This window comes from Lepisma saccharinum, chromosome 1 (assembly GCF_977018435.1).
Source record: "Lepisma saccharinum chromosome 1, izLepSacc3.1, whole genome shotgun sequence".
Classification (NCBI taxonomy): Eukaryota; Metazoa; Arthropoda; class Insecta; order Zygentoma; family Lepismatidae; genus Lepisma; species Lepisma saccharinum.
This window is the reverse complement of record NC_139229.1, coordinates 70200343-70322238: the sequence shown is the minus strand read 5'-3', so window position 1 is coordinate 70322238 and position 121896 is coordinate 70200343. Positions and strand designations below refer to the sequence as shown.

Genomic DNA, 121896 nt, shown 5'->3' with positions numbered 1-121896 from the left:
GTAGGGAGGGGACAAATTACCAATTATTTCTCGTGGAAGGGGGGTTGAGTTTCAGATACGAAGACCACTTTTCGAATTCTCCATAACAACAATAAATAACACACATTTTAAATGGAAAAACATTCATACTTTAACTACACACACGTACAACTAATAACCCGTGGCTCGACGAGTCTTGAAGGGCCTTGGCCTATCTCCCGACTACCAGTCTCCCTCCCACAATCGTACCTAGAGGTGTAGAGAGAGATCTTCAACCAGTAATGGGGTGACGTGGGGTCAGCACGTCGAACCCTCAGCTCAGCTGTTATAGAGATTTCCGAGACCGGGTTACGCTACTCACTTGTAGCGCCCCAAATTCCTCACGATGGTGGGTTGCCCCGGTCCAATACACAGGCCGAAAACCCAGAGACTGAGCCCAGGCGGACTCGAACCCATACTGTCCCTCAGTCGGAGTCGGTAATGCAAAAATGCACCAGGTTTTCGATTATCAATGTGGCCAATATTAACTTTTGGGATCGGAGTATTCGAGTAATTATTTATATTTCACAAGTGTATAAAGGTTTCAGAGTGAAATGAACAAAATGTTGTTCTAGAAGTAAATACTATTAAATCAATGGTTCGCTATGTCATAATAATTTTCTTCAATATACTACAAACTCATTGCAAATGATTAATTGGAATTTCGTAATCTTATAAGCGGGTATCGAGATGAGACAAGACTTTGCATAGTCTCGATGTCGCCACTAGTTGTAAGCACCAGTCTCGATCTCGAGGGGCAAATCTGGGGTCTCATCTCAAGTCTGGAATTGTGTAGTATATGGAACGTACACATCATGTCGATGCACAAACTTTCACAGCGTATAGAGGACGACACAAACACATTTTCTTAACATAATTTTTGTTTGACACCACATTTCGACACTACAAACTCTGGTAAGGGAGAATTTCTTCCTGAATTTATGAAACTGCGCCGCGCAAGGCCATGGCTGCCACCGACGGATTAACTTTGCAATTGCTATAAATAAAATATATGCATGACCTATAGGGGAAGGTGGGGGAATGGCGCTCAGCGGGCAATGGCGCTCACCCCTCTGTAGTCGTTACGGAGGGTGTTATTGAAGAGTAACCCGTGCTAACATCTAGAACCCAGTACTACGAGGCACCAAACAAAAGGCGGCACATGTGGAGTTGACTTTTAAGAAACAGAGTGCGAAAAACGAATTTGTCATATTTTGTTATAAAATTGGGAAGGAAAAAAGTGCAAGGTAAGTAGACGGAACGTTTAAGTTAGAGTCTTGAAAATTTTACAGATATAATAATAGTATGTCCTGTTTATTTCTTAATTATTATAAAGTAAACATTTGAGGTTCTTCATGAAACGAGAAACAAAGAACATAATATTGCACCTATCGGGTAATGACGCTCACGCTGTTTGTGATGGGTACGTGAAGGGTGCAAAGACTTTTCTCATAATAAGCGTCCCATGTGTGCATTTTTGTGCAAAATTGTGCTCCATTTAATTTGTATCTGCATATTAATAAATATAAGTACTTAAAGATATAGTTTCTGTATAGTACAAAAATGGTATTGATTTACTGTTAGGATGAGTACTGAGTGTCATTACCCTACTAATAGGGCAATTGCGCTCACACGCACATTGTTACTTTTTGACGTTTACAGTTATAACTATTAACCACAGGGAGCAAAGTAATACGCAGAGATGTACTACAAACATTGCTTTTTCAGGCCCACATTTTCTTTTTGTTTCACAGCGTACAGTTTTTGAGATTTTTAAAATCTCCCTTAGGTGGTCGCAATTCCCCCACTTTCCCCTAGTGCTGCTCACGAAAGGAGACACGAAATGAAATTCCAGACGAAAGTGAATGCCTCTCTCGTCTCATTGTTGAGATGAAGCACAAGACAATACAAGACGGTTCGTGAAAAGTCCTGTCCCGTCTTGGAAGTCTCAAAGAATTACAAAATATCGTTTGTCGCTTGTGGCTTACGTGTCGCTCGGTCTGTTGGAATACGCGAAAATGCTTTCTTACTGATTGAAGGGGCCGTACTGTTTGTAGCTTCGGTATTAAATTTTCATGCCTCTCGTCGATTCCCAGGCGACAAGCAATACGTGTTGGTTTGGATCCAGGGCTGAAGACAGCAGAGAAACTCCCGGAGCCACAGTGCAGTGTTGATTTGGATCCAGGGCTGAAGACAGCAGAGAAACTCCCGGAGCCACAGTGCAGTGTTAGTTTGGATCCAGGGCTGAAGACAGCAGAGAAACTCCCGGAGCCACAGTGCAGTGTTGGTTTGGATCCAGGGCTGAAGACAGCAGAGAAACTCCCGGAGCCACAGTGCAGTGTTGGTTTGGATCCAGGGCTGAAGACAGCAGAGAAACTCCCGGAGCCACAGTGCAGTGTTGATTTGGATCCAGGGCTGAAGACAGCAGAGAAACTCCCGAAGACCCAGTGCAGTGTTAGTTTGGATCCAGGGCTGACGACAGCAGAGAAACTCCCGGAGCCACAGTGCAGTGTTGGTTTGGATCCAGGGCTGAAGACAGCAGAGAAACTCCCGGAGCCACAGTGCAGTGTTGGTTTGGATCCAGGGCTGAAGACAGCAGAGAAACTCCCGAAGACCCAGTGCAGTGTTAGTTTGGATCCAGGGCTGAAGACAGCAGAGAAACTCCCGATGACACAGTGCAGTGTTAGTTTGGATCCAGGGCTGAAGACAGCAGAGAAACTCCCGAAGACCCAGTGCAGTGTTAGTTTGGATCCAGGGCTGAAGACAGCAGAGAAACTCCCGGAGCCACAGTGCAGTGTTAGTTTGGATCCAGGGCTGAAGACAGCAGAGAAACTCCCGGAGCCACAGTGCAGTGTTGGTTTGGATCCAGGGCTGAAGACAGCAGAGAAACTCCCGGAGCTACAGTGCAGTGTTGGTTTGGATCCAGGGCTGAAGACAGCAGAGAAACTCCCGGAGCCACAGTGCAGTGTTGGTTTGGATCCAGGGCTGAAGACAGCAGAGAAACTCCCAGAGCCACAGTGCAGTGTTGGTTTGGATCCAGGGCTGAAGACAGCAGAGAAACTCCCGAAGACACAGTGCAGTGTTGGTTTGGATCCAGGGCTGAAGACAGCAGAGAAACTCCCGAAGACCCAGTGCAGTGTTAGTTTGGATCCAGGGCTGAAGACAGCAGAGAAACTCCCGAAGACCCAGTGCAGTGTTAGTTTGGATCCAGGGCTGAAGACAGCAGAGAAACTCCCAGAGCCACAGTGCAGTGTTAGTTTGGATCCAGGGCTGAAGACAGCAGAGAAACTCCCGGAGCCACAGTGCAGTGTTGGTTTGGATCCAGGGCTGAAGACAGCAGAGAAACTCCCGGAGCCACAGTGCAGTGTTAGTTTGGATCCAGGGCTGAAGACAGCAGAGAAACTCCCGGAGCCACAGTGCAGTGTTGGTTTGGATCCAGGGCTGAAGTCAGCAGAGAACTCCCGGAGCCACAGTGCAGTGTTGGTTTGGATCCAGGGCTGAAGACAGCAGAGAAACTCCCGGAGCCACAGTGCAGTGTTGGTTTGGATCCAGGGCTGAAGACAGCAGAGAAACTCCCAGAGCCACAGTGCAGTGTTGGTTTGGATCCAGGGCTGAAGACAGCAGAGAAACTCCCGGAGCCACAGTGCAGTGTTAGTTTGGATCCAGAGCCAAAGAGATTGAAGATCTGTGAAGCGAATGTTCTAGCAGTACCGGATATAGGAGCGGTTGCACAAGGTTTATTAAAAAAAGAAATAAGCTGCACAGATGAACTGAAAACCAAAGTGTTGAGTGATGATTTATTTGTGCCCGGACAAACGTTCGTGTATCCAGTTCGTGTGATTCACGGGATGAAAAGAACTTTTCAAGTTAATTGGTTGAGGAGGTGGAACTGGCTTGCATATTCAAGAGTCGATGATGGAGCTTACTGTAAGTTTTGTGTTGTGTTTGCTGCTGAACTAACCGGCAAAGGCAATCACCAGAAACTGGGACAGTTGGTAACCTTTCCTTTTATTAAATGGAAAGATGCCATGGAGAAATTCGACACACACTCAAAGACTAACTACCACAAAGAGGCAGCCATTAAGGCCGAAAATTTTATGAATATCGAGAAGAAACAGCAAGAAGATATAGCTGGTTTAATCGACAAGCATAGAATAAAGGAGAAAGAAGAAAACCGAGCGGAACTCCGACCGGTTGTCGAGACAATCATCTTCTGTGGTCAACACGAGCTGCCGCTTCGAGGTGACAATGACAGTGGTCCACTAAGTCTGGAAGATCCGAATAACAAGGATGGGAAATTTAGGGCCTTGTTAAGGTTTCGTGCGAAGGCAGGGGACAACGTTCTAAAGAATCAAATCCAAACTTGCAGGAAGAACGCATCTTACTTCAGTCCACTCATCCAAAACGAAGTGTTAAAAACTTGTAGTGAGCTGATTAAAAAAAAAAATGGTGTCCGAGATAAATCAGTCTCAGTATTTTACCATATTGGGGGAGAAAACTTTAGATGTATCGGGAACGGAACAATTTTCACTGTGCATTAGATTTGTTTCACCATCTAAATGCGTTCGAGAAGACTTCCTTTGTTTCGTGCCAATATATATGATATGACTGGTGAAGCCGTGACAGAGACAATTTTGAACACTTGTGAGTGCTTGGGACTCAATATGAACAATTTGGTGGGTCTTGGCTTTGATGGAGCTGCAAATATGGGAGGACACATCAGTGGTGTTCAGGCTAGAATCAGACAGAAGTATCCGAGAGCTGTCTACGTCCACTGTGCCTCTCACCGCTTGAATCTTGCGTTATCGAGTGGATTGTCCATTCCGTGCGTGCGTAACAGCTTCAGAGTAATGAGAGACACTTGTTCATTGTTTCAAAATAACTCCCTAGCTGTAAAAATGCTCAGGAACACCATAGATGCCTTGATGCCTGAAGAGAAGAAACGGGGCTAATTATCCCCATGAGTCGGCCGAGGTATATTTTAGGCGCTCTGTCTGGATCCCCTGTTTGGATGGTGTGATATCACCTTTGGATGAAAAATTTTCCAACAACAAGGAATTTCTGTCTAACATTTCTGTCATCCTTCCCAAAAATGCAAGTCTGCAGAAGATGGACCAGTTAAAGAACATAGTGCAGTACGTGGGCGAAGGAACGACTTTTTCTGAACTGAAAGGGGAATATGCTTCCAAACTGTTCCAAACTTCTCTATCACCCACCCGGTGAGACTGTTCTCCACCCTTCACCGATAACAACTGAGACGAAAAGCGCCTTTTTTATAGGTTAACAATTGCTCGCATATTACATCGGAGGAAGCCAAGATGCCATTGTAAGGAGCAAAATTTCGAATGACCAAAAATTACAACTGATAGTACGCTTATATGGAATTAATAGAGTTTCAGTCCATGGGGGTGGGGGGGAGTTGAGCCCCAACCGCAATAAAAATTAGTTTTACTCCACCCTGATCTCCTTCTCCTCTAGCTACGCTGTTTCCACAATGATGGCGCCAGAAGAATGAGCGAGGAAGCAGAGGTGGCTGGTATATTATCTATCATAGGTCTAAACACTACACCAAAAAATGAAAGGGGACAAATTCGTTGACCGAGGGTTTCCCCAGCTCATGTTTTGCATGAGTCTTGTAAAATGCTTCAATGTTTGCTTTATTTTAGTCGGTGTTAATTATTTATCAGTACCTGGAAAATAAGACTCCTGTGGTCTTCCTGTCAACCACCAGCGCTCACTCGGGGTCCTCAGGAGAAGGTACGGTTGCCTCCTCCGCCCAACTAATCGACTCTTTAATGCTGCAAAGTTCGTTGCATTTCATTTCAGTTGTTCAAATTATCAAAATAGGAGAGAAGAAGAATAGTCTCTCGGTGAAAGTCGTCCACGACGCCCTTTCAAGGGCTCGAGAGAAAGGGGGGGGGGACGATCGCTCTCTTCGACATTCTCAGTTTGCAGTTTGGAGAGCCGGAGCCTGGGATGTGGGGAGAAAAGAATGTTGAAGCAATATGTGTCCTTCATCACTTGACCTGGACAACGCTCCCGTCACCCAACCCACTCAACATCTGTGCTTCTTTCAACATATCGGAGGGACAGGACAGATCCACTCGTTTGGTGCGTCGGAGGAAGCAACCAAGGGAAACAAGAAAGTTTGTGTGGATTTACATGTTTGTTTGCTTATTTTGCTAGAACCTCAGGATTCTATAACATTTTCCTCCTTGCCTCGAAAATTACTTCTCTTGTCAAATTATGGTCACAATATATTATTTCACACACACGAGCACACACACCCTGACCCCCCCCCCCCTTGCATACGTGCCTGCTGACAGGCAATTTAGATAAATATTTCCTATAATCTGGAATGTGGTTGGACTCCTTATCTTAAACTCTTTTTCCTTATCCTTTCTTTCTTCATTCTTCACCCTTCTTTTCTCCTCCTTCGCTTTTGTCCTTTTCCCTCTTTCTAACACCTTCTTCCATTCTTTGTTTATCTTCAGGCCCCCATTCCAGTTCATTGTCTTCTTCCCCTTTCTTCTCTATTTCCTTGGCCTCCTTCCATTTTCTTACTAGTACTCTCTTCTTCCTTCCCATCTGCTTAACCTCATCCCACTCTGTGTCATGTCCTGTTTCTCTCGTGTGCTTAAATATCGCATTTCTCTCTCTCCCTCTTAAGTCGTACATCATCCCTATGTTCTTTCAACCTATCTTTAAGTCTCTTTCTTGTTTCTCCTATGTACACACTGACATTCTTTACACTTCACTTCGTTGAAAATCCCTTCCTCTTCTCTGTCTTCCTTTTTCTTGTTCGCTTTCTTCGCTATTCTTAAGATGCTTCGCCCTCCCTTCCTGTAAGTTTAAATGCCCGCTTTCCTAAGCACTTTGCATATCTTTTCTGTGGTCTTCCCCATACTCCTTATGCCAAAGCACCTTTGTTTTCCTTTCTCTTCATCTTTTCTTTCTCTTCCTCTTCTCCCCTGCCACTTTTCTCACTTCTTCTTCTGTTTGTGTCCAGATAATGTTCCAGATAAACAACTTTCTAATATTCTTGTGTCTGGAGGGGAGTAATTTTTGTGTGTATATACAGGGTGACTGGTAATTAGATGTATTCCCTGAAAGGGGTTAAAGTAGAGACAATTTGCAATAAATTTGACCATATGATACCCCGTCCGAAAATTAGTAGTTTTCGAGATAATCGAATTTCTATTGTTTCTTTAAAAAATGACAATTTTCCAAAAAAAAGATGAATTGAGGAAAAACTGCTAATTGTATGGAACTTATTTCAGCGTTTTCTGATAGCTAAGAAATAAGTGGTTCGTTGAAAAAAAAAAGTTTTTCCCAAATAACAATCACATGTAAGTACCGGGTGGGTCTAAACTTACAAGTGATGATAAAAAAATGCACTCTTAGTTTGCTTGGCAACGTATTAATAACAAAAATGGTATGATACGAAGCGTACAAATTACTTAAATTACTTCCTTGTGACATCTGCTATTCAACAAGGTACAAATGTTGCTAACATTCACATTTGTGTACAAGAAAAAATACTTCATTCATCTTCATGTGAATGGAATCAATGGACAATACAATTAAAGAACATTACACATCTTGCTCAAAGTGGGCACCTCCGTTACGAATGCAGGCATGCAGGTTTTTACGGACATTTGGTCTCGTAACTCGTGATGTGATGGTGTCCTTGATGTGTTGACCAGCTGTTAAGATCCTCTCCCTGAGCTCTTCTTGCGAGTTTACCGGTGTCTTGTCATGTGGCTCTAAATGTAAAAGTCGATAGGCGTCAAATTGATCGGGGGATCGAGGTGGGCAGTCATCATGCTGATATATCATGTCACGTCTTGTAGCTAGAGGCACATCCTCCAACAACATTGCCATCCCGTTCCTCAAAAAATGTTCATAAGTGATGCCATTTAAGATTTGGGGCAGGAAAAATGGCTCAATCAAATGATTGTTGATGGCGCCCATCCATACTTCTGCCTGGGCGTGCGACAGTGGCTGGATGAAAATTACCCAAAGAAATGGATTGGCCGAGGCTGCCCGATTCCCTGGCCGGCTCGATCCCCCGATTTGTCACCTTGCGGCTTTTACATTTGGAGCCACATGACAAGACACCGGTAAACTCGCAAGAAGAGCTCACGGACTGCCTTGACAACTGTGGAACTGTTTCTTTGTAAAGTACTTCGCAGGCTAACAAGTTTTCCGCATCTCTACCTCGATCATTTGAGCTGAGGTACAGTTGATTTTCCTTTGCCGAGAAATTATGCAAATGACAACATGCAAGGGTAACTACTGTAGCTTTCGGCTGATGTAGGTTGATAGGTTTCTGGAACACATGAAACCGTGAACTCAATATCACAAATTCGTTCTCTACAACTACTCGAGCTCGTGACAACCTCTCACTGAATATTTGTCGAGGTGCATTCAGTAATATTTGAGAGTAGGGTTTCAATAAATTGTTATGTAGTGCAAATGCCTCGTCTGCAACAAATACATATGGGAAAAGATCAGTTGTATTCGGCAACGGTCCAGGTGCGGGTAAATGCAATTTTCCTTCCTGGAACAATTCTCCGAATTTGGAGTAGAACATCAACCCTCCATCCGAAATTCGACCGTTAATTCCAACATCAACCATTATAAATTCCTTCTTCGCATTAACTAGAGCCAAAAGGACGTTACTAAAAAAAAAACTTGTAATTATAATACAAGGATCCTGAGTTATCTGGTTTCGTTACAGCTACATGTTTCCCATCCAATGAGCCCACAGTATTCCGAAACTGATATCGGATTCCGAATTCGTGAGCTATGTCACCCCACTCTGCAGCAGTCGTGGGAAACTGAAACAAACAAAACAACAATAATTACCAGTGGCGCAGGAACGGGGGGGTACAGGGGTACATTGTACCCCCTTAAAATTTTTGAAGGGGTACTGTACCCCCCTAAATCCGTAAATCGAGTTGTACCCCCTGTACCCCCTTTGCTAATTTGACAGCAGACGGAAGGTGAAAGTACCTATTTTAAGTTCACCCAATAAAAAAGTGTATATTGTTTATAACTTATAGCCCTAAACGTTATCTTCCTTACCACAGAAATTCAAACCATTCTAAACTTATTCTACTACATTGTGGTTGCTACTAAATGGTTCATTGACCTAAGTTCTTGGAAACCTCTTTAAGGAGATGAAAATTGTTTAAAATGTGTGTGGAACGATGGAATCAGATTTGCTCTCAGACAATCACGCTGCAGACGAATGCTCCTTTGCGTAAGGGGGGGGGGTACACTTTTCTAAAGAAGTGGTCGCGTCAAATATTCGTAAGAAGTCTAACTTTCAAAACGAAATAGTTACACGAACGAGACGAGACACTACAGACCAACTTACTGATGTACAATGTACTGATGTACCTCACCCATATTTTTCATAACTTTGTAAGAGGGTGTTCGGAAAACTATACTTAAACCTACTATATATTAAGATATTTTGAAAATAGAGTTCCGATTAGCCTATCTGAGCATGAAGTGAATCTAGAATAAGTTTTAAATACTTCTGAGTGTAAACCGAAACAAAAATAAACACAGACAAGAACGAGAAGGACCTCGCCACACAGGAGACGAGATGAGGCTGTGACAATTCTCGACTCATCGCATCGCGATATCATTCCTAGGTGAAATTAAATTTTTCTTAGACATTTAAACAGGGTTCAATTTGCGATATTATCAGAGGAGCGGGGAGGGAATTATTTTTACCTATGTATTAGGTATACTTATAATTGGACATTAATTGCTTAAAATCTAATTTTGGTATCGAATGCAACACAAACACAACGCCATTTTAAGTTAAACCCTAAAGTCAATCTGTCAGAAAAGTACATTAGTCAGATGAATGCACGAGATAAATGAAACTCACTGGAGGTTCTATTGGTAGATTTTGGATTGGATTCGCAAGGTCTTTGAGTGAGATGGGAATGCTTGATTCATTGATTTGGTTTATTTTACTTCGCATTTCTGCCACTTTTGGCTAATCGCAAAGATGACGATGGGTGATTATATGATGAAATTGATGAACGCTCACATGCCCAACCTGGGACCTCTGGCGTCAAAGCGCGCTATGCTAACCCCTCCGCTACGGAGGCCGGCGAGGTGGGAATGTGTTTTGGATTTTCTTTGTAGATGCGAAAATCTTTAACTGTGACGCGCACATGCTTTTGCTTACATTAAAGTTTACCTTTTCACATAAACGAGAAATTGACATGTCACCCTAAAACACACGCATCCTATCTTCATTTAATACTACTCTATACGAAAAGAAACCTTGGGCGGTTCTTCATATTGTCCACCAAAGATTGAAACGGAAAAAAAAAAAACTTTTGAGCGTATGGCTTTCCTTGCTTCCTCTGACATATGAAGGATTTCGGTTTTGTATATGTAATGATAGTACTTTCAGTGCTTGAAGAGTGTCATTAGGTACAGCTAATTATATAACAAATAAATGCTTTGCCAATGTTTCACAAATATTTCAAAGTTAGACTTCTTACGATTTGATCGGGAACCATCTCAAATCAGTTTTTTTCTCTTTTTAATACAACACCCTACAGCCCTACAGATGTCTGAGTAAATACCAAATACATGGCTTCTAAAAGACATTGGATGTGGTACACATCTGCCATAAATTGTTTAAAGGTATTTTTATGCGTAGCTATGGGAATTTAAACTTAGAATGAACTGAAGTGGAACTCTATAAGTATGATATATTCAATAATGTGGTTTCTATATCCAGTGGGTGCGAGATGATTATTCCTGGTTGGGGTGGCTCAACATCATCCTCACCCCCCTTTAATCTCAATCTGCATTAAAATGATTACATGTATCTTTGTTCGCAATTTTTACATTTCGAATTCCTGATTTTCCGTTCCGTTAAATCCAAATAAGCCCAGAACGAAGTCCAGAGCTTTATATGTTTCAGAATTGTTAACTGGTTTTAAAATCTGTTTAAAAAGAAAAGGTAAAGTGCTCCCCTGTGCTTAGCACCACGCCATGAAGGCGTATAGGGAGGGTGGTGGTAACGTCCCACACTTTCTTGATCCGGTCATGAGTGGGGGTGATGTGATCAGCATCACGCGTCTGACCGCCTTTATCCCCCAGGGTTTCCCCCAGGTACCCATGTTATTCGACGCTGGGTGGGCGCCGGGGCCGCTTCCATCGTTAGAAAAGTTCCCGGATTTGAACCGGCCGGGGATCGAACCCGGGATGAGCATGGTAGTCCGACGCGTTACCGACTGAGCCACCGCGGCCACTTAAAATCTGTTTAAAAAAACATAAATTCTAAGAAAACAAAGAAAAGAATAGTTATGCAAATTTTGCATTAAATAAGAGGACATTCGTGTGTGTTGTTCTAAAATAGAATATTTCCCATGCCTTCACATTATACCTAAGTATCAAGGGCGTATTTAGGGGGGTCCGGACACTTCCCCGAAAGACGTACCAAGAAGTAAAAGTAAATAATCAAAATATAATTGTTTAGCATTTGCTATGTAATCGATGGTTATTTCCGCTGAACTTATTGGAAGGCAAGGAATTTGGCTCATACGGCTTTGAAAGGTTCCAAAGGTTTATGCACACAACTAATGATAATATCCATAAAATATTAATCAGAAGCTTTACTTTTCGTTAATTGGATCTAACTTTTGTTTGATATTCACTAAATATTCAATTATTTTTCTATTTGACATTAAATTCCTTGCCAGGGCAGTTGTTTTTTATACAAATCTTGGTGATCTTAACCACGTGCAAGATAGATGCTGTTATATCTCTATTCTTTTACTATCTTTTACCTATTCACGTAATAACAATGGCTCAGTCGGTAACGCGTCTGACTACCATGCTAAAGGTCCCGGGTTCGATCCCCGGCCGGTTCAAATCCTGGAACTTTTCTAACGATGGAAGCGGCTCCGGCGCCCACCCAGCGTCGAATAACATGGGTACCTGGGGGAAACCCTGGGGGGTAAAGGCGGTCAGGGGCGTGATGCTGATCACATCACCCCCACTCACGACCGGATCAAGAAAGTGTGGGGCGTTACCCCCACACCCCCTATACGCCTTCATGGCGTGGTGCTATGCACAGGGGAGAACTTTACTTTTTTTACAATATTAATTAACTTACATATTTAATTAATATTTTAATTTAATTAAATATAATAATAATTATTATTATTATTATTGCAACATTGAAGATGTTGATGCTGTGGAATGAACAGAAGTCTGTTGAGCGTGTCGACTTCTTTCTTGACTCTGCGTACCATCCTCTTCCTGCTCCAATTCCTGGAAACAACAGGGTTATTAGAATGTTTTAAAATCACGCACACCTTATCAAAGCAATGTTTTATTTATGTACGTATGTAATTATCAGTGGTCCAGGAACGTTTTTCATTTGGGGGGGTACAAAATTCAGCTTCCCATATATATATAAACACGCATACTACTGCACCTAGAAATACATTTGTGTGAAATACAAGTGTTGGTTGGACATCCCGAAATGTATTTCTAGGTGCAGTAGTATGCGTGTTTATATATATGGGAAGCTGAATTTTGTACCCCCCAAATGAAAAACGTTCCTGGGCCACTGATAATTACATACGTACATAAATAAAACATTGCTTTGATAAGGTGTGCGTGATTTTAAAACATTCTAATAACCCTGTTGTTTCCAGGAATTGGAGCAGGAAGAGGATGGTACGCAGAGTCAAGAAAGAAGTCGACACGCTCAACAGACTTCTGTTCATTCCACAGCATCAACATTTTCAATGTTTCTCCCAGTATCATCTCTTCAAACTCCTCGAAACAAAAAATCAAGAATGCAAGGTCGGATATCGAAGCAAAACGAGCTTTTACAAAAAAAGCATGTACACTTTTGGAAACCTCATCGAACCCTGGCAGTAACATTCCGACTATTGCTAAAGCTTGTTGGGGGGGGGGGGTGGATTGCTGACTTTAGAGTCCAGACAAAGAGCTTTCGCAGAGAAAGCAATAAATGACATCCTTTTTGAGGCAAGCTTGGGGACTCTTCATCGCGACTCCGTTAAAATCAATGTGGAGCATGAACCTCCAAGAGGTTCAGAATTCGCAGCATGATAGTTCCTCATCATTCTCGACATTCAACTTGCAACAGTTCTTTAATTCAAATACATTTTACAATTATATTTTGTTATTTAGTTTTGAGCATAATCTGAAAAGAATGAAGAAAATTCTGTTGTGCTACTCTGTTCAATTTTGATGTTATTTTGTTTGTTACTCGTTACTATAGTGACTGTAGAAATTGTTTAATATACTAATGTGATAAGTAACATTTGAAAAGTTAATTTTATTTAAAATATTGCAACAAATTGCTCCACACTGGGGACAGTTGCAATAAATTGGCGACCTAGAGCCAGGATTCGAAAATTGTGAGTTGATAAGAACTGAACTGATAATGCAATAATGAAGAAAAGAGAAGTGCCTTACGTCCTTCGAAGTAGCGTGTGTCTTCAACCGGATCTTAGTGATGATGTTGAAGTAAGCAACGAAGAGGACATTTCTGGTAAGCAAATGGAGGATTTAATCTGTTGTAAGGACAGATTTTCTGACACTCGCATGATTGAATGCACGTCATGCAAGAAATGGGAACATGTAAATTGTAGAGGTCTTACAGTTATTCACTGGGTAATATTCAGCTCTATGAAAGAAGACTATTACTGTAAGACATGCAATCCAAAATTCAATCCATTCACTTTAAAATCATACTTGGATACAGTAAATCCCAATATTGACCAAATTTTATCTGCTTTTCACTTGAGTTTGGCCCAACATGAGAATAGGTTGCAAGACAAGTTGCTTCAGAATACCGAAACGCTGGAGAATAGGTTACTTCAGAATACTGAAGCTCTGGAGAATAGGTTGCAAGAGAAGTTGCTCCAGAATACCGAAACTCTGGAGAATAGGTTGCAAGATAAGTTACTTCAGAACACTGAAGCTTTGGAGAATAGGTTACAAGATAGACTTGATCAGAACACTGAAACGCTGCGCGAAAGTTTACAAACAAACTGTGAAGTTTGGGGCACAAAATTGGTTAGGTTGCAGCAAAGTACTGAAAAACTGAATGAAGGGCTCCAACATGTAGAAAATAAGTTGCAGCAGGTTTCTGATGCTTGTCAATCAGCTAATAGGTTACTAAATGAACGTATAAATGATGAAGTAACTTTATTAAATTCGAAAGTCAGTGATCTGGAATCAAAACTAGACCATCATGATGATGAGTTAAAACAACACTTATCAAACCAGTTGTGCCAACATGAAACTTCTATAAGTACACTACAAACAAATATGAATACTACGCAGGTAAAGTTGCAAGAATTTGATTCTATGCTTAAGGATTTAAATGAGAAATGCATTAGCTTAGAGCAAAGCGATGTTATTTGTAATAGTATGGTTAGAGACGTTCTACAACCAGATAAAGAATTAAGTAATGTTGATGCACTTATTAATGAACATAGGCACATAGCATGCCAAACTGATACAAGATTAAATTCTAAATTAAAGCATGTTGTTTTTAGTGAACACAATAAATGCGAAACATTTCATACAGGTTCTTCTGGCTATGATACATCTGATGCTGAACTGAATTCTGCAAAGGAAAATGTAACCAAATTGTGCAAGGGCAAATCTGCTCACAATAAAAGTAGAAATAAATTTGGTAAAGCTTCCACTTCACAAGGCAAAAATACATATGCATTGCGGCATTGTGTTCTAGATAATACTGAATTTACTAATAGCAACCCTACTGTTGACAAAATCCATTGTACATGTTCACTAAATAACCATTCATGTCTTTCTTCGTTGAACAACTCTTTGCTGTATGATAATGAGCACGTACATACTTGTGATATTGAAAATAATGCACCTAGTTCTTTATGTGCTACAGACACATCAAAGCAAATTTGTTCTACAGCTAACAGAAATTCCATACCTTCTAGAACTTATGTTGCTTGTGATAATAAAGAAAATTTCACAGGTCTTGGAACTTCAGTATGTGGTTGCCAACGTCAAAGTACATGTCATTCCTTAATCCATGATCAGTTTCCTGATGACTTAAATGTAAATCATTGTCCTTGTACTAGAACAAACTGTACTTATAACCCGATGTGGCTTAATAATGATTCTACATGGAATTCTTATAATCAGTCTGATAAATGCTCTAATAGATTTTCACGAGTTAGTGAACTCAGTCAATTGCCACGTTTTGGAGGAGATGTTTCAAAACAGTCTGCTAGAGAATTTATCGAACAACTAACTACAATGTTAAACATAATTGGTGTTCCTTCCAAGTATAAATTATGTATAATTCGTAAGTGTTTTTATAATGTAGGCGCTTACTGGTTCAACAGTGAAAAGAAGAGTTTCATTTCTTATGAGGACTTTGTACATAAATTTCTTGATCAGTTTGCATCTAATGAGTTATTAGAAAGTCAGTTGACATTGTTACGATCTAGAAAATACAACCCAGCTTCAGGTTTGTCATTGGAAGGATACGCTTTAAAAACGTACTCTGCTTATTGTAACCTTGTGGAAACTCCAAACAAAGTTGAAGTAATACGAATGATTTTGAAACAGCTACCTGAGTCAATTTCAAAGAATGTGGGCTGCCATAACATTACAGATCTTAAGCAACTGACACAGAAATTAAGGACTATTGATTTGTATTCGAGTGATAAGAATAAAAGTTTATCTTTGCCCGGTGATAATACAGATTCTGATGACAGGGCTAATAAGAAGAGGAGTTTCGATAGAACAAAATATTTCGTCAGGCAAGTAAATGTTGAGCGGAATTCTTATGATTCTACAACACAGACTGAAAATGCAGGAATCAATGTAAATCATCGCCCATCACCCAGAAGATTTGAACGCAATCCCTCAAGAAGGCAGTTTGTAAGGTCTGAAAGAACTAATAATAACGTAAATAATTCGAATTTCAGACTTGGCAATACCCCAACATCTGATAACAGAAGATATAGTAGAACTGGAAATTACAACGAACAACCAATAGAGTATGGTAATACATCTCATAGTTCACAGGGAAATAGTGTTACTGTAGGCAGCACCAACTTGCAGCGTAATTCTGCAAATATGGAACACCTAACTCCGACTACTACTACCACCACAAGTGCACATTCTTCTAACTACTTAAACAACTAAGGCAGGGTGATATGCTCCGATTTACCTTGCCACAAATAAATGCAAAGGAGCTGGATGGTAGTGTTAATAACCCTTATTTAGTACATGTTAAGGAATGTCTGAAGGATTATAATAAAATTAAATCTTTAGGCGTTACCAGAGATAAAGTTTTATCTGTAGCATTTTTATTAGAATGGTACGATTCTGAACCAGAGTGGATTATGTCAGAAAACGGTACTCCAATACCAAAAATTGAGAATCCAGAAATACAAGGCAAAATTGCGGATCTGTCTTTAAATTGTTTAATTGATACTGGAAGTCAGTGTAATCTATTAGATTATAAAATCTGGACAATTCTAAGTTCAATTATACCAGGAGCAAAATTGGAACAATTAGAAGGAATACAATTGGCTTGCTTTGCAGGAGATCAACGTATAAAGGTAATGGGTTTCAAATATGTAACAGTTCAAATAGCAAATGAATTTTTCCACATGGGACTGTATATTGTCAAACAGTGACACGCTCATTTAATTTTGGGTTCGCCGTTTTTGTGGCAATATAAGGCGATTATAAATTACAGCAACGCAACCGTCATGCTATCGAATTCATTAGGTCAGGAAATAATAACTCCGTTTTTAGTGCAATCTGAAGAAAGTCTTCCGTCAATGAAGGGAATAGTACGTTCTTGCAAATTACCAATTTCAACCACTTCACAAATTGAAGGAACATCTGACATCGCTTCGGAGGAAGATATTCGGCGTGCAGCGTACATGAACAATACTCTTCCATCTGATTGTTTGGATCAGTTATTTCATCTTCTTCTCGAATACCATGTTTTATTTTCTGACAGACCTAAAAAAGCAAATGTGGAAGCTTACGATATACAATTGGATACTGATGTGCCAATAATAGCACCCACTTACCCTGTTCCTTATGCTAGACGGGATGATATGGAAAGAGAGTTACAAAAATGGCAACAGTGGGGCGTCATACAAGAAAGCACATCTCCCTATAGGAATCCACTCCACATAGTCCCAAAGGCGAGAGGTTTATGGAGACCAGTGGTCGACTTCCGTAAATTAAACCAACACGTAATTTCTCCGATGACACAGGTAGAGCCTATCTCGGAATTACTACAAAGATTGAAGGGAGCAAAATACTTCACATCTATTGACCTTAGTTGCGGTTATTTTCAGATTCCTTTGACACCAAGGTCGTTTAAGTTTACGGCATTTTCTTATAGAGGTATTTTGATGGAGTTCCATTTTTTGCCTTTTGGAATCAAAAGTGCCGTGAGTGTGTTCGTTGATAGAATGCATAAAATATTTGGCAATCATACAAATTCTTTCCTGATTGTTTATATTGATGATATTTTAATTTTCTCTCCATCAATTAAAAACCACTTAGAACATTTACGTTATGTTTTATCAACTCTGAAGACAGCTAATATGTCTATTAAATTGTCGAAATGCAAGTTCTTCCAAACTGAAATACATTTCCTAGGCCATGTGATTTCTGGAGAAACCATTCATATTGATCCTGAAAGGAACCAAGCAATCATGTATTTTCCAGTTCCTCAAAACAAGAAGGCTCTAAGGAAATTTTTAGGAATAGTAAATTGGAGGAGAAAATTTGTTCACAAATTTGCAATGATAGCTGCTCCTTTGTATGATTTACTAAAATCAAATAACAAGTGGGACTGGAAGGAGAACCATCACCAAGCTTTTAATGATTTGAAACAACTAGTTACATCTCCTGATGTATTAGCTCAACCGGATTTTAGTAAAATTTTCCATCTTAACACTGATGGAAGCAAAGTTGGAATTGGAGGAGTTTTATGGCAGTTATCAGATGAAGATGAAACGTTAGTAATACAATATGTTAGTAGAGTATTGCGTGGTACAGAATTAACTTATTCAACTCATGAGATTGAATGTCTTGCTATCCTCTTTTCAGTAGAACAGTTTAGTGTTTATCTTAGTGGAAGAACATTTGTTATTCATTGTGACCATCAGTCACTTTCATGGCTGCAGTCGGCTAGAAGTTTAAACCCAAGACTAAACCGCTGGGCATTAAAACTTCAAAGTTTTGATTTTACTGTTGAACATATTCAAGGTTCTACCAATATTGTGGCTGATGCCTTAAGCAGATATCCTGCAAGGGCACAGGGAGATTTATTCACATCGAAACTCTACGTTAATAATACAAATATCGATCTTCTATCCCAAAATACTCCACAATATTGGGTACAATCTCAACAGAACGATGAACAGTGTCAAAAGTTAAGAATTGCGATAAACAAAGGAGATTCTAAGTTCGAAATCAGAGGACATTTTAGAATGCATGAAGATATCTTATTCTATAAATCTATTGCGTCTGAACACTGGAGAATATTTGTACCTAAAAAAGCTGTGGAAAAGGTACTGTATGATCATCATGATTTATGTGGACATTTTGGTTATTCAAAAACGTTCAGAAAGTGTTCAAAATTTTTCTTTTGGCCAAACATGAAAGCCAGCATTAAATTATATCTGAGAAATTGTCTTGAATGTGCCAAGTCAAAGCAGAGAGTGCAACGTATCACACGAGAAGATCTTCACATATTAACTCCTAAAATACATCAATTCCTTTCATTAGATTTGATTGGTCCGTTACCAGCTTCTCAAGGTTATCAATATATACTAAGTATAGTGGATCTTGCAAGTAAATTTATTATGGTTTATCCTTTGCGTAAAGCTTCATCTATGGAAATTATCAATAAACTAAACCAATCGTATTTTCATCATTATCCTGCATGTCTAATTATATTAAGTGATAATGGTTCACAATTTAAATCTAAGGAGTGGCGAAGTTTTATTACCTCCAAGAACATCAAGCATATTTTTACTTCGCCATATTCACCACACGCTAATCCAATTGAACGCTACAATAAAGAGATTGTGCGTTTACTGAGGTTATTTTGCAAGGATAATCATAAATCTTGGGCTAAATATTTGACAAACGTTGTCAAATTGTTGAACAATTGATATTCTGAATCTATTGGTTTTACACCTGCGGAACTATTTTTACACGATCAAGTTAAAGATAATATAACTAATATTGTCGATTGGCCTGAGAATATTGAAGAATTATCCTGGAAGGCAAAATACTTGGAGCTAAAAGAAAAACTTAAACAACGAAGAAATTCTAAAAGTGTTCAAACAAGCTCTGGTACCAAAAATATTGTCAAAGGAGATTTAATCATGATTAAAAATCATGCTAAGAGCTCTGCTTTAAACAAAACTATCTACAAATTGTATGATTTGTTTATTGGCCCATTCTTGGTAATAGAAGTAAGAAATAATTGTGCGACTGTAGTTTCTCTAGATGGAAAGGGAACAAAAGGTAGACAAAACCTAGAAAACATTAAACCTTTTAATTGTTCGGAGGAGAAAAGAAAGGAGTTGTTAAGAAATACTGATTTATGTTTTAATTGTACATAAGGGTTGAATTTGTTGTAATTTTGTGCAAAACGAGTTCAGTTGTTTGCATTATGTATTTTATTATCATGTGTAAACCAGCATGAATTTATTATCTCTGTTTTGTTGATCATCATATTATCTTTTATGTAAGAACTTATGTTTGGCTTCTATTCTCATCAGTATGGTGTATGTCAATGTATCAAGGAAAAGTGTTGACACGAATAAAAAAAAGGGAGAATTATACAAAGTGTGTCTGGAAGAATGATAAGAAGGAATATATATAATGTAAGTTGAATGTAATGTGGTTCGCATTTTTATTGAAGGGCTTCATTTGCACATATAGTTTCAAACGGAAGAAGTGCACTCGTGAAGAATAAAACCTTTTGAAATGGATGGTTATGAAATAGTAAGGGTAATGAGATTGCAGTAAAGAAGAAATCTACTGAAGATGGCTGTAAAGAAGATGTGAAAGGAATGAGATTGCTGCCAAAGAAGTAGTAGAAGAAGAAGTGAAGATGATACATTGAAGATATACGTTTGAAAAATATATGTATTTCTACATCAAAGTATGATGTCAAGGTTTTCAACCGGAGGAGGAGGCTATTGCAACAGTTCTTTAATTCAAAGACATTTTACAATTATATTTTGTTATTTAGTTTTGAGCATAATCTGAAAAGAATGAAGAAAATTCTGTTGTGCTACTCTGTTCAATTTTGATGTTATTTTGTTTGTTACTCGTTACTATAGTGACTGTAGAAATTGTTTAATATACTAATGTGATAAGTAACATTTGAAAAGTTAATTTTATTTAAAATATTGCAACAAATTGCTCCACACTGGGGACAGTTGCAAACTACAGTACTTCTCCCCCACCTGTGACGACCCCACCAGACCAAATGAACTTCCAAACGGTGGACTTCTCACTAACCTCACTTTTTGATAACTTTAAAGGATGAGTGTTGGCGGTTTTGTTCGTTAACTTCAGTTTCTTAATGTTTGATACTTACCTACTTGTATTTCAATGTTTGAGGTAAATGTTGACTGTGTACTGTCTGTTATAGTCAATATACGTACTTCTAGTTCTAGTAGTTAATGCATCTCCCTATTTCTTTCATTTTACTATCTACGTACCCAGTATGTACCACCTGCTTACTTTCAATTAACAAGTGAAGGAAGCCAATGTATTGGCTCGTTGCTATAATTATGTAAGGAGGAATATCAACCTGCCAATCTATTGGTATCCTTCGATTTTGTAGTGAACGTAAGCAGTTACGTACATAGGGAGATAAGAATCCAAAATACCTGTATATAAAATATAAAATGGATAATATGAACAAATACATAAAAAACTAGGCAAACTTACCTTCATGTAGTCTTGTAGAACATATATACCTAAGCGTTTCACACGTTTCTACTACAGTTTCGCTGATAGTTGTTGGCGACATGATGACAGAGAACTTCAAGTCCTCAAAATTTCTTTCGGTGGCCAAGTACCTCAGGGTTAAGGCTAATCTTTCCTTAACAGTTATACTTTCTCTCATATTTGTGTCCTCCCTTTTCACAAACGGTTCAACCATCTGTAACAGTTTGTTCAAGGTACTTTCCTCCATTCGAAAGTAGTTCTTGAAATCTTCAATATCGCTGAGGCTGATTTCTATTCAACAGTAGTAGATGAGAATATTCTTCTCTCTTCTTTAACCATTCCTTCATCCAGCGTTTGCGTTGCACTCGACGAGTAGTTCCAAGCTCTAAAATAATAGCTATGCAACCTTTTGTACGATTATCCATGTTTTGGAAGGACAAAACCCAGAAATAACCGAATAAAACCACACAACCACACAGATTCACCCTGCTCGTTAGGCAGAAAGAAAGGTACTGTGCAAATTTATTGACAAAAAGTATTGTCAAGAATATTGATCGTGTAAGGTCCGTATAACGTTTAGTTTATGTTTTAAAATAAAATATATTCTGCCTTGGTCAGCATATTGGATTTTTTGTTCAAATGGTAGTATTAGTTCTGTGACATGGAATTTTTCCTGTGGTGTTGGAAAATGTGACATCATTGAGAATATACAAAAGAAATTTCTTTCCTATTTATATTTTAGATTTAAACTGTTTAAATTATTTTATAGTTATGACAACCTATTGAACAAGTTAAAAGTTGAATACCTTTCAGCTAGAAGAAACAGAAATGATTTAAAATTCGTTGAGAAAATTTTAGAAGATTACTACTCTGTCCCTACGCTTTTATCGAGAATATCTATACGACCTACGCCGTATCGAGTACGCACTAAAGGGTCGTTATTGACAACATCCACAGATTATAAATATAATGAGTTTTTAAACTCCATAGTCAGTAGTTATAATGGTTTCCAACGAGCCTAAAGATCAATTGTATATTAATCATTCAACAGGCCTATTTTAATGACTTTTCATGTATACTTTAATGTATATATCATTAATATTTTATTGTACCTCTTATTGTATTTAGTATTTCTTTTGTACAGTCACAACTTTATCACTCAATCTTGTATTATAAATTTATGACTTTTTTGTATTTACATGTATATGTACTGCTGTACTAAGGCCAGCCAGTTGTTTTTCAGCAGGATAATACTATCATAAATAAATAAATAAATAAATTATCATATATTTCTGTTCACTATTGGTGAATATGTGGCCTTACAGAATCGATCAATAATTTCTGAACACCGTGTAGCATGTAAGAATCTAAATTATTAAATTGCATTTAAAATTAATTATTATCTACTTTGACAAAAAATAGACGAAATATATTATGCTGATTATTGTTTATTTTCAAATTGAGAAATTGCTCTGGCAACATGCATTGGTGTGATTTTTCAAGTTTATTGTTTTCTTCTTGAATCATCTTGTAATGTTAATGGTAGTTTCATTTTGCGCAATTCTGTTGTAATCAGTACAAGGCTTGAATACAGTCATCAGAGAGCTTTCTGTTGTAACAGCCTCCTCCTCAATGTTACAGAGATCAACTTGCCGCGATCTGAAAGGGAATAAATAAATATTAAATAATATTAAATGATTTTCGAGAAGCAAATGTGTGCGTTAATCGAACATACTAATACTAACAATGAATTCATCATTTGCGTATAATTTTAAATATTTTTCATCATTTCTGCTTCGCTCACAAAAATTGGCAATTCACTTACAACTTATAAGCTAGGGAAATTTAAATTAAGCACATACATTTTACAGAGCATTCCCTGACATTCGCTACGAGACTCGGCGGCAAGCTGCCCGGCATCAGCGCTTGTCTTTCCCGGTTAACGGGTCAGCGACAGTCGCTAGAGTCGGCTATTAAAATTACAGTTTTCATATTGTGTACTAACCTTGACTACAAAAGGTGTTGAAAATGATGTCCCTCTGCTGCAGCACATTCCTGGAATCTCCGAAGGAAATTGGCATTTACACGTGCATGTTCGTCACTGTAAGTCTCCCGATTTTTCGTACAATACTCTCTTTTAACTCACGGATGGTGTGCGGATTGTCTTTGTATACTTTATTTCCCCATTTTTCTTTCCACTTTTATTCAGAACTGACCCTGTTACTCTCAACGTTTTTACGAGGTTTAATATAAGCGACTGTCGCGTACCCGTTCACCGGGAAAGACAAGCCCTGATGCCGGGCCGCTTGCCGCCGAGTCTCGTAGCGAATGTCAGGGAATGTTCTGTATAAACATACACACACACGCACACGTGTGTTACCTATTAACAGACTATTTGATGCATAAAGTGATTTGTAACATTTATAAATCCTAATTACGTACATGAAAATTAAGAACAATGTATCTGAAATTAGAATAGTTGCATGCATTTTCCAAGAGAGAAACATGTCCTTCCACTACACTCTACCTCTCCAAACTCTTGAAGTTAACTTAAAAGTATATAAAGCTTGAAGTCAACTAGCAATATGTATCTTCAATGAGCGTAAGACTGCAAATAGCAAAACATAAATTAACATATCTAGAGACAAAAGAAACAGTGGCAGAAAATTTGTGTAATTAGATTTATTATTCAAATCATTGTGCAAACTTACTCGTAATACGAGGCGATTCCCAAGTTGACCACAGCAATTCTGAAGGCAAGGAGTTTCTCCGATTTGGGACAGAAGAAACACAGCTTTTCAGCAAGTGCAGGGTCGACAGTCCATTTCAACTCAGCCTTTGTCACGTGACCAACGTTTATGTGATGAATCGCTAGGAAATTTAGGGTCTTTCCGAGCTCAAGAACTTCATCAGAACTGGAAGAAGGAAAAACTCAGAACTGCTATTTGAAATATGAGGAATGCGTCCATGATGAAACGAAAAAGAAAGAGAGAGGAAGAGTAAAAAAATAGATAGAGACAAAAACGAGACACAAAGGGAGATGAGAGGCAGAAAGTTTAAGAAATTAGAAAGGGGAAGAGGAAAATAAAGAAGTAGAAAGTGAAAGAAACGAGATCAGGCGGACATGCTGCACCACAGATTCGCGGTTGCCACTGACAGATATAGGCAGTGTCCGAAAGGTGCAAGAGCGTATTTGAAGCGAACATTCTCGGATAATTTCCTCGCAGTTTAGTCTTGAAACCTTGCACTGAGTCTTTCGAATTGCATTTCGACTGCAGAGCCAAATGCAATCAGTAGATAAAACTAAGAACATATTGTTTTCCCGCGTTATAAACACTTGTTTCTCACCATAGAAATCACATTGCATTTGAAAATGTTCTTATACTTACATTCTTACACATTAGAAGAACTTCAACCAACACCTGGCTGACTTTCGATTTCCGTGATTTCAAACAAATGAACAACGAGTGCACGAGTCAAGTATTCAAGCCTGCAACGAAGCGTGCTGCATTCTACCGTCTCGATTGCTCTTCTAATTGGTGCTTTCGAACTGCACTGGGTGAAGTCACTTCCTACAAGAATGTAGTTCATTCAAGCCTGCTTTTTGGACCTTTCGAACAGAGCCTCAGTTTATTTCGGAAACATATTAAAATCGATAGCATTACGTCATGGAAACATTCCCATGCCAGCAGAGATGCCAGCAATGTGAAGTCTCACTGTGTAATTTCTCTCCTTTACATAACGCATGTGTCACAACCTATGCATATATTTCACGTGCTATATTGTTCTTATGATAAAGGCTTCTTAAGTCTTGTACACAACACACAATTGTAAAAAGTATTCGCACTTTAAGGGGTGGCCATTGGTTTGATTGGTTACGAAGCATGTCCGTAACATTGTAAAAATATTTATAGTTATCCGACATAAAATATAACTATCGCTGATTATTGAATTTGTACAACTCAAATTTTACTTAGTTTGTTCTTCATCTCACCAATTCCTCAAAATTCGCGGTAATTAAATAAAATATGCTGGACAAGTTGATGGAATCGTTTCTTATACATTCTCTTCATTTTTACTGGTATCAGATCCCCCGAACCACCGCGCCACGGGTGTGCGGGACCGTTAGTTACGCTATAGCTTGATATCCTCTAGGCACTGTGAAACTTTGTCGGTCTTTGACGATATCCTGTGTATATATGGGTAGGTCTAAATACTGCAACAACCTCCGTGGGGTTCGTGTTGTGTGATGTTCATTTGTGTTCGTGAATGTCCCTTCATCCAGTTCATCATATCACCATTCATCCTCATCTTCGCGGTTAGCCAAAAGTGGAAGAAAAGTGAAGTAAATTAAACTAAATCATTCAATCAATCAAAGCTATATAATACAGCCGATCGTTCCAGAACACTATGAGCCACCCATTTAGGTCATGACAACAGTAACTTACGATTTTGAAAGTTCCACATCTGTAGCAACTCCTCCTTCCCCATATAGAGAAATACTAAGATCTTGAGGAATTTCTCCCTTGAATCTTTGTTCATCAACGAGCTGAATACGAATGTCATATTGGCATACTGAAAGTGTACGATGAATACATATAAACATTTGCAATAATATTTTTAAAATATTTTATTTGATATATGTGGCAAAAAGATTTTCGGGAGGAATGATATCGATACTTTAAATTAAAGATTTATATTAACACAGATCAATAAATTAATATTTTTATTTTCCACGTGCATTCAATGTCCATGCTGTCGCCGTTAATCAAATTATGTACATAAACAGAAAATAAATTGGAATCTACTTGGGCCAAGAGGGTTCTCGGTTAATCTCAGATTAAACTGTAGATCCAGTCCCGATTAGCCTTATCTGGGACTTAAAGTTTACCAAACTTTGAATTACATATTACTTAGACAACACTCTGTTTTTAATTTAATAGCTCTAATACAATATATTTTATTTTTCTCAGAACCTTAACTAAGTAACTAACTCTCTAGCCTTCTTAAACCCGAAGGTTCATGGCTGCAGCAACACAGGCCTTCCATCTGTCCCTATCCTGAGCAAGATCTAAATACTCTTTTCCATCCCTACCGATTTCATTTAGGTCCATCTCAACGTTATCCCTCCATCTTCGTCTTGGCCTTCCTACAGGTCTCTTACAATCAGGTTTCCAAACAACAATCCTGTAAACTCTTCATTCCTCTCCCATTCGTGCCACATGGCCTGTCCACCTAAATCTTCTTGATTTAATCATTCTAATAATATCTGGATATGAATATAAATTATGTAGTTCTAAATTGTGTAACCTTCTCCACTCACCTATCTCCTCATCCCTTTTACGTCCAAATATTTTCCTAAAGATCTTATTTTAAATCAGTACCTTAGAAAAATAATTTTTATACAAAGTGGATTAGTGAGTATATATAATGTTCAAATCATATTTATATGACTTGTTCAAAATCAGATGATCACATTATAGTTATAATAATTATATCTAATTATAATCATAAACATATATCATGGCAAGAGCACTTCATTAACTGATTCATACTTCGCATTATCAAGCAGAGTTGTATGAAATATTACAGAAACGTTCGTTCTAATCACAGGAACTGTATTTTCCGTAGAAATTGTGTAATTAAAACAAGGAATTACAGTCTTAATATTGCTGCACATACAGTTGATAATCGTTTGCAAAGTAAATCCTAGTTTAGATATTTTTACTAAAATCAAGTTAAATAGGGGAAAGTTGCCTATATTGTACCTCCTCCTAAGTCGTACCACCGCTGGATTTCTGTGATCCATGCCAATGAGTACCATCTAGCGGCATGTATTGAAAGGTCTTCAGTAGCGAGGGAGGCAGTGATGAAAGTTGGTGTTTGTGCTCGTGTCTGCTAGTTGCTAGAAACATTTGAAGGTTTTAGCAGTGTGTGAAGTAATAACTGTGTCGAAGGCGTAAAGAGATACACGTCAAACGGTGAGTTTGAAGTAACTGATCTTTAAGTGCATGCTAGAGGTAAGTTTCGGGAGCATGTTGACTTCGAAGTTTGTGCACGAGTTTTCTTTGTTAGGAGACGAATGGCGGGAATAAGGAGAGAGTGCCGGTTGCCTAATTTGTACCACACGTTAGTTTCCTATATTGTACCGGTACAATATAGGAAACTGCGATGAAAGTGATTGTATCCCAATTTTATTTTCCAGATGTATACGAAACGGACGTACGGATCATGGACCACAGACGAGTTGGAGATGGGCATGGCTGCATTCAGGAACGGGGATTGCGGCATATATGAATGTTGTCGACGGTACGGCATCCCAAAACCCACTCTAAAGAGACATCTAGAGGCCAAAAATGCATATGCGAATGAATCTGTGAAGCAAATGGGTCGTGGTACAGTTTTCCCGCCAGAACTGGAAAAGGAAATTGAGAAATACCTTCTTCAGATGGAGGAAAGTTTCTTTTGAATTTTCAATATCAGATGTTAGGAGGTTAGCTTTCGACATGGCGGAAGCAAATAATTTGTCCCATAATTTTAACAAAACAGAAACGAATGGCAGGTAAAAAGTGGTTCTATAATTTCATGAGACGACACCCCACGCTGTCTGTGAGACAGCCAGAGCCAACATCATACGCTCGAGTCAGGGGATTTAACAGAGAATCTGTAAACGCTTTCTTTGACATATTGGAAAAGTGTGTAGATTCAAATGTACTGGATGGCACAAGTATTTATAACATGGATGAGTCAGGAGTGACCACTGTGCAGAAACATATGAGGAAAATAATGGAAATGAAAGGGAAGAAGCAGGTCGGAGGAATCACGTCAGCAGAGAGAGGTGTCACTACAACTGTTGTGTAAACGCCTCAGGACATTACGTACCACCCATGATCATATTGAAGAGGCAGAGAATGAGTGATGCCCTGAAGGTGGACGCGCCACTTGGAAGTGTGGTGGAAGTCTCCGAGAGTGGGTACATGAATTCGGATTTATTTGTGAAGTTCCTCCGACATTTCATCCAGAACGTGAACTGTTCCCCGGAAAGGAAATTTCTTTTGCTACTAGATGGCCATACTACCCACTCTAAAAATCTTGAAGCTCTGACTGTGGCCAGAGACACGGGATAATAATGTTGCAGCTTCCTGGGCATACAACCCATCGACTTCAGCCTTTGGACATCGGTTTCTTCGCGCCACTGAAAAGGTACTATGATGAAGCCTTAGAAACTTGGATTAGAAGCAATGTCGGATCTGCAGTAACCCAATATCATGTGTCCCAGCTATTTGCACAAGCCCACGGTCGTGCATGCACTTCAGCTGTTGCAGAGAGCTGCTTCAAAACGTGTGGTATGTGGCCTGTAAACCGTCACGTTTTCATAGACTCTGATTTTGCTGCAGTTTCTAAAATTTCTCAGGAACCTACAGAGGTTGTCGATCAGGTTCGGGGCGCCGATGTAGCTCCTATTGACTTGCCACGACCAGTGACCTGCGCAGACCCCAGCAGAAATATCCCCTATCAGGGTGAAACACTCCACTCGGAAGAGATCCCAGCCAGCTGTAGAACTAACTGCATCTCCATACAAAAGCCAGTTGAGTAAAAAAAAAAGTTGATAACGTCTCATCCCGACACCACTACATCTGCAGTTCTGTTCGAAGCTCCTTCTACGTCTGGTAACAGACAAGGTACGTACAAAGAAAACGAAGAAAACGTGTCGACCGAAAACTCAACCAGCATCAAATAGAGAGGCAATATTCCCCGATAACAGCACATCCTCATCCACTCTTCCACATGAACATGCAGAAGATTGGCACTGCAATATCTGCGATGCATGTAGCGTGGAAGCATGACTCAGTGTGTCCAGTGCAAACTGTGGACCCACGATTCATGTTCAGGAGTAAAGAAAAATGCTGTGATCTATATATGTAGTAGTTGTGAAAGTGATGTGTGATTTACTGCTCCCAGGCTATAATATGAAAGCGTAGGCCTATTTCAGCAAATTTCATGTTACGAGGGTCACTATTTATATTTTGAGCCTTGGCAACACAGATTGAAGTTAGGCGCGATTTGACGTTTGCACGGAATCGTTTGGCATTATTGACCATAACGTACTTCAAATGTTTTGTCAATAGCTTCATTTGTGTTGTTTATGTTGCCTTGGAGATTGCGCGACAACAATAAAATGGAATTAACTCGTGAACATTTTCGTGCGATGATTTTTTACGATTTTCGACGTGGATTATCAAGACAAGAGTGCATCGATCAACTTACTTCCACATTTGGCGATGAAGCCCCATCCTTTGCCACTGTGAAACGCTGGTATAACGAATTTAATCGTGGCCGCCATTCGCTCACCGACGAAATTCGCGAAGGTTGTCCAAAATCAGTTGTTGTTCAAGAAAACATTGATGCTGTGCAAAACTTAATACTGCAAGATCGTCATGTGACATACTGTGAGATTGAGGCAACCATAGGCATTAGTTCCAACAGCATATATAAAATATTACATGATCATTTAGCTGTGAGAAAGGTATGTATTCGTTGGATCCCACACAATTTGACAAAAACTCAAAGAGACGCTCGCGTCAATTGGTGCAAACAAATGCTCAATAAATACAATCGTGGTGCTTCAAAAGACGTATATAAGATTGTAACAGGTGACGAATCATGGATATATGCATATGAGCCGGAACGTAAACAACAGTCGACTGTATGGGTGTTTCAAGATGAACCCAATCGAACAAAAGTTGTTCGCACTCGATGCACATCGAAACAAATGGTCGCCTGTTTTTTTCGGGAAAACTGGTCATGTGGCAACTGTGCCTTTAGAGGAACGTAGAACGGTCAACTCTGAATGGTACACAACAATTTGTTTGCCAGAGGTCTTCGGTCAAATACGGAAAACAAACAAACGCCGTCGGATCATTCTTCATCAAGACAATGCCAGCTGTCACACATCTCGTCTAACAACCGACTTTATGACAGTCAAAAAATCGAATTGATGGGTCATCCGCCGTACAGTCCTGATTTGGCACCCAGTGACTTCTTCTTGTTCCCGAATGTCAAGAATAAATTGCGTGGACAACGATTTTCGTCGACGGAAGACGCCGTTGATGCGTTCAAAAACCATATTATGAAGGTGTCTCAAGAAGATTGGAAAAACTGCTTTGACAAATGGTTCGAACGAATGTAAAAGTGTATTGACCATAAAGGAGAATACTTCAAAAAACAATAAAGCAGAGTTCAATGCCAAATTCCTGTTTTTTCATTGTTAGGCTCAAAATATAAATAGTGACCCTCGTAGTAACTGAACTTTCAATTATTATCTTTTCATTTGCACATTAACTTGCTATTTTGAATGTAGAAGTTCTCATTTTAACTATTAGCTTCAGTAAATATATTCTGAAAGATTATATAAAAGCCTACATGTATTACTTCTTTACTTTGACACTCTTTCTGTGATACTTTTTATCCGGTACGAAATAGGAACCCACTGGTACAAATTAGGAGCCCAGTTGCCAATATTGTACCGTTTGTAAACTTCTTTTCAAATAGCTATTTAACATATTTTGAATTCACTAAGTCAATTGTAACTTTGTGGAGTGTTCCATAAAAGAGTAAATTTTATTTTAGTAATGCAATGGTGAATATATATTTAATATTTTGTCGACAATCGTCCAAAAATTGCGAAGTGGTACAATATAGGCAACTCTCCCCTACTAAGTCGTCGATACAGAAATTTTATTGCATGTTTTTATCTTGCAACATCACCCATTACGAAATTCAATAAGGGTGAAATTCGTATCATTATGAACCTCAACAGTAATTTATAACTCACCGCAGAGTGGCGCCTCGGAATCAGTTCTCAAATAAAATGGAACGACTTGTCGTTTCCATACCGTGGCATCTGCTCGCAATCCCATAACAGCACAATTATCGTTTTTAGGCCCACAAGTTGCACAATCACCCTGTAATTTCAATCCACAACCATTGTTTATTAAAGCATTAAAATACACTAACCCACTGCCATAAAATTAGGCGGGTGGCAGAAGTTCGCGCTGTTGCCACGTCGGAGCACAACCCAGTGCGTTTGGAGGTTTTAGGGAGAATTCACACCGAAGAAACACGCAACATGCAACAAGCGACATGCAACACGCGGCACGAGTGTTTCACACCGAAGAGACAAGATGCACGCGGCAAGCGACACTTGGTTTCTTTGCTCAGTTTTCATGATGGTACCGATATAATTGCATTAATCAGTTTATTAGTCACCCGAAAATAACGTAACAAGAGACATTGTTACATGTAAACTGCGTTGTAAAATTTGTGCAAGTTATTGAAACTTGGGAGAGGCATGTTGTGCACGAGAAAACTGAGAGAATAATATGCAATGACCTCAAACTGTATTCGCTAGACTTTTCAGCCTGAATAAAGCGAATACCTAAACACTAAAGAAATGGTTCTCAACCTTTGTGAAACCGTGTCACGCTATTTTTTTTAAGTCAATGCCCTTAGCCCAAGAATTTTCCTCGTAAATCTTTACAGTATTGAAGACTTTATGCATGAATTAATATGTACCTATGAAATTAAATATTGATAAATAAATTCTAGCATTATCATAAGAGTAATAATAGTTTGATTACGTGTGTAGGATTGTTGACAAATATAAAAACATGGAAGACAAAGTGGTAACGTCGTCTCTTTGTAATTAAGTGATCCCGTGTTCGATAACCGGGAAGGCACCGGGCAGATCCAGTTCTGATTAGTCTATTTGTGCATAAAATATACTTAAAAAACGAAAACTCACAACTCAAATATGATATTGGGATTATGATAGTTGTCAACCAGTTTCAGCAGAACATTTCGGTGCTCAGTATAGTTGATACGAGGGCACGGTATCGGGTCGCGGCCCGGCGGTTGAAAAACAATGCACTAGAGTACTTTATCATGTTGACTAATATATTTTGGAGTAAAGTGCCTCCATAAGCTGACTTTTTCAAATAAAAGCAGTCCGGTAAATGGCCAAAACACGGCCTCTTTTCACGATGTTGAAGGCAAATTACAGCCGAAAGATAACTGCATCAAAAAACTTGATAAAGCGAAATGAACGTTGTGTTTAAATCTTAAAACATTGTACATATCGATACTTTATTATATCAACAAATTAGAGGTTAAAACATAATGCCGGTTGGGCTCTCTTCTAGAGTCTAAATCAGGCGCGGCTCGTGCATTATTTACCCGGGGGTTCACTGAAGTGATGTGACATATATTCACTTTCCGCAAAATATACTTCCTTCGGCCAACAAAAGGATGGGGGAGGGTTTAAAAGCTTTGTCAAGAATTCTTTTTATCTGGGAGTATAAGGTTTTGTTGTAGGGGTGTGCGAATAAATTTAGGGCTGAAACTACAATAAATTGTGCCTTTATGAAAAAAGTTGAGTTTTGTTGGAATATCATGGACGTCCTCAAGTAGGGGCAAGCAAAAAACACTCCTTCAGTCTGAAGTTACTGCAACGCTTTTATAATAATTACCAAAAATTACTGTGACTGAAATTAAATTATATGCGTGTAATATATATTTTTTGGTTTACATTCAATTTCCATGGGGGGGCGGCCCCCTTTTCCCCTTCCGGACGTCCATGCTGACTAATCAGAACTGGTTCTACATTTGTTAAAGGGAAATGGCAACTAATGGCATGCGCATACTAGAAATCGAACCTGAGACCCTTTCATTTATACGCGACAGGTTTGTTCAAATTTGGGGCTGGTCGACCAGCACACGCTTTTTTTCAGTGGACAAGGAAGTTTGTTTACGTTAATTATGTGCATTTCTATCGGTCATTTCTTACCTGCGCGGACAGCAACGCCTACACTGCATCAAATGACATAACCTAGGTAAAGTCCATCCCTCGTTTCACTCGCAGCATCACTTAATACTTTCCAACAAGTATCCAAGCACTTCAAAAACTAAAAAACTTGAGACTTTGACACCGAGCGACAGCGAGTCACGTCTTCGCGCCATTCTTTCTCTTTCGCGAACCCGAAGTGTTTCCACCTTTAAGGAAAAACCTCTGAATGCATGCACAAGGTATTTTGGTAATGTATCTCCTTTATTTTAATTCATCGCATCTAATTCCAGCTTCTATTTGTTTCCACTCATCCATCTCTGACACAATCTTGCATTTATTCCAAGAAGTTCGGTGCAAAAATGATACAAGAGAAGATTGAATATGTAATGTGTGCGCTTCAAACTTGAACCGCACGCAGCAACACTGGAAGGGAGGAAGCAGCGAGAAAGGAGCCTTGTCCCGCGGCTTCTGCGAGAGAACGAACTGCGCATGACCGTTGGGTAGAGACATAGGTTCTGGAATCTCATCTCCCATGTATTTTGTCCTATACCCTCCTCGCGCTTCTGCTCCCGCACGAAGCTTTCACAATGGCACGAGCTGTCCTGTGGGGGTTCAACTGAGGGTCTGTATCAGGGCGGCCGATTCGCGGTTTCTTCTTCTCAGCAAGAGAGTTCGCCGTGTTACGGGCACAAATACATGACTTATTGTGTAGAATTTTTAGCGAAATAATGTGAAAATTTAAAGACATTGTTCATTGTTCATTCTCGAGGTGATTATCGTATATTACTGGGGGTTCACTGATCCTGTGCGCTATAGGGCCAACCGCGCCTGGTCTAAATACACAGCTCGTTGGAATGAAGCATTCGCTGCGCATGCGCGAACAACAAACTGAAGCAACACGATGCACGGTATTGAGAAAACGGCACAGTCCGAGAGGCACGTAAGCGACACGCGACACGTGCATCTTGCCGTGTCTCTTCGGTTCGAAAGGTTGCATTGGTTACTGAGTGTTGGCTTCCAAGCGACACGTGTTTCGTGTTTCTTCGGTGTGAATTCTCCCTAAGAGAATGAAAGATCTCGTTGTAGAGTTGGTCTTTGAAATTCATGTGATACAAACTGACAGTATTTGTTCGAAAGGTCAGGAATGACACAAAAGTGTCCCGGAGAGAGGTCGGTCTGTCGCTCGAACTATACCCTATCCCAGCTACCCTATCCCAGCTAACTACAGAACAGAGCCGCGCATATCGGCATTCGGCAGAGGAGGAGGAAGAAAATCGAGTGGTGAAAGCGCAGCGTTGCCAACAGTACGGTCCTGACCGTACATGTACAGACGTAGAGTCCAGAACTTAGTCCGTACGCTAAATGCACGGCTTGTCAAAATTTGCTCTTGCAGATTTATCCCTAATATTTCCCTAAGAAATTCTTAAACCAATCATACGGACCTGGAGACAAAAATACGGTCCGTTTGCCATGTGCGTTCGGTATTATCCTTTTCAAAAGTTTGCAACGCTTACAGTAAGAAGGAAGAAATCGGGTAACTCCCGTCGCACAATACACAATCCCGTTTCTCTCACTGTCAATTGGTGGAGCCGTCTCGCGTCACTACTTGCGCAGAGACTTGTTCTCGTTCGCCTGGTCTACAGTTAGCTGGTTCGGAGTTTAGGCAACGCAGACCGGTTGGCGTTGCCACACAATGCGCGGAAACCAGCGACTTTTGTCCCGCTCTTGCTTTTCCCATATGTGGCACCAGCGCAATTCTGCCCAGCCGCCTATTTTCATGGCCATGCGTTTAGGAGTAGAATGTTTAACCTACACACAGATATATACACATACGTGTGTGTGAAATAGAGAGAGTGTGGTAGTGTGGAGGTTGAACCTGATCATTCTTGTGGCTATACATTCCATTTTACAACAGTCTCTCCGATAGCGTAATGGTAACGTCGTACTTGCAATCAAGGAGTCCAGGCTTCCACATCGTTGGAGGTATATAGTTGTTCGGACCCCACTTTAAATATAGGCCCAGTCCCGATTAGCTTTTCTGTGCATAAAGTGAACTCTATTTTAAAACAAGCCACACAGTTTTCAATGTGTAAAGCAAAGTATGTGTGATCTGATCTTGTACTGCCAATGAAAAAAGTAATATTTACAAAATTATTTTGAGTTATTTTTTATTGTTTATGAATTGGATGGGTATTTCCCAGTTAGTTTTTAAAGCACAAGAAAGTCCCCCTGTACCCCTCGCCCCTGCGTCACTGTGTCACTGATCGTGAGTAAAGGCTGAATCACACGAGGGCTAGATTTCCTGCTTGGAATAGACAGACTATTCTTATCTGCTAGTTTTCACCCCACACGATACTCGTTACTGTACTTGTTGGTAGACTTGTTCCCACAAGCCATTGCGCAGAGCAGACAAGCTAAAATGATGGACGAGCGACTTGAGAAATTATATAGAAGAATAACTTTTGCTACTATTATCCTTACAGTTGCCAAAATTAGATGTTAAAAAAAAAAAGGAAAGTACGAGCTACAAATTGACCCGAAAAAAGAAATATGGTAATTAAGGTGTTCTCAAAATGCTCTTTAATGAACTCGAGTATGTATTCATACATGAGATTGGCAGGATTCATTTATTTAAAAATCAAGATTTTGTTCAACTGAAACATTTAATACACTGCAAATAATGAAGATTTTTCATTATCGGGTCTGTGGTGTAAAAATCTCATTGCTACGGATAAACTCCTAAATATTAATAAACCGGAATGCACTTTATTTCTGCTATTTTTTGTATCGAGCAACAAACAAAAAAAATCGCACAACCAAAACTCAAAAACCAGAGACAAAACAGTTTTCTTTGCCAAACTCAGATTGTCTTCACATGACCAAACGTTCGCTCTGGTTATTACCACAGCACCCAGCAGAGAAGCAAGTGTCAATTAGAACACTTTTCAAGTTGCCATTCTGGTAGCCAGTCGAGTACCAACAATGGCATTCCAGTAGTAAATTTAGCTGTGTTTGATTCGGAAATGAGGTTGATTTGTAGAAAAAGCTTAAGCCAAAGATATCTGTTACCTGTAGAAAAGATTGATAACTGGTGCACTGGTATCCTACGAAGGCGCATTTAGAATAAATGGATTCTGTGAAAAGTTCCACTGCTCTAGAATGGCTGCAGGAAACTAACCCTTTCCTCGTTTCACCCATTCCCTTCTTCGCCACAAGACCAGGCACGTCTCCTAGCTTACATCCTGGTTGTTGCAGGCCTCCGTTGGGATAGAAATCCACGTGTCCTGCAAGTTGCTCCATTCCATAGCCTGTTGAGAAAATGTCAACTTCACTTCATGTGTGAGTGGTGATTAGACGAAGCAAGTGAAAGAACAACCTCTGTCCTGGTATTAAAATCGAAAGTGAGATCTCACTCAACGCGCTCGGCAGGGTGTGTTCAGTCTTGAGTCGTCCACTTAAATAAATACAAGACTCTCTGGTTCCCAAACATATACTTCCACGTGTTTTCTGAACATCAATGTTCGAATTGAAGGTGGGAAAGTCCAGAGAACTTGTAAACCATGGCTGTACCGGTTAATCGAACATCCACAGTGCTCCTTACTTATTTATTTCGAACACAACAGGTACATGCCAATTACAGCGTTCACAAAATGATTGTACAAACAAGAAATTAATACATAAACAATATAAAATAAAGTGAAAAATCTCAAACTACATAGTACTCATAAATGTGACTGATTTCATCCCTTCTTCAATTAACACAATTTAAAGCTATATTTGAATCTAAATGTTGCAGAGGTAAACATCTAAACATCTGAATAGTCAGTAGCAGGCCCGTACCCAAGGGGGGGCCAAGAGGGCCAATACCCCCCCCCTCGAGCCATGAAATGGGACCTATAAAAACTAGCAAAAAACATTGACAACTTTTCAAATTTTATGAGAATTTCGATTTTGTCCTTGCATAAATGAATGGGTTGTATGTGGAGAGAGGCCATCTCCAGAAGCCTGGAGTCTGCAATATTTGATAATTTTAGATTTATAACCATTGATGCAAGGCTACCAGATTTAGCAGGGACAATCCCCTCTTTTTAATCCCTGTCCCGAAGTCTTTCGAATTGCAGTCTCGATGCAAAAATATCCTAGTTATTTATTTATTTTTTGGTTAACTCACATTCAAACATGTTCTTCATTCTAAGAATTATTGCTAATAACATATAATTTAATTTATAAATATATTATTATATTCTAAACATAGAATTGCCATGGCCATTCAGAGGTACTGGTAAAATAACATTTGAAAATATCGTTCATTTGCGGAATACAGTACTATTTTAATATTTCTTATACCGTGCGTCCATTTCGATCTTCAGCCGAGAGATCGGGAGAAGCGTGGCGGGCGGCGCTGACGGAGATGCCGACATTTGCGCTCTGTAATGCCCGCTTATTTTTATGGCCATATGCAGACATTTATATAAATATTGCAAAACGAGCACTAACCTGTGTTATAAGATTACAGTTTTAATTTTAGTAGCTTAGTTAGCTTAGTAGCTGTATGTGCTGATGATTTTGACACGCCCATCTCCTGTGAAACACGACGTAGAGGTTTGTTTGGAGAACGTTCTAACGCTGTACCAATATCATCGAGTTTTGCTTCAGTTAGAATCCGTCGTTTTTGCTTAGGTGTTTTAAAATTTAACGATCCAGTTTCTCGTAATTTAAGGACAAGATGTCTAACCGTATCTCTATGTGGAGTTGAAACGCCTGGGAATTTCTGTACAAATTGCCTACACACTTCTCGACACGAGTCTGTTTTCACGTGTCATTCATAAAAATTCTTTGTTCTGACGTGAACCTTGCGGCTGGCATTCCAATCGTCTAACTGACACAACACACATACACACTGCAATAACACAAACAAGTAACTGCAAGTAACCAAGAATAACACTCTTGCGCACAGTACGAAATTAACACGCTCTTGGCTTACATTGCTCGCCACTGTATGCACAGCTCTGTCTTCATCTAGTCGCGAAGGAACAAAAAAACTCGAGCTCGGAGATTTCGGATTGCAAGGAAGCTCACGAAAACCATTGACTTTTAACGGTTTCGTCTGCAGCGTAATCTTGATACAGTGTTGAACATTCGAAACCTCCAAACGATTCCCATCGCCACAAAACTCTTTCAAGGATATAAACTTAAGCAGGACGTTACTGGTCAAAATTATGATTAAAATGTTTTATTATCTGTGGCTCTTAACATCGTTTCTAAAGCGTATTTATTTGTGTATATAAGGGCAGAACTTGGATGAATTACAGATGATAAATTATAACACAGGTTAGTGCTTGTTTTGCAATATTTATATAAATTTCTGCATATGTCCATAAAAATAAGCGGGTATTACAGGCCGCAAATGTCGGCATCTCCGTCAGCGCCGCCCGCCACGCTTCTCCCGATCTCTCGGCTGAAGATCGAAATGGACGCACTGTATATGTACATAGTATTGAATGTAAACAATAACACCAAGGTGTACGCTGTGCGACAGCCTTTGTCCTTAAGCGAATGTACTGCTGATTGTCGGTGAGTTGAATTTTTTTGTCACGTTGATCAATAATATTGCTAGTCTATGATTGTACTTCGAACTTACTACCATAACTTTTGCGGTCACCTCCCCAATGGCATAGTGGCAACGTCGTCACCTTGTAATCAAGGAGTTCATAGTTCGGTACCTGGTGGAGGCACATAGTGATTCGGATACCACTTTAAACTGTAGGTCCAGTCCCAATTAGCCTACCTGTGCATAAAGTGGACTTAGACATTCAATTCCAACAGCATTTAAGATCATCTCTGTTTTACGCCGTCATCCATAGCAGAGTGATTAGCAGTGCGCGATACTACGCTGTGTTCCTTTTGTTATAAGAACAAAGATAAACAATTAGTTTTGAATTCAAATATAGGACCATTTTTTTTTCAAATAATTTTTTTTTCACTAACGAAAAAAATAAAAACACATACAAAGAACGAAGCATATAATCTCTGTCTCTGTGGGGGTTTCTGAGTATTGCATGCTTTCTCTCCCCTGGCTCTCTCGAGAGACCATGGACACATCTATAGCAATAACAATATATGCACAATAAAAGTAAAACAAGAATGCCAGGCAAATACAGGGTGTCTATAAAGTCACTTAGCATTTCAATGATCTAATGACAAATCTTTTCTTTTTTCCAGGTGATCTGATAAAATGTACTCTATAGAAGAGAGAATTATCATTGTATGTGGTCGGTTGAGTGGAAGGACGTATGAACAGGTGCAAGAAGATTTCACCCGGAAGTTCAGAAAACCGCCACCAACAAGAGAAGCAATCAAGAACACTGTCAACAAATTCAAGAGAATTCATCGTGCATGATGAAGAGCGATTTTGGAGGCCATCTGTTTCACAGGAAAACATCGATAGCATTCAAGAAGCTGTTATGGCTGGTTTACATTGATCGAGTGAGCGGGAGAGTTACTGGAACGAGTTACTGGCCTATCTGCTCGACTCGACCCTTCTATGGCAAGTAGCTGTTTACACACTTTCCACTCGACTCCAGCAAAGTGGGATAGTGGCTGCAGCTGTTTGGTGCTCTTTTGACAGAATGAACCATCGACGTCGTTGGCGATTTACACACTTTTTTTTCACGAGAAATGAATACAATAATGCACGAGGACATGTCTGGAAAGAAAACCAATTTCATTGATTTTTCTATTTTCGATCGTTCTTGGTTGTGTAGAACGTAAATTACTTTTAATTGTACTTCTACGCCAAATACATCAAGTCTCATCTCCTACACATAGCTTCATACGCCCGTAGTTTATTTTGTTTGTTTCTATAATCTTTTTTGTGTGGGGCTTCATTAAGTTTCGCGTGCATCAGATCAAAATAACCAGTTTGGAACAGTAAAAACAACGCACCTACGCGGCTGCATCAGAGATAATGCCAGCAATGTTTGAACGAGTGTTTTGAGCTACACATCAGCGCTGGGACACATGTGTAGAGTTACAAGGTCATCATGTTGAAATTTACTGATTTTGTTTGAATTTTTCTGTAGTTGTTAGTGTTAGTGTTAGTTTTACAAGGATACTATGTTCAAACGTACTTATTCATGTCCCTACCAAATGTACCCTACAATTCACAATGCTTCACCTTATTGAAATATAGCTTGTGTAAATGGTAAATGTTAAGTAACTTTATACAAACCTCGTGTAAGTATGAAATATAATTTACATATTAATGAAAAGCAAAAATTAAACAAAAACTTAAACATAATAAAACCATTTCAACCATTTTGCAATTTGACATTTTAACCAGTTGGTAAAGGAATTAGTTAGCTACTTCATAAATATTGGAAACATAAAGGTAACAAATGAATTCCTTTACATAGCTTTATTTATATATTTAATAATTGACTTCTATATGTGTATATATACGTATGTATGTATGTATGTGTGTGAGAGTGTGTGTGGGGGGTGTAAATTAAGATATTCCTCCCCCCCACCCGAGTCTTCAATGATTTCGCTCCCTGCATAAAAACTAAGTAAAATAAAGCAAATAAAAAACCTTTGTTCCGTATATAGGATTTGCCCCCCCCCCCTTTTCAAGAAATCCTGGGTGCGGGCCTGGTAAGTAGTATATCGGTAGTGGAATAAAAATATTGAGATTGCTTTGCACATAAAAAAAGACACAGAGAAGTTGAAACTATATTTTGTAACAAATAAGGTAATAATATACTTATCACCTAGCATAGCAATCTTCATTGTGTCTTGATTGTATAAAATGTTCAGAGAATACAGTTGTCACGGTATCTAGTGACATGTGAAACGCAGTTCGGTATAAATTATTTTTTGTTTATTGATTCATTTTATGCACAAACAAGAAAGAGTGAGGTTTGATTTTATTTTTGTGAATAAACTTGTATCCGAGCCAGACGTCGGGAGTTGAGAGATGGGGTTTTTCTTGAGTGACAGCCGCCGCCTAGAACGTGACATATTTGCACCAACGCGGAGATAAGGGAAGATTATTTTCGCCGCTACCGGGCTCGAGTCACAGCAGGCGTTCGAACCCATGTTCACGGATGACCAGGAAAACCAGCTGGAGCACAACTCGGCAAGGATCCAGGACGCGTCGCTGACCGCGCCTTTCAAGACAATGGACAGAGGTCATTTCCATCCCCTGAGAAAGCGAAGCCAAGCCACTAGAGCGTCCTGTTCAACGGAAGAATTCGAATCTCTTATATATAGGCAGTACTATGATTCCAGACACAGTTTTCACCCGGATTTCATAGAGAGAGCAGCTCCGCGCTACACTCTCGCGTGATTATTGTTTTGTGTCCGTGAACTTCGTTTCCTTACGTACTGTGAGCGACTTGCGGATAGGGAGTTACCAGTGTGCGCCTTATTTTGGTGAAGATTACGCGGTGATTTGTTTTTGCCAAGCGTGGACTACATAAGGATGGAGGGCTAAAGAAGATAGAGAAGGAGGGCGTCGCTTCCCTGACGCCTGCAACGACGCCGAAGCCAGTCAGCCAACGCCAAAGACGACACCAAAGCCAACACTGCCCAAAGCCCGAAGGACGTTTTCAGAACGACGCCGATCGAAGCCCGTCACCGGAGAGAGAGAGATTGAAGGACGACTCCAGAACGACGCTTCCAGAACGACGCCGAATCGAAGCCCGCCACCAGAGAGATTCCTGACCGGCGCGTGACCACGTACACCCGACGCTAGTGACGAGATGAACGCCCGAAGTTCTGAGGAGGTGCAAGTGCAACAGATCGTCGCAATTATTCTTCGTCGCGATCGACCTTGGAGGACAATTTCGCCACAAAGGAACCGTGTGCAAGTCCCGCGTCCAGGAGAGATGAATGACCACGCCATGTAGCAGAGTCTGGTACAGTATACTTCAGAGGGTCTCATGTACATGTAAACGTGCGTCGTCAGTATCAACACCGTACAGTTAACGCCGAAGTCTCACTTATTTGCAAAGTTACTCAGGAAAACCCAAACCTAACTTCCGCGTCTAAAAATTGTTTTGGTATTGTTATAAAAAAGGGTAATTTCATGTTCAGATGTTCTAATTTAATTGTCTGCATTCAGCGTTAGAAGCTCCATTTCATTTCTTTAATATTTAGTATAAATGGTCAAAGTGTGCTCCATTTTTTTTGTGTAACCGACCGCCCCCGTCGCGCCATTTAATTTGTCAATAGTTGACTGATGAGTCCTTTTTAATTGTGGAAAGCGTAGTTGTTTTTATTGCAAGGTCGTGTGCGTGAAATAGTATTATTTGTTGCATAGTGGTTTTTAAGGTAATTTTTGCTCGCGCCGACGATTGATTAGTGTATTCCGGCAGCTGGAGCCAATTAAGTTTTTGCATCCCTATGTAATTGTGTAGTTGTTCTCATTGGACGAGAGAGGCTTATGTGTAATACCCCCGTCCGAGAAACTTGTATAATGTCGTTCTTACGAGTCAACGCATACGTTCATTCGAACGAAAGATTTAACCACGCCGACCCAATTGTCTTAGTTAACCGCTTTCCGAGGGCTGGCACTTAAGTTAATTTAAAAGAGCACAGGAGCCGGCAGACAAATGCCCTAAATTCACATTAAGGTTTAAAATTAAAAGGAATGATATGTTAATGAGATCCATGATTTGTATCCATACTTCACATGTAAAAATACCTCATGTGTGTGAAAGAGAGATAGAGTGAATGTTGTGAGAGTGAGGAGGCTTTGTAAACAGTTGTTGATTGCAATATTTTTTTGTTGTTACAATATATATTCACTTTTTTACCGTTCGTCAGTGTTGTTATTTGACGTTTTTCAGGTACCAGATATTATGCTATTAGTGTTTTTATGACTGTTCGAATCTACATATCAAAGGTAAACAAAACAGTGTAACTTTTCAAGGTATTAATCTCCGCCTCGCAATAGTATGACAATAAACGACCGTCTCAGTACCGAACTTGATAACTGGACCGTGAGTCACGACCGGTTTCCCGTACACATAACGACGTTTGGCCCCGTGCCGGGGTATGATTGACACGTCATTTCGGGGACCGTGAGTGCACTCGTTACACAGTGACTTTCAAATCTTAATAGATAAATACTAGGATAACTACTAAAGACTGAGTTGAAGAACTTGCACATCCTCCTCAGGGGTACCATTGCTGCCATGTGAGATTTTATAAAAAGGTAACCCGTTTGGGTTTCGAACGTAATAGTTCAAATGTGAGAGAACAGATGGAGAATCTATTTTTCGTTTACAAGTTTAGAAAGGGAAGTTAATTGATGTATTTGCCTTCTTTATTCTAGTGTACAATAATTGAAAACATATTCTTTGGAATAGAATAACGAGGAAACCACAATTCCGTGGATAGGGCGTTCTAGTTTTTATTAAGATGCACCAGGACATAAGCGCATACCCCCGAAAGTATGAGGGTGGAGGGGGATATCTTCGATGAGAATGAGTGATGATACCGATGAGCGAACACTTACAAAGAACACCCATGTCCAGGCCGGGATTCGAATCCGAGAACCTTGGCGTCGTAGCGGGCCGGGTTAACCACCCCTCCATGGAGGTCGGCTTATACAATAAATGATCGAGAATTCCCCACAGCCATTTAATATAGGCACTTTTAAATATTGCATATTTGGCGTTCGGTAGGATAGGGGAAGTTTACCGGCATTGCCTATATCTAACTCTATCCTTCCTTCCTCGTTCAACAACCTTTTATATGTCGTCTCCAAACCTTACAATATGTTCCCCTTGTATTTCAACTCATGTTGGAGCCTCGACTTCTTCCCATCTTGCCTAGCGCACTACAATATCAAAGAAAATAAGTTCCCGTTCTCTAATTTTCGTTTTGAATTGCATACTTCATTCACATTTTAACAAATATGCTTCAACCATTTTTATGTGCCTGAAGACTTGTGCAAACCGTGCCCTGTAGGGGAGAGCGAGAACTCACCTAATTTGAGCATGGATTCAGCGTTGGTGTGGATGACGTCTACGAATTTAGCATCCGTTGGATCCAGACGAACAACAGTTGGCATCCACTGAAATAACGGTTCCGCAGGATCCAAACCTGACAGAAAAAAACAACTTAATGTTAGTAATTCTTAAGTCTATAAATTCTTTCTATTAAAGTTAATTGAAAATACCAACAATATCTCGCACACATTCTACCAAAAATAAACACGGGCTTTCAAGAGAAGTCATACAAAAATGTGGATCCACAACCAGAATAACTCTATGTTGGGTGTGTGTTTTGTGTGTTTTGTGTCTTGACCATGTGTGAGAAAAAAATCGACGTAAACTAAATCAAATATAAAACAAAATGCCTGTATTGGACTACAGTTTAGGTGATGTGAACAGTACCACACTCCAGCCTTCTCGCCCACATATTTACCAAGATTTGAAAGATTAAATAAATAACCGAAATATACTTAGGTTCAGGTTTAATTATCTCATCAGAGAAGTTACCTGTGATTCTGCCCAGTCCTTTTATTCTAGCACCAACATATCCTGATAAATGAGCTCCCAAACTGTGGCCAATCAAGTGAATATGTTCAGGTTTAACGTTGTGTTTGACCTATGGAAGAAATTAGTGTCTTCATACAAGTAAAATATTTTCAATGTATTCATCTTCAAGAATCACAATACGCCTGACGGCAAAGAATACAATCACCTGTAGTAAAGGTAAATGTTAACATCAAAATCCGTGTACCCGTAGTGGCATGCGCAGAAACTCGAAATTAGTTGTTTTTAGAAACTACAAAGGCTAGCCTTGCGCAATACGCATAGTTAGAATTATCTGTTAATGCTTAAGAGATATGTTACAATGATCTGCGCAGAAAGTCGAAATTTGTCGTTCTGAGCATCTACAAATGGTAGCCATGTGTGGTTAGACTATATAATGTAACATAAATCATACATGAACATAATCATGAAATGAAATAAAATAAAATAAAAAAATAATTATGATGAAAGTACTTTTATTCACATTGCTTCTCTGATATGTTGTTTTCACACAGAATTTAGAGGATATAAATTTATAGAGTAGTTGTAAAGTTAACGGTAAGATGATTGCAACGTACGTCAAGAAAAAAATGCTTGGTTGATGGTGGCGTTGCAAGCAAAACTGCAAATATGAAAAAAATTAAGGTCAAATGTGTGACTGAACACACCAGTCCCATCAACAAGTTCTTTGAAAGTAAGATATTCTCTATTCTGGGAGTTGCGTCCCAATTATGTATTCCATAAAGATCTCCATGAGTGGCAGAAGGTTACAAAATATAGGGGTCTACATCTGAAAGAAAATAAGCGAGAAGAAATACGCGTCGCCAGTGGTAAAACAATCCAAAACTTACAAGATAAGTAAATAAATACCTACCAGTAGATGAGTAGTAGTCGACCTCCGTGACGGAGTGGTTAGCAGAGCGCGCTACAACGCCAGGTGTTCCGGGTTCGAGTCCCGGGTAAGGCATGGGTATTTGTGTTCGTCCAGATGATAAGAAACTTATAAACTGTAAGAATTGGAAAATACCCCCTACCTTCGTGTAGGGGTTATTTCCTTTTAGTGGAAAAAAGTGGTTAATGTTACGGCTTCACGTTCTGAAGGATACGTGTTCGAGCGCGGTTACATATTTCTTTTTTCCTTTTTTAGTTGTCAATGAGGCACCAACATGTGTGTGTTCGAATCCGCATTTAGACAGATATTTTATTTTTAAATCTGTAACCACAGATTCTCGAATACATGGGACGCGGAAAGTTCATACCACATGCATTTTTAATCCATGATTTCACCTGCTAATTTCGAAAAGCACCGTATATTTTTCCTTATTAACAAATTTACACTTGCGGACAAAGCATACAGCTGTCATATCATACCTACTTTCACTGTGACTATAAATTACATAGCTCTATACAGTGGCGGCTATTGGGTTCCAAAACCGTGGGGGGAAAGCAAGGTGCCAAAACTGAGGGGGGACAAAGGCAGTTTATTTCCCTTTGTAGATAAGGTTTAGCATAGTACGGGGACAGTCCTCCTCCGTGCCCGTGCGGTCAAAGGCACCTTGCTTTCGACGGCGGTTGCGGGACGGCATGGGTTCGATTCCGGGTTCAGTCTCCGGGAATTTTCGGCCTGTGTATAGGGCCGGTGGCAACCCACCATCGTGAGGAAATTGGGGAGCTCCGAGTGAGTGAGCGTAATCCGGTCGCGAAGTCCTACAACGGCTGGGGGTTGGTCGGGCCGACCACCCGTCACCCTAGTCTGGCTACAGATCTCCACGCCCCCCTGGTGGCCCGCGTGGGAGGGAGGCCAGCAGTCGGTAGGTAAGTCAGGGCCCAATATTGGACTGTAGCACTATAGGGTTATAGTACGGGGACAAAAGTGGCGAAAAGTAGAGAGCAACTGCCCCTCGCCCCCATAATCGTCGCCACTGGATCTATATTTTAAACTAAAGATGATTTCAAGTTTGTTGACACAAGTTTGCATTGCCACCTACAAATACGTATTTGTAAATTAATCAGTATCTAAAGGTACATTTTTGTGGAATCCTACAATACGGATGAGTCAGACGTTTATACACGACAAATGAATACAAATTTAAATCGAGACGATATTGATGGGCCAAAAAACGATGTGCTAATGGTAGTCTTCAGAACATTATTTTCGCTATTCCTTTATAATAATAATAACCCATGGCACGACAGCCCTCGAAGGGCCTTGGCCTATCTCCCGACTGCCAGTCTCCCTCCCACAATCCTACATAGAGGTGTGGAGATCTTCAACCGGTAATGGGATGACATGGGGTCAGCACGTCGAACCCTCAGCCGTTATAGGAGATTTCCGAGACCGGATTACGCTACTCACTCGAAGGTCCCAATTTCCTCCCGATGCAGTGTGGTATTTTCGTAATCTAGCTGGACAAAATTATTTAGCCTTCAAATATGTAAGTTATATATGCTGTAAAGTGTTGTAGGTGAAATACAAAAACACTGCCAAGGGTTGAGACATATATTTCAAGAAAATATCTCACACTAATAATAAAATATATGACGAAAATTGGCGTTAATTACATCCACTGTTTCCTTGGCAAACACAAACTTGATGGGACGACAATATCTAATAGAAGATGGGGAAGGGTCTTGCCATATGACGTGTTTGAGGTTTTGGCTATTCACTGAATACAATTGAATAGTCACCATTGATAGGCTAAACAAACTTTCGTCAGTGGAATTTTTATCAGAAAATTTTTGGTTATATCTATTTTGTTCGGCCCCATCGCAACCCCACTTCACAATTAGTTCTAAAGTCTTCGAGTCTGTAATACAATTCAAGACATCTTGTTGTACTTCGCACAATCGCGTAATAGTGTAATCCAGAAGAGATTGCAGTTTTATTTCTGCGAACGTTTCTGTTACAGTAATGTCACTAGGATAGCACAACTGTTTTGCCGCTTGGACTTTCTTATAACTAGGATAAATATTTTACTTTAATTGGTTAGTTGTATGGCGTATTGCGTTACATTGATGTGTCGAGAGATTCGCATCAACCAGGGCTTGGTCTTCCGACAGTCCACTTTGTTTTGGGCTTACCAAACACTTCCGCACTATCTTTATCTTTGTCCCTCTTCTAGGCGAAAATTGACAAAGCTCTTTTACAATTGCTGCTGAATTACTTTTGCCTTCCTTCCGAAGCTGTAATTCGGCTGCTAATGATATATGTCTCTTCCTGATTCGATGATTCGAGGATGTGGTGAATTCGCCTTTCTTCTGTTTTATCACTAGCACTCTCTAAGACTTTTTGCGGTCTTCCGACCCTTCTACTTGGTCCAGGTAGTGAAACACTTTCGACACTTTCAGTAATAATATCAGGAAGTGATATACAGGGTGTCGCAAAACTCTTTCAACAACGCTTGGGTGCTGGTAGATATCATAAAAACAAGTAACTTTTCCCTATAAAGTTTACCTCGAAAGCGCTTAGTTTCTGCGCTATAAGCGCTTAAAATCTATCCTGTACGTATGCAACCCAACACAGCAAACGCTTGCTCTGACATAACTACCAGGTGCGCGTGGCAGGGTTGCCACTAGCGTTCCTCGTTAAGAGAGACGACTTGAAAACAACAACCTGGGAGTCTTGCCTGAGCAAAATCCAAAACTAATGATACTTGCGATGTTGTAAGAAGCATTGACAGTATTTATAAACTGACCAAGACAAATAATGGGCAGACTGAATTTCAAGATTACGTACTCATTCTAAAATATCTCCATAATTGATCGATTGATTTAGTTTATTTTAATTTGCTTTTCTGCCATCTTTGGCTAATCGCGAAGATGAGGATGGTAGCTATGATGAAATAACAAATGACACCATTGTCTAGGCCAGGATTTAAACTCGAGACACCTGGCGCCTTGGCGATCTTTGCTAACAACATCACTACGGAGTGTTTCGTGTATCATGCAATATCAACAATTGCAAGGGACACGTAAGATACGAGAAATCTACTAACGAACAAGTGTAAATAATGCGCAAATGTGCAATACGCGTGCCCTTTACAGTTCAGCGCTTGACATAAGTATACATTTCTTGGCTTTGGTTCTTAATAAGAACTCGTTTTAATGTGTGAATTTTGTTCATGTCTAAACGAAGTTTTTCATTAAATTGAAAGTCGGCGTCGGTGGTGGAGTGGTTAGAACATCGCGCTACGATGCCAGGAGTCTTGGATTCGAATCCCGGCTTGGGTATGAATGTTTGTGAGTGTCCATTCATCAATTTCATCATATCATCACTCATCCCCATCTTCGCAAATTAACCAAAAGTGGCACAAAAAGTGAAGTAAAATAAAGCAAATCAATCAATCAATGAATCATTAAATTAAAAGAGCCTTGCAATTATTTCCTTATGATTGATTGATTGGGTGTTTTACGTCCATTTTATGCACAGTAAGGCTAATTGGAACTGGAGCTACAGTTTAAAGTGGGATCCGAACCACTATGTGCCTCCAAAGGGTATCGAACCGGGGACTCCTTGATTACAAGTCGACGACGCTACCACTGCGCCATCGGGGATGCCTAATGAGATGAACACGATTAGCAATAACGGTGGCACAGATAGGAATAATATTCAAATAAATTGTAATAACATTACAGTCTGCGAGTTCGAAACGAGGCAGCAAACACATCATGTTTACATTTGTTCGTTCGTGGATTTCCCCTATCTTACGTGTCCCTTGCAATTGTTGATATTGCATGATACACGAAACACTCCGTGGTGATGATGTTAGCAGAGATCGCTAAGGCGCCAGGTGTCTCGGGTTTAAATCCTGGCCTAGACAATGGTGTCATTTGTTATTTCATCATAGCTACCATCCACATCTTCGCGATTAACCAAAGGTGGCAGAAAAGCAAATTAAAATAAACCAAATCAATCGATCAATTATGGAAATATTTTAGAATGAGTACGTAATCTTGAAATTCAGTCTGCCCATTATTTGTCTTGGTCAGTTTATAAATACTGTCAATGCTTCTTACAACATCGCAAGTATCATTAGTTTTGGATTTTGCTCAGGCAAGACTCCCAGGTTGTTGTTTTCAAGTCGTCTCTCTTAACGAGGAACGCTAGTGGCAACCCTGCCACGCGCCCCTGGTAATTATGTCAGACCAAGCGTTTGCTGTGTTGGGTTGCATACGTACAGGATAGATTTTAAGCGCTTATAGCGCAGAAACTAAGCGCTTTCGAGGTAAACTTTATAGGGAAAAGTTACTTGTTTTTATGATATCTACCAGCACCCAAGCGTTGTTGAAAGAGTTTTGCGACACCCTGTATATATTGTTCTAACCACAAAGAATTAGTTTTTAAAAAGCGTTCTCCATGTCTTCCGGACTTCAACCACTTTTGTTCTATTTTTTGGCTAACACTTCTGATTGTTACTTTTAAACGTTTTATAATGTCTTCTGAAATGGACGAGGCACCACATTCTTCCATTATATAAACTAACAAACCATCCGTTCTTGATTCTTTGGCGTTGGTATACCACACGTCGAAAACATTCCGCCGTGAAATTTGCGTAGTCATTCTGTAATTTTAAAAAAAGTGTACGAGTGTGCAAACATTCGCAAAAAAATTAACATCATTTGTGTAGGTAACAAGTAACTCTTTCAGAAAACTAGAATAACAGATCTGTATAATGCGATATAATGTACTAAAACTCCAGTCCAAACTGACTTATACGTTTTCTCATACAGAAATAAACGTGACTTTTTGTGATGGTGCTCATGCTTAAACTAAAACATATAATAATACACCAACAAATGTAACCTTGCGTTGAAACACGAAAGAAAGTAAAAAACACCACACAATCACCACTAGCACACAGAAGCAGACCGTATTCATCGAGCAAATTGAGACGAATGACGCGATCGCTTGCAGCACTTGGTAGGCGGAAGTCAGGTGGTCGGCTAGTGAGGCCCTTTTTTCTATTGTTCAGTGTGATTTCTTGGAATACAGGGCCTAGTTTCATGTAATATGGTTCAACTCCTTTGCAAATTAACAAGTATTTAACCCATGTAGCCAAATGCTAAAATTGACTTTTGTCCAGCTAGATTACGAAAATACCACACTGTGCGATGGTGGGTTACCACCGGTTCTATACACAGGCCGAGAACCCAGAGACTGAATCAAGGCGGACTTAATATGTTCTTAGCTACTATATTTTTCGTTTTAGAAATTGAAATCTATACAGTGTAGATTCTATTCATAACTCAACCAATATATGTTTTTCAATAACAGATCGAATTTTTGACGCGGTTGCTAAGAATTTCCACATTAACGTTCCACCATTTATTGATCTTGCATGATAAGTAAAGCAAGAACTGTATGTCTCGTTTACATGCCTTTCCACATTTTGTAAGGAGTTTAATATCAAGCAGTTACTCTCAAAACTATTACATTTTTATTAGAAATAACAGTCGTGTCGGTATGTGTAATTAATTCCATCCTAGGTATACACTAGTTGGCACTGCACTGTAAAAAAAGTTCTGTTTTTGATGAAAGGCGAACCAAGGGCCATCCGTATGTTTGGAAGTTATCATATCAACTTGACCACAATGTCACGTTCACGAAGGGTTTTATTTGCCCACTTAAGCTTCTGTAAAAAAATATTGTACGACTTTATATGTTATTGGACAATAAATGTAAGTTTACCCCGCGACAGGATAAGTTTGCAGCAACTTTTCGCATATAATAGACCCAAACGTGCACACAGAATGCAGTCCTGCTGCAATACTACCGATTTTCTCACTGTCTGTGATATGAACAGCTCGGCAGTTGAGGCAAGACTTGCATGGGAGATGCTGAGCACCATTCTCCCGTGGTTTAATACATACAATCTGCTGCAAACTTAACCTGTCGCGGGGCTTAGGTATTAAAGGAAAATGTAGGGAAGTGTGGTCTCTGCCTCAACATGTAGCCTCCACGATATGACTATATGACGTCACAACTTGGTTCAATCACGTGGTTCCACAAGCGAAACCTCCGTGCAGTGGAGAGACGAGTAATTTTGTAAGCAAGGGTTGTGGTTGTCGGAGAGAGGGGGAGGTGGTGACGTTCTTTACATTTTTAAGAAATGTTTGTATGTAGATAAGAAATGATGAGTGCCGTGATACAAAGTCGATATCTTCTTCGCTCACTGCATGTATACAACGCCTAAAACTACATAAGTTTTCAAGGTATAAAACAACATAAATAATTTATTATTTTAATAGAAACTGAAGAAATATAAATAGAATACTGCAAGAGTCATCACTTTATGAAATGACAGCTTGCCAAGAGGCTACTAACAATTCCAACATTAATCTTTGCGTCTGTTTATGGATTTTGAGGCAAGATGTAATATTAATAGCATAGCTACATTAGTAAACCTGTGATGCACAAGCCAATAATAAAATTACATCAATTCTATGCAAACACTACAATTAAATAACACGCTATTTACATTTTTTTTATTATTACATTTATTTTATTCATGTCTCATTTTATGGTTTCAACTTTATTAAAGCCCGACCCTGTGGCCGAGTGGTTAGCACATCGCGCTGCGACGCCAAGGGTCCCGGGTTCGAATCCTGGTCGGGCTTGGTTGTTTGTGAATGTCCATTCATCAATTTCATCATTTCATCACTCATCCCCATCTTCGCAAATTAGCCAAGAGGCACAAAACGCGAAGTAAAATAAACTAAATCAATCAATCAATCAACTTTATTAAAGTAGATTTGTATTGAGCAATTTCAAAACTATTTGCAATTTCTATTAAAAAAAATTAATAGATTTGTCATCAACTACGCAATAAAAAATGTTTACAGGCTTGCATTAGTTGGCATTCTATCCTGTAAAAAACAGTGCTATAGCGGAGGATCGAACCGGGACCCTGCGTATGGTGAGCAGGTATCATAGCGACCGGACCACCTTCCTTCTTGATTTATCGCTTATATTCTCCTACACATGTGTTAAAACCATATTCCACTATTATATCTGCTATTCATAGAGAGTATTTTTATTATTTTTTTATATTACAATTAAATTAGTGTTTCTCGAAACTACGAAACATTATGTTTTCTTGTTTAACTCTACATATTGTAAATGAGAAAATTTAGAATTTGGTCACAGATAGGATGGCCCATGTCGTGTTTGATTCAACAGTCTACCTAAGAAGACTGCGAGCTGAGCATACGCAGTTCTACGATTGGCAAGCCTCGTGATCTCTGTCTGATCACACAATTCACACAGTGAACGCGAAGAAGGTTTCTCAGCAGTATGACGTCATCCAGCGGGGTGCCCAGGAATTTGTAAAGGAGGCATATGCAGTGGCGTAGCAAGAAGTGGGCAGTGATGTTTCCTTGAAGATTTTATATCGATTCACAGGGCCTCGCGATAAGTTGCTACGCCACTGGGTATATTGGTTTTCATGGCTTCTTCTATTTTTCTTAAAAAAAACAATCAACTCATATTTTACTTCACAGGGTGGTCCACCAATATCTCTCTGACCACTCTATTGCCTTCTGTAAGAAGTAATTTAGTATTGGAGAAACTACATGAAAACATCGACGAGGAATTAGATTTATCCTATTTTGCTTCTTATAAACGTCGACAATACATTAATTCTACTTAATAAAAAAAAATCGGCTCTAAAAGAGAATCGAACCTGCGATCTTCAGACAACTGCGCCAGGTCATTATCACTTTCCTACTGTATCATTCCAACAAACTAACTTGAAATTTTGTCTTGAGGGTCGTCAGCAATCTTGTAAACTTTGTTAACATACCTGCTGTTTCTCACTACTTTATTTTTACAAGCTGAAATAGACTTGAGGTCTGCAACTCATAACTAGACTTCTGTGGCAACTTATTCTCTCCCGTCTACATTAATGTAACAAATCTCACGTGTTGTAAATGTTGCAAATAATTTCTCATAGCATCGTTAGTTCCAGATTTGGCCACAGCCACCGAGCATTTACTATCTGGACAGGTATAGTACATACCATAAACAACCTGATGAGGTATGCAACTTCCAGGGCAACTACTCTCGTGTTAACAGCGGCTTCCAGGTACGGTAACCCCGATCCTCCAGACCAATCAACCAATATGACATTCCAGTCGTCATAGTTCAGTAATGCTCGCGCCATTTTCTATAAATATGGAAATAACGCGATTTAAGAAATCAAATGCTATAAAACATAGTGAAATTTTATATTCAAGTTTAAAAATTTCAACATATAGAGGTTTTTCTAACTTTATCCTTAGATGGTACTAGTTTTGGATTACTGGGGCGTGATCTACTTACATCCTACACATTTACATCTCTAAAAGTGAAGTTATTATTGTTATTTATTATGTAACATTGATAGATTTTAGTTTTGAATTTTCACATAGAAAATTATGTACATATTGCAAATACATATTAAAAAGTTTACGTCTTCATGTACATAGTTCAAATTGGCTTAGAGTTTAAATTAGGCTGCAAGAAATGTGTGTATGTTTAATTCATTTCCAACATAAAGTAATTGTAGTTGATTGAGTCAAAATTCTCGATTTTTAACCCCCTGAAGCGCAAACCGTTAATAGAAGCAGAAACGAGTAGCAATTGTATAAGATTTCATTATTTTTTCATGGGTGTAGATCGCCTTTCAAGTACTATGGGTGGAGCTCAGCAGCGCTTGAAGTGGAAGATATTAACTGCGCGGATGTTTGGTCGAGCCTTGGGGTTCAACGAGACGGCTGGGGGAATCCTTTGCAAAACTTTGCTAGCATCCCGCATCTCACCTCACTTTCGAGCACTGCTGTCGAGAAGAATGCAAAATGCTTCTCGCAGTCCTTTCGGAAAAACCTGGCAGTAAATATTTGCATACGCGTCTACATAACATAGTTGTATCATGTTGGTCCCCCTCTCTACTCCTCTGACTATAATAACAATTAATTATGTGACGTGATAAAAAGCAGTTTCGCCAATTAGTTTAAACGAAGTAGCTAGGTCACCCAAACAAACAAAAAAGAACAAAATAATTAAAGAATACTTACTAATAAAGATGGCGAATGGCCGTTGGCCAAAAATCCATGTGTTATAAACTTTATGTGCTGACGTGGATTGAAACTCGAATTGTCGATTGAACGTACAGTTGCTCGTATAATCTCGCCCTGGCAGATCAATTAGAAAAGACAAACTTGCCATTATTATCGTAATGCACGTACCACAACATAGCTACTCGTATATTTACAGAAGAGCAGATCTATAAGTTTACGGAAATTTATACTTTTGTTGTTTTGCTTGTGTAACGCCGAATTTCTACCCCTTTAGGTGCATCGCGAAGATGAAGATGAATAGATGATATAAAAACAGAGGGGAATGTCCATACGTAAACCGCGACTCGAACCTTCGGAATTATGAGAATCAACATGCCTGCCCCAGTACAGTCAGCGAAACGTGGTATGTGAAGTCAGAGGTCTCAGGTTCAAATCAAAGGTAAGTCCTTGAAGTATCATTGTATTTGTGGCATCCCCCACTTCATCAGTTCATTATTCATCTTCATTGTCGCAATTAACCAAAGAGATGGAAAATAATACATTAAATAACCGAAAGAAAATTAGGAAATCTGTAGTATTCCATTTTTTATAGAGATTTTGACAATATTGTTAAGAGGTACAAGGGATGCAATTGGTTTACTGAGGACCATTGGGGAAAGATATTTAGAGAAAGGAAAGGAGGTGTTTGTAGTATTTGTAGACCTGGAGAAAGCCTTTGATAGAGTGAATTGGGTTAAACTTTTAGAAATTCTGAAGAAAATTGGTGTAGATTGGAAAGAGAGAAGACTTCTAAGCAACTTATACATGAATCAACGAGTTAAAGTGAGAACAGGAGACGAAATGACAGAAGGCTGTGAAATTGGAAGAGGAGTACGACAAGGATGCTGCCTATCGCCTACTTTGTTTAATATTTATTTAGAAGATATAGTGAAAACTTGTTTCCAGGGCACAGGAGGTGTCAAATTAGGAGGAAGAAGAATAAACTGCATAAGATTTGCTGATGACATGGCATTATTCGCTGAGGATGAAATAACCATAAATAGTATGTTAGAAGAGTTAAACAGCAGCTGTGAGCAGTATGGGATGAAGATTAATGTAAAGAAGACAAAGGCAATGGTTATAGGACGGAAACCAAGGAATATTAATGTGAGAGCAAACAGTGAAAGAATCCAGCAAGTGGATAGCTTCAAGTACCTCGGATGCACTATAAGCAGTGACATGAGCTGCAACCAAGAAGTGAAAATGAGAATCGCAATAGCAAAAGAAGCTTTCAATAGAAGAAAAAATGTTTTTTGTGGACCCATGGACATAGGTCTAAGGAAGAGATTAGTGAAATGTTTTGTGTGGAGTGTAGCACTATATGGTGCAGAAACCTGGACGTTGAGAAGAAATGAAGAGAAACGACTCGAAGCTTTTGAAATGTGGACATGGCGAAAAATGGAGCGTGTAAAATGGACGGACAAGGTAAGAAACGAAGCCGTACTGAAAAGAGTTGGTGAAAAAAGATCTATACTGGAGACCATCAAGAAGAGGAAAAGAAACTGGTTAGGACACTGTCTAAGAAGAAACTGCCTGCTAAGAGATGCCTTGGAGGGAATGGTTGAAGGAAGAAAAGTCCGTGGAAGAAAGAGATATCAGCTTATGGATGATATTAAATTAACTGGGTCGTATGCTATTACGAAGCGTAAGGCAGAGAACAGGGAAAGCTGGAGATTGCAGTGAAAAACCTGCCAATTAGGCAGAAAACAATGAATGAATGAATGAATATATATATATATATATATATATATATATATATATATTGCTTGTAATCTAGTATAAGCCATCTCAGTGACCGACTGCGTTGAGTGAACGACTCATGATATCCAGGTTCGAATCCTACTTCTCATCAATTTTTCATCCTCATAACCTCGCTTAGCCAAAGGATATACGTAATAAAACAGCAAAAGTATACAAATAATAATCAGCGATGTCTAACTAATAATAAAGTATTACTTAGTGGCATGCAGCAAAAGGAATAACTGCAACACAGAAATTGAAACAAGGTAGAAAAAGTATGGAAAAACCGTGAAGAAAAAAACGACAGTGAAAAGTAACTAAATCAATATATTTATGTGTTAGTTACTCAGGCTCGAAGAAAAAGGGACAGCATTAGAAAACTGTCCTATCTTTGATCACTGGCGTTTGCAGGGGGGAGCTGATGGGGCGAACCCCCCGGAATTTTGAGAAAATCAAAAACTTTTCAAACGAAAGCAGTAAACAACTCGGGAAAAACCAAAGTGGTATGTGCGCCCCCTCCCGTCCAAAATGACTATCAATTAGTGTTTGTCTTCGAGTGCAATTTTAATATTATGACAAATTCCAAATGTAGTCACCGGCAATAAAAATGTGACACCTAGATCATGAAATACTCGCTTCCTACCACTGCGCCATCGCCGTAGAGTTAGGTAATACCAATACACATAACGTCTTGCAGGGAAGTATATATTTCAGGGAATAGGTGTCCCATTTTTATCGCTGGTAACTATACTAAATATTTTTTTCGTGTCATTTTCCCCTTGGGAATGCAGGTATGTACTAACCACTTTTATAATTCCAGCCCCTCCCGGAAACAAACTACAATGCTGCAACTATTTGTGCTACAATGCACAAATATGTTTTGATTGATTGATTGGTTTAGTTTATTTTACTTCGCGTTTTGTGCCTCTTGGCTAATTTGGGGATGAGTGATGAAATGATGAAATGATGAAATTGATGAATGGACATTCACAAACAACCAAGACTGAGCGGGATTCGATCCCGGGACCCTTGGCGCCGCAGCGCGATGTGCTAACCACTAGGCCACAGGGTCCGGCAAATACGTTTTGCAATACGAATATACGTGCTGGGGATAATTTACTAAAAACATATTGTATTTTAAAATGTGGTGAAGTTGATAAATAAATACTTACTTTAGGATGTCTGTGCGTGTACAAAGTGAATGTTGTGTTGATAGCACGTCTAAATGCTGGTTCCGGATTGGACGGACGGTAATTGTTGTACCATTTCATTGTAGTTTTTAAGCATCCTAGTTTTCCGTAGCATTTGATTTCAACTGCTAGAAAGGAAAAGTATATTCTTGTACAGTAGGATTCACATGTATTACCGAGCAAATTGTCAACGGCTGTGTTTATTCTCCTTATTTTACGCAATGAGACCTTCGGGAATTGAAACAAAACGTCAAACAAACTGCTTGAGACCTCTGCGCCATCCTTAAAAACGTCTAGGATGCAAGAGAAAAATTCATGAATTCATTGACAATTTGTTTAGCAGTACTTGTACAGCCCACCGTACCCGCAGAAACAGTCATGACAGGCACAAACCGATCAATTCCGCAGAAAAACATAAGGAACTTAACTTGCTAAAGATGGGTTCATACTATGAAACATTAAGTCATACATATTGAACCTTGAATAAAATCATGCACTAGTGATTTGTTTTGCAACTATTTGGCCATGCTGGAATCGATGATGAAATAGATTAGAAAGCAAAGATAGAAATAAATATCAATGCATGGCTAAAGCGCAAGGCTCAAAGCAGTGGGGCGTCTCACATGTTCCCTTCAATAATAATAATAAACTAGCTGATTGTCCGGCGTTTCTCGGGTATTTATTTACCCCACTCTTCTATTAGACAGGAGTTGAACGGCATTGGAAGTGTCATTATTCATCTTAGCGACCCCGAAAACGATGGATTTCACACTAATATTGGTTGTTTTCGATTATTTTTACATGTCACACCTTCCCACCCTCACCCGTAGGGCTGCCAGGGGAGTCTTCGGGTTTAACGGCATTGGGAGTGTCATTTTTCATCCTAGCGACCCCGAAAACTATGGATTCCACACTAATATCGGTCGTTTTCGATCATTTTTACATTTCACCCTTCCCACCTCCACCCCGAGGGTTGCCAGGGGTGTGTTGGAGTTGGAAGGCATTGGGAGTGTCACTATTCATCTTAGCGACCCCGAAAACTATGGATTCCACACTAATATTGGTCGTTTTTTATTATTTTTACATGTCACCCCCTTACAACCCCTACCCCCAGGAGTACCAGGGGTGTCTTACCCCCACAGTATTTCTTTCCAGGTTGCAAGTGATACGCGTACCAAGTTTGGTTGAAATCGCTCCAGGCGTTCGAGAGTTATGCCGGAACAAACATACATACACACATACAGCTAACCGCTCAGGAGAAGATCCCTGACGGAAGTGAAGTGATGTAGCGGCAGGCGACTCTACTATTAGGGTCGGGGGTGTGCACCCTTAGTGAAAAAACACATGTGGGCTCGCTGAAACTGGTGCAGCGACGCAAGTCGTTTAGGGTTACCAGAAGTTCTCTTTTACCCGGATAAATCCTGTTCTTCGGGTACTAAAAATGCTCCGGGCGGGTTTTTAGGAAAATTTGGAAATATCCGATTTTTTTAGGTATAGACAACTGCTTAACTTCAAGATTAGTAACAAAATATTATTTGTTAATATTGTTTCTGTTTTCAATTTCAAAGTAAAAAAAATACAACCATCTCAGTTGCAAGCGCAAAGAAAATAAACTTTTTTTTGCAACAAAGAAAAATTGTTGGAACTTTGCGTCTCTTCTGTTGTCACTGCCGCGCCACGTGAGGTTTTGATTTGAAAGCATTTGTGACATCTACCGCGGCTCTTGGTGAGCAGCAATTTTCTGACAATAGGTAAGAATATGCAATTCGCCGCGGCTTACTTTGATTTGAGTTTCATGACAGAATTCAGAAATGAACAGTATTTTTTAACTGCCGTACTTTTAGTTGTTACATGGCAGTGGAGAAGTGAAGTTCTGTCGATCAGCGATCTGAACCATGCCAAAATGCAAATGTGTTTTTAGTGACGACTTACAAAAACTTTTTCCTGACTTTAGGCCTGGAAGAAAAAACTCCAAGCCAGAATGTCAATTTATGTCATTCTTTTAAAGTAAGAGACCAAGCTTCACATCCGCATAATATTAGGAGCATAGTGAATAAATATTAGAATATTCAGACATTTGCCTGCAACGAGGCCTATTATTAGTTATACGGAAATGGTGTAAAATTATTTGACGCAAATCAACTCCCACGCAATTCGAAAAGTCGCAGCGGAAAGCTTTCTGCTACCCCTAAATTCCGCAAATTATTGGTCCTTTCCTTCACACCCACATACATACATCCATTTTTATATATTAGATTGTATACATGCATGTAATTTGATGTATCATACACTGCGTCCTCCCAAAGAATTCATGTAAGGTTGTAGGCCCCCCCCCCCCCCACATACCTGCATGTGTGAATGTTTTTATCTTTTGTGTGTACAAGAAAATCATCTTTTATTTTGCTTATTTTCTGACATAGCTGCCTAGTCGCGACGATGAGTATGAGAGATTGTGAGCCGACCACCCAACTCACTCGGCCTCCAAGGTGGTTGGTTGATTTGGTGTTTAAAGTCCACTTTACGCACAGTAAGGCTAATCGGGACTGGACCTACAGTTTAAAGTGGGATCCGAACCACTATGTGCCTCCACCGGGTATCGATCCCGGAAACAGAGCAGCCTGTAGAACGAGGTGCTCGTAGTACTTCCTCTCGCCACGTCGAAACTCTCGGCGCTACCACTGTTCTCTGGTTGATATGCTCCCCACTTCCCTTGCCACCATGTAGGCCACCCACCGTAAGACTAAACAAAAGCTATAACAGTTATTTGAAACTTACCACAAACGTAACATCCTGTGCAGATCATCAAAATTGTCCAAACAGCAAAAGAACGCTCAGCTACCATCGTCTAAGTGAAAGACACTATATTTAAGTAATCTATGAAATATTCAAAGCAACTTAAGCCATGCAGTAGAGCTAACTTTAGCCGTGTAATCGAAACACAATTTATGTATTTATTTATTATACCTTCAACAGAGAAAAAGTTATCCAAACAATGTTATCGCATTTAATATATTTCATATTTACAGATAAATATAATAAATAATTAGTTTCTTCCAGAGCGAATGAAAGAAAGATAGCGGAATTTATGTAAAGATTCCCATGAATACATGAACACCTTACGCGCCAAGGGTCCTGCGTTCGAATTCGAATCCCGGCCTGGGCAGGGTGTTCTTTCATCCATTTCATCATATAATCATTCATCCTCATCTTCGCGATTAGCCAAAAGTGGCAGAAATGCAAAGTAAAATGAACCAAAACAATCAACATGAGCACTTGTTAGAACAGTATCCTAAATGTAACTATTCAATATTGCAACTACCTCTAATTTTTCCTATGTCTAGTGTCGAAATAATTATTTCTTTTTAAAACAGAACATTTTACGATTTTAGGCATTTAAGTAACGTAAGAAATATATGTACATTAAGTATTTAATCGCAAGTACAGTGCTTCCATTGAATTTAAACTACTATAACACGTACCTAAGTCTAAATACTGTTACCCATATTTCCTTGATGATTCTGTCAGACGCCGAAAAGTTAGTGACTTATGCGGGCATTTAAAGCAGCGTTGCCAGGACGTTTCCCTAATTCCTCATTTCGAAAGTAGAGCCAATAATTCAAAGTGAATCAGTCGTTAAGTTTACGATGGGTCGTTTATTTTATCCTACGTGAAATCTGGTTGGTTAATTGTTGTGCAGTGACGTTTAGGAGTTCATATATCAAATCTGTATTGTTCATTTCGTTTTGTACGTTTCGTTCCGTTATGCCTTGGAATGTTACAAAATCAGAAATGCAACATACAAAACATGTCTTAGATCAAAGGTGCCGATTTGGGGACAGACTAGGTAATTTTTGTTCACATGAAATTAATTCTTATTTGTAAAGCAAATTTTATTGTTGCACTTATATTTACACTTAGCCTATATGAATATTTTAAATCCACAGTAATATTTTAATGAAATTACTTTTATCTGTCCAGAGGCGATCCTAAGGAGGGGCTGCTCGGACACTCGCCCTAGGCCCCCGCTTCAGGTAAAGGTTATTGATTGTGTGCAATTTATTACGAACTATAGGACTCTGGTGCTAATTTCAATTTCTTTGACGGCATAGGCACCGACTTTGCGGGGGGGGGGGGCACGCGAGACGAGCAGCATCAAGGCAGCATTAGATAATTCCAACCAGAAAACGCCGCTGGCGCCTGAATAAAGGCCGAATCACACGGAACTGGATTTACCTTCTCTTCTGCAGAATCTCCAAGATGGTCTTGCTACAGCACTGACTAATGTAATTATTTTAACAAGCCTAACCTAACCACGAAAGAAGACGAATTATGGCGCTTGACCAAGAGGACTTTTGAGTTGTGCGGTGACTTATTATCCGATCAAGCCATGTCAAGCCCAGTCCTGCATCTTGTGACGTCAGGACTTCCGTATGAAGGGAAAATTCCCTTTTGCAGGGAAATTCGATGGAAAAAAAAACATTTCAGAAGAATTCTAAGACCTGGACTCAGTATCATGGTCGTCAGAAAGGCAAGCGTGTTATTTATATTACCAGAACTAAAATTCGTTTATTATTCTAAGAGAATAACCAAAATAAAACTGCATTCGGTCGAAACTGTGGTGTAAAATGCAGAAACCTGGTTACATTTTCATATTGTACCACTTAATATATACAGGGTGACTGGTAATTAGATGTACTCCCTGAAAGGGGTTAAAGTAGAGACAATTTGCAATAAATTTGACCATATGACACCCCGTCCGAAAATTAGTAGTTTTCCAGATAATCGAATTTCAATTGTTTTTGAAAAAATGACAATTTTCCACATAAAAAGATGAATTGAGAAAAAACTGCTCATTGTATGGAACTTATTTCAGCGTTTGCTGATAGCTAACAAATAAGTGGTTAGTTGAAAAAAAAGTTTTTCCCAAATAACAATCACATGTAAGTAACGGATGGGTCTAAACTTACAAGTGATGATAAAAAATTGCACTCTTAGTTTACTTGGCAACGTATTAATAAAAGAAATGGTATGACACGAAGCGTACAAATTACGTAAATTACTTCCTTGATTCATCAGCTATCCAACAAGGTACAAATGTTGCTGACATTCACATTTGTGTACAAGAAATAACACTTGATTCATCTTCATGTGAATGGAATCAATGAACAATACAATTAAAGAACATTACACGTCTTGCTCAAAGTGGGCACCTCCGTTACGAATGCAGGCACGCAGGTTTTTACGGGTCAATTGGTCTCGTAACTCGTGATGTGATGGTGGCCTTGACGTGTTGACCAGCTGTTAAGATCCTCTCCCTGAGCTCTTCTTGCAAGTTTACCGGTGCCTTGTCATGTGGCTCCAAATGTAAAAGTCGCAAGGCGTCAAATCGGGGGATCGATCCGGCCAGGGAATCGGTCCGACTCGGTCAATCCATTTCTTTGGGCAATTTTCATCCAGCTACTGTCGCACGCCCAGGCAGAAGTATGGATGGGCGTAATCAACAATCATTTCATCGAGCTATTTTTCCTGCCCCAAATCTTAAATGGCATCACTTATGAACATTTTTTGCGGAACGGGATGGCAATGTTGTTGGAGGATGTGTCTCTAGCTACAAGACGTGACATGATTTACCAGCATGATGACTGCCCAGATCGATCCCCCGATCAATTTGACGCCTTGCGACTTTTACATTTGGAGCCACATGACAAGAACATTACACGTCTTGCTCAAAGTGGGCACCTCGGTAAACTCGCAAGAAGAGCTCAGGGAGAGGATCTTAACAGCTGGTCAACACGTCAAGGCCACCATCACATCACGAGTTACGAGACCAAATGACCCGTAAAAACCTGCGTGCCTGCATTCGTAACGGAGGTGCCCACTTTGAGCAAGACGTGTAATGTTCTTTAATTGTATTGTTCATTGATTCCATTCACATGAAGATGAATCAAGTGTTATTTCTTGTACACAAATGTGAATGTCAGCAACATTTGTACCTTGTTGGATAGCTGATGAATCAAGGAAGTAATTTAAGTAATTTGTACGCTTCGTGTCATACCATTTTTGTTATTAATACGTTGCCAAGTAAACTAAGAGTGCATTTTTTATCATCACTTGTAAGTTTAGACCCACCCGTTACTTACATGTGATTGTTATTTGGGAAAAACTTTTTTTTAAAACGAACCACTTATTTGTTAGCTATCAGAAGACGCTGAAATATGTGCCATACAATGAGCAGTCTTTTCTCAATTCATCTTTTTATGTGGAAAATTGTCATTTTTTTCAAAAACAATTGAAATTCGATTATCTCGAAAACTACTAATTTTCGGACGGGGTATCATATGGTCAAATTTATTGCAAATTGTCTCTACTTTAACCCCTTTCAGGGAATACATCTAATTACCAGTCACCCTGTATATATATACAAAATTCAAAAAACTATAGGGATAGTCCGAGAGGTTTGAGTTTCGTTTTATGTCCACTTTTATGCACAGATTGGCTAATCGGGACTGGACTTACAGTTTAAAGTGCGATCCGAACCACTATGTGCCTCCATCGGGTATCGAACCCGGGACCCCTTGATTACAAAGTTACGGCGTTACCACTACTTTTTTCTTTTTAAGAAGACCCACATGCGGCAGTCTTCCACACACATCAAACTCACTTATAAATTTATCTCAAATCTCTTTTTCATTCAGTACAGATGAACGCAAAATGTCCGAACCCGGGACTTCCGGCGTCATAGCGCGCTGCGCTGACCACTCCGCCACTGAGACCGACCCACCGGAGAGGCACACGACAGGTTCCACAACTTAGCTAAACTTTATGAGTAAAATTTTCACGTTTATGGCCTTTTCTTGAATGATGTGTGTTAAAGTTAATAACAAAATACAACTATGATATTTAGTACACTAACTGTATGAAATGCACTAAAATCATGGAAAATAGTTGTGCAGGATATTCACTCATCTGGTGGATTGAGTAGCAAAGTCTTCTCGTTTATATAATAACAATAATAATAATAATAATAATAACAAAAAAATTGAAATGAAATTGGCTTATTTTTATTAGTTCATAATAGATTTGAATGTAATACAACAAGTATAACCATAGTAATAAGCTGTTATTGTTGTAAACATTTCTACTAAGCAAGTTTTACCTATATGACCTGACCTGGCCACCCCTATAAAAATTTCTGGCGACGACCATGCTCAGTATTAGTGCATATTGTATTAGGTTCCAATTTTGTGTCCGTCTTTCTGTTCCTTCTTATTTCAACTCCTCCATTGAATATAAAACTATATTTCTATTTTGTTTATTTTTCTACATATTCTGTTAATAGCAACGATAAGGATGAACTTATTTATTTAACAAAGGATTTCAAATACAGCAGTAGCCATTTTACGTTGAAATGTAAAAACAATAGAAAATAACAATATAAACTAAAATCACATGTGATAAACTGACTTACATATTTTTACCAGGGCTCGAAATGTAGATTTTCACGAAACAAAACGTTATTTTCGCTAATATGATGTATTTCTTTCTTCTTACTTTTGTCTCTGATTACTACAGCGACGAGATTAACGACAAGTGAAAGGACGCGTTGTGTTACAATTAGTAATAATTAATATTAAATGTTTACATAAACATAGTCAGGAGCCTTCTGCAATTTTCTTCCCTTTTTAAAATCTCTACAGGTTGAAATCGTGAATAGTAGTCAACTGGAGCGAAAAAAAATTGAATTAAATATATACGTATCTTCAACACTTTGTCTGAATAATGCTTATTAAGAAAATAAATTTCAAGTGAAACATATTTCCATATTGTACTATATCACAGACTAATGAAGTACGGTATGTACCCTCTGACTGTATGATCCAGAAATTGATTTATTGTTTGACTGACATGTAATTTCAAACAACGGATTTCCACATAGAGGGAAAGTTTATACAGGGTGACTGGTAATTAGATGTATTCCCTGAAAGGGGTTAAAGTAGAGACAATTTGCAATAAATTTGACCATATGATACCCCGTCCGAAAATTAGTAGTTTTCGAGATAATCGAGTTTCAATTGTTTTTTAAAAAATGACAATTTTCCACATAAAAAGATGAATTGAGAAAAAACTGTTCATTGTATGGAACTTATTTCAGCGTTTTCTGATAGCTAACAAATAAGTGATTCGTCGAAAAAAAAGTTTTCCCCAAATAACAATCACATGTAAGTAACGGGTGGGTCTAAACTTACAAGTGATGATAAAAAAATGCACTCTTAGTTTACTTGGCAACGTATTAATAACAAAAATGGTATAACACGAAGCGTACAAATTACGTAAATTACTTCCTTGTGACATCTGCTATCCAACAAGGTACAAATGTGACACGCAAGAAGAGCTCAGGGAGAGGATCTTAACAGTTGGTCAACACATCAAGGACACCATCACATCACGAGTTAAGAGAACAAATGTCCATAAAAACCTGCGTGCCTGCATTCGTAACAGAGGTGCCCACTTTGAGCAAGACATGTAATGTTCTTTAATTGTATTGTTCATCATGGCCGTAGGCAGGAAAAAGTTTCGGGGGGGGTTCATTCATAATTGTTCCCAGGCCGTCGCCAGAAATTTGAATAATAGAAATAATAATAATAATAATTGTATAATAATAATTAAAATTTCATAATAATAAAACAATTTTATTCCATAATAATAATAATACTAATAATAATTATTATTATATTATTGTTATATTTTTGAGGGGGCTTACTCAATCCAGCATAAGTTCCTTTTTGTTTTTTTTACGTTTCATACAGTGTGTACTGAAATGCACAATTATTTTACTTCGTCATTAAACTTTAGATACCTTCAAGAAAAAACTTTAAAAGTTAGATGGAAATTTTAGTCATAAAGTTTTTGTTGTTTGACTTCAAAATTAAATTTTTGGAATTTTGAAAAGTATAGAACCAGTTATTCTCTTTAAAAGCTTAGCCTGGTGCATGGATTGCAACCTCAATCGCGAACGTAATGCGCTACGAAACTGGAGGTACTAGGTTTGAACTCCTATCAAGGGGGATTTATTTTCGACTTTATCGGACGGGGAATTTAAAAGCTGGAAAGGGAATTTTGGGACAATCATAAGGGAATCTTCAGTCTATATTCCTTGTGACGGAGGAACAACACTGGAAAGATGACAGCAGAAGTGATAATGGAGGGGTCGCGGGTGGGCTACGATTTTGAGAATAAATCCTGTTTCACTCAAGTTTCAGAATTCCAAATGTATGAAAATTCTAGCTCGATCGTTTCAAAATTGTCTCCTTGTATTCTTGTGATGCTTCGAAAAAAAATTGAAAATTTGTTACAGATTTTGGTTTCTGAACATCCATTAATCCAACATGTCAGAAGTTTCGGGGGGGGTTGACCCTAGAAACCCCCCCTCTAAATACGGCCATGTTGTTCATTGATTCCATTCACATGAAGATGAATGAAGTATTATTTCTTGTACACAAATGTGTATGTTAGCAACATTTGTACCTTGTTGGATAGCAGATGTCACAAGGAAGTAATTTACGTAATTTGTACGCTTCGTGTTATACCATTTTTGTTATTAATACGTTGCCAAGTAAACTAAGAGTGTATTTTTTATCATCACTTGTAAGTTTAGACCCACCCGTTACTTACATGTGATTGTTATTTGGGAAAAACTTTTTTTTCGACGAATCACTTATTTGTTAGCTATCAGAAAACGCTGAAATAAGTTCCATACAATGAACAGTTTATTCTCAATTCATCTTTTTATGTGGAAAATTGTCATTTTTAAAAAAAAACAATTGAAACTCGATTATCTCGAAAACTACTAATTTTCGGACGGGGTATCATATGGTCAAATTTATTGCAAATTGTCTCTACTTTAACCCCTTTCAGGGAATACATCTAATTACCAGTCACCCTGTATAAATGCTACAATATGCACTATTAAAGAGTATCAGTTCGCACTGAAAACGAAAATGTAGTGAAATATATATATATAAAAAGTTATTCGAACCAGTAGTGGCTTCTGCCTATTCGCACATTCTCACGTGCACACCCAAATAAATATGTAATGCAAATCATTATTATTATACTTATTTATTGAACTCTATCTCCTTCGAAACATCAAGTGTTCCCACGCCACTCCACCAAGAGAGATGGTGGAGAAGTCTGCGATCCGTGATATCAACCCGCGTAGACCAAGCCGCGATCGGGGCAGGAACACAATGGTAGTTTCGCTCGCTATGACGCTGTTGCAGCAGTCGCGTAGACGACGCTGATTGAGTGCTTTGGCTTGAGCGCCGTGTGAGGGGCTGTGAACGCAGCGATCTGTGTGCGAGGAAATGTAGCGTTGCAAACCCATTCCATTGGAGATCGTGTGACGGAGTCGATGCAACCCATACATCATTGCAAATTCAGGGATTTTATATATATATATATATATATATATATATATATATATATATATATATATATGAAAGGGAAATTTCGATGGTATATTGTTCCGAGCATAACAGGGGAACAAAAGGAGGAGAGGGGGAAGGGCAACTGAAACCAAAACGGGTGTTTTAAGCATGCCTTTGCTTCGTGCATCTTGGTCAAAATAAACGGCCTGTGTGGCGCAGTAACCGAATTATCAACTCCCGGGGGGAGGGAGCGTGCATCAAATAGTCAGCTGTTTTGCATTGTGTGGCTGTTACTGCGTTACAAAATTATTTAATGCTGTCAAAAGGTCGTTCTTATTTCAGTGCAAAGTGTTTGATTTCATGATGGATAGGGAAACTGTACATAGCGAAAGCAGACTTAACGTTATTGAATTTTTGGAGGGAAGTTAGCTACAAAGCCTGTAGCAACTGCAGTAATATATGGATACGGCGGAAGAGAAGGACAATTCTGAAGTACGATTACGAAGCAGGGCAGTGTGAACTTAGTGAGTACTGTTATTTCCTTTAACATTTATTATTATCTTGATTTCGCTTGATTTGCTTGGTTTGATCAGGCTGTCATTAGAAATAAACAACAGCTAGATAGATTACAACTGATTTCCTCCATGTGGTAGTTGGATCGGCTTCTTTGGTGTACGCCAATGTTATTATTCTCCTTGTTCATTAATATCAGCATGTTACGACCTTACTTATTTTGTAACTTTGCCATTCCGTGTTAAAAGAAAAATTGATATAGTGTTACCTCAAGTCCTTGTTAATGTCCGTGATACTACATGTTGTGACGCAAATATGAACGCTCCAATCAAGGCGTTGTTGAACTAATGTATTCACCTTTCTGTAACTATCTAAGGAAGTCAGCTCGCTTAAGACAACGGGCATTTATTATGATGTAAATAGCCTATAGATTTGCCAATCAAAGATTATCCATGTTTGATGAACTAACCTAATTGTAATTAAATAATGGCGGAACATTTAAATTTGTATATTTCCAAAATGTAAGATTTTATCAACGTTAAAGAAATAATTGTTAACTCAAATGAATATGTAAACTTTCTTTGTAAATTATTAATTGCTAAACTATGTATTTTTCAAATATTCTTCCGTTGTAATTTGGAGTATTGTAATAAGAAATTACCTAAAGACAGGTGTTCGAGTCTGGAACTTTGGGTATAAATACGAAGCAGTTGTGGTCCATAGTAGGGATGGCCAAACGGATCCGGATCCGAAAAATCCGGATCCATGGATCCGGATCCGGGTCTGAAAGTTTCGGATCCGGATCCGAAAATTCCGGATTTTTTGGATCCGGATCCGAGAGTTTCGTATCACAATCCCATTATAATATTACCACACCTTAAACGGTATTATGATCTTCGATTACACAGAAATATTTCATTAGTTAGTACTATGCAACTTAGCTGTAAAAAAGGCCCATTTACTCATATTCAACACGCTCAACCTCAACTGCATTAAGCAGGATCTACCATACAGAGAGACAGTGAAAGCAAGCTGTTATCAGAGTCCATTATTCTAGGAAATTAGTTACGAAGTCAAAACCAGAAACTTAGATCTTTTCCTTTTTATTTTAACAGTGCAAAGTACTTTTATAGAATTGTAACAATCAAAAGGTAAATAAATTTCCTTTCTTTATATATAATCACACAACTGTATGATATGCAACTTAAATTTATATTCTACAACTTAAATTGACAAATAATTAGGGGTCAATGCGTGTATAGTGAATGCGGCCATACGACCGAGAATTCTAAGAATAGGTTCCTCAATACCCAAACTAATATTAATTTAATTAGAAGTTAGAATAACAAACCTAATATAGGGTAAAGAAATGAACAAATAAACTATAGAATTTTAAAGGAACCACACTACGTAAATTCCCCATCATATCGCCACACTTACCATACACGTTTACAGTCAGAGCTACTTTGCTCATTCCCCCGTGACCGTTGCCCCATGTCTATGGTTGCCCCAAGACAAACGTTCTCGTTTTTCTCCTGGCGGCTCTGAGCATAACAGCCAATCAGATCCAGGCATGACGTCAGTTGCAATGTTACCAGCACATTTAGTACATTTGTGGGCAGAGGGTTATAACTACAAGAATTTTTTTCAAGTGTTGTTCCTAAAACACTTTGCTACGCATCGGCTGACACACACGTGCACAAAAATAATCTTACTTGCTTAACATAAAATGTCAGAGGTGATTTTGTAAATGAAATTGAAACGAATATGTATTCATTCGAATGTATTGGAAATGGAAACACACATAAATGTGAGACATTCCATTCCAGAATGAAACCTTTAACACATATAACAAGATAGAAATGTTATACAAAAATTATGCAATTGTTCTACACTTACAGTTTTACAAATTAAAATAAAACATTATAATGTATGCAGTGTTATATAATTACAAAGTGTAAGACTAACAAGGGAGGTTATCTAAGTGTCCCCCTCCGATTTCCATGAAACTTGGCAGGCGTATAGTGGGGCCCAAAGGAAGAAATACGTGTTTTTTTTTAACTAAAAACGGTTTTAGGGGGCAAACCCCCTCAAATGTCAAGATTAGGACAAATTGAAATGAGGATCTGACCCCCGTGTCCCTCCGATTTCCATGAAACTTGGCAGGTCTATAGTGGGGCCCAATGGAAGAAATACATTTTTTTTGTTTCAGCTAAAAAACTGTTTTAGGGGGCAAAACCCCCTCAAATGTCAAGATGAGGACAAATTGAAGTGAGGATCTGACCCCTGTGTCCCACTCCGATTTCCATGATACTTGGCAGGTGTGTGTATAAACGGGCCCAAATGAAGAAATACGTGTTTTTTTTGTTTCGGCTAAAAAACTGTTTTAGGGGGCAACCCCCCCCCCCTCAAATGTCAATATGAGGACAAATTTAAGTGTGCATTTGACCTATGTGTCCCCCTCCGATTTCCATGAAACTTGGCAGGTGTATAGTGGGGCCCATGGAAGAAATACGTGTTTTTTTTTGTTTCAGCTAAAAAACGGTTTTACAGGGCAAAACTCGGTCAATTGTCAAGATGAGGACGAATTGAAGTGCGGATCTGACCCCTGTGTCCCCCTCCGATTTCCATGAAACTTGGCAGGTGTGTGTATAAACGGACCCAAATGAAGAAATACGTGTTTTTTTTTGTTTGGGCTAAAAATCTGTTCTAGGGGGCAACCTCCCCTGAAATGTCAAGATGAGGATAAATTGAAATGGGGATCTGACCCCTGTGTTCCCTTCCGATTTCCATGAAACGTGTTAGGTGTATAGAGGGGCCCAAAGGAAGAAATACGTGTTTTTTTTTCGGCTAAAAAAACTGTTTTAGGGGGCAAAACCAGCCTCAAATATCAAGATGAGTAGAAATTGACGTGTGGATCATCTGACCCCTGTGTCCCCCTCCGATTTCCATGGAATTTGACAGGTGTATAGAGAGGCCCCATGCCCCCTGTTTCTTCCTATGCCATATTTACGTGGTTTCGGGGTCAGATCCCCACTTCAGTTTCTCCTCATCTTGACATTTGAAAGGGGGGGGGGGCTCTATACACCTGCCAAGTCATGGAAATCGGAGGGGGAGACTTAGACCTCCCTTGTAAGTGTATTAATTAATTACAAATCGCGCACGCGCGTACACACACTATATATATATGTTTATGTATGTATATTATATATATATATATATATATATATATATATATATATATATGTATGTATATTAGCAGGTAACAATATGTTATAAGCACATTCTTACTTTCCAAAGAAGCGCATGTGGGATGGCAAAACGGATCCGGATCCGAAAATTCCGGAACCGGATACAAAAGTACCGGATCCGGATCCGAAAGTTTTGGATCCGGATCCGAAAATTCTGGATCCGGATCCGAAAGTTCTGGATCCGGATCCGAAAGTACCGGATCCGGATCTGAAAATTCCGGATCAGCGGATCCGGATCCTTAGGATCTGGAACCAACCGGATCCGGATTTCGGATCCGCCAGGATCCGGATTTCGGATCCGCCAGGATCCGGATCTGGCCATCCCTAGTCCATAGGAAGGTCTGTTCTGGTGTCAGTCTAGGAAGAAGTGATTAGGTGCAAGCCGCTCTTCTGTAAAACCTAGACTGGCCAAATAGGAACGGTCTAATCTAGGAAGAAGTGAATAGGTGTATGCCGCTCTTCTGTAAAACCTGGATTAGCCGAATGGGATATAAGTTCCAATTTAGGAAGAAGTGAATAGGTGCAAGCCGCTCTTCTGTAAAAGCCTAAATTGGCCATCTCAGGTGATAACTCCAAGTCTAGGAAGAAGTGAATAGGTGTATGCCGCTCTTCTATAAAACCTAGGTTTGGGCCACCCTAGTTGACCTTTCTAGTAAGTTCGAAATTATCTATTAACAATTGATCTCCAAGTTCCAGTTACGAGTTACCTAACCACTGGCTGTAATTACTCAAGCAGTAAATAAACTTTTCATTAAAACTTCACGACTTTGGTTGGATTTGTTCTGCACCTACCCTGAAGATAGGTTTCAGTGTAGACCCTTAAAGCCTCAATGCTCCCGGCTATAGGAGTAAAGGGTGAGGAAAGTTACTAGGAACGTGACAAGCAGAGCGGGGGAGAAAGTTTTTATGAAATATTTTGCAAATCGACAATAGTATTGATATTGTAGATCGGTATTTCTATCTTTTGAGTGCTTTTGTCAAGTTATCGAATGCTGAATTACATACTGCACAATAACATTGCTCTTCTCGTGATTGGCTGGATAATTTCAGAAATATTTGAAATTTGTAAAAAAATTCGTGTGAAAAAAATCATGAAATACGTATAACTACTCTGTCATAGCCCCATTTTCAGTGAAAGGTGATCAAAACTTGGGTTGCCTATATTAAGCTTCATTATGCACGCAAAAACGGGTGTGACGATAGACTGTAGTGCATACCCATAGAGCCAGACCACTGATTCGAACCGAAACGACCCGTTTCCATTTCTGACGAAACGAAGCACGAGTGTTCCAGATTTTCATGAACCGGAACGACGTTGCGGTCCGCTCGGTCCATTTCGAGCCCTGATTTTTACACAACAATCTTTTAAGATGTGCCTGGTTTTAAAAAATGTCTATTTGGTTTGCTAGATTGTTGTATTAAATGGACAATGGATTGAAGACAATGCCTGACCATCCCGGATGACTAACCTTTTAACATTTTTCATGCATGAAACATGGGTCAACGAAAATCCCTATTATTACTTATATCATCTTCAGTGGCGCAGGGCCCGACCCTGTGGCCGAGTGGTTAGCACATCGCGCTGCGACGCCAAGGGTCCCGGGTTCGAATCCCGGTCGGGCTTGGTTGTTTGTGAATGTCCATTCATCAATTTCATCATTTCATCACTCATCCCCATCTTCGCAAATTAGCCAAGAGGCACAAAACGCGAAGTAAAATAAACTAAATCAAATCAAATCAAATTCAGTGGCGCAGGAACGGGAAGGTACAGGGGTACATTGAACGCCCCCTAAATTTTTGAAGGGGGGTACTGTACCCCCCTAAATTCGTAAATCGAGTTGTACCCCCTGTACCCCTCCTTCTTGATAATTTGACAGCAGACGCAAGGTGCTACTGTTGAAAGAACCTATTTTCAGTTCGCCCAATAAAAAAGTGTATATTGTTTGTAACTTATAAACATTATCTTCCTTACAACAGAAATTTAAACCATTCTAAACTTATTCTACTATTGAGCGACCACAAGGAAAAGACCTTGGACGAAAAGTTCCCGCGCAGCTTTCCCTTCTTCCGTTCATCCGTTCGGGCCATAAGGAAGCATGGTCCACTCTCCCCTCGCGGGAGTACGGTGCACAGGAGTCGCGGGTGTGCGCAGGTTGTTTTGCTTGTGGTTCCACTATACATTGTGGTTGCTACTAGTTAGTTCATTGACCTAAGTTCTTGGAAACCTCTTTAAGGAGATGAAAATTGTTTAAAATGTGTGTGAAACGGTGGAATCAGATATGCTCTCAGAAAATCACGCTGCAGACGAATGCTCCTTTGCGTAAGGGGAGGGGGGGTACACTTTTCTAAAGAAATGATCGCGTCGATTCGAAGATAAGATACAAATCTTCATCAAAAGGGTAGATGACTGATCCCATTTTCTTTTGAATATTTAAAATGGAATTTTCCAAAACGAAATACTTACACGAACGAGACGAGACACTACAGACCAACTTGGGAGGGTACAATGTACTGCTGTATCTCACCCATATTTTTCATAACTTTGTAAGGGGCTGTTCGGAAAACTATACTTAAACCTATATATTAAGAGATTTTGAAAATAGAGTCCCGATTAGCCTATCTGAGCATGAAGTGAATGTAGAATAAGTTTTAATGACTTCCGATTGGAAACCGAAACAAAAATTAACACAAAGAAGAACGAGAAGGACCTCGCCACACAGGAGACGAGATGAGGCTGTGACAATTTTCGACTCATCGCATCGCGATATCATTCCTAGGTGAAATGAATTTTTTCCTAGACATTTAAACAAAGTGCAATTTGCGATATTATCAGAGGGGGGGGGATTATTTTTACATATGTATTAGATATACTTATAATTGGATATTAATTGCTTAAAATATAATTTTGGTACCGAATGAAACACAAACACAACGCCATTTTAAGTTAAGCCCTAAAGTCAATCTGTAAGAAAATTACGTTAGTCAGATGAATGCACGAGATAAATGAAACTCACTGCAGGTTCTATTGGCAGATTTTGGATTGGATTCGCAAGGTCTTTGAGTGAGATGAGAATGATTGATTGATTTATTTGGTTTATTTTACTTCGCATTACTGCCACTGTTGGCTAACCGCAAAGATGAGAATGATATCATGAAATTGATGAACTCTCACATGCCCAACCTGGGACCTCTGGCGTCATAGCGCGCTAAGCTAACCCCTCCGCCACGGAGGCCGGCGAGGTGGGAATGTGTTTTGGATTTTCTTTGTAGATGCGAAAATCTCTAACTGTGACGCGCACATGCTTTTGCTTACATTAAAGTTTACCTTTTCACATAAACGAGAAATTGACATGTCACCCTAAAACACACGCATGTATCTGCATTTAATACTACTACATACGAAAGGAAATCTTGGGCGGTTCTTCATATTGTCCACAAAAAAAAAAGAGCGTATGCCTTTCCTTTCTTTCTCTGACATCTGAAGGATTTCGGTTTTGTATATGTAATGATAGAGTGCTTGAAGAGTGTCATTAGGTACAGCTAATCATATAACAAATAAATGCTTTGTCAAATGCTTCACAAATATTTCAAAGTTAGACTTCTTACGAGTTGATCGGGAACCATCTCAACTCAGTTTTTTTCTTGTTTTAATACAACGCCCTACAGATGTCTGAGTAAATACTAAATACATGGCTTCTAAAAGACATTGGATGTGGTACACATCTGCCATAAATTGTTTAAAGATATTTTTATGCGTAGCTATGGGACTTTCAAATTAGAATGAACTGAACTGAAGTGGAACACTATAAGTATGATATATTCATAATGTGGTTTCTATATCCAGTGGGTGGGAGATGATTTTTCCTGGTTGGGGTGGCTGAAGATCCTCCTCACCCCCTTGAATCTCAACCTGCATTAAAATGAATAGATGTATCTTCGTTCGCAATTTTCACATTTCGAACTCCTGATTTTCCGTTCCGTCAAATTCAAATAAGGCCAGAACGAGGTCAAGAGCTTTATGTGTTTCAGAATTGTTATCTGGTTTTAAAATCTGTTTTAAAAAACATAAATTCTAAGAAAACCAAAGAAAAAAATAGTTATGCAAATTTTGCATTAAATAACAGGACATTCGTGTGTGCTGTTCTAAAATAGGATATTTCCCATGCCTTCACATTATACCTAGGTATCAAGGACGTATTTAGGAGGGGGTCCGGACACTTCCCCGAAAGACTTACCAAGAAGTAAAAGTAAATAATCAAAATATAATTGTTTAGCATTTGTTATATAATCGATGGTTATTTCCGCTGAACTTATTGGAAGGCAAGGAATTTGGCTCATAGGGCTTTGAAGTGTTCCAAAAGATTTATGCACACAACTAATGATAATATCCATAAAATATTAATCAGAAACTTTACTTTTCGTTAATTGGATCTAACTTCTTGTTTGTTATTCAATTATTTTTCTATTTGCCATTAAATTCCTTGCCCCAGGGCAGTTGTTTTTATGCAAATCTTGGTGATCGTAACTACACGTAAGTTAGATAATGAATATATGGTTTTATATCTCTATTCTTTTACTATCTTTTACCTATTCATGTAACCACAACAATACAATATTAATTAACTTACATAGTTAATTAATATTTTAATTTAATTAAATATAATTATTTATTATTATTATTGTTATTATTATTGCAACACTTGGTTGGACCCCAGAAATGTATTTATAAGTGCAGTAGTATGTGATTTTATATATATGGGAGGCTGAATTTTGTACCCTCCCAAATGAAAAACGTTCCTGCGCCACTGATCATCTTATATGATTGACCGAGTCTGATGCCACGTGCGTGCCAGCCAACGTACACAGCAAGAATAAGCGTCAAATTTGCTCCTGCCACGTAATTCGTCACTTTTGGGTAACAGCAGAAAAAGAACGTGGCAGCAGACACTACCTATATGATTTCATAAAGGGAAAAATTGGGCGAAAAGGGAAATTATGCTCTCATTGTCAGATTGTGGCAACACTAAACGAACGTCAGGTTGGTATCACGGAGTGTGATAAGGGAGGAGTCAAAAGCAAAACGAGTCTCTTTTATTGCACTACGGTAGACCACCTTCGTGTTCTTACGTCATGAGGAGAATGTATGTTGTTAGGTTAGGTCTGTTAGGTTTGGTTCCCTTAGCATAAATATACAGCAAATACATTATTTATGCTAAGGGAACTAAACTTAACAAGAATAACTTAACAACTTAGGTATTTAGCGTAACAATGAATGCTTAATACCGTGACGTCAGAACTCAACGTTGCTCTAGCGTTGTGCGATAAGGGAAACCCAAGCAAAACACTGCAAGCCAGCCAACATGGCGGAGTCTGGAATGGAGGTTGAAAGCGAAAGTAGCACAACCGGTGACAAAGTAAAATCCATCGCGGCTGGATCCTTCGAAAAGTTCAAAGAAAATGATGGAGTGTACGTTGGCTATATAGAAGGAAGTGCACTGTACGAAAAATTTGTAAATGATCTGTCCATAGCAGGTTACTCATTTGTAATAAGATCTTCATATACACCATCAACAGAAGCTAGCAAAGGTAAGTTTTTAACATTTTTAATTAATTAGTTTGTTTTAAATCCGCTTTATGCACAGGCAGCCTAATCGGGACTGGGCTTACAATTTATAGTGGGATCTGAATCACTGCGCATTGTGCCTCCACTGGGGCACAAAACCCAGGACCCCTTGATTACATTACAAGACAAAACGTTGCCATGGTGACCGATTGTACACCCTCGATTTTCTTTTAACCGTTTTAATGTAAATGATGGTAAAGCTTGGATTGAACTTCACCTGGATTAACACAGATCAAAGACTTATGTTGCTGCGGCAATAAACCTTTAGGTTTAGGAATGTCAAATATTTGGTGTTAGTTTTATCAGTCGGGTTCGAAATACCTAAAAAGCTTGCTAATGCACGACAAAGAAAAAATAGATCCAATTGAGGTATGGCTTATTGCTTTTCTATTCATACAACAAAACCTATTACTTATATCGGTACCAGTTTCATAGATCGGAGACACATTAAAATCGGATATTTTGTGTTTCGCATGGTTCGTACTTACCAATTGTGTATTGCGGAACATAGTTCAAGGTGCCATTATGCTTTTTACACGAAAACAAACACAATTTCTCACATACAGGGTGATTTTTTGATTCCTTTCTTCGCTTCCTTAACACACAATATGGCGGCCACATCTTGACTCATGTTGTGTGCATGCAGTGTTTCCAACCCTCTTCAACAAAAAATACCTACTACCGTGTTCATCACTGGTGGGCATTGTACATTATGCACGGGTAGCTGACGGATAGCCCCACAAACCATTTCCGATAAGGTTAGGTTATGTTTGGTTCGGTTGGGCAAGCATAGTGGGAAAAAAAGGGGGTTGGAAACACTGGACAGGGGCTTACATCATCAAACGTACACAGCATGCAGTTCACGTAGCAAAAGCAATGGCAATTGTGTGTCTGTGAGTTATTTCTCTTGAAAAATCATGATTACCCGGTCAAATATATTCCACGATGTAAGAAAATAAATCGACGAACGTTGGAAAGCTTACAGAAACTCATTTCCATAAGTAGTTTCTTCAGTAAAAATGAAGAAATGTGTCTCCGATGTAAGAAACTGTTACCCTTATATCTTCTCGGCCGAACACCTCTCACTCCTTTATTTCGTCACTTTTTACATTTGTACTTACCTATTGTGCATTGCGAATCATTCTTTAAGGTGTGATTTTACTTTTCTGACTAAAATAATGTCAATAACAGTAATTATTGTTTGTCCTTTTTTCACTTCCATAAGACACAATATGGCAGGCACAGCTTCAGTAGCATCGTGGATCAGTGGTTATACAGTGTTTCCAACCTTCCTAACCAAAAAATGCCCCACAAACCATTCACGCATAGCCCCAAAAACCATTCACTCATAGCCCCACAAACCATTCACAGTTAGGTTAGGTTCGGTAATCATTGTTAAAATTCGGGGTCGTAGTATTAGGAATGTATATTTCATTTTTTTCATCTTCTTGCACAACAACTGCGTCGTTGGAAACACTGACAGGAGGTTACGTCATCAAACGTGTGCAACATCTGGTTCACCAACGGCAGTTGTGCGTCGGAGGGATATTTTTTGTGAAAAACACATGAATTCCCGGTCAAACAGATTCAACGATGAAAGAAAATACCTCCACGAACTTTCAAAATGCTAGAGAAACTCATTTCAGTAAGTACTTTCTTCTGTAAAAATGAAGAAATCCGTTATTCCGAGATGATATTGTTACCCAAAACCTATATTGTAAAAGTTCCGAATGTTCAATGATTTTTCACAAGTTTTCGAGGACTATTAGGAAGTGCTTAAGAGTACTGAAAAGGACTGTGGAAGGACTTTGAAGCTTGGAGAAACCAATTAGAACAGTTAAAAGCTTCACTAAGTATTATTTGCTGGATAGGATTATGATTTGAAAACTAAAGGTGAGCATTCACATTCTGCAGAGAGCAGTCATTCTTGGTTTATGGTCCTCTCAGAAACACACAGTTCCTACATATTTTCATTCGAGCTCAAGGGGTATTTTGTACTTGAGACCATCCGTGATCAGAAGTTGGAAGCATTTATGGATATTGGGAAAACATAGCCTTATATCTAGAGAATGGAAAAGGTGAATAACATAGTTACATATTTTTGCATATTTTTCAAGCTTTGGCTACATAAAAATCCAGCCCTTGGAATGAGTGTTGATCGACAAGAAGATGAGGTAGATTTATTTTACAAAAGTCTGACAATGTCGGTGAAAAAAATGCCACGGCATGTACAGTCATAGGCAAAACTTGGATCCCTGCAAATAGTGACGGAACTGGGAAATCAAGCCACTAAAGAAATGCTGAGTGTGGAAAATATTGTGTTTATATCAGGATCCACAAATTTGATTTAAATATTCAAGAAATATTGATAAATGCCATCAATAAAACATTTGTCTCTGTTTGATGATTGTGTTTATCCAATTTTTAGAACTCGCTACGATAGTACTAAATATTGATTGTAAACAAGAATTTTTCTTACTGTTTTTGAAGGTAATTTCTGAATATATTCCTTAATAGTACACAAAACAAAATGAAATTGATTTATTCTTAAACGAAAAAGTGTGTGGAACTTCGTTTCATTGTGACATATTTTGTAATTAAGTTGTAATGATATCCTTCATTTATCCTTTTGTACATCTCATCTGTTCTCTTCTTTTACTGGTTTTGGTCAACATTCTAATAACACACTTCTTCATTTATTTTTGTTTTAAAATGTACAAACACGTCTGTCTCTGGACATGATCCATTGTAGATAGCTCCAGCTGTCACCGTTGTATGCACAAAACTGCATAAACGAAACTGTGTGTCGGTCACAAGCAATCACTGCATGCAATGAATCGCATGCGACCATCACAGAAACGAAACTGTACCTTAAGACTGAAGAATGTGTTAACAGACATAAATAAAAATTGTACAATGATTACTTTGGGAAAAAATGTGGGCGTACCATGATTACTTTGGAATTAAACAATCGGAACTTGATCCAAATAGACTATTCTTGTTGAACATCAAAGAATTTAAATTAAATATAGCAGTAATTTCACCTGTGATATTATATGGATGTAAAAACAAGTCCATATGGAGGCTCATAGTTATTTGGATCCTGTAGGTCCAGTCCCGATTAACCTTTCTGTGTATAAAGTGTACTTAAAACACACTCAAAAAACAATTCCATACACTAAGAGAGGAACATAAAATTTAGAATTGTCAAAAATAAAATCAGAAAAATATATGGATTTAAAAGAGATTAAAAAAAACATGAGTGAAGAAGATAATTTAATTCTGAACTGTATAATATGTATTCATCACTTAATATTATTAGAATAACAAAACCAAAAAGACTTTAGTGGGCAGGTCATGTAGTTTTGTAATATAATTATTGGACTAAACAAATGTTTATTCTATTCTGTTTCAGATACATTCTACTTTCAACTTGAAAGAAAAAATGGACACAGTACCCCAAGAATCCCATTTTGTGGATCACCCTTTCAGATAGAAAAAGTGATAACATTAAGTTGCGCTAATGGTCAAAAGTATCACAAAAGGAAAGAATCTGCAAAACCTGTCATATCAGTAAGTGGTAGTAATAAAAAATCCAACCGTGTACAGTATATACACTAGTGTCCAAAATTAAAGCAACAAACAGAGATCCTTTCCTCGTGTGATTTCTTTTTTTTTGATAAATTTGCCAAGTTTAACCTTTTGCTATCGTGATTTTTTTGTTGATAAATCCTGGCACATTAAGGTTAGTTTATTTTCTATCTTAATCCAGTTGTCTATGACATCATAAATATTACTATCACCTGATCGTATTATGTGGTCAAATGGACACACGGGAAAGAATTTCCGTTTGTTGCTTTAATTTTGGACATTAATATATTTAGTACGGTCAATAAATAACCGGATTAATGCCGTGAAAAAGTTAAATAAAGTGACAGAGCGATGAAACGTACGGGATATGTAGGCCAAGCTGGGGTTTGCCACATGTCTGCGAGACATGTTCCAGACTGCGTCGCTAGGTGGCAGCACTGGCAGTGAAGGGAGGTTGTGTATGTGCAATTTGCCTCCGAGGTGCCAGTCAGTCATTCAGTGAGGTGAGTCATGGCGTTCACAGTGTGTGAACAGATCTGTGTGATCTGTGATACAATTTTTGACGGCAGAAGGCAAATACCATAGTGAAGGTGTTCATGAACAATAGTGTATGCTGTATCATGATTAATGCCGAGTTCAGTTGCAATCTGGTTCAGACTAATCCCCCGACACTCCCGTATGAAGTCATCAATGGCAGTAATGGACTCATTCGTAATGGCATACTCCACTGCATTGTTGAGGCACCTGACACTGTGAACGCCATGACTCACCTCACTGAATGACTGGCTGGTGCCTTGGAGACAAATTGCACATACACAACCTTCCTTCTCTGCCAGTGCTGCCACCTAGCGACGTGGTCTGGAACTCGTCTTGCAGGCATGTGGCATACGTCAGCCTGGCCTACATATCCCGTAAGTTTCATCCCTCAATCACTTTATTTTGCTTTTTCTCGGTATTAATCCGGTTATTTATTGACCGTACCAAATATATTGCCAGTTATAATGCCCAGGTTTTACATATTTCAATGAGGCAAGCAACTGAAGATTATGTGTGAAAAGACTGCAGAATTGGATGTTACTTGTCTCATATCAAGATGTCAAGGCCAGAAATACAAATGTTTGTGACTCTGCTTCACACACACTAATGTGTGATTTCACCAAATTTTCCAGGAAAGAAGACCAACTCAATTATATACATACATACTTTTTATAACAGCATGATAATGTATTAATGACTGGCCTGCTTGAATTGTATCTTCCATGAGCAGGAGTAGAGAAATACAGGAAACTGCATGAAAATTTTTACTTGATGACCGAATTTTTAAGTGCAGTTCAAAGATATTTTAATAATTTGAGTTTGCTTACGAAAATTTCTATTATTTTTTAATAACGTGTACATTACATGTTTTTTTCATGTTTGTGTGTTTTTTATATCATGTGTATCATTACATCAGAATAAGAAACATGCCATTATAATTTTGTTTTGCACTGTTGCTAGCCAAATTTTAAAATCTACAGCAATATATGGTAGAGTTGACCATATATTAATGCTGCTACCAATTGAACCAGAGGTATCACGGTACAGCTTCAGTCTCTGGTTGACCACAATGTTTATATCTTGTGCTTTGTTCACAACTCTTCTATCAGCTTTTTCAATTTAATCCAAATGTTATTCATTGTTATTTCAGGAGGATGATCCCAATCGAAAGAAAAAATACAAAAGGGCACAAATCCCCAAAAAGATAGGATGCCCGGGCAAAATGACTGTCAAGTGTATCCGATTGTATCCAGAATTTATTGTTGATTCTAAATCCCATTGGAGACAAAAAAAGAAGGTATTTCAATATTTACTATATATATGAATGATATATTTTTTGTTTTTATATTTAACTTTTTGCCACATTCATCTCAGATGGTCAACATTGACCCCAGGAATTTGAAGAGTTGATGTAGTTATGTAACCCATGCATGCAAAACTTTTGTTTGTCCCCCACAAACTCTCATTATTTCCAAGGATGCCTGCAGGGGGGTCAGAAGGTCCCCCCCCCGAGATTTATGGAAATAGTGTGTGTAATTCGAGTGGTGAAATTGAAGGATATTTTCTAACAAATATATTGTTTTCTGTGACAGACTGCAAGTTACAGCAACTATTGTTTTTAATAATATTCATTGTCGGCGATTAGGAGACGCATGGGGGGGGGGTAGGTGCGCAGTGAAATAATTGGGGGAGGAGCTTCAGATTCCGGACTCAAATTCTAAAGGGGCTAACTGATACCGGCTAAAATGTATTTACATGTTATTTTACTAAGGAGTAATTTTACCAGTGACATATTTTACATTCAGATGCAAAGGTAAATCACTATGTAAGAGATTACAAAATACACCTAAAAAATTACACTCGCTCTCAACTCTGGATATGCATATTAATACTGCATGTATTTCTAAGTAAAGACTGTGAATGCTCTTTTGCTGAAATTGAGAAAATGAATCACAGTAAGAACGTCTGCTCATAAAGAGCAGCTGCAAAATTATATGCAGCATTTGCAAGCTTTTCCCCAATGGGCAGAATAGATAGATAATTAATTTTTGGTGTCAGTTTTAACTGGGACTCTCCAAACTGTCCAAATCACAACAGCATTGAGCAGCAACAGATTATAGTTTTTCGTAGTTTAGAAAATCAGCACTTTCTGAATTTAAACAGCTAATTCCAATTAGCACAGCACTGTTTCAAGTAAGTGTTTCCTTTAGTCCAGAAATTAGTCGATTAAGGACTGGAAAATAGATCCAAACTTGAATATGTTCTTCACACGTTGCTCTTTTGCTTTCACGTCATGTAATGCTGAAATCATTTGGAAGCTTTCAGTTTCGTTAATTTACTACGGTGCTTGAAATATTATTTTCATCTGCAGATGTCTTCACTTCTTTAATATGTCCCTGTAAGTAATATTAGTATTCGAAATTCATGTGCTTTTTCCATGAGAGAATGAACTAGGATAAAAGCAGTTTTCTGCAGATAATCAGATAACTACTTTCAGGTCTCACATAAGGCCATACAAGAGGGCTAGAAATGGGGAGGATGAGAGAAGTACCGTTCACTTGCAGTAATATTTCTGAAGAATGGACGTGCCACACTCAAAAAACAAAGATATTTTCACTACAAATTCACCTCCCCTAGACTAATACATTGACATAAAAACAAAGAATACAGTTGAAATTCTCACACCGGGCATTTTGACATGATTAGTGAAAATAACTGCTCAAGATTATAATTTTATTTAAGAATATATTATGCTTAAAGGCTGATCATTATTGGATAAATAGGTTTATATGTACTTCAAAGAAAGATTCCTGCACGGAATAGAAATTGGCCACTATGAGAGCACTGCAGAAATTGTTTTCTAATCTCACAAATGATAATTAACATGTAGTTCTAGCCTTACGTGCAATAAAATTGTCTAAGCATGCTGCTTTTTTTGTACCGCATTGCAGTGTTTATTTGCTCAGATTTGTATTAAAGTCCACTATATGCACAGATGCTAATCGGGACTAAACCTAGAGATTATGATAGAATCCGAGTCACTTAACAAATATGCTTCTCTTGGGATCGAACCTGGGACTCCATGGTTCAAACCAGTAGTCGTACGCTTACCACTGGACCACATGGCCAGGAGGCTAAATTTTGATCTTTCTAATTCTTAACATTTAAGAATTAGGTAGATTGTGTACTCTTTGATTCCTTAACGTCGTATTTCTCTCTCGCTCTTGGGATATTGGCAGATATAAGGACAGACATAACGATGAAATGTATGAGACATCATCATCAACACTCGGGACTGGAATAAGGAAGCTACGAACAAAAAAAAATAAACTTGTCTGCTCTTTAGACGACGTCCTCCCACTTATAAAAATTGATATTTCACACCTGTTAGACCTATTCCTAAAAATAGTGATACAATTAGAGAGGCTAATAATTGTACACGTTTAGCTGCATATGTACCTATTATTCAACACCACTTGAAGCTCCAACAACCAAAGAAACAATCTCACAGCTACTGAATACGGAGGTGGTTTGCTTTATATTCGACCATTTTTGACGGGTACTCACCTTAAGAGATACCGCGTTGCCACCACGGATCATGTTCTATTGGACCCCCATCATTGTGGACTATTGCCCAGCATTGCAGTTTCCATTGCAGCAAGCTCCAGCGCAGGACAGGCATGGGTATTATGTCCCACTCCTCCCTGCAAGCTTTCCATAGACCATCCAGGGTGCATGGGCGGCAATGTTGAAGACGTCGTTTCAACAGTCCAAATGCACAAAAATCCATTGGACTGGCATCTTGGCTTTTCACAGGATTGTCTTCAAATGGAATGACATGAATTCCTAATTCCTCTGCCATTTCCTGATAGAAACGTAGTGATGTTCTGGCGGTATGACTCGAAGCCTTGTCCATATGGATCATCACCTGGTTCGCGTCCATTCCATACAGTTGTGGGATGTCTCTCCGATAGATAGGTGTCAGAATGGAGTCTTGGAAGTATCTGGCATTCACGTTTTTGTCCACCTTGCGTATCATCAGCTTACCCTCATATCCGAATCCCATCACAACCATAAAGCCACGAGGGAAACTTTCCCTGCACTGAAGGACAAAGTTGCTGTGCCCCTTAGCACTACGGGTGACACTTTGCTTGCAGCCCTTCTCCTGGTAGTTTTCGTGGGTGAATGTTTCACAAGGAGAGCCTGTTGTGTGTAACGGGCCACAATAGCTTTCGCAGTAGACACCCCGAATGTTAACCCATTCTCCCGACACTGTTTCACAATGCGTACGTATGAAAACTTAGCATGGAAAAGGGCCATTACGAAACCCTCCCAATACCGGTTGATTTTCGGCGCCATTTGATAACATTCACTACCAACACTCACGCACCTACAAGGTCAGACACAACACTGCTCCCGCCAGCAGACCCATAGTTCCAGCATGATACGCCAGGTGGCAGCACCGAATTGAAAATGGTCGGATATAAATTGAACAACCTTACTGTACATCCATCTACCATTCAGACAGTAGAGTATCATGCCTTCTTTTGTAGCAACTGTACCAACATATGATTGGCCAATTAAAGTGACCAGTGGTCCTTGTTGATCCAGACAAATCTGCAGCTCCCCTACTAACAATTTTAGAACACATCGTAATAAACTAACCTTGTGATTTTAGTAAAGTAAGAGATGCGCTTGAACATTATAATGATCTTGCTCCAATGGAAATATTATAATGGAAAATGTTATATAAATACGGAGAAACTAGTACTCACTTTTATCCGAGAAGCTGTTTTTTTTTTCTTTTTCGATTAATTTCAGTGGCCACTGCCACCATCCTCGTTGGAACTTGCTGTACAGCAAGTGAGTACTAGTTTCTCCATATTTATATACTACCGCGTCTCTCTTTTCCCAATTATGAAAATATTATGTTAGGAAACTTCTAGTTTTTCTTATTTTCAGTCGAAGTGTGTGTACCGTACTATAAAAATCTGGAGGGGCTACAAGGAGGGTTGGGTTCAGTTTTGGGGGACTTCAGCCCCCCTGTAGTGCCATCCCTGCAGTTGCCACCCGCACTATGCTAAACTTTATGTACCAATGGCAAGTAAAATGTCCCCCCCCCCCCTAGTTTTGGAACCCAATCGTCACCATTGTTATTATTTGAAATAGGTTTACATTTAAGCTTCCAGTCTAGTTTCTAACTATAGAAAACAGCTTTTTGTCCGACATGAATTTATATGTTAAGTATACAGTTATGCAAATTGTATATAGATAGATATACAGAATATGGAAATCACAAATGAGTGTAATTTAAAAAAAAAAACATAAGAAGTAGTAGTAGTAATAATGAACGCCCTTGATTACTTCCTATGTTTACTCTACCTGTTTTATTATATACTTATGCAAGCATGTAGTAAAAGTTCACACTTGCAATACTAAATTTTATTTTTCATTGAATGAAGCAAAAACTCTAATTTACTTAAAAGAGGTGAGAAATACTGTACTTAAAACTTATTTCATGTTTGGTGAATGAAAGGCATGGTTATATAATAAATACACTTAAACGAGTGAGTAACTTTTTCCATGTCACTTACACAGAAAAAAGTTAGTAACTTGTTTATGTGTATTCACTAAAATATGTTGTTACAGCTCAAAGAATCAAATTGACATACTTGACCTACTCCAAAACTTTACATTTTATCCTTGTTTTTTAATTGTATTTTTAAAATGCCCATTTAATTGTTATTTGAATGTTGTTTAGTTTAATATTAAAATTAGTTATAACTAGAACTTGCACTTTAATTTTTTACATATTTTATTCCAGTCTATTTAGTTGCAGAAAAACATAAAATGTCAATGAACTATACTAATAGTAATGTCATGCTACTTTTTTATTTCACACATGTCAATAAATTATACATGTTTGCATTGATTTTACATAGAATTAATATTTTGGGATATTTTCTTGTAGTTACTTATTTTTACTATACCGATATTCAGAAGACCCATGAGAAGCTCTTATGCAATATGTGATATGGAGACTGTCTGCTGGATTCAAACAAGGGAACAGACAGAACATAGTGTCCATGCCTTACCCAGGATTCGAACCTTTGATCGCTATCAGTTAGACAACTGCTTCCTCAATGATAGCTGTCTAAAATTCTCGTATTCTGGTTTGAATAAAAAATTTAACAATGAGGTGTCATTTTGTTGTTAAAAATGTATGAATGTTTGTAGAATATGTAAGGTTTTAATTACCACTTCCTCAAGTTCATTCTGTGTTTATCCAGTTGGTTTGCTTTCATCAGAATTTTAGAATGTGAATGGGAATGTGCAACCAATGTGGATTGATTTAAATCAGGTGATTCTTTTTTTTAAATCGCTGATTCACTTTAAAGAAATAATTTATAGAATAATGTACTGTACATGAGGTTTTTGTCGGAGTGTTTAGCACATCGCTCTACGATACCAGGGGTCCAGGGTTCGAATCCTGGCCTGGGCATGGATGTTTGTGAGTGCCCATTCATCAATTTCAGCCTAGCCTGAACCTCGCTCAGTAGATAATAAAAATACTATTCTGTTCTATCATCACTCATCCCCACTTTGCAAATTAGCCAAAAGTGGCCAAAAGGCAAAGTAAAATAAAGCAAGTCAAATAAAAAAAATAAGGATTTTGTAGATATCAGAATAACTTTATGTGAAAGTACATTAATCATTTAATGGTGTTTCTTAGGCTCTAAGAAAGGAAAGGAAACAACATATATGTACTGATGGGGTGAAGCTCATTCGAAAGGATATGTAATATGTAAACCAAGAATACACTTAAATTTCTCTTGATATAAAATTCGATAATATTTATGCAAAAGGCAAACATTTTGTGTAGAAAATACTAATCATATTAAACCATAAATAGTGTCATTATTGTTAAACTGTAAATAAATGTGGCAGTTGATATTTGGCAAACTATGATTTTAAAAAAAAATGCTAAAATTCACCTACAAAGACTATAAAAAATATTTTCAGATACAATTATATAGTAGCTACATCCAGAATGTTTTCTTTTCACTTAAAGAAAAGTTACTGAAATTATTGTTGTTTCATTAACACAGACTACAAACATTTCCATAGTAGGCTCATATATACAGTATCAGAAACAAAAAATGTATATTTACACATATTTTTTTATTTTCTTTAATCAAACTGTTCAAATATTTTACAGGGCTGTTTACCAGAAAACCCTTTTTATATAAAAAAGAAAAACATCTATATGTATGGTGCTAAAAATTATATATGCAATTTTAAGCGTGTTTTAAATAAAAATCATGATTTTTTATCCACTCCACCCTGTGTGCAACTAATATTAGGTTATTTACATTAATGTGAAACCAGAAATTAGTCACGTTTCATTTCTAGAATTAATATGATTCTTTTTATTCTTCTCACAGGTTCTCCAAGATGTGAAAGATAAGAAAAAAGAGAACAATGCAAAAAGCATTCTCAGATATTATATTAGTGTATCTGGCAGATCGAAACATACACATAATGAAGTTTTCACAATGTTAGGTGGAAGACTTCACCCAAAACTTGGAAATGAAATCAGAAAATTAGTACAGAAGAATATAACCTCAAAGAAGTACATTAAGTATCACCTGAAGCATTTCGTTGATGAAATGTTTCAGGGTAAAGATGGAAAACCGAGTGTTACAAACAGTGCATATTACCCGTCGGATAAAATAATCGCTAACCATGTAGATCATGCCCTCCTCAAAATCAAACAAACAAAAATGGACCAGGGTGATCTTGGCACGGCAATTGACAAGTGGAAAAGTGAAGCACCTGAGGACCACTTCTTTTTCCGGCCTCATGCAGAATCAGCAGACACTACTTCTTCCCTCGTCTTCTGCCATCAAACAAAGTGGCAACAACGATTGCTATCTCGCTACGGGGATTACATGTGCCTCTTAGATGCCACTTACAAAACTATTAAATACAGACTTCCCTTCTTTTTTGTGGTTGTTAAAACAAACGTTGGTTATTGTGTTGTTGCAACATTTGTGATTGAAAATGCAACTCAGGAAGCTGTCCAGGAAGCACTGGAAATAATCAGATCCTGGAACCCAGAATGGCAACCCCAAAATTTTTTGACCGATTTCTCTGAGTGTGAGATTAAAGCTCTAGAAGCTGTTTTTCATCAGTGTAAAGTGTACATTTCCTCATTTCATCGTGAACAGTGCTGGGTCCGATGGCTCGGTAAGCTGAAAAACGAAACTGATGCTGCTAGTCTGAAAGAACTTTGGCAAGAAATTGCTCATTCTTTTACAGAAGAGGAATATAATGGTAAACTGGAAGATATGAAGAACAGTTATTCCTGGAAGAACTGTGAAAGCGCACGTAAGTATTTCACATCCCAGTGGATTCCAAATTATTATAGATGGGTTGATGCTTTCTATTCAAAGGAAATGTATTTCACCATGCGTACAAATAATGGGATTGAAGCCCAGACTCGTCTATTCAAAAATTCATGCCTACAAAGTCATTCCGATAAGACATTAACAGGTGTCCTGACCGTTATCATTGAAGAGTTTCTGCCAAATCAGTACAAGAATTACTGCAAAGATAACACAAAACTAAGTGCAGATTACCAAGAAGAAGTTCCTTCTTACTTGCATGAGCGTCCACATCAGTTTGTGAAACATGTGATGGAGAGATTGGCAAAGGCTGAATCGAACTACAGTGTGGCTAAAATAAGTAACCTGTCGTATGGTGTATTCCTAGTTCAGAGTGAAGACACTGACGATATGTGGTATTCTGTCACCTTTGATCCAGTGTGTTGTGGTTGTATGGATTTCACCCAATGGATGTTCCCGTGCAAACATTTATGTGCTATTTTCTTGTATGTCCCATCTTGGTCTTTTCAACAGCTGGCGCCTGAATATTCACAGAGTGTTTTTCTAACAATAGATGAACATCGTGACTATGAAACTTCTGTCTCAACTCAACGGTCAACTCAAGATAATGCAGATGATAACGGGGACGATAGCAATGATTGGGAAGAGTACCAGTATCTAACTTACTTTTCGGATCAGTCAGAAGCGATAAGAATTATGGAAGAAGATATAAGCTTAAAGAAGTTACAAGAAAAGTTGGGAGAAGAGCTGAAGAAGCAACTGCAATTAATCTACCTGTGCCAGGACAAAACAATTCTTCAAAGTGTACTTACTGATGCACAAGCAGCTACAAAGAAATTACAAGAAGGAGTACCCAAATATGAGGGTTTAGCCCTTCAAGTACCAAAAAAAAGAAACCGTTCGAAGGTCAAAGACCCAGTTTGAAGTAAGTACAATTTCTGGAAGAAGTATGGATGGAATCTTCTAATAGCTGGCGGTTTCATTCTATATGCCCAGAAAATTTTCTCTACCAAGATATAAGCACACAACCTCAGATGGCTGGTTACTGTACACCAATATAGTACAGTTATTATTATTAACAGTAACTAGGTGCATGAGGTTGTGAGCATTTGTTTTGGTAATGAAAAATTTCTGGGCAAATAAAATGAAACGTGACCAAAATATTAAAAGCCGCTTTCAAATAAGTTTTATTGTATTATTTTGTAATATGGAGCAGTAGTTATGTGAACCTTTAACAATACTAGTTGGCAAGTTTGACAAGATTTGACAAGTGCTGTAACTCATAATGTAATATCAATTAACAGAGTGAGCCTTTAACTTTGTAACAGGCTAATAGTTTGTAATATTTTAGACAATAACTTGCCATTTGAACACAGTGGTCCATAGTAAGAATTATTTATTCAATATTTGCTGGAAATTTAGGGAACTACACACAAGATGGCACTTGCAAAATTTAAGACCTAAAGAACCACCCATTAATTTTCAACATAATACCATCTGAATCATCCTCTGCCTTTTTATGTTAACATAATGGAAAAATATTGCATTTTGTTCAGTTTTGGAAATAACAGCCTGCTAAGAGGTTGGATTCATTGAACCCATAAACTTTTTTTGTCCATTCGGAAACTGTCGAACAAACCCAATTTTTTTTTCTTTCTTTTTTTCTGCGTAGGTTGTTTGAAATGAAAAGATCTTTTGAAGGAGGTGTTAATCAATCCCCTTCACCATTTGAAATTTTAGAGGTACCACAAATGTTCAAATTACCACCACTAAACCCCACCCCCCATATGTTTTGTTGAAGTGGAATGGTTAGCTTTTGTTATTTATTACCTGTTTAGAAATTATTAGCCTGTCACAAAATTCAGACTTAGCCTACACATTCTGGTTATTTCTATTTACACTTTTCACATACAATGAAATACAGTGCTTTTCATATATTTTTTGCCATTTTGTAAATATGAAGAATTAGTAGTAACACAACTATCTTGTAGCAATATCATAATCTTATGGGTCTGCATTGTACAGCACTTTACATTACAAATTGGTTTCATTTTTATCATGTTCAATTCATCAGGTAATTTACTGTTGGATGTACAAAAGAATCAGAGATAAAGGAATTTCCTGGTGTCCAGCGAAATGCTTACTTTAAATTTATTTTTGATCTCTTGCGTGGTTGCTGGTCACATGAACATTGATTTATGTTATTTGGTGTAATATAATTTCAGTTGCTAGCATATGAACATTGGCTAGTGATGTAAAGTAACTATTGAAAGTATGCAATATCTAGTATGTTCATTAATACTTTGTAATCAATGATTGTCTGTTTATTTTATGTACATTTTGTCTTGCTTTTGTCATTATATCAGCCTTTGCTAACAATTTCCCATGTTATGTTAACCTTGTTTTATGAATTTTGCAATTGAGTTCTCTTGCACAGTTATCCAAACTTTTATTTCAATGTTAGAGTTACTGTTGTTAAGTTTAAGTGATTTATTTGGAAATGTCATGTCAAAATAATATTTAAATGTATTAACTAATTCCTGCAATGAACATGCCATATTTTCACCCCTTTTTTGTACATATATTTGAGGGAAAATCTTTATCACTGTATATTATAATTATTTTACAGTGTTTCAAATATAAAGTAATATTCACGATGGATGCAGTAAACGAAACTAATAGGATTTAACCATTAAATTGTGCAACGTGGAAGGGCGAAATTTCTAAATTTCACGTAAGTAATAAAGTAATATGTAGGTCTACTTTCAACAAATTACTTACCTAATCCAACTAGTAATGAATTCATTTTAACCTTCATCAAAACCCAGACATTCATCTCCAGAGCTGGTTGAAATCACTTGAAACCACTTCTAAATCAGAATCTGAGTCCTCAAACAGCAAATTGTCCTCCGTACCATCCAGTGCATTACTAATGCCACATTTCTTAAATGATTTAACCACTAGCTTAGTTTGTACAGCATCCCATGAAGCTTTGACCCATTCACAAACTTCTGAAATGCTAGGCCTCTTCCTTTTTGGACCTATTTTTAAAGAAAAAAGTGTATCTTATACACTGGCGAATATGGTAATTTCCAGAGAAAATGCACTTCATTTGCTTGAGTGGAATTATAAGCTGTATGGAGTATTGTTTTTGTAAATTTCACTCAAACTGTTCCCAACGTGTGAAATTTATTGAAAAAAATGTATCCTATATTTGGCATTACTATTGCCGGAATGGTCAATTTAAAGAAAGTTACATGTTACAATTGTGCAGATACCATTTTAACTCAACTTGGGATTATTGCACATTGTAGTATTTCTACTCAGGTCTTGACTATTTCTTCCAAAAAGTAGTGTTCTGAATATTTTTTTTCCCAAACATCTGTAAAAACTCGCATGGGGAAGCCGGTCTGTACTTACTCTTGCTTACTTTCCTTGATTTATTAAAGAAAATACTGTTACCGCATATAGCTTTTTCTGTATAACCCTTATTGTTTTGTTAATGTCAGTTTCTTTTTTTCATTTTTGTAGTTACAATAAGACCATTTTCAGGAGATAGTGTTAGTGGTTCTTATTCCTAGTGTATGGGGAAAAGCTTACTAATTACAATCTGATCAGTACATGATTGAGTTGCTTTGGTTAGGTGTGTTGGCATACTTATCATGTAAGTGTGATTGTAGCTCTGCATAAGTGTTAGGAAGTTTCTTTTTTATTTGTTTTCTTGACATGTCTGTGGTAAAACCACCTGTTGTAATTATTTGTAAATTTCTGATTATTAATATTGTAAGTAATAAATCTACTTTTTGAAAGAAGATTGATAAATCATTATCTGGTGTTCCGTAAAAGCAAATCAAGAGTATTTTGTGCTACACTATCTGTAGTTGTACCTCTGCATGCTGAAAATGAAAATTTTCATTAAACTCTACTTTGTTCTGCATTGGAAAAGACTGTCATACTTTTAAAAATATTTCTGCCCCACCGTGTTTTATGTTCAGGTGGACAATATGTATCTGCTAATTTATAACATGGGAGTACATAGTGCCTCTCACACAACTTTCTCCCCTCATCCACTCCCGCTGCATCAATTCCCGGAATGCTTTCTGCTGGTTATGTTACATCTTTCACAAACAATCTAATTTATTTAACTCATACTACCATTGCCCCAGGTAAATTAATCATATATCAGTCATCAAGAAAATTTTTGAGTTTAAAAAAATCTTCATGATTTCATGCTACTTTCCAACCTTTCATATATATATATATATATATACACACACATTAATGCAAAGTATTAAAAACTGTTTCTTTTTTTCATGGTATGGAAGAAACACATCAATGGTCAGAAAATGCAAAAGAAAAGAACTTGATTAGTTGCAAAAAATTCTGCACAAATATACACACTACTTTCCAGATTTTTAAAAATTCTCTGCTCTAATCATTGCCACAAAATTTAACTTCAGCCTTTGTTATCTAACTTCGATATCTAAGAACTTAAAAAGTGATTTTAATCAACATAGCTTTCAAAGTTTGTACCGAAACTGCATTCTTGTGACTTGTCCGCAAACAACTCTGTTCACTAGGGTAATTAGTTCCAGGTAAACAGAGAAGAAACTCCCAATAATTTACCGAAATAGAATATGGTACCAGGGGTGCCCATTCTCTCCCAAGGCCAATGGCACGTTGCCCCCTCATGGGTTATCAGAGGGGGCTTTGTAAACCAAGTCAATTTTTTTAAAAAAACTAACAGCATTACATGAAGGTAAATTGTGTGTTTGTTGGGGGAGGGGGCATTAAGTTATATAAAATTTATAAATATCATACAAATACTACATCTTTTAAAACGTCTCTTGAAGTGTTAATTGACTGATACTGAAATTATTCCTGTACTACACACTCCATGCTACTTTATATGATAAAAACAATCACACCAAAAATTCACTATATTCAATCACAGTAAATTCCACCCCCGACCGAAGCAATGAAACTCTCCTTTAGGATTACCTTTTTCTTTTGATTTCTCAAAAAATACTTTTCTTTCACACTCTACACATTCCCAAAACTTGGGAGCTGTTGACCTTTGATGCAGATGAGAAGGGAATTTGCATGATGACAGTCACAGATTTCTGTCTAAAGGGGAGGTCACAACAGGGACAGTGAAGGTACAGATAAAGAAGCTCCCCTATGAAAGAACACAAAGTCTAGATGATCTTCTTTGCAGCTACTTGCTCATAAATAAGATGAACGAATATAATAGCTGCTGTTAATGTTCTGTGAATTACCTTTCACCAAGTTCTGAGCAAAATAATATCTCCTTTCTACATTTTCACTCTTCACTGCAAACAAATTACACAAAATAGTTTTACCTAATGTCAAGGGGGAGGGGGCTGTTGGCAGTGCCAGAGGGGACTGCTGCCTGACTACAGGCCTGATGTGTGCGTCAATAGTTAAAAGATTTTCACATCTACAAAGAAAATCCAAGAGACATTTACACCTCACTCAAATATATGAAATAGGCGTGGTCAACACATTTACACCTCACTCAAATATATGATATAGGCATGGTCAACACATTTACACCTCACATAATATATATGAAATAGGCGTGGTCAACGAAAGGTATTGTAGGTGGCAGAACACCCCTGCTGTGTCCCGATTCTTTTGATGGGCAATTGTTCTCCCATTTAAATACTTGGGGAATGTGATTCTGAACGTGCTGCTATTATATAAAATTACAAGTTCAATTTCATCTTAAAGCCAGACATTGTCTGGACATGATAGATGAATAATCAGTGCTGTAAAACAGATTTTTAAAAAGATTATTGTCAACAACAGGAAAGATTTTGGAACTAAAAAAAGAAAACTAAATTTGCTAAGAATTTCTTTACGTCACTTGCAATTTTCACAATTTAAGTGCTTTATTGATGTTTCGTTAAAGAATAATACCAGTGACGTGCGGTGATGTCGACACTTGAAGTAGCAGTCAGTGGCGTGCTCAAGGAGGGGGGGGTCACACCCCTCCCCCTTTAGGGCCCAGTATTCCTTAAAAAAAAAAAAAAAGAATGTCAATAACAGGGAAAGATTGCAAAATGATGAATGAGTACCCACATTCGAAAATAAAAAAAAGATTTGATTTGACTACTAAGCCAGAGATCCTGGGTTCGAATCTCGGCTTGGCCATGGGTATTCTTTGTGTGTGTCCCTTCATCAATTTTATCGTATCATCTTCGCGATTAGCCAAAAGTGGCAGAAAAACGAAGTAAAATAAACCAAATCAAGCAATCAATCAATGATTTGATTTCATTTTTGTTACTTAGAGTCGCTTTTCTGTTACATTTCGTTAATTGCGAAGATGATACGATAAAATTAATGAAGGGACAAACTCGAAGAACACCCATGCCCAGGTCGGGGTTTGAACCTGGAACTCCTGGTGTCGTAGCGTGCTGTGATAACCACTCCCCCACGGTTGGTTGATTTGGTGTTTTAAGTACACTTTATGCACAGAAACAAATCAGGTAACAAAATACACTTTTTTGTAGTTTCTTCAATAATAATCATTTGGCTTTTTGAATTCTGGGATACATTTTTTATTTGAAATTATTTCATTATTCACTGCAGAGTACAACACATAGGACAAGAATGCACACTCATCACGGGTTCGAACCCTGACCTGGATTGTTCATATGAGGTCCCTTCACCAATTTCATCACTCATCCTCATTTTCGCGATAACCAAATGTGGCAGAAAAGAGAAGTAAAATAAGCCAAACCAACAACAATATGAACACGTGTTCTCTTGCCCAAATAAATACATCCGTATTTATGACTCTTAGAGTCCAAGAGTAGTATATTTAAATAAAACACTACTAAAACGAGAGAGAGAGAGAGCCTGAGCACATATTTTTAATTTAATCATTATATATTCCATATTTGAAAAAAAAAAGAAAAGAAAGAAAGCATAACATTATTGTCTGCACATAACACGTTCCCATTTCATAAATAATAAAACTACATCCCATATTATACATACATATTCAGGGTGGCTACTCACCGGGAATTATGTGTGAATTCTACTTGAATTTTTCTCCGTAGACGTGAAAAATTACAACTTCTTTTAAATTCAAATCCTATTCACATTTTATGCAAATAAAAATTATTTTCGAAAGATTTTCTTAATGTTATCAAGTTTTATAACCATAGCTAGGAGGTGGCGGGAGTCGGTCCTGGGTGCCGAACTATCGAAATGAAAAAAAAACGTTGTAAAATTGATTGATTGATTTGCGGTTTTAAGTCCACTTTATGCACAGAAAGACTAATCGGGACTTGACCTACAGTTTAAAGTGGGAGCCGAACTACTGTGCCGCGTGGAGAAAAAATAATTGAAATCGTTTGTTCGAACACAAATGCTTTATCACCAACTTCTACCTCCTTTTTGCATAATTTATGAGGATAATAACGTCTTTGATACTACTACTACTACTAATAATAATAACAACAAGAACAATGTTGGTCCCGGCGGGTTCGAATCCCGACTTGGGCATGGATGTTTGTGACTGTCCATTCATCAATTTCATCATATCAACCATCCCCATCTTTGCAAATTAGCCAAACGTGGCACAAGAAGCGAAGTAAAATAAAACAAATCAATAATAATAATAAAAATGTTATAATAATATTATTATTAACACTATTATTATTATTAGAAGTAGTAGTACGTGGCACTTTCTCCCTGCCCGTTCAGACAAAAATTTGTGGTTGCGCCTCTGCTTGTAAATAGAAACTCATCGCCTTAAATTAAATATTTTAATTATATTACGTATACCGTTTAACCCTTATGGACACGCGTGAATATTTGTGACACAACCACACCCATGGGGTGTTTTCCACCCCACACTTTATATTGCAGTTTTTTACAAATGTATGAGTAAAAAAGGTTTTCTGTTGTTTTTTTGTTAACAATTAGTCTTTTCCATAATAGTTAAACATATTTTAGCTATATAAAACAACTGTATAGTGGTTTGAATAATTGTTGATTAGACAGTTACATTTTTCTTCTGTATTTTAAAGTATCGTTAAAAAAGAAGTAAAAATGTTAACTCTACCCAAAAAAAAATAGTTTTTTACTTGCATGTGGTTACAAGACAGGGCAATGAAACAACTGAAGGTATTTTAGTCATAGGTTTATTATACAAATTTATTAGTAAATCACCATCGAGTATTGGTCAATTTAGCCAGCTGTTTATAATATCATAAAAACTTTTTCCCAAACCAACAAAATTTTTAGAGTGCTTTTTTTTAATTTTTGATAAAATCTAAACAAGAGTATTATTTAAAGAGATACATTTATAAAAAATTATAAAATTTAAATCAAATTTACAACATGTTACTTAGCTACTGACAAAGGTTTTTGTGAGTGAATGTTGAAATTTATTCTGGGCAGCATTCTTCGCAGTAGATGAAGGTGTGCTCTTTACAGTGCTGTCTATTATGCTTTCGTCTATCATACACAACCACTCATCAAGTGGGGTTTTTGGTATCTTTAGCAGCGGCTTTTACAGTAGGATGATGTGTACTTACATTATTATGAACTCTTGTCCTTGCGTTTTGTGGTGGTGTTTGTTTCTTCCATACAGTAGTTTAATCTTTCCCTATATAAGTGTTAAGTCTGTGAGCCAATGGTAGTTTGCTGTCACTGTCACTTTCTTCACTTTTACCACTGTCACAGTCTTGTTCAGTTTCTGCATCATGTTCACTTTCGTGTAAACTGTCTTGTTCTGCATCACTATCTTCGCCGACAATTGATTCATTATCACTTCCACACTCATCCAACATGGACAGAATCCTCGCTTGTTTGCTACCCAAATTATCCATTTTTGGAGTTTTTTTTAAATATGCAACTTAAAACACCATCTAGACTACAGTTCATAAAAAAACGTAACAATTAGTTAAAACAAATAACAGAAACTAAAAAAGCAGCATTTTGGAAATGTGTAATGTAAGCACACGCGTGGGGTGTAAAGCACCCCTGGCCAAGTTTGACGATGTTCACTGAGTGACAGCTGCGTGCAAACTGATTGACCTTGAGTCAATGACTAGAGGGGCAAACAACGGAAAGGTACCTGGAAGGCCACCAACAGAAACAAAACACTTTTAAACGTAGTAAAGAAGAGAGACTGTCTGGGGTGGATTTACACCCCAGCGCGTGTGCATAAGGGTTAATTGAATTATAATTTTTGGATGTTGGAATCACATAGACCCTTTATATTATGAAGATATTTGTGTGTGGATGTTGAGAGGCGGTAATACGTAAGGTTGAAATAGAGAAAACATCTGCTTGAATTTTTGGAAAATTCGCCTTGAAAACCGGGAATTATACTTGAATTTTATCATGGTCCTAGAGTAGCCACCCTGATATTGTACAACGTGTAAAAGGTTGTAAGTACTGCAGAAAATTTTACCCTGAGCTGAGTTCTTTAGAGGATTTACAAAAAAAAAATCTTATGAGAAACCATTCCCCTATCTGTCCTATAGGAAATAGACTGGGGGACCTGAAAGCCTGGGCTTTCAACCATTGCAGCGGGGGGTGAGGAGGCAAAGGAGGTAGAGGTAGAAATATTCATTTTTCCTTTGGAGCGGCATTTTCTACCTGGAAACTGGTCAGGCGGAGGAAGAGCGAGCTAGGGTATATAGCCAGCTTTGCCCGCGGATCTCACCGATGGATGAGAAGCGCGTGGAAAAGAATGTGTTGCATATGAACTGTGGCTTTAACAAGACAATAAATATTGTGATTTGAATATAATTAGCATGTGATATTGATTGATCTATCTCTGCTAGACTAGCTACTCCTCAGTGCACGTCACTGAATAATAGGCCCTACATGAAAATTCCGTGCGACTACTTTTATTTTTATAGTTATTGACTTCTTTTGGCCGCGGTGGCTCAGTCGGTAACGCGTCTGACTACCATGCTAAAGGTCCCTGGTTCGATCCCTGGCCGGTTCAAATCCGGGAACTTTTCTAACGATGGAAGCGGCCCCGGCGCCCACCCAGCGTCGAATAACATGGGTACCTGGGGGAAACCCTCGGGGGTAAAGGCGGTCAGGGGCGTGATGCTGATAACATCACCCCCACTCACGAACGGATCAAGAAAGTATGGGGCGTTACCCCCACACCCCCTATACGCCTTCATGGCGTGGTGCTATGCACAGGAGAGCACTTTTACTTCTTTTACATGATTATTTACTTTTACATGCAGAGGCGAGGCGTCCGGTCATCGGGAGATGCGGCGATGACAAAGCAAAGTAATAAAAATATTGCTTTTTAAATATTTTAGGGAAGAAGAAAAAATAAATCACAATATTCGCATATTTGAGCGAAATCAGTCAAGTAACACCATTAAACAGTTAGAAATACGCAAGACATTCGCTAAGTTTAGCGCATCGAAAGGAGAGCCCAGTTCTACGCTCCCTCACCCGGGCCCAACCGTCCCCCCGTGTTTCCATTGAGTGCAATGGTGTCAGGCGGGTCAGCTCATCGCAGCAGATCTGCGAATCCAAGGTCCTTCGACCGCTTTTCCCCTGCTTTTGAAGGTCTGGTCATGAGAGTCCTTTTTTTTCAGGCTCCTTGTTTACAAACACGGCAGGGTTTCTGTGACATCAAGATGAAACTTCTCAGAATGTCCAGCACTGTAAAGCATGCAACGCTCTTGTTTTTTAAGAGAAAAAAACATATTGAAGAGCATCGCAACGCAACTTACACAGAATACATGATGAAAGTAATGGTGCATAGAAGAAAATATAAGTAAGCAAAAGCGTACATTTCCCCACGGTTAGTGCTAGAAAGAACTGGGGAAAGAATGCAGGTCTGGATCCATTCTCTTTTCTTCATAGTATTTCTTCTTTTATTTATTTTTTTTGGATCCTGCGGTTCAAATATCGATTTTTTGGGGGAAAAAATGTTCTTGGTTTACAAAACACGAAGTACTTCCTGCTGTTTTGTGTTTACTATGCTTACAAATGACAAGATTGATCAAGATTTTTGTTCTCGAGGTGATAGACATACTCAAACAGAACCTTTTCCCTAACATATCTTACTTTCACACCAGGGATGGCAAAAAATATGAGGATTCCGGAAAATCTAAAAATCTCGATTGAGAAATTCTACTACCCGGATTTCGGAAGCAATCCGAATTTTTCCATTTTTTAAATTTTTTTTCAAGAATAGATTTAGCCATCTCTACTTCACACGTCATGTACGAACACTGTTATCATCATTATCAATGTATGAATACCTCCTCCCCCTTCCCCTTCCCGGGTTGAAAGATTGACCCTGACGTTTGGCAAGTCTTGTGATGACTAGGTAAAAATGTCACGCTTCGCCACTGTTTACATGGCTAGTAAATATTTTTCTGTTTTATATACACAGATTTATTGAGAAGAGTAGTTGTTACAAAAAATATATCATCATCCTTTTCATGTCTCGCATCGCAACCTCTAGAACTTTCTTATTTAGGCTACATGAATTATAATTTTTTGAAAGTGGTGTAACAAAAAAAAAGACGTTAAAATATTAAGTTTTATCGAGTAGGTCATACGCATACTGTGTAATAATAAATATCACGCGCATGCGTACTTAATGCATTTTCTTCATAATTGGGAGAGTTTCTCCGATTCACTCCCGCTGTTGAATTACACATACTCGCAAAATAGAAAAATAACAAAGCGTATTGTAGAATCTAAATTCTATATTATCGGCCCATGGCAACTAGGACGACCCAAATCACGTTAAGTTTAGTGCTCTTTGTGCACAAATGTATGATATTTAGCGCATTCGAGCTACCCTGTTATTGCGCTTAAGGGCCGGTTGCACCATCGCCACTTAATCTGCCACTTTACAAAGTGCTGGATAACGACAGGCGGGAGATTTAGGCGGCGGTGGGTTGCACCAAGCATTTTTATCCTCGGCCTTGTAAGGTGGAACTTTCTCCTGCTTGCCGTACGACCTGGCAACAGAAACTGGAGAAAGTTGTGTTTTCGATTGTGTTTTGTTTGTTTATTACGTGCTAATATCTGCTTGTCATTCCAAATGCATGTTTTTTCAACTGAAATATGTTTAAAAAAACTAAATATTTATTGCAATAAAATGAAACAGCTGATAGAAGTAGGTAATGCATGTGTCGTACTCTCATATAATATCAAATGTATGTTATATGATACAATATAACCCGTAATCTTTCGAAGTAGTGGGAAGCTTACAAAATTTTCAATTTATTTTTCACGTACTCCAATTAACATAATGCAAAAAAGAATATTCCTCGTCTTATCTTTCAGTAAGACATACGGTCACTTTTTTAAAAATATTAAAGACTACTAAACAGTGACCAAAATTTTACGAAGTCGTAACAAATGCAAGTTACATTTATTCAATTTTTAGTGCAAGGCTGACATATCTGAGTTTGTGTAAATATACGGAATGAGAAGAGCAATCTTCTATTCTGCTCTTACTAATTTATCATTCGTTTCTGTTAATAATTTATCAATCCGTAACCCTTTCTTTAGCGAATAACGAGTATTAGTATTATAAACGTTGACCATCTTATAGGTTTCTTCTTTATTTATAATGCAGATTTTGTGAAAGTTGGTTAACGATGCAGATGAAAATTAAATTTTTGTATTCAAAACAAATTCGAATAGCACAAAAAAAAATCGTTGATCAACGGTTCCATGTACAAGGTACATTTTGGGAATTACTATCATCTTAGCACAAAAGGAAGAATCAAATAGTAATGTAAAGTACCGTAGTACTGTATGTACGCATGTTTCATTCTTATTAAGAGAAAAGAAGAAACTCCAGGCTGTATATACTTTCAGATAGGTAGTTTCGTGCAACGTTATATGCTAGTGCAATGCAAGAACGTATATATTTCTTTACAAAAAACAGTAATATTCACCAGGAAAATATACATTGTACATACGTACAAGCTGTGGTCCTTCTTAGACGAGCGGATAGGGACAGTATTAGCACCTTGGGTAATACATGCTAACAACACCAAACATGGCCTGCCTAACCTATCCACGTATGTATATAATAGCTTAAATAAACAAATTATAATTTGCCAAACCTATTTACATGCGTATTTATGCTATTGTATGCCTACGTGGATAGGTTAGGCAGGCCAGGTTTGGTGTTGTTAGCATGTATTTCCCAAGGTGCTAATGCTGCCCCTAGCCGCTCGTCTTTTTAGGCCAGTTATTTTGAAAAATCAAATACAAGACCATGTGTATTGCATATGAATGTTAAAAAAAAAAAAAAACAGAAAAAACTTGAGTGCACGTTTTATGCATCTTCAGGCATGTAGATTCGTGCAAGGTTTATTACAATGGTGCATTTTCTTTGTATCTATGAAACGTAACACCATTCGGAAATTGTTCCTTGTATATACGTATCAACGCCGTAAAGATACTGATGTACCTGTCTCTATTATTATTATTCTTTGCCAGTTTTAAAGTTAAAGACAAAATCTCGCACAATGTAATTAAAAATATGTTACTTCGCATAAAACGTTTCCTCTAAGTAGTAAATACCGAAAAAAACTGGCATTTACGTCTTATGCTCTCCCATGAATATTAGGGTAGGGTTGGTTAGGTTAGGTACAAAACCAGTAAAAAATTGTTCCTTGTACATGCATGTCAACATCGTAAGGATGCTTGTTAACAGTAAACTTTTTTTGCCAATTTTGGAAATTAACATACAAAATCACACATATACAATGTATACGTTTCTTAAAAGATTGGTATTACGTCTTATGTACTACTAGGTATGTAGTTTCTTGCAAGGTTATTATTGTAAATGTGTGTGATTTTTACAAAAACACACACATTTTGTAAAAAACACACCACCATTCGGAAATTGTTCCTTGTACGTACATATGTATGAACTGGACGGTAAGAGTAGCTACTGCTAAATATTATACGTGCATTCTTTGTTTATTTGTTTATTTGCAATGTTACATTCACACCAATGGCGACGGAAGTGACTCTAATAATATTACACGTGTTTTAATCTTAAAGATTACAAATTACCAGGATTGCGAAAAAGCAACTGATGCATGGTGTACATTTCGTGTATTGCGTTTGGTTGAAAAAAATTGTTACAGCAAACACACATTCATTTATTTGGAACGGCATTTTAATACAATTTTGCAAGCATCAAACGCATTACTTTAACCTGGTTTTATTTTCTGTACCCGCATGCACTCAAATCCTACATACGAAATTACAGTGAAACTGCTAATGCTAATATCAATATACAACATTTTCGGAACACACACGAAAATGACCATCTAATATTCATTTCTACACATATATTTACAAACGTTGCTTTATTTATTGCCGTTCCTGGGATAATTAACAAATCCGCCTTTTTTTGCTGTTATTTGGTAATGCAAAACATGCAGCAAACTTTCGCAATTTGCAACAGCTGATCGAGACTTTGCCATTTTATCAACTATAAAAGTGTAAACACAGATTATACTAGGTGCTGCACGTATCTGTTGGCTGCACAGTGTACTGCTTTTCCATGTTTACCTGGCACTTAACGCGTTAGGCGGAGCCCCGACCGCCACTTACGTTACACGGGACTTTAAGTGCTAGGTAACGTTAGGCGGACATTGAACAACCGCAAAATGGTGTTAAGTGGGGGATAAGACGTTAAGCGGAGATGGTGCAACCGGCCCTTAATGTACTAATTCTTAGGTTCAGGAGCAGTGGCGGCTCGTGATGAACCAAAGTGGAGTGGCGACAGCTCAAAAATTTGCTCTACTTGCAATGTGAGTTTAAATTATTAATTTCGTATACAGTATGTAACATTGTTATTCGTACACATAGAATTTCCGATGAAAAAAATGCCATATCTACTAGTAAATATAATCATTTTCATATGTACCTGGAAACTGATGTTAATGAAGGTTTTACCAACAAATGTCAATAAAAATGTGTGTTCAAAGTGTATAAACAGAGCATATAATTTGTGTGAAAAGATAAAAACACGCTGTTTCATGCAACATTGTTATTCGTACAGGCAAGAGTTTCAATCTTCCTCGCATACAGCGCCACCGCTATTCGGGCAATTTACAGTGCAGAGTTGTCAGCTCTACGCCTAAACCCCAATATGAATGGAGGACCGCACCTGTCGTTGGTCAGCGGATCCCTCAGATCTAGCTGGGAGGATCGGATTGTAGTCCACCAACCGTACCCCACTTCTGCCAATTGTGGGACGCTCATAGAGCCATGACAGGACAGCTCTGTAAATCCCAACAGAGCAAAATGTTGACCATTGCACTCTGTTGGTTGACTAACTGCAGTGAGCAAGCCACTGGGCGATGAGGTCGTCACATCCATACGCCTTAAAAATCAATCAAATCTACTGTATTTCTAGTAGGTGGTTAACCAGAAAAAAAAAGTGTGTAATTATCAGAGGCATGGTTACGTGGCGTGCATGTAACCGCTGTTACCGAAGTTAACAGAAAAATATCAAGAATTGAAGAACCTGTTTTAAAATATTATTAGGAGTACATAAACTGGTAATATTGTCGTAAAGTAAATATTACAGACTGACTTTTTTTTTACACCGGCAAAAGCGAAGAGGAGGACTGTTCCGGTACCCTCCTGAGGCAACATGAGGAAAGGGCCCTGAGCCCACGCAAGGCAAACTTCGCGCCCCGGCAAAGACTGTTACGGCGGGATGAGGAGGCGGGTTATGCCATGCCTGTTTAGCCGCCACAGTTGCCGGTGATCCTTATCGGATACAGATCAGTGTTGCCATATTCAATTGACAGAAAAGAGCTAAGTCGCCTAATCGAGTCTATCTTGCTCTGAAGGTGTCCACTCACACTGGGGAAAAGCAACCTACCAAGTGATATTTTGTATTTACACTAAATATCAGCGATTACGAAATTCCTCTTTGTCCTTTTTCGACATCATGGGCGAGAAGGAGAGGGATGGGGATGGTCAAGGGGTCCCCTGTCCTAAAAATGTCAACCTAAAATTCTATATTTCACACATATAATATTATTTCGGTTACAGGAATTTGTGATAATTGTTGAAAGGGGCGATTGAGATTGACATACGTTGTCGCAGGAATGCGATAATTTCGGATTGAAGCAATGTTTTTGAGGCAGCAGAACTGTTTTTGGGTGAAAACATTACTTACAAGCATAATTTTCCGATTGTGATCTTATCATGCTCTGAAGTGTCAGGTGTCGCAGGTTCGAATCCTCAGCAAGAAATGGTTGGTTAGTTCAATGTTTGTTGTTATTATTTTACTTACATAATTATAAAAATTAATAATTACATTCACAAGAAAATAATAATTTTATTTCAATAATTCACCATGCATCCTCATCGTGACGATTATCCTATAAAGCGAAAGCCTGAAAGGTAGCAAGGGACGTAAAATATACGAAATAGTAGTGGTGTCAGAAATAAGATTTCTGTGGATTTAGCGAAACATGGGAGTGGGAGTAGTTAGGAAACAGATGAAGACTACTTCTACTCTACATACGTCTTATTTGAAACGAAAAGTTTCGCGATTTGGGCAAATCTGGTGTCTTTTGCCTTTGTGTGGTTTTCGGGCATTGTCAATTAATTAACAAGCGGAATGGAGCTTGCTCTGAGTTCCGAGGTGGCGGGTTCGTCTTATCTGAACAGTGTGTGTACTTGTGCGATAGATGGTATTTCTGTATGTATCAAATTACGTATTTCTTTATTAGGCTAATGTTTATTGTTTCAACAACCAATGTTTGCGATTTCACTTCAGTGCTTAAGCCAACATTTTTTCTCCTGATTAAAGCCCGCATCACACGGAACTGGCTCAATTTGCTAGTTTTCGACTCACACGATATTTATCAGCGTACTTCTGTTCCCATACGAGGGAAGTTGTAATGGCGTCCGCGTGAGATGTAAACAATGTATCACTTCACATTTTTAAAAGCCGATAACTATTCAACCGAGAGGAATAACGTTTCGTATAAAACGTTATTAGGTACAAAACAATGGCGCTGCTTATATACATACATTACAATGTTTACTGTACAGGTATGGAAGAATATTTTAGTTGTTTCAAATGTAAACACCGTGCACACGGTGTAACTCAACGAGCCTTTCATGCTGTATACGTTATACATTGCTGGAGTAACACTCGGAAACCACAGACAAAAGCACTCATTTGCACACTCACAGATTATCTTCACATGGCGAAACTTTGCTCTGATTGGCTGTTCCACAGAATCCAGTCGAGGAAAGCAAGTAGCAATTAGAACATGTCCTATTCCTCCAAACCAGTCAAGCAGTCAGCCAGGCGGCCATGATTGCTACCTAGAAAGTTAGTTCATCGCCAACTAGGACATTCCTACTAGAAATCCAGTTCCGTGTGATAGGGCTTAATAACTTTACCAAAAACTAGTATCGAATTGCAGTCGTACCAGAATAATATTATACGAACTACTTGGAAGACATGGGGGGGGGGGGCATGAGGTGGGAGGCACCCAAGTCTTACGGCTCCTCCCTTAAATGTCCTACTGATAACCGGTAACACTTTTAAATATCCCACGCCACGCCACTGGTAATTATTGTAAAAAAAATTATCTGTAAGAGTATCAATGCTACTACATATCATGGAAAATACTACTTAGGTAAGTATGACTCTTCTGTAATAAATAATTGAATTTTTGTGACAAAAATTAATTTCATAGAGCAAATAGTACAATTTCCTTATTAATTTTTGAAAGCTGTAAACATCCCATATATTCCGCACACGTTACATATACATCTTTATGGCAAAACTTCATGTTGCCTATGTGACCTCTAAATTTCATACAATAGGGCTGAATTCTTTTGCATTAAAATATGTTCATGGGAGAGGAACAAAATTAGCAACTATGCAAAATTATTTTTTGGACCTTCTACCGATTTCCTTTTATGAAATGTTCCTCCCTTGTTAAATCAGGGAGGATAAAGAAAAGATAAAAACTAGAGGATGGTTCAGGGCCTGTAAAATCTTGTCCCTTGGTCAGCATTCAGCATTCTTCCGTTTGTTTGAAACAAGTCCGCTAGAGAAGTACAAACAAGATCTGGAAATTTTCTTAAAAATAAATATTTCCTCAAAATATCTTCATTAGAATTCAATTTATCTTTTCCCCAGGGACGCACGTTTTCGAGATGATGCTGGATTTTCAATTATGCCAAACACAGAGTGCTAGGTTCCAACGAAGTTCAAATTTTGCTAGGTTTAGAACCATTATGCCAGAGTTGGCCTCACTGTTGAGGAACCCACGGGAAGAAGCACGCTAGCAGACGACAAATGATTTCCACGGGAGGTATAGGAATAACTGGGCAACCCCCCGCCTACCCCCGCCCTTCCTTCCACTGCCCCTCTCCCATCTGCCTGTAGGATGACGAGAAAGGTTCCTCAGGGGCAGGCAAAGACGGTCTTCTTTGGGCAACAGATCTGGAACGAGCGGGTGATAGCTAGCACATTTACTCTTGATAGTCGAGTAGCGAACCTTGATTGCGCTCAACATTTTATAACGCTCATTAAACTCTTAAAAAGTAGAAAACTGGAAATAAGTGTAAATGAAACTGTGAAACTGTAGGAAGTTCCTCACTTCCTACATGGAGGAATAGCCACTGCGCAGTTCTCAAATAAAGTTTCGACATTGTGAGATAGCAGGTTAGTTCATTATGGCACCGAAAACGAATTGCAAGAGTAAAAATTTCGAATGCCCCACACACCCGACAAAGTTGTGTGTATGTACAGTTGGATCCATGAGTATTACCATGTAAATTGTCCATGACTATTTTCATTTTTTTTTCTTCCATCCTATGTGTTTTTAAGCTATGGATATTTATGCATGCTGGTGCAAAAGTTGTCAACAGCTCGTTTTGGGTTTTCCTTTCATTCCTGAAGCTCATATTGGGTCAAATAAAGTGGACGAACAAAGTGATGGACAATATTCGGTAATACTCATGGATCCCACTGTACATACACAACTTTGTCGGGTCCAGTCCCCCCCCTCCCAACACACACACACAAACTCCCAAACAAGCTTCCGGTCGGCAGTGTCCCGAATTTTCACTTATAAAATATAGCAACCCTAATTATACCAAAATTTGAACCCCCCCCCTTTCGTGAACTATAGGAAAGTGTGGGAATTATGCGCACCTAAGCAATATTTATTATATTTGGAAAGGTTTTGCTTGCAAAAATATGAAATTTAGCTTAATACTTTTTCATTCTTTCTCCTTTTGAATGAAAGAATTAAAATTGAAAGAAAACAGTGTGTACGTGAGTAATGCATCATGTAATGCAAACCTGCACTTGCGCACAATTCCCCAACCTATGGGGTAATGATACGCAAGGGTAGGGCAATGGTACGCATTAATCGATAGTTCAGCTAATAAAAATGTATGTAGTTATATATCAGATTAACAACATATAAATTGAATGTGTTAAAAGTGGTTGCCTTACAATTGTAGAAGGCAATTGAATTCCTGTTTCAATATTTAAAATTGAAAGAAAATGAATGGGGAAGACGAAGTTATTTTCGTTTACAAAAATCACACACGTAATTGTTGGCTGTATCGACACCAGTATACTCTGCATGGCTCCATTCACAGCAAGAAACACATCGATACCATAATTCATCGTCTTTCCCAAAATCACCACAAATTCCGCAACGTTCATTAGTGTCTTGTACAATCAAAGCACTGCCTTGTCCCAGTTCTAAGTCTATGTCATTCGATTCATCGTCATCAAAAACAATTTCTTGATCCTCAGTGTCCGACTTAGACGACTCTGAAAGTTGCCTTTTCCTTATCAGCTTCTTGATGCTTTTCTTTCCACACGGACGTTTATGGTGTCGCGTTATTTTGTCCAACTTCTTCTTACTTCCTCCTTGTTTCCAGTGGCGAAGCGTGCTGTCTCTGGAAGGGTAGGCACAGGACGGAGCAGGGATTGGGGGGAGGGGAATATGTGATTTTTTTTAACAGTAGTATGTTAAAATATAACCCCTAGAAAATAAAAGATAACATATTGCCTGAATCTCGTCTACTACTGTTCGAAAAAGTCGGGATAGTGATTGTAAAGGATAATCTAGTGATTAATTCTCTCGCCTTATAATCAAGAAGTAGAAGGTTCGATTCCCCCTGGAGGCATTGGTTCAGATTCTACTTTAATCTAATATCGATTAGATATCTGAGAATAAAGGCGCTTCTGTCTCGAAGGTCAGAAAACAGTGACAATGGGACTCGATGTTCTGACCACGCGTCACCCAATGAAAAAGCCGTTCTGTCAGGCCCTAGCCATCTTACATTTGTTAGATTAAAGCTGCTCGTAAAAATTATTTGCTACTTCAATAACAGTATTGTAAATGTTTCTCGCATTACAGAAATGGTTGGTTCACTTGATCGTCACTTAGCGTTTATTTCTTTTTAATGCTGACCTCCGCGGCGGATTGGTTATAACAGCGACAAGGGCCTCAGGTTCGAATCCCCACCTGGGCATAGGTGTTCTTTGTGAGTGTCCCTTCGTCAATGTCATCATATTATCGCTCATTCTCATCTTCCCAATTAGCCAAAAATGGCAGAAAGCCAAGTAAAATAAACTAAATCTATCAATCAATTATTTCTTTTTAACTCTTTTATGCATATAATTCTTCTTCAACAGGCGACTTTTTTAAGAAAAATTATAATATGATTTAGAAAATGATGAAATGCTAAATGAGACACCTTTCTGTGTAACACACCGACCAGAAAATTTCAGTAACATGAATTTTCTCTATACGTTTGCATTGTACGTACTTTGCCCCATTTTAAAAGTAGCGCGTTTTCAGTTATGTCACTAATTATGAAAGGAAATTTCGCCTCAATATCCCCTTTCCTCAAAGAAATAAAATACTTTCCCTCTCTGAATCGAGATTGGTGTGGGGCACATCCAGCAGCTAACACTTTGCGAAAAGCGGTTCCTCAAAAGAGCTGAAAGCAACAAACTTAACACTGGTAACCAACTTGCATGCATTATTTGCAGTTAGAATTCTAATAATGCCTACTTTGATAGGTTAGGAGGCCAGGCTTAGAGGTGTTAGCAACACATTTTCGCTACATGTTAGCAGCTGTGTGTGCTCCGCTTCCGGCACAGCTCTGAATCTTCCATGGAAACGCTGCTTCTCAACAAGCTCTGTATGTCCACTGCCTGCTTCGTCACGCTCTCGTACACGATCGGCACTCTTCGGAAGTCAGGGAGAGAGGGTGAGAGAGAGAAAAGAGGCGGGCCTCTCAGTTTACATTACAGGCGAACGCGCCCCTGAAATTATGCTTTCCCGCACGAATCACATAGGTTGTTATGTGACCAGCTGAGGCACTCTCAGGCGGGCCTCGCTGATTGCGCAGATACGGTTCCAGGCAGGGTTGCAAACTTGCGGTAATTATCGGAAGACCTAGAATTTCAGTTTTCTTTTATTAAGCGTCGTTTAATGAAATTTATAAGTAATAAAATAATCCGTAATAGACAAATATATTAGGGCAGGCCCGGCCTCCGAGCCTCATAGGACGCTTCGCCACTGCTTGTTTCTTCTTTTCGGCCTCTACTAACTTGTGTTTAATGAGCGTACTGGTCAAAATTTCTGAATGTTGTTTTGCTCGCTAAGAATTCTTTACAGCTTTGGAATTATTCCCTTTTCCTTAACGTAATCCCATTGTGACAAAGGAAAGGAAAGAGTTTGTTCCTGCTGCAGATGTTGAAGGCACATTATTATCAGGATTTGGATGGATGTTTTCTTCCACTAAGTCTTCATCTGCACTGTTTGGAATGCCACATGATTTGTTCGAACTTTTAGGAGACGAAGAATCTTTGTTTTCTTCCACTAAGTCTTTATCTGCACTGTTCGAAATGCCACTTGATTTGTTCGAACCTTTAGGAGAGGAAGAATCTTCAGCCATAACAAGTGTAACGTCCTGAACAGAAGCAAAATCATGATCCTGAAACTTGTCGGGATTAAAGGGAAATATCCCTGTAGCGCGAAAACCTAAAACAGCTTTCTCCATTGTTGCAACTTTTATGAAAGCTTGATTTAGGAGTTCAGCCAAATCATATTCTGTCACCCTCTCATGGCCAGTTGTAGTTAAATAAAGATCATATTCCCTGTACAATGCATTTTTCAATGGACTGAAAAATGTTACGTCGAGCGGCTGCAACCGGTGTGATGCGTACGGTGGCAGAGATACCAAATGAATGTGGTTATTCCTGTAGAATTCATAACTCTCAATTGAAATATGGCTTTCATGGTTATCTAAAATAAGCAGCACTGGGTCACTTGCTGTGGGTCTTGCAGATTTCTGGAAGTGAACTAGCCACTCAGTGAACAATTCTGCGTTTGTCCAACCATTTTTCGAAGACTTGTAAGAACACCCGATAGGACCATTCCTTTGAAATTGAGGTGTCATACGTTTCCGCGGATAAATCAGCATTGGAGGAATGTAAGATCCAGCAGCGTTGATAGCAAAAACACCAGTTATTGTGCGCCCTTTTTCTGCTGACGTAGCAGCACCAATACTCTTCATACCTTTCGCAGCGTAAATCTTTGGGCACTTTTTTGGGACGACCGAGATGCCTGTCTCATCCACGTTGTAGATTTGCCTTGGCTCAAATTTATATTCATCCATAACTTTCTGAAGATTTGAGAAAAATAGCTTCGTTTCTTCTTCATTGAATGCAGTAATTCTATTTAAGCTTATTCCTTCGGGTTGTCGTAGAGTTACATCGGGATATCGTTTTAAAAATCCGTACAGCCAGTCTTTACCTGCTAGAGCCTGTTCCCTATTGAAAGAATGTACAATTTCGTGATCTTCTGCATATCTAAATACTATGCGTCTTAATTCTTTCGGAGTTAACCCGTAGAATAACTTTGCCAGTGTCAGAACATAGTCCTTCAATTCACTTTCCACTTCAACAGAAAACGTTGATTTTCATCCAAGCCGGGTTGGAGTAGGCATGATCACGATTTTCTACAAGCCTTTTCCGTAAAGTAGACTCAGGTATGTTGAAGCATCTGCCAACTTCCCTTATTTTTCTTCCTTAATTTTTGATAGCGTCCAGAGCGTTTTTCAGACTATCCTGAGAGTAGGAGTTCTTCTCAGTTTTTCTGTTGTAATTTCTTGGCACCTGTGAACAAAATTAAAAACTGGGTATTACTACTTGTTTCCTTTAATGTCGTTTGGGGAAATTGTGCGCATTCAATTACATATACGGGGGAATCGTGCGCACCCTTTCTCCGAAGCGCACCATTGCCCCACACCAACCTTACAAAAAAACTTACTTTCTAGAAAAAAATATAAAAAAGTTAATCTCGTAACAAGTAGACACGTGTATAGACATGATCATGCACTATCGAAACAAGCATAGTTCAAGACAGTAGAGTAAAAATGTATGACATGCCTCCTTATTTTCGTCAACAGCAAAATAACAACAAAGGACACAAAAACAAACATCCACTCGCTACACACAACACAATACAACTGGCGCGAAAAGCCCAATGTGGTAGCAGTTCCTGAGACGACCGCTAGGTTATAGCACGAATCGAAAGCTCATTCTCTGGCCCGTACCTTCGGAAACGTGCTGCGCACGATTCCACCACTTTCCCCTATATATACGCCCTTGGCTACAGGGGTGGGTTTCTGACGATAAAACTCTCCGTCCTCCCATGCACAAGTCCCGCGCGTGTTATTCCCCCAGTTCCCTCGCCTCGTTCCCATCACGGCGGCGCCTGAGAATGCTCTACATCTCATAAAGTGGGAGGACGGCGCCTCGCCAGATTTCTCTCGACGTTTCATCATATTCTCCCGCATAGTGGCGTGCAAACTTCACAATTGTCGCGGAAGAATGAATACAGAACTGACTAACCAACGATCTATAATCAACGGAATATTTGCAATTCCAACAATGTAAAAGCTAATATATAAATGTTAATGTAATGTTTGTTGACTTGTGGTTACACACGGCAGTGCGGCGTCCGTTTCGTCCTTATGAGCGGCCGCCCCTGTTCAGGAGAATATAATTTTCGGAAACTTGATTTGCTACATAACATAAAAGTTTACTAAACACATTTTTATTGTTGATTCTTACCTTCGTTGAAAATAACGCCTGAATAGCCATCATATCGCGCGCTTCAATCTAAAGCATAGGGCTTAATATCATGGCTTAGGGCAACCAAATGACGAACCGAACGAAATTCCTTAGGGGACAACGGGGATGCCACTGCCGCCACCACCATGGGAGAACTTTGGCAATGAGCAACCCTATTCAATCGAAATTCTAGCAAATTGAACGAGAGTAGTATCAAAAATACTTACCGTCGTTTTTCATCGATTTTCTGTCATTTTTAATTATGATTAATGTCTTTTTAATTCATTTCGAGGGTGACGCTATTGTTAATTAATCTAGCGCCACGTGGCGACACGTGTCGGGGTGGAGGAGGAGATGAGTCATCGATGACTCATGCACACGTGTGAGTTTGAAATTAATGGTTTTCCATTAGTGCACAAAAGATACTATTATGTATTCCGTTTTTGACCTAAGCTAACCTTTTGTTGTATATTATATATGCGTTTCTGCCGGATATGAGTCACAGATGATTTATACAGACGTTGGAGTTTGGAATTAATGGTTTTTCTATTAAGGTACAAAAGACACTATTGTGGAGTTCGTTTTCGGACTATTCTAACACTATTGTTGTATATTATATATGCGTTTCTGCCGGATATGAGTCAGGGGTGCTTTATGCACACGTGGGAACTTGGAATTAATGGTTTTTCCATTAATGTACAAAACACATTTTCGGCCTATTCTAAGGCGTCACGTCAGGCCATTTTGGCGTCGGTGGTGAGTCATATTTGGTATAATTAAGGATCCGGATTTACCCGAATTCAACCGGTGTCGACGCGTTCGATCGGAGGTAGAAGATATTATAACACATGTTCGCTTTAATGGCGAAGAAATTGAACGATGTATCCTATATGCAAACGAAGTATGCGAGCGGAATCCATGTTAATAATATTAACCTGTTACGGAAGAACCTGTTATGTGTTTGCATTCATCGGCACCCCCAAACCGCGCGCGTTCATGGATACGCGTGGGGAAGAAAGGGTCGACATTGTTACGGTCCCCTTCGCTTGGTCTTCTTCCGAAGTTGAATGGAAGGCAAGTGTCGCCAAATTTTTACACACGAGTATTGATTTTCTTTGAGGTTCCAATTTTATTTGGTGGAAGTAATCTATGCGGTATTTCTGCCGCCTTTCGTAACATTGCAAAGACTATTTGACCAAAACCGTAAGGAATTTGGCTGAACTAAGAACATTCAGTTCCAGTATCTACAAGTTAAAGTGGATGCCAGCCACTATTTGCCCTTATTTCGGGGTTGCGAACCACGGACCATTTGATTATTGCCTTATATAAATCAGGATTCACGTAAAATTGACCAGATGTTTTTACTGTTAGGGACAATATTTCGCATTTTTTGTGTATTTTTACTCAGAAAACGCTATTTGAACGATTCAAGCAAGAGTTCGCATGGCAATTTAGACACACAAACTGTGTTTATTCAACTTTAGCTGAAATTTAGGTTTATTTTTTACTCTAATATCACAATTTCTTCTATTCAGACAACATTTTTTATTAAATTTTGGACTCACAAAGACATTTTTCAACTTTTAACTTGTTATTTTAAAAGTTTATTTCCATTTTTTACTCTAATATCACAATTTCTTCTATTCAGGCAACATTTTTTATTAAATTTTGGACTCACAAAGACATTTTTCAACTTTTAACTTGCTATTTTAAAAGTTTATTTCCATTTTTACTCTAATATCACAATTTCATCTATTCTGGCAGGAGTGTTTATTCCAGTTTAGACTTGCAAAGATAATTTTTTCAACTTCTTTTATTAATTTTTCTATTTATTGCCTTTTGTATCTTATATTTATTAATTCTTAACTTTGAGTTTTGTTCTTTATTTAAAGAATTTCTCTAATCACTAAGGAAGAAGTACTTTTAAGTAAAACTGTACCCACAAACTTTATTATTACTATTATTATTATTATTATTATTATTATTATTGTTGTTTTTTGTTTTGATGTAGTTGTTGAATCTTGTTGTTGTTGTTAGGGTTTATTGACTTCCACTACGGTATTTTTGGTTTGCTTCGTAGGAAAGTTTGTTTATTTTAGAGTTTCCTCGGTATTTTCTTACTGTTAGGGTAGGTAAAGTTTCCTAAATATATGAGTAGGGTTCCATATATTCTTGTTCTTGCATGTTTTTCATATGATGTGATCACCACAACTCTCCAAGTGATTTTACTGCATGTTTCCATTTTTATTGAGGCTTAGTGATTCCTAGAGCCACTTTATGCATGAGAGAAAGCTTGAAAATTTTGATCTCAGATAGCCGTCAACCTTATGTCAGAGTATTTTCGAGTATATTTTAGTCTTATTATGGCCCACTAGAATATCACGGCTTGCTTATTTTTTAAGTATGTTGCGCAGTTATTGTATTTTTGCTTTTGCTTTCTAGATAAACTGTATGAAATGTTTAATATTTGTACTTTTTGCACTTATAAGAGGCCAAACTTTTACTGTAACTAAAATTATTATGTCTCTAGGCACTGAAACCCCTTTACCAAGAGTACTATAACTGCATGTTTATTAATATTGTTTCTTTCATCCCTCAAATATAACAATTTAACAATATAATGACTAATCACAGGACAAGTCGATGTTAGCAGATGACTACGTGGCTCTTAAGTCCACCTGCCAAACTTTTCTTACCATGCTATTTACTCTTATAGTTTTTTATTCGGGGTTCATTTCAAGTACTACTTGACTTTTTGAGTGTTTGATTAACACCAGGGGTTATTTGTATCTGTTATGCTGTATTATTTGAGGCTTCTAATTTTTATTCTACAATCACTATATGTCCATGAGAACTAAATTCCACTGACTGAAGCTTAAAGCTTAGGCTCTGCAGCATGTTGAATGGTTAAGCACTGGGCAATATGAATTTTACAGAGGCTAGTAGGAGGCATAGGAACACACGCCAGAGCATTATTAGCGTGCAAGAAGCACTTTCAGGGAGTACTACGAGGAAACGAAGTTGATTTTTTTGAGGGCTTTACCAGTTACACAGCCAATATTTGCTATTTCAAGTAACTACATGTACCAGAACATTTTACAGCCCATCACTAACTAGACTTCAATTTATACTATATTAGGGGCTAAATGTAGCAAGAACACGGATTGTACATACTTTTGAGAATCCAACTATATCAGGATTTTTTCTATGTAAGTATATTTTTATTGATTACTAACTTTAACAGACCATTCAGGAAGACAACAAAATTCACTAAACTTAGTACTATAGTGTAGGTGATTGCATGAAAAGTAGAAATTATAACATCCACAAGATTTCGCTTTTTTTTTTTTTTTGCTTTTGTGACTAATCGTGACTCTGAGGATGAATGGATGGCCAAAAATCTTAAGGACTGGATGTATTTTACCACTACAGACGCCTATGTAGAAACACTAGAGTACTGTTAGCTTTCAAAATTGAGGATATACTGTACTGTTTCTTAAATATTTTGTACTTGGCACGTTACAGTTATATCCATTTCAGGACAAATATTGCTAAAACTCTCAAATTTACTGGTACAAGTTGATATTTCTGCTATCAGAGGAATTAACAACCCTATTTTACAAACAAATGGTATTGTTTACACTTTATTTACTTCAATCTGAGACTAATATTTTACAGTAATTGAATCATTCAGCCCTACTCAATACTTTACTGCATCAGAAAGTTTGTTATTAATCTAATAAGTATGCTATTTTGTGATATTCTAATGCAAACGTTGTTTAATTCACTGGTTATAATGCAAACTTTTGCACAAATTCGATATATTCACTACCTTCAAACCAAACAATTGTACTTATTTAGTGCATTTCATTTATATTTCTTGTAATTAACTTATGTTTCTTATAATTAACAAACTAAACTAATTACTTTGGCATGTTAAAAACCTTATTTTTTACTATTTCCTATTCTATCAGGTTCTATATTGCTGTTTTTATCAATTATGTAAGACCACACTCTGGTAAATGCACTTAGAGTATTAGTAATCCCAAAGTGGTGTTTTTGGTGTCCAAGTTCAGATGAGAGTCTGCTATGTGCCTTTTGCAGGGGATTGCATGTGAAGTGTATGCATATTGAGCATTATTGAGTGTGTAGGCTTCCAAGTTTTGCTGTTATTTTCCTATAATTCTGCGAGACTGTAGAGAGTTCTCCCTTTTCAACCAGTTTTCTTTCATTGATTGGATACTTTTTGGGAACTTAGCAGTTTTTTATGTTATGAAGCAGATTGTTGTAGAATATTTTGCATGGTCTTTTGTGATATTGAGTGCCTGCTGTAACGGAAGTAAGTATCTTTCCTTCTTGTGTTGATGTTCTCGTGTAGGTTTCCTATTTTCGGTCAAGTTGCAGTAGGGAACTTAACAGTTTTTTATGTTATGAACCAGATTGTTGTAGAATATTTTGCATGGTCTTTTGTGATATTGAGTGGGTGCTGTAATGGTAGTAAGTATCTTTCCTTTTTGGGTTGATGTTCTTGTGTAGGTTTCCTATTTTCTGTCAAGTTGCAGTACTTAGAATAATCGCTATTGTCTTATTGATCTACGAAGCTCCTTTGAATAATCATTTGCAGGTGACCCTATACTCCACGCTGTACTTTGTTCTGGGAGCTATCTTTTGAAGCCTTGGCATTCTGCTAGTACAGTATTATTATCGTAGAGGTAAATTAGTTCGTGAAAATATGTATTTTTTTGATTAACTATAGTCGCTTAGTTGTTCTAGCAGGTATAAGTAGTTACTGCTGATGTTGTTAATTTTCTATTCGCAGGGGCTATGTATGATGTAGCGTATTTGTGTTGGCTGTCCCTTTTATTCCTATGTTGTTGAGTTTCTCCATAAGCATGTCCTGTTTTACTCTATTCTATGCCTTGTTGCTGCTAGATATCTGAGGTATGTTGCTGGTTCATATCTGAGGTAGCTTGTTTGACTATCTATTATTTTTGCTATGGCTGTGGCTATTGATGTCCCTTTCTGAATTCCATGTTGGTTTCTGTTTATCCTTGTTGCTGCTTGTTATCTGAGTTAGGTTGTTTGACTTCAGGACTATCCTTTTTTAACTTTATTGTTGATTGCTGTTTTGTTTATTTCCTTATTTGTTTTTATTTGTTTACTTATCCTTGTTGCTGCTTGTTATATGAGTTAGGTTGTTTGACTTCAGGACTATCCTTTTTTTAACTTTATTGTTGATTGCTGTTTTGTTTATTTCCTTATTTGTTTTTATTTGTTTACTGAATCTATTTGTTTTGTGTCTTGTAATATTATTTACTATAGTAACAAAATTATTTTCCTTCCATCCCACATTTATTATTCTGAGCAACAGAACTTCTCCTTCTTTCCCATATATTTGATTATTTCTGGTGTAAAAGTACAATTTTTCAAAGTTAATGTTTTAAAAGTACAATTTTTTCAAAGTTAATAATTTAAAAGTACAATTTTTTCAAAGTGAATGTTTTAAAAGTACAATTTTTACAAAGTTAATGTTTTAAAAATACTATTCTTTCAAAGTTAATAATTTAAGAGTACAATTCTTCTGCTATTTGAACTTTTGTACAATTTTGTTATTGTTGTTAAAATAAATATGTTAGATGATATAAAATTACAGTAAATTTTCATGAATTTATATATTAAATTTCAAAATAGTGTTATTTGCTAAAGATAGCGGACAAAATAAATTAAACTTTGACAAATACTGAACAAGAAATATACAAGTATGTTGATAAATATCAATTTTTAAAAATAATTTTGTTACTATAGTAAATAATATTACAAGACACAAAACAAATAGATTCAGTAAACAAATAAAAACAAATAAGGAAATAAACAAAACAGCAATCAACAATAAAGTTAAAAAAAGGATAGTCCTGAAGTCAAACAACCTAACTCATATAACAAGCAGCAACAAGGATAAGTAAACAAATAAAAACAAATAAGGAAATAAACAAAACAGCAATCAACAATAAAGTTAAAAAAGGATAGTCCTGAAGTCAAACAACCTAACTCAGATAACAAGCAGCAACAAGGATAAACAGAAACCAACATGGAATTCAGAAAGGGACATCAATAGCCACAGCCATAGCAAAAATAATAGATAGTCAAACAAGCTACCTCAGATATGAACCAGCAACATACCTCAGATATCTAGCAGCAACAAGGCATAGAATAGAGTAAAACAGGACATGCTTATGGAGAAACTCAACAACATAGGAATAAAAGGGACAGCCAACACAAATACGCTACATCATACATAGCCCCTGCGAATAGAAAATTAACAACATCAGCAGTAACTACTTATACCTGCTAGAACAACTAAGCGACTATAGTTAATCAAAAAAATACATATTTTCACGAACTAATTTACCTCTACGATAATAATACTGTACTAGCAGAATGCCAAGGCTTCAAAAGATAGCTCCCAGAACAAAGTACAGCGTGGAGTATAGGGTCACCTGCAAATGATTATTCAAAGGAGCTTCGTAGATCAATAAGACAATAGCGATTATTCTAAGTACTGCAACTTGACAGAAAATAGGAAACCTACACAAGAACATCAACCCAAAAAGGAAAGATACTTACTACCATTACAGCACCCACTCAATATCACAAAAGACCATGCAAAATATTCTACAACAATCTGGTTCATAACATAAAAAACTGTTAAGTTCCCTACTGCAACTTGACCGAAAATAGGAAACCTACACGAGAACATCAACACAAGAAGGAAAGATACTTACTTCCGTTACAGCAGGCACTCAATATCACAAAAGACCATGCAAAATATTCTACAACAATCTGCTTCATAACATAAAAAACTGCTAAGTTCCCAAAAAGTATCCAATCAATGAAAGAAAACTGGTTGAAAAGGGAGAACTCTCTACAGTCTCGCAGAATTATAGGAAAATAACAGCAAAACTTGGAAGCCTACACACTCAATAATGCTCAATATGCATACACTTCACATGCAATCCCCTGCAAAAGGCACATAGCAGACTCTCATCTGAACTTGGACACCAAAAACACCACTTTGGGATTACTAATACTCTAAGTGCATTTACCAGAGTGTGGTCTTACATAATTGATAAAAACAGCAATATAGAACCTGATAGAATAGGAAATAGTAAAAAATAAGGTTTTTAACATGCCAAAGTAATTAGTTTAGTTTGTTAATTATAAGAAACATAAGTTAATTACAAGAAATATAAATGAAATGCACTAAATAAGTACAATTGTTTGGTTTGAAGGTAGTGAATATATCGAATTTGTGCAAAAGTTTGCATTATAACCAGTGAATTAAACAACGTTTGCATTAGAATATCACAAAATAGCATACTTATTAGATTAATAACAAACTTTCTGATGCAGTAAAGTATTGAGTAGGGCTGAATGATTCAATTACTGTAAAATATTAGTCTCAGATTGAAGTAAATAAAGTGTAAACAATACCATTTGTTTGTAAAATAGGGTTGTTAATTCCTCTGATAGCAGAAATATCAACTTGTACCAGTAAATTTGAGAGTTTTAGCAATATTTGTCCTGAAATGGATATAACTGTAACGTGCCAAGTACAAAATATTTAAGAAACAGTACAGTATATCCTCAATTTTGAAAGCTAACAGTACTCTAGTGTTTCTACATAGGCGTCTGTAGTGGTAAAATACATCCAGTCCTTAAGATTTTTGGCCATCCATTCATCCTCAGAGTCACGATTAGTCACAAAAGCAAAAAAAAAAAAAAAGCGAAATCTTGTGGATGTTATAATTTCTACTTTTCATGCAATCACCTACACTATAGTACTAAGTTTAGTGAATTTTGTTGTCTTCCTGAATGGTCTGTTAAAGTTAGTAATCAATAAAAATATACTTACA

The 121896-nt window shown here is 38.1% G+C and overlaps 4 protein-coding genes across 6 annotated transcripts; 1 reads left to right on the top strand and 3 right to left on the bottom strand.

Moving 5' to 3' along the window:
- Window positions 1-5040: 5040 nt before the first annotated feature.
- Window positions 5041-21295, bottom strand: LOC145983773 (uncharacterized). Its single transcript, XM_083116822.1, is given in 4 exon segments — window positions 5041-5118; window positions 8165-8713; window positions 8715-8861; window positions 21101-21295. Coding segments are annotated over 4 exon segments (969 nt in total).
- A 1194-nt stretch (window positions 21296-22489) lies between these two features.
- On the bottom strand, window positions 22490-61053 carry LOC145978455 (pancreatic lipase-related protein 2-like). Of its 3 annotated transcripts, XM_083111117.1 has the most exons (12): window positions 60944-61053; window positions 60240-60309; window positions 57447-57592; window positions 54493-54609; window positions 53457-53603; window positions 44404-44512; window positions 43889-44005; window positions 35963-36201; window positions 30884-31013; window positions 25497-25623; window positions 23760-23963; window positions 22490-22707 (listed from the first exon to the last, which is right to left on the bottom strand). In XM_083111117.1, exons 2-12 carry the CDS (start codon window positions 60304-60306, stop codon window positions 22572-22574), a joined length of 1539 nt encoding a protein of 512 aa, XP_082967243.1. In that variant the 5' UTR covers window positions 60307-60309; window positions 60944-61053; the 3' UTR covers window positions 22490-22571. The 3 variants fall into 3 exon arrangements, with proteins under 3 accessions (XP_082967243.1, XP_082967328.1, XP_082967414.1); XM_083111202.1 differs by lacking the exon at window positions 53457-53603; XM_083111288.1 differs by lacking the exons at window positions 53457-53603; window positions 54493-54609.
- Window positions 61054-77016: 15963 nt separating this feature from the next.
- Window positions 77017-93626, top strand: LOC145996348 (uncharacterized). The gene is made up of 4 exons (XM_083132779.1): window positions 77017-77241; window positions 80694-80851; window positions 82557-82703; window positions 88852-93626. Exons 1-4 carry the CDS (start codon window positions 77031-77033, stop codon window positions 90736-90738), a joined length of 2403 nt encoding a protein of 800 aa, XP_082988905.1. The 5' UTR covers window positions 77017-77030; the 3' UTR covers window positions 90739-93626.
- A 17917-nt stretch (window positions 93627-111543) lies between these two features.
- Window positions 111544-112524, bottom strand: LOC145983762 (uncharacterized). The gene has a single exon (XM_083116813.1). The coding sequence runs from the start codon at window positions 112522-112524 to the stop codon at window positions 111544-111546; it is 981 nt and encodes a 326-aa protein (XP_082972939.1).
- Between the last annotated feature and the right edge of the window lie 9372 nt (window positions 112525-121896).

What these genes read in the sequence shown, in the direction of transcription:
- LOC145978455 (XM_083111117.1), bottom strand. Translation starts at nt 60,306, where the DNA reads ATGGTAGCTGAGCGTTCTTTTGCTGTTTGGACAATTTTGATGATCTGC. An exon ending in AGGACTGGGCAGAATCACAG is followed by an intron (nt 44,006 to 44,403) that starts GTAACTTCTCTG and finishes TTTTTCTGTCAG; the next exon opens with GTTTGGATCCTGCGGAACCG. An exon ending in GATGTGGAACTTTCAAAATC is followed by an intron (nt 23,964 to 25,496) that starts GTAAGTTACTGT and finishes TCCTTCTTCCAG; the next exon opens with TTCTGATGAAGTTCTTGAGC.
- LOC145996348 (XM_083132779.1), top strand. Translation starts at nt 77,031, where the DNA reads ATGGAGGTTGAAAGCGAAAGTAGCACAACCGGTGACAAAGTAAAATCC. An exon ending in ATCAACAGAAGCTAGCAAAG is followed by an intron (nt 77,242 to 80,693) that starts GTAAGTTTTTAA and finishes ATTCTGTTTCAG; the next exon opens with ATACATTCTACTTTCAACTT. An exon ending in ATTGGAGACAAAAAAAGAAG is followed by an intron (nt 82,704 to 88,851) that starts GTATTTCAATAT and finishes TTCTTCTCACAG; the next exon opens with GTTCTCCAAGATGTGAAAGA.
- LOC145983762 (XM_083116813.1), bottom strand. Translation starts at nt 112,524, where the DNA reads ATGGATGAATATAAATTTGAGCCAAGGCAAATCTACAACGTGGATGAG.